The 121,896-nt window shown below is 48.7% G+C and overlaps 6 protein-coding genes and 1 long non-coding RNA gene across 9 annotated transcripts; 2 read left to right on the top strand and 5 right to left on the bottom strand.

Annotated features, from left to right (window-relative positions):
- Positions 1-6,114: 6,114 nt before the first annotated feature.
- On the bottom strand, positions 6,115-45,543 carry WDR18 (WD repeat domain 18). Its single transcript, XM_081177894.1, has 10 exons — positions 45,285-45,543; positions 41,363-41,473; positions 31,555-31,688; positions 29,069-29,210; positions 26,776-26,919; positions 25,378-25,442; positions 24,888-25,012; positions 17,005-17,171; positions 8,429-8,497; positions 6,115-7,403 (listed from the first exon to the last, which is right to left on the bottom strand). Exons 1-10 carry the CDS (start codon positions 45,510-45,512, stop codon positions 7,272-7,274), a joined length of 1,317 nt encoding a protein of 438 aa, XP_081034020.1. The 5' UTR covers positions 45,513-45,543; the 3' UTR covers positions 6,115-7,271.
- A 1,106-nt stretch (positions 45,544-46,649) lies between these two features.
- LOC308577762 lies at positions 46,650-47,788 on the top strand. Its single transcript, XR_014003661.1, has 2 exons — positions 46,650-47,175; positions 47,331-47,788. It is a non-coding gene; the product is annotated as an uncharacterized lncRNA (long non-coding RNA).
- A 1,085-nt stretch (positions 47,789-48,873) lies between these two features.
- KXD1 (KxDL motif containing 1) lies at positions 48,874-55,040 on the bottom strand. Its single transcript, XM_081178130.1, has 5 exons — positions 54,880-55,040; positions 53,667-53,780; positions 51,349-51,501; positions 50,772-50,818; positions 48,874-49,222 (listed from the first exon to the last, which is right to left on the bottom strand). Exons 2-5 carry the CDS (start codon positions 53,759-53,761, stop codon positions 48,996-48,998), a joined length of 522 nt encoding a protein of 173 aa, XP_081034256.1. The 5' UTR covers positions 53,762-53,780; positions 54,880-55,040; the 3' UTR covers positions 48,874-48,995.
- A 166-nt stretch (positions 55,041-55,206) lies between these two features.
- On the top strand, positions 55,207-75,657 carry FKBP8 (FKBP prolyl isomerase 8). 2 transcript variants are annotated; one of them, XM_081177909.1, is made up of 10 exons: positions 55,207-55,358; positions 58,455-58,529; positions 64,157-64,469; positions 65,306-65,475; positions 67,814-67,902; positions 69,399-69,616; positions 70,750-70,922; positions 71,358-71,435; positions 72,826-72,957; positions 74,450-75,657. In XM_081177909.1, the coding sequence occupies exons 3-10, from the start codon at positions 64,178-64,180 to the stop codon at positions 74,534-74,536; spliced, it is 1,239 nt and encodes a 412-aa protein (XP_081034035.1). In that variant the 5' UTR covers positions 55,207-55,358; positions 58,455-58,529; positions 64,157-64,177; the 3' UTR covers positions 74,537-75,657. The 2 variants fall into 2 exon arrangements, with proteins under 2 accessions (XP_081034035.1, XP_081034034.1); XM_081177908.1 differs by lacking the exon at positions 55,207-55,358 and adding an exon at positions 58,111-58,193.
- A 1,686-nt stretch (positions 75,658-77,343) lies between these two features.
- Positions 77,344-79,253, bottom strand: LOC308577691 (heat shock protein Hsp-16.1/Hsp-16.11-like). 2 transcript variants are annotated; one of them, XM_081178097.1, is made up of 2 exons: positions 78,422-79,253; positions 77,344-78,294 (listed from the first exon to the last, which is right to left on the bottom strand). In XM_081178097.1, the coding sequence occupies exon 2, from the start codon at positions 78,242-78,244 to the stop codon at positions 77,621-77,623; it is 624 nt and encodes a 207-aa protein (XP_081034223.1). In that variant the 5' UTR covers positions 78,245-78,294; positions 78,422-79,253; the 3' UTR covers positions 77,344-77,620. The 2 variants fall into 2 exon arrangements, with proteins under 2 accessions (XP_081034223.1, XP_081034222.1); XM_081178096.1 differs by having other exon boundaries at positions 78,325-79,249.
- A 1,249-nt stretch (positions 79,254-80,502) lies between these two features.
- Positions 80,503-81,643, bottom strand: LOC308577711 (heat shock protein beta-11-like). Its single transcript, XM_081178131.1, has one exon. The coding sequence runs from the start codon at positions 81,333-81,335 to the stop codon at positions 80,826-80,828; it is 510 nt and encodes a 169-aa protein (XP_081034257.1). The 5' UTR covers positions 81,336-81,643; the 3' UTR covers positions 80,503-80,825.
- Positions 81,644-85,883: 4,240 nt separating this feature from the next.
- On the bottom strand, positions 85,884-95,212 carry LOC308577701 (uncharacterized protein). Its single transcript, XM_081178119.1, has 6 exons — positions 94,993-95,212; positions 94,067-94,286; positions 92,889-93,034; positions 90,736-90,852; positions 90,015-90,249; positions 85,884-86,081 (listed from the first exon to the last, which is right to left on the bottom strand). The coding sequence occupies exons 2-6, from the start codon at positions 94,089-94,091 to the stop codon at positions 86,077-86,079; spliced, it is 528 nt and encodes a 175-aa protein (XP_081034245.1). The 5' UTR covers positions 94,092-94,286; positions 94,993-95,212; the 3' UTR covers positions 85,884-86,076.
- Positions 95,213-121,896: the final 26,684 nt, after the last annotated feature.

The raw sequence follows: 121,896 nt of genomic DNA, 5'->3' as shown, positions 1-121,896 counted from the left end.
GCCTCTGTTCTTTTCTCCTACCAATAGGGAACCTACGTAAGGACTCTATATGGGCTCTTGGATACCCCATAAGGGAAAAAGGGCAGATTTTTGTTTCCAAAAGTGCAGGTTGATCCAGACGGCCTACCCAAAAGGTATCTGCAGACCTTGCGCATTGGCAGCGAGTCAGCCTTGGGTGACAACTTTGAGATCCCTCCCAGCTCTTAGGATTCTATGAGCACATACAACCTTGGCTGTGGGATCCTCTCGCCCCGCCGCTCCCCGCTTCCAAAAGAATTGCCGAAAGGTCTTCTGCTTATGTAAACAAATCAATGCAAGGAGCAGAAATCGACTGCCGTTTGGAGAATTAACGTGCCCGGCGAGACGATGAGCTTCTTTCAATTTAGCCTTTTATCTGCAAAGGGCTCCCCAGACACCAAGGTGAGAATGGATGTGTCTTAGCTGGAAAGAGAGATGTGGGAGCCTGTGGCCCTCTCTGGATGTTCTCGGACTCCACTTCCAGCAGCCCTGGCCAGCCAGCAAGACCAATGGTTAGGGTTGGGAGATGGAATCTAGCAGCATCTTTAAGAGGACTTGTTCCTCATCCCTGATCAGAGGAGAAACTTTCCAGAGGTGGAGTCATGCCTCTGTTCAGAAAAGGCTTTCCTCCTGAAAGCAAAGAAGGCCTCTTCTCAGATCAGGGGATCTAGAATCATGGAATGGGCCACCCAAGGGTCATCCAGTCCAACCCCCTGCAATGCAGGGGTCTCAGCTAAAGCATCCATGACAGATGGCCATCCAACCTCTGCTTAAAAGCCTCCAGGAAAGGAGAGCCCATCATCTGCCAAGGGAGCCCATTCCACTGTTAGTTGGAATCTCCTTTCTTGTAACTTGAAGCCATGGGTTCGAGTCCTGCCCTCCACGGCAAGAGAAAACAAGCTTGCTCCATGTTCTCTGTGACAGCCCTTCATATATTTGAAGATGGCTATCGGTTTCCTCTTTTCCAGGCTAAACATCCCCGGCTCCTTCAAGCGCTCCTCATAAGGCTTGGCTTTGGTCGCCCTCCTGGGCCCACATCCCAGCTTGTCAACATCCTTCTTAAAGGACTGAACCTGCAGCCGTTGACAAGATCAGCACCATGCCGTAACCAACTGAGCTACTCAAGAAGGACGAAGAACCAGCCTCTCTTTGCAAGGCTGAGAAGGCAGCAGTTTTGGCGACCGAATCCAGTGGGAGGGGAAAGGAGGAACATAGTCTTTTTGGAAGAATAGCACAGAGGGAGAGTTTTCCTTAACACACACAAAAAAACCCATATATTAGCAACAAGGCCAAATAAGCAATTAAGCAAATTCCCAGGATGGATAGTTTATCTGCTCAACGGCCGACAGTTAATTAACTAGATCGATGGCCAAGGCAGGTGCACGAGATACAAGGAAGGCAGGCCTGTTCCCCAAACCCCCATTTGAAAGGCCGTGGGGGTTGTGGGGAGATGGTGTCCCAGGGGCCAGGTTTTATCTAGAATCAGAGGGGAGATGGAAGACCCAAGAGTGACCTGGCAGGAAAGCCCACCGTTGGCAAGGACCATTCCAACCCCACTGCTGGCAAGCCAATTTTTCATTTCTGGTGCCCCGACAGGCTAAAGTGAGATAGATGAGGCCCCTTATTCCCGAGGAGAGAAAAGGATGGAGATTGCCAGTTTGGGGTGTGGGCGGCAGCAATTCGCCAGCCACCCTGATCTAATAGTGCTGCTGACTCCTGCCCCCCAAACATGCAAGCAGAGGCTCTTGCTTGGGAGACAGCGTGGCACAGTGGTTAGTGGTTAGAGCATTTGGCTCGGGGGAGAGAGCAGGGTTCAAATCCTCCCACTTGTCCAGGAAGCTCCCTAGGCGTGGCCTTGGGCCAGTCACCACCTCTTGGCATAACCCACCTCACGTTTGTTGTGGGGATCAAATGAAGGAGGGAGAAGAATGTACACGACCTTGCACGCCCTGGAGAAAAGGGGGCATATGAACACAATAAATAAACTGTAGGAGATATTCAGATATTATTATTATTAAAAATAATAATATTTTATTTATATCCCACCCTCCCCAGCCAAAACCGGGCTCAGAGTGGCTAACAACAGTAAAAATAGCACAGTTTACATAAAATCACTGTCAATTACAGTGGTACCTCGGGATTGAACGGGATCCATTCCAGAGTCCCGTTCGCATCCTGAATAGAACGTAAGACGCGACTGTGCATCTGCGCATGCGCGGGTCGCGTACTTCCGTGCATGTGCGTGACGTCATTTTGACCGTCTGTGCATGCGTGGGCGGTGAAACTCGGAAGTAACTTCCGGGTTGCCGCGAAGCGCAACCCAAAAATACTTATCCTGAAGCATATTTATCCTGAGGTATGACTGTACATTCTAAAATCAGTTCAGATTCAAATTAATGGCAACCATTGGGCTAGAGTTTTGTGAGGATCACCAAAGGAGGGGGTCAGACTGTGCCTTGGCCAAAGGCCTGGTGGAACAGCTCTGTCTTGCAGGCCCTGCAGGAAGATGTCAAGTCCCGCAGGGCCCTGGTCTCTTGGGACAGAGTGTTCCACCAGATCTGGGCCACGGCTGAAAAAGCCCTGGCTCTGGTTGAGGCAGCCTAACCTCCCTGTGGCCCAGGACCTCCAAGATGTTTTTGTTTGAAGACCGTAAGGTCCTCCGTGGGACATACCAGGAGAGGCGGTCCTGTAGGTACCTACCATCAGCTGCAGATGCAGGGCTCAGGAGTCAGCATCTGAGACCCCCCAAGTGTCCCTAGTTTCCAGGTACAGACCTGGATTTACAGAAGCCGTCCCGGTTTCTGATTTGACCCCGGTAATGTCCCGCTTTCCCTTAGGACGTCCCTATTTTCATCGGAGAAATGTTGGAGGGTGTGGCATCACGGCCTCCGACCGTGGAGGCAAGAGCATCGCCGTCCTGGCTAGTAGCCAAGAATAGTCTTACCAGACACAAATTTGTCTATTAGGATGTCAGAAGTGGCTGGATCAGACCCCCAAGGGGCCCACCCTGCACCTTGTCTTCGCAGTGGCCAAGCAGGAAACCCACAAGCAGAGCCTCAGTGCAACAGCATTACCTCCTTTCCTGCAATTTCTAGCAACTGCTATTTGAAAGCATCACTGCCTCAGTAGCTTGAATAGTTCGCTTGTTTTTTAAGAAAAAAATTCAGTCCGGGGTGCTCTGGGGACAGCGGAATAAACCTATCTGGCTGACGGGCCCCGTTAAAAACTCTTTAATTTGCGAGGTCGGGAACGGATCAAAATATGCATTCCTCCTGAAAACATAAAACAACCCTCAGCTCCTTGTTGGAACGAGGGGAGCAGGCACTGATTAAGCTAAAAGCACTATTATCTAAGCCTACTGGCATGCGAGATGGGCAGTCGGTCCAGACACTCTGGGTTATTAAGCCACACTTTAAATCAAAATGGGTTCTCCCCACTGCTGGGTCTCCCGCTCCTGCTTCAAGGGGGAAAATGCTTTAAAAAGAGAAGAACTTAAGGAGAGCCAACAGCCCCATCCTGTTCCTCCAGTGGCAAAATACCAGGAAGAAGTTAGGAATCCAGATAGACTGCCTGTGACCTGGAGGTTCCACAAGGACAGAAGAAGAACCTGGTAGCTGAGTCAGGCTAGCAGCCCGTCTAGTCCAGCACCGTCTTCTCACACCGGCCTTCTCACAGGGGCACCAGAGATATTCCCCCAAGCAGGATTCAAGCCCTCTCCCCTTTTATGGTTTCCAGAAACTGGGATTCAGAAGCTCTGTGTGTGGATGAAATCAGACTCTTGCAAAAGATGCTCTTAATCTCAGGGTTGTGGGTTCGAGCCCCAAGTTGGGCAAAAGATTCCTGCATTGCAGGGGGTTGGACTAGATGACCCCCATGGCCCCTTCCGACATTACAGTTCTATAAAAAGGTAAAGGTACCCCTGACCATTAGGTCCAGTCGTGGCCGACTCTGGGGTTGCGGCGCTCATCTCGCTTTATTGGCCGAGGGAGCCGGCGTACAGCTTCCGGGTCATGTGGGCAGCATGACTAAGCCGCTTCCGGCGAACCAGAGCAGCGCACGGAAACGCCGTTTACCTTCCCGCTGGAGTGGTACCTATTTATCTACTTGAACTTTGACGTGCTTTTGAACTGCTAGGTTGGCAGGAGCAGGGACTGAGCAATGGCAGCTCACCCCGTCACGGGGATTCGAACCGCTGACCTTCTGATCAGCAAGTCCTAGGCTCTGTGGTTTAACCCACAGCGCCACCCGCGTCCCTACAGTTCTATAATTCTATACAATTCTATAATTCTATTTTAAACCCATCCACATTAGTGGCCACCCCTGCCCCTTGTAATGGCTGTTCCTCCTTCTGGGGTAGACTGCGTTGGGACATGGAGGCTGCATTAAAAACACCGTTATGGGTTATAGCAGGCAATATTATCATTATTGATTAAATTAGTATACCACCCTATACCCATAGACCTGAGGGTGGTTCACAACATAAAATAATGGTATAAAAAACAGAAAACACACACACACACACAAATAAGAGCAGAAAGGAACAAGCAATCTCCCCTTCCACAACACATTTAAATCAGCCAAAGGCCTGGCTAAAAAGGAACATTTTTGCCTGGCGCCTAAAGGTGCATAATGAAGGCTCCAGGCAAACCTCCCTGGGGAGAGCATTCCATAGACAGGGAGCCACTGCAGAGAAGGCCCTGCTTGTCTTGCCACCCTCTGGACCTCTCATGGAAGCAGCACATGGAAAAGGGCCTCAGAGGATGATAAAATGCTTCTCCCTCCTCCCACAGAATCGTTGGAAGTGATTTCAGTGTCATCTAGTCCAACCCCCTGCAATGCAAATCTTTTACCCCATGAACCCATGATTAAGAGCATCTTTTGCTCTTAATGTGCATCCCACATGTTAAAGTTACCTTAAGCAAGTAGCAATCCCACCTCCTGGCAGCGAGTTCCACAGAGTAACGGTTTGCGAATAGGTTTTTTGCCTTCACCCCCCACCATTTTCCATAGGGGTGCACTGGAGTTGCAAATTACTGGGCCACCACTGAATCAATTTCACCCATTCCGTAGAATTAGTTTTAACTAGGTTTTGTATTATGTGTGCCATTAATCGCCAACACTTTGAATTTCATTGCGCTGTTCTCTTAGTGTGCCATGCAAACTGCAGTTGCATTTTCCAGGGCAGGGGGCAATGGAGATGAGTTTATGGAACCAAGGGGGATGGCGGCCACCTGGAGAAAAGTCCAGGAACAGCTGGCTTAGAGGCTGAACAGCCGGGTATAAAAATGGCAGCCTCTGCCTGGCGCTGCTGCAGAAACAACGGGGTCTTCAGGGAGGAACGACAACCAGAAAGTGATCTCTGCATCCCAAGGCGCCGATCTGCTCGAGGAGGAAGCTGCTGGTCCCACCCTGTGCTCAGAGAAGCAAAGGCCCCTCCAGGAAGCCAGGATGAGAGCAATCAGCTCCAGGGGCCGAGAGACGAGATCGAATGGGACGTGCACAAGCAGCTCCCGTTGTGCAGTAGGGAAAGCAGCACCCGAGATCCGCAGATCAGCTTGCGAAGCCACATCTTCCTTGGAGGTTTCTAAGCAGAGGTTGGGTGGCCCTCTGTCATGGATGCCGTAGCTGAGATTCCTGCATTGCCGATGAGACTGCTGGGGACCCTTTCAAACTACAATTCTCAGATTCTGTGTACTGAGCGATGCGCCCCCTGCAAAGACCCAGAGGCAAGCAGGGAATCCTCCTTGCAGAGAAGTGCCAACGGCCACCAACCATGGCTGTTTGCCCTCTGCCGAAGGAGGAAGCAAATGCCTCCAAAGGCCAGTTGGGTCCTGCTGTTGGCCATGGGCAGGGTATCAGGGCAACAGATGAATTCAGGGGTAGGCTGCCCCTGAATTTGGAGGTTCCATTTAGCTGTGATGACTAAGGGCAAGAGGAGTCTTCAGCATTCGGCTTCTTTGAATGTCCTCGAGTTCTAGTGTTGGGGGGGGGGGCAAAACCCTTTGCCTAGTCAACTTTCTCCATGCGTAATTTTCTATGCTTCAATCCTGTTGCCTCTTAAATCGTTTTCTGTCTAAACACTCCACCAAAATGCAATTTCAGTAAACAGTCCTTTATTTTAAAAAAGTACAAAAAACAAGAAATAAAAGGAAAAGGATTTGTTCTGACATGGAATCAGAGGTATTTCTTTTAAAGGATGTAAAATTAAGAAGGACAAGGGTTGTAGGGGAAGAGAGAGGACAGGAAGGAGAAGCAGATTCACCAGAGTACAAAAAGCAGCTTGGGATACGGAGCTGCGTGTCCTGACCAACAAGAGGAGGGTTAAGGATACGATCTGGCGCACCGTGCATGATGGAGCTGCGTGAATTTGTGTGGTTCAGTTCAATGGCAGGAAGGTCTAATTTGCGCAGGCTCAATAGAATGTAAATAAATAAATCTCTCCCTGCATGTAAAAATAGCATGGGGGTGCATAACCCCTGAATGGCTAGCTTTCATAAAGCAGGGAGCGCTTGGGAGATTTGTGCACGTTTTTAATGAGGGGAGAGAACCGTTGAGAAGCACAACTCACCCGGAGAGGTTTACCCAGCCCAGAATCCAATGCCTCATTTCTGCAGCCTGTGGAACGATGAAACACAAGACTCTCTCCTCTCCCCCACTTCCAAGGGGGGCCTCTCTGTCGCTCTCAAAAACACAGTGTTAAAAGGAATTGAGGCCTCTTTGCTGACAACGGCTTTGGACCGTTCTCCTCCTGGACTGACAGTGGCCAGGAGATCTGCCTGCGAAATGCCAGAATGGCTGGTGAACCCCCAAAAGCCACCTGCATGCCCCCCCAAAGGAAGCAGGCGTACTACTGATCATCAATCCCTGGCGGCAAAGGCAGCGGTGGAGCAGCAACAGGTCGTATGGCGCAGCCCAGAATCCTTTGCAAAACGAGAGGATGCAGAAAGGGCCCGTTGGTTTGTTTGAGGAAGAGGAGCAGGAAGGGGGAACGGCCATGTCTTTCTGCAACGTCCTGTTCGAACCATCCTGACTTACACCATCTCTGCCCCCCCCCCCCCCATTTCTGGATGTGTGAAGTCTGGTCCTGCCAGTGGGCAAGGGTATGAACATCGTTCCTGCCCCTCTGACCAGGGAAGAAGCTTTGGCAATCCAGGCGCTGTGTGTGGCTGCCGCCAGGTTCTTGTCCCAAGGGGGGCAGCACTCTGCTGCCACCAGGCTGGGCTCGGAGGAGCAGGTCCCGTCCCCCCGCCCCGCTATTTTCCCTGCTTCATGATGAGGCGGCTGGAGAAGTCGAAGAGGCCTTTGTTGATCTTGCGCAAGGTGCCCACTTCTTCCTCCAGCTGAGTCACTTGGATCTTCAGCTGCTCCTGGTCGCCCATCAAGTTCTGCAAGGGAAAAAGGGGGTTGAAAACTAAATGGGGAGTGGAGAAGCGGAGGAAGGATCAGAGTAGTGGCTCAGGGCGCTGCCTTTGCCCGTCCTGGGACCCTGAACTCAGTGGCAAAGAAGGCGGATGGTGTGAGGGCCACAGTGACCTCCATCCCTGGTAAAAGGTGGAGAAAACCTGTCTCCCACCAGGCAGAATTTGAGGAATGGCTCTATTCAGAAGAGGCACTCCATCCTGGGATGGCATCCATCCGGAGGGCACTGCGACTCCTGCTGCCACGAGCTTCTGCCAACACAGCTTTTGCCCATGCAAACCCTTAAGATAGCTGCATCCAATATGGAAGTGGTGACTCTCTTCCCCTGCCAGAGGCTTGCCTGACCCTTTTCCCCCCTCCCGGTTTTTAAGATGGGAGAGATGAAGTCGCTTTGGAGAGTTGCTTTGGGGTCGACACAACCAGCTTGACAGTGGAACCGTCTCCCTCGGGAGGTTGTGGCCTCTCCTTCCTTGGAGGTTTAAAGGAGAGGTTGGGTGGCCATCTGTCAGGGACACTTTAGCTGGGGGTTGGGCTAGATGAACCTCAGGGGTCCCTTCCAACTCTTAAGATTCAATGGTTCCCCTCACTGCTTCCACCAGAGGCCCAATCTGATTTTTCACGGTTCTTTTTTCAAAAAGCACGTCTTGCCGCCTGGCATTAGGCTTTTATTTCTCAAGGTTTTTATTTTTCAATTTCAGCTTTTCAAGGGGAGCAAAGTGAAGGATTACCTGCCGCAGTGCACAGTGTAGGAATCACTGGCCTGCTGTTAAAAAAAATTGCCAAAACTTTACTGCAAAGCAAAATGCTAATGGTATTTTAGTGCGCCTTATACACCTTCCTTGTTTTTATTGTCTGTGTATGCGAATGGCACGATGGCTGACTTAACTAGCAATAAATCTGATTTGGTCAAGAAAAAATAAAGAATGCAATGTGTCAAGATCAAGCCTCTCAAAACTCAAAATTTGCCTGTTGCAGGGACAGAGAGCCTCACCTTTTCTCTTGTCGCACACATCTGCGAGTACAGACGCTCTTTTTTCTCCAGGTTGCTTTCTCCGGATCCCTGTGGGAGACAGAAGAACAGAGGGCTCAATATATGAGCCAAGGATATTTTTGAAAATGCCATTGTGTAGACATATTGTCAAAAGAACCAGTCTTACAGATGGTCTGAGCAGCTCAAACAGTAATTGCAACCCAATTGGAAACAGCTGACAAATCATACATAGGGCGCTGGGCACCCACCGCTCTGGAAAATGGGAGGAAATTGTGCGTAATTTGAGATTTTGACCAGAACACCCATGCACTTTTTGTATGATTTGGCATTCCTTTATTACATACACAGAGAGAAGGACCATCATTTTCGAGACCCTTGCTACAAGCCCGGCAAATCTGGCATGGAATTGCAGAGTTGGAAAGGACCCTGAGAATAACCTAGTCCCACCCCCTCAAGGCAGGAATTTGCAGCTGTCCCTTGCAGGGATTGAACCTGCAAGCCTGGCCTTGTCAGCACCATGCTCCAACCAACAGAGCTACCCAAGCTGTCCCCACTAGACTTGATAACCAGGTAATGCCTATATCCTATACAGTGGACGCTCGGGTTGCGAACGTGATCCGTGCGGGAGGCACGTTTGCAACCAGCAGCGTTTGCAACCCACAGTGCCGTGTCTGCGCACGCGCGGGCTGCGATCCACACTTCTGTGCATGTGGCAAAACCCAGAAGTAACCCGTTCCGGTACTTCTGAGTTCGGCGCGGTGCGCAACCCAAAAACACACAACCTGAAGCGTCTGTAACCCGAGGTATGACTGCACTCATAGACTTCTGTTATTTCAACCAATGTGCAACTGCACCCGTTCTATAGCTTTGTTTTCCATGTTTAATTTTTTATCTGTTGCTATGTTCTTTTTGCTATATCAAACACACACACACACACTGCAGCATGAAATAAAAAAATCCTTAACCCCCACCCAGAGGATACAAGAAACTGCTTTACACAAAACTAAGCATATAGCCCTCATGGTTCCTACACAGCTATTTTAAATACATACAAGTCAGACTGTTGGGGCCACCTAGCTCAATATTCCCAGCATGGGCTGGCAGCAGCCCTCCAGGGAGATGCTGGGGATTGAGCCTAGGACTGAGGTGTGTCCCAGGTTTCTGCTTCGGTGGAGCTGATGCCATAGGCAAGCTGTCGGCTTAAGAGCCACACCCTAGGAGCAAAAGCTATATTCAAGCATAATGGCGGGGAGGGAAGCCAAAGAATTTCAAGGGCTCCCTGATAAAGAGTTTCCGCAGCTAAGGAAGAAGCTAAAGGGATAATCTCTCACAAAGAGATCTGGAGAAGCTCTGCCAGCCTTGGAATTCTTTTAAATGAAGAGGATCACACCGCACCAACAGTGATAACAGGGGACAAAACGATTGCTCGAGAGGCTTTTTTTTTGAGAAGGCATCCATCAGAGAGAGAGAGGACTGATATGATCAGCTGGCCGGCCATGAGAGAGGAGTGACAAGGCAGGCCGCTGGAGGGAGCAAGGTTGGAACATGCCTTTCGACAGGAGAGAGCAGCAGTAAATCACACCGAGTGACTTGCAGTCAAGTCTTTATTAGCAAAACCAGGATCTGCACAGGAACGCCAGGCCCAATGAGCGCAGCAAATCATCTCTGGTAGGTCTTGCCCCCATGAAGCAGTTGCTGAGATTGAAAGTCCCTGCCTCCCTACAGCTGCCTAAGTCCCCTCCTCTCCAGGGTTTTCCCCAAGCAATCGGAGACTGGGCCTGCATGCAGCCAATCTCTCCTCTGCCCTTTTCATGCCTCTCCTGGTTCTGGGAGACCAGCAGGGAGATGAGCTTTTTGCAGGAGGAGGGGGAGACTTCTGTGACTCTTTACCAGCCAGACTTCCCCTCTGCCTCCTGGCCTCCCTCCTCTCCTGCTTCAGTTTCTGCCTGGACTTCCCTCTGCCACAGACTCTCCCTGCTCACTAAGCCCTGTGACCTCTCCCTGTTACCTCCTCCCCCCAGGCTACTCCCTCTGACCACTCCCTCTTGTCCCACCACCACTCCCTGGGCTCTGAGCCTTCCTTCCTTGGGGTTCCCCCAGTTGAGACCCCCTCATTCCTCTGCCTCCAAACAGTCCCAGACACCTTTGCGGTTCGAGGCAGCGTTGCCATTTGGCATGCCAAAGCTCAGCACTCTGTGCCCAGAGAGCCATTTTGGGTCTCTGCGCTGCTGCACGCTGAAAGAGAAGCGTCGGAATTGGGGGCAGGGACCCCTGGGTGCAGGGACCAAGGAGCGTCGCCCTCTGGCTCACAGGAGTCTCCCCAAGCAACAAAGCCAGAAGAAATTACTAGCTACGCGAGGCCTTTCACTACCCAGCCTGACGACACAGGGCTCCTTCCCTGACCACACCTCAACAACCTCAGTATTGTCCACACAGACTGGCAGCGGCTCGCCAAGGTTTCAGGCCCCACCTGGCCATGACATTAGTGGGGAGCTGGACCAGGGACAGGTGGTCTGTCAGAGAGCTGTGGTCCTTTCCTTCCAAATAATGCAAGATTCTGGTCCTCATGATTCCAAGCAAAGAGCTGATCTAACGAGGAAGGTGCCTTATACGGAGCTAAACCATCAAGCTGTCTAGCTCAGCCCTCTCTGGAGATGCGAACTCGGGACCTTCAGTGTGCAAGGCAGCTGCTCTGCCGCTCTGCCACCTTGCAGAAGTGCCTGAAAACCTGCCTCCTGTCAAAAGTGGGAAAGGAAAAACCTCCCCCCCCCACCTCGAGCCTCAGCAGCAGCTCATCGTGAACTCCAGACACGCAGCCCGAGACTCTCTGTTCTAATTTCGGAGCAGACACACAGCCGATAATGGGAGATAGAGGAGATCTTTATCCTGCGCGCAGGACGGAGGGGATCCGCAGAGCCCGGCTCTGGCACTCTCATTCCAGCCTCCCCCCTATCATCTCTAGATTATTACTGTCTGCAAAAGGAAGACATTATGTTATTGGGGTTTCTCTCCCTCTCTCAACGCACACAAAACACGCAGCGAGAGGACCTTCACAGCAATCTATTTTATTTTATAGCAAGGGAGCAGCGTCCTTTTTCAAAGGTTACAGAAACTCTTGCTTCTCTCTCTCTGCCCCTCTAGGTCCTTCTTCACCTTCAAGGACATCATAAAGGTCAGGCCAGTGGCCCATCTAGTCACAGAATCATAGAGTTGTAAGGGACCGTGAGGGTCATCCAGCCCAACCCCCTGCAATGCAGGAATCTCTGCTCAAGCGTCCATGACAGATGACCATCCAACCTCTGCTTAAAAACCTCCAAGGAAGGAGAGTCCACCATCTCCCGAGGGAGACCCTTCCACTGCTGAACAGCTCTTCCATGTGCCAGCCCTTTAGATATGTGAAGCTGGCTCTCATATCTCCTCTGTCTCCAGACTAAACATACCTACCTCCTTCAACCATTCCTCACAAAGTTTGCTTCAGCAGCCTGTTCTCACAGCGGCCGACCAGATGACCCTATGGGAAGCCTAGTGAAAGATCCTCCTGTGACCTGGGGGTAGGCAATTTCAGCCCCTGGAAATCTGAAGTCCCCCAGACCTCAAGATGATGTGGCTATCAGTCACTCCCCCCCCCCACTTGCCCCAGACACCTGCCCATGTTGTCTTGAGATTTTCATTAAAGCTTTCCATACTGCAACAAGATAGGCACTTCAAAAAATACAAATGGAATCCATAGAATGTGGAGTCCTTTCTTAAGTCCGCCTGCCCAGGCTGCCTTGGACGAGGTGGGTGGCAAACATGGGAGGGTCTTTTCAGCTGCTCCCCCTACTTGTGGAGGAAATGATCTCTCTCTCTCTCTCTCTCACCTAGAATCATAGAATCATAGAGTTGGAAGAGACCACAAGGGCCATCGAGTCCAACCCCCTGCCAAGCAGGAAACCCCATCAGAGCACTCCTGACATATGGTTGTCTGACACCACATGGTAATAGTGATTTCATTAATTATACCCCACCCATCTGGCTGGGTTGCCCCAACCACTCTGAGCGGCTCTCAACAAAATATTAAAAACACAACAAAACATCATCCGTTTAAAACTTCCCTGCCTTCGTGTCTTTCTGATGCCAAGCAGATACGTTTCTCATTTTCCCAGGTTTTCAACCTCTGATTTATTTATTTTCTGTCAACGCTGGGTTCTGCTTTTTATTGAACTGTGCTGCTTTTTTTATTGCTGTTTTACGGTCTGTGGTAAAACCGCCCTGGAAAATGTTTCCGTCAGAGGGTGGTATTTAAAAAAAAAGCAGCTATGTTTTAAAACAAACCGGGGACAAAAGCACAGCCTCAAAAACGAGCGAAAGAACCCTCAATTCAGGAGCGACAAGCGAGGTGGTTCTGCACAACTGGTGCCAATGGCTTTTCAGAATGCAACCACCGTCTCAAAAAATTCTGCATCAGAAGCAGTTAGCCCCACGAACAGAAGCAGTGATGCTTCTGGACTCCAGCAGCTTGTGTCCTGCTTTCTGGTTTCCCATAAGCACCTGGTCGGCCGCGTGAGAAAAGGATGCTGGAACTAAGGGCTCTCCTTTGCCCCTTCATGGGTTCTTACAGATGGCTCTGAAAAGAGAACTGACCAAAATTAATCCTACTAGGTCCAATGGCTCTGTTCTCCCTCCACTATGACACTCAGGTCCTCTTCCCAGAAGGAGGAGATGGTCTGCAGTGTCAGAAAGTCAGATACACAAGCCAGGCACTAAACGACTCCTTAAACCAAGGTTGCAGTTGCCAAAACAGAACCTCTAGATGCCATTTGGGGGCAAGACAGTTCTTAAGTCTTATTTTCCAAATGAGGGACTGACTCTGATTGATTCTCAGTTAAACATCTGGCTAGTTCAGGGGACAAACTTGGGTTCCGTGGTGGAGCTAGCCATTCCGGCACCTGGAGCGGTGCACATGTCGTGCACCCGGGGGAGGTGTGATCCTTCGGCGGGGAGCCCATCGCGGTGCAGTGGCGCAATCCACCCAGGGGGGATTTTGTCACCTGCCTCTGGGATCACACCCGGGGCAGACCACCCCCACCACACACCCCTTCCTACGCCCCTGGCTGGGTTAAGAGCTTTGAGAAAGCAAAGAAGAAAAGTCACTTGATCCAGGGACAGTCTACATATGTATCAGCCCATTCCGACCTCTTTTTCTTCCTAGTGACACAGACCATTCATAACATAGGCATTCACAACTCTCAGCAGGGCAGTGGGGGAAGCCAAGACAAGTGACAACAATTCACTATAACGTTGCTCACTGCTCTTGCTCAGGCTGCACTGAAAAAGCTTTTGGCTGCTGAAATTCATCCTGATTGTGCAGATAAAATACAACAGACAGAATTCTACAGGATGGCGTATTAGTGTGTGAAAACAGGCCAGGTCCAAGGATGCCCAGGCATGCACCTCCAGATGGTGATGTCAGGCGACATCCTGGCACCCAGGAATTTTCACTTGGTTGCAAGTGGCCGATAGCCAGGTGCAAAATGCACCTGGAGCCGGACTAATTTCAAACACTGCTGTAAGAAACAGGAAGCCGGACTAGATGAGCCCTGACTGGTCTGACCCTGCAGGACTCTTCTGATGTGTTCTCACAAGTTTTCAGTCTCCCACCCTCCCCCAAGCAGTCATGAGGGCTAGAATCTTGTTCTGCTGTCAGGATTCTGCCGGACTCCCCAAGATGAGGGGGAGCTGAAGTTTCCCAAACCAATCCAACCTGAACAACCCCCTTTCCTGGTTCGGAAACATCTTTCCTCTTGCTGTGTGAACAAGAGACATCGCACCTTGGAGGTTTGGGGCCGCTGTCAACGTTGCAGAGGAAAGGAGCAGGGCTGACAGTGGACGCTCCTGGGAATCTGTTACAAGAACGCTAGATGAGATACCTGGCGAGAGCCTTGGGGTGGGCGGCCGGACACTTTGCCCGCCGCAGCTCAAGGAAACTCAGAAGAAGAAAAGGACAAGCAGTGTGGTGCCAGGGGAGAGGAGCGGGCGCGAGGCCTCCCTTTGCAAGGAGCTAATCCATCAAAGAAGACGGCCCCATCAGTCTCGCGGGTGGAGAGGGAAAAATGACAGGCAGGAGAGATAACACATCAAAGCACCCTTTGTGTTTTGGGGGGAGAGGAGACAGGCAGGAGAGGAGAAAATGCCTCCGTAGTGAGCGATGGTTAACAGGCAAGGCGGATGAAACGCTGGCTTCCCTCGTTCTCCCTCTCCTTGGAGCGGCTGCGAGAGGGCATCGGACGCAACCCCTTGCTGGGAAAGCGAAATGCGTTCCTGGCAAAGGGGTGTTGGCAGGTTTGAGTGGGGAGGCTGAGATTTTATGACGTTGTGGGGGACATGAGAGCAAAGCCACCCCCCGCTTCCCTGCAGTCAGGCAGCCAGGTGTCCCCGGAAAGCTTGCCAGCGGGTAGAGGGACCGTCTCCCCGCCCCCTGTCCACCTCTAGTGTCCCTGAGGTCACCTGGTCTCCACTCAAAGCCACCTGCATGAACCCAAGAGAAGAGTCCCAGGCAGAAAGGAGAACCTCCTGGATCGGAGCAGAGGCCCAGCTCTTGTGAAACCCAAGTCTCAAAGAGGGAAGGAGGGATGCTGAGAGACCAGCTGTCTGACAGCAACAAGAGTGCCACACCAGAAGGTCTCTTTGATCAAGGCAGGGCAGAAGGAATCGGGCAGTCCTTGAGGCACTTCAGATCTAAGCTGCTGACACAAGGAAGGCCCGGTTGGAAGATTCAAGGCAGATAAAACAAAACCCTTCGTTAAACTGCGGAACTCCTTCCCACAGGAAGTGGTGATGGCCAGCAACCCAGATGGCTTAAAAGTGAATTGGACAAATGCATGGTGGAGGAATGGGCTATGAAGGGCTACGAGGCGGGGTGGTTATGCTCAGCCTCTACGGTCAGAGGCAGCAATGCTTCTGAATCTCAGGTGCTGGAAACGACGGGAAGGAAGAGGGCTCTTGCGGGTGGGCTTCCCTTTGGCGCAACTGTTTGGCCACTGTGGGGACAGGAGGCTGAGCTGGCCGGGATCTTGCTGGCCTCCCCAACACTGGAAGTTAATTTATGCCGAGATGCCAAGGTGCGGTGGAGACGTTCCAGCTTATTACTGCCTCAGTGCCCAACAAGAGGATTATAATACACTCCCTCTCTCTCTCCTGCCAACCTGTTCCTTTCCCTGAGGGATAATTGTACCAGAACATTCAGCCCTGCCTCTCTCAGATCTGCATCGCCTCTTCCAGCAGGGAACAGCCACCTGCTCCTGCTGCATCGGAAGGGGAAGGAGGCTTGGCACACAGGCATGCAGAGCTCAGAGGTGTGTTCCCTTCGCCCACCACGCCTGGGTCCCACTTCCCTCCCTTCTCTCTCCCCCTCTCCTGCTATAAAACATGTCTTTATTTGGTCTGCTGTGTAATCAGAGAAAGCAATTACAAACTGCAAGAGAAAGACAAACTCAGCCCTGTAGACCCCCATCGTTCAGTCCAGACACAGAGGTCCAGCTCTGAGGGTGGTTCCCTCCCTGCGAGGGAACCAGGCAGAGGGCCTTCTCAGTGGTGGCGCCCTCCCTGTGGAACGACCTCCCAGCAGCTGTCAAGGAGACAAATAACTATAGTGGTACCTCGGGTTAAGAACTTAATTCGTTCTGGAGGTCCGTTCTTAACCTGAAACTGTTCTTAACCTGAGGTACCACTTTAGCTAATGGGGCCTCTCACCCTGAAGCAAAGTTCTTAACCCGAGGTACTATTTCTGGGTTAGCGGAGTCTGTAACCTGAAGCGTCTGTAACCCAAGGTACCACTGTATACAACTTTTAGAAGACATCTGAAGGCAACCCTATATGTGGAAGTTTTTTATGTTTTTAATGTTTTTATATGTGTTGGAAGCCACTGAGAGTGGCTGGGGCAACCCAGCCAGATGGGCTGCATATTATTATTATTATCATTACTACTATTATTACTATTACTATTATTATTAAATGCAAGCAAGACAGAAGTCCTTTTAAGCCTCCTGTCTTGCTGGGGGTGGGGGACAAGGCCCTCTCCACGTGCCAGTTCTGGCATGGGCTTGCGAGATCTCCCAGGACTGTCTGAGATCCTGCAAGATCTCCCGCGAGCATCTCTAGCCAAGAATCATGGGCAATCGCCATCTCTGAAGATTGAGCTGTGAGAGTGGAAGAGCAATGAATCTTCTTTTTGTTTCATTTCCCCCCCTTCGTACATTCTTCTAGTTCAGACACGTCCCGCTCTCTATTTTCCACCTGGGCAGCCAAAAGGCCTTATTCTTAACTTTGACCCGTGCATCGCAGAGGATTGGGCTAGACGACCCTTTGGGTCCCTTCCAACTCCACGATTCTGCAACTGTGCCTTTCCAACTGAGGATCAAACCCTCCAGAAATAGCCTCAAATCTATTGGTCTTAGTGAGACCTTTATACCAGTGGACCTGGGGCGTTAAGCATTCTGCCATCCTTTTGCCCACCATCCTCAAGAGCGAAGGGGGATTTCTAGCTTGGTGGTCACTTGGTCCATGTTTGCTGGGGAAGCAGCCAAAGACCCCCCTACCTTCTGATGCATTCCCAGGCACAGCACCATCCCCTCGCTGGCAGGGCTCCCCGCGTTCTCCATGGTGTAGAGGTGGCGGCTGAACTTGGGCAGGGGGACGCGGGGCTTGCTCTCCGGGTTTAGCATGTTGGCTGGAGCCAGGGTGATGAAGGCGTTGGTGACGGGACCTGCAGGAGCAAATGGGAGGGAGAGATTTAGCGGCAAGGTATGCTTATGGCAGGGCTGAGAAGCACGTGGGATGCCGTTTGAGGGGCTGACTGCGGAATTATAGAAATTGGAGAGTTTGGAAGAGGCCTCTCGCGCACGGAGCTTGTGGACCCTCCCCTGAAAATGAAGCGAGAGGCTAGTCTTCATGGTTCTTGACAAGTCAAAAGCAGCCTTACGCTGAGTCAGGACACCAAGCCATCCATCTCAGGACTGTGACTGCCAGCAGCTCTTTGGGCTTTCGGATGGGGAGTCAGTCCCAGCCTTTCTGCACACAGAGCATGCACCCTTCTATTTAGGCGGCAAGTCCCACAGCTCAGTAAGGTTTCCAGGCCTCATAGGGATTTAAAGGGGTAATTCAAGAGAGGTGCAGGAAGACTGCCTTAGACAAAGCCAGACTTTGGGTTCATTTCGCCCAAGATTGTCTGCAACAGTGGTTCCCAAACCTTTTCCAGCTTGGTTCATCAACTCGCCCCGTGTGCTCACTACTCTGCACCACAAAAAGCATTATTCAGAGCAGCGGCTTGCACGGCGCACTAAGGGAGATGATGACACGATAAAATTCAAAACAGCGGCAATTAATTGCCCGTTCACTCAAAGCCCAATTAAAAATTGTTCAATTAATTCAGCAAAGCCGACAAACTTGATCCAGGGAGATGCCAGCTTTCCAGAGCCTGACTGTCATTTACAGGGGGGCCCTGCTGCCCCCTAGCAACCCCCACTTAGGTGTTCGCCCCACCCAGGGGGCAGTACTATTCTCTTTGGGAACCACTGGTCTACACTGGCTGGCAGAAGCTCTCGAGGGCTTCAGGCAGGGTGTCTTTTCTAAGCCCTGCCTGGGGGAATAATGGAAGGGACCCCTGGGAGTCCTCTAGTCCAACCCCTTGCAGTGCAAGCATCACAGCTGAAGCATCCATGACGGATGGCCATCCAACCTCTGCTTAAAAACCTCCGAGGAATCACATCTCCTCTCCACCATCTTTTGGTGGTTCTGCTCTACAGAATCCAAGGCATGTGTGTGTCTGCGTTCCTCCTCGCTGTCGGCTCCCCCGCCACCTCTCCAAGCTTCTCCTCCAATTAGCTAGGAAGGCATCTGGAGGCGACCGCAGGGAACTGTTTGGAGACCTCCCCGGGGGCGACCAGGCGCAGCCCCAAGCACCGCGGCCTCTCCGTCCTCTGCCGAGCGAGCCATCCATCACCCAGGCCCCGGTGCGCTCGCAAGTTGTCTCGCGGTAATGATCTATCGCACACATCCACTCAGCGGAGTTAATGAGCGCTTTAATTACCGCATTTACCCACACGGGCTGCCGTCAGGCTCCCGACGCCACAACCTCAGCTCACCCCTCTGCACTCACAAATTGTTGCATCCATCGCCCTGGCAAACTAAGTGGAGGAAGAAGACTTCGGAAGCAAGAGGACAGGGCCAGGAATGGCCTGCTGGGTGGGTCAGACAGGGTCCCCAGCTCATTGCTCACCAAGCCAGGCGTTACTCAGTATATATACACACAGTGCACCCATCAAGTCCTTCCTCCTTCCCAACCCATTTGACAGCAACACCCGTTGGAAACAGCAGCTGGAATAGCAAAATTTGAATCCCTTGCTTGCAGCTGCCAAAGGCTCAAGGTTGGTGTTTTGACTCTTCAGATCTATTTCCAGCAGTGTCCCTGTGAGCTTTCTCTGCATCCACCCCCCCCCCACCAAAGCTGGTTCTGCCTTTAGAGTTTGCATGCAAAACCAGTCAGACCTCCGCAGGGCCCGCAACTGGAGCTCTCAGGAGCTTTTGGTTAAGTGTGCCCCCCGCCACCCCCCCATCTGCAAGGCGCTGGGGCAGCACAGGGTGCCACACCCATCCATTTCCCAGTGGCAGGGAGGCAGGTCAAAGAGGATTCGTCCATAAATAACTTTTTAAGAGCTCAGATGAGCCTCTGGTTCTATTTATTGATTGCATTTCTGCCCTACCTTTCTCCAAGGAGCTGTGCGTGGTTCTCCTCCTCCCCATTTTTATCCTCGCAACAGCCCTGTGAGGTAGGTTGGCCTGAGAGAGGCTAGCTTCCGAGGCCACCCAAGCAAGCTTCATGGCTCAGTGGGGGGATTCGAACCCTGGCCTTTCTCCCAGGTCTTAGTCCTGATGCTCTAACCACACTGGCTCCCCCAACTGAGTGTCAGAAAGATAGTAAGTTCTGCCTCGGACTGGCCTGCGACCCACTGGTGCTGATGGAGGAGAAGGCATCAAATCACACATTTCTTGGAGAAAGCAGAGAGCAGCTTTCCTCCTGCTGTCATAACATTATAGCTTGTAGAAATCAAATGAAGCCAGAAGATCCAGTGCAGGTAAAAGAAAATCCTTCTTCATCAAGGGAAGTTATGGTACCACTCTTTTCTGCCTTGGTCAGACCACACCTGGAGTACTGTGTCTGATTCTCGGCACCACAATTTAAGAAGGATGTTGACAAGCTGGAATGTGGGCAGAGGAGGGAAACCAAGATGATGAAGGGACTGGAAACCAAGCCTTATGAAGAACAGTTGAAGGAGTTAGGTATGGTTCGTCTGGAGAAGAGGAGACTGAGAGAAGACAGGAGAACCATTTTCAAATATCTCAAGGGCTGTCACATGGACTTGTTTTCTCCTGCTCTGGAGGGCAGGACTCGAACCCATGGCTTCAAGTTACAAGAAAGGAGATTCCAACTAAACACCAGGAAGAACTTTCTGATAGTAAGAGCTGTTCGACAGTGGAACGGAATCCCTCAGGAGGTTGCGGTCTGGATGGCCGAAGGGTCTGATCTGAAACAAGGCATGTGCTGATGGGAAATCTCTCTCTGCGGGGAGAGGACGGGTTGTTGTGAAAATCATATTTCACCCAGTCCGCTTCTGGCCCTCCTGTTGAATCTCTGCATGAGTCACTGCCTTGGGCTTGCGCCCTAGGGAGTGGAATGGCACCTCGCACAGGAAACGGAGTGTGGGTTCATTCTCTGCCCATGTTCCCTGTGCAAATCACTACTGCACTCCCAAGGCAGCAAACCCAGGGCAACAACTCATGCAGAGGGGCAACAGGAGCCCCCTGATTCACTACTACTACTACTACTACTACTACTACTACTATGTTCGCGTGACCAAAGAATCCTGCAGCAACCCGTGCCATTATGTGGCGGGATTAACTGGGTCCTGCCAAGGTGAGGCGGGAGCAGAGACTCATGCAGAGAAGCGGCAGGCACGCTCACGGGAGACTTTCACTATTTCACTTGCTCATTTCTCGTGGCACAGCTCCCGGCTCAGCCATTATTGACCCAAGTGCCGCTCCTAAAGCTGGCGAATGCTTAAAACCAGCTGCAGCTCGTTACAAAACGAAGGATGGCCTCTCTCTCTCTCCTCCCGCCGCCCCGGAGCTCAGTGGAAGTGCCGGACACGGAATGTTATTAAATTACCCGAGTTTGAGCGGCGCTCCAAAGCCTCGTTATTAGGGCTGTCTCGCCGCTTGCACCGCACAGAGGATTTACTGGCTTCTGCGCCCTGAAAAGAGATCAGCTTTGAAGGGATGGAGCAGATGCGAAGAGAGGCAGGCGGCACTGGGAAGCAGAGCAGGCACCCTGGCTCAGGGTTTAGCGGGTGAGGAGGAGGGAAGCTCCGAGGACGATGTTGAAAGGGGAGGGTTTAGAAGAAAAGAGGAACGTGTCGGGAACTGAGCTGCCAGCGGCAGCGCCTTATCAAGTGTTCTGCGCAGCCGAGATAAAGGATGTTAATGCCTCCCCCGGGGCACCGATAACAGCAGAGAGAGTTGCAAGCGTCTGGACAGGATTCTTTTCAGAGAAGGGAGAAAAGTAATTAGACATCTGGAGGGGAGGAGGGAGGGATGAACAACGCCGTTATATAAAGGACAGGAAGAAAAGGGCTCTTTGCCCTGTTGCGAAGGGGAGAGCAGTTCAAAACTAGTTCTGGGACATTCCCTGTCCTACCTGGAGACTGGACCTGCGACCTCGTGCATGCAGAGCAGGGCTAGGGCCCTTCCTCTAAAAGTAAGATTCTAGTCCTCATGTTTCTGAATAATGGGCTGTTTGAAAAGCAACGGAGGAAGCTGCCTTATGCAGAGCCAGGCCGTTGGGCCTATTCAACCTCAGTATTCATAGAACTGTAGAGTTGGAAGGGACCCTGAGTGTCATCTAGTCCAACCCCCTGCAATGCAGGAATTTCAGGCCAAGGATCCATGACAGATGGCTATCCAAACTCTGCTTAAAAACCGCCCAGGAAGGAGATGCCACCACCTTCCAAGGGAGACTGTCAAACAGCTTTTACTGTCAGAAAGTTTTTCCTGATGTTTAGACAGAATCTCCTTTCTTGTAACTTGAAGCCTTTGGTTCAAGTCCTACCCTCCGGAGCAGGAGAAAACAAGCTTTTTCCCTCTTCCATGGGACAGCCCTTGAGATATTTGAAGATGGTTATCATATCGTCTCACAGCTCCTTCAAGCGCTCCTCCTAAGGCTTAGTTTCCAGACCCTTAATCAGTCTACAGTAAGTAGAGATGTCACCTTGCCAACAAAGGTCCGTATAGTTAAAGCCATGGTTTTCCCAGTAGTGATGTATGGAAGTGAGAGCTGGACCATAAAGAAGGCTGATCGCCGAAGAATTGATGCTTTTGAATTATGGTGCTGGAGAAGACTCTTGAGAGTCCCATGGACTGCAAGAAGATCAAACGCATCCATTCTTAAGGAAATCAGCCCTGAGTGCTCACTGGAAGGACAGATCGTGAAGCTGAGGCTCCAGTACTTTGGCCACCTCATGAGAAGAGAAGACTCCCTGGAGAAGACACTGATGCTGGGAAAGATGGAGGGCACAAGGAGAAGGGGGCGACAGAGGACAAGATGGTTGGATAGTGTTTTCGAGGTTACCAGCATGGGTTTGACCAAACTGCGGGAGGTAGTGGAGGACAGGGGTGCCTGGCGTGTTCTGGTCCATGGGGTCACGAAGAGTCGGACACGACTAAACGACTAAACAACAACAACAATCAGTCTACACACAGACTGGATAGCAGTGGCTCTCCAGGGGTTCAGGCAGGGGATGCTACCAGTCCTGTCTCTGAGCTCTAGTCCACTGCACTGCTGCTGTGCCCAGGGAGAGACCTGGGTGGCAGAGTAAGGAGATTTCAGGGGCATCGGGCATGTTCAGCCTGGAGAAGAGAAGGCCAAGGGATGGCATTAAGTGAGTGTTCCGGTTTTCGAGCTGTTCAACAGCAGAACGGTCTCCACGGAAGGTGTTTGGCTCTCCTTCCTCAGAGGTTCTTAAATAGGTTGGACGGTCCCCTGCCAGGGATTCTTTAGTTGTGAATCCTGTGGCGATGGGATGCTGGACTCCGCGTGCCACTGGGCTCATTCTGTGAGGCTCTTATGTTTCTTCCAGCTCTACAATTCTATGATTCCATAACTGGGACCCTGAGGGCACCCACTGGCACACAACATTTGCTTAGAGGGTCAAGGGGACAGGCAGCCACAGCATGGAGCAGCAGCCCTGGAGTCAGGACACACAGAGTGGCTGGGGAAACCCAGCCAGATGGGCAGGGTATAAATAACAAATTGTTGTTGTTGTTGTTGTTGTTGTTGTTGTTGTTGTTGTTGTTGTTGTTGTTGTTACTATTACCACCACCTGCCCACACTGGCTGACGCATGGGCATCAGCCGGTGCCTGGAATCCTAACCACCCACGCCAGTTTTCCAAATGTTGCTGCACCACAAAAGGTCTTGCAAAACCTGGCAGTTTTATCTCCCAATCCCCTTTCCTAATAAAACTTGTGTGAAAATAATTTGCCTCTCCTCTCCAGGAAGGAGTGGGTGGACAAGGGCTGCCTCCCCATTGGCCGACGCCGAACCAACACTCCCCATGCCAGCTGCATTGTTATATCCCGGCACTTTTTTCTACCCAGGATTAGGGGGAAGAGGGCGCAGGCACCAAGCGCGGCTCAGCACATTGAGAAATTTACGATCCTCAAGTCAGATCGTGAGGTTTTTAAGATTCAGCCATGCAGGCTTTATGGCTCCTTTTCTCTTTGCCAGCGCAAGGCTTTGAGCACCGCTTCAAAACAAAGCAGGGCACATGCCAAACACACGCACACAACCAGCTAGGGCTAAGAGGATTTTGCAAATTGTGCTGTGTTCTTGGGGGTGGGGAAGAGAAGAGTTTTGCCCCTAGACAAAGAGAAATAGCTAAAATGAAGATTACGTAAAGATGACTCGATATGAGGAAATGGAGGCTCGGATAACAACACGGACACCACTTCTCCTGTTCAGGGAGAAGAATTCCAGAAGAAAGGAACCCATAACGGTTTGCTGAGAATGCCTAAAAACTCTGCTCTGGAGTAGAAAGTTCAGCAGCCTGGTATAAACAAAATATTTTGGGTATCTGAGCTGGGAAAGGCACCTCCCAGGAAAGGGACTCTGATCCTGAAACTCCAGGAGAGATTCTGCTAGATGGACCACGGGTCTGATTTGGCATAAGGCAAAGTCGTCCATTCCGATTTCAGCTATTTGCTTGGAAGCATGAGGACTAGCAGGGTGGCTCACTTTTACTTCCAGCATCTCCAGGCAGGGCTGGGGAAAGAAACTTGAGTTTTTAGTGTGGCCACTGCAGCCCTCTGGAATCCCAGTTACTAGCTGAAATCAGAGCATCTTAACATTCAGCTAGATAGCAGAAGAGGATGCGGGTGGCGCTGTGGTCTAAACCACTGAGCCTCTTGGGCTTGCCGATCAGAAGGTTGGTGGTTCAAATCCCCATGACAGGGTGAGCTCCTGTTGCTCGGTCCCAGCTCCTGCCAATCTAACAGTTTGAAAGCATGTCAAAGTGCAAGTAGATAAATAGGTACTGCTCTGGCGGGAAGGTAAATGGCGTTTCCATGCGGTGCTCTGGTTTCGCCAGAAGCGGCTTAGTCATGCTGGCCTGGAAAAAACTGTCTGCGGACAAACGCCGGCTCCCTCGGCCAATAAAGCAAGATGAGCACCACAACCCCAGAGTCGTTTGCAACTGGACTTAACCGTCAGTGGTCCTCTACCTTTACCTTTTTTACTCTGGGTAAAACTTGAGCTGGATGCAAGCTATTGTGCTTTGCTTAACTGAGCTTGCAATTCCCTGCCTTTTCTGCATTTCATCTGATCTTACGTATTGCACTGGTAGCTTTTCGCCAAAGAAAGTTTGATAAACCTGCAAAACAAATATGCAGAACTGGCAAAACTAACAGGAAAATTAAGAGACTCTAACGGTGTGTGTTTTATGGAAGAATGGATGCCTTTTTTGGCTATTTAAAGAAATATTATAGCATGAACTTGTGAGCAGGATTTGAGCTATGAGCAACAGAAGGATTTGGACTATAATGTTGTGGTTGTGATTCGATAGGCAGAAGAGAAGGAGCAGCAGAAGGGGAGATGCAACAACTCCTTGGAAAATGGGGTGGGAAGTTGAGAAAAGACGAAACTGTGTTTGGATTGTATATGTTGAAGATGTTGAAACTTAATTTTTTTAAAAAATGACAACAAATGAATGAACGAAATGCTACTTGGGAGCAAGGTCTGTCCAGGGCCCCAGGTGGGAGTTCTGCTCAGGAGATGCAGAAGAGGGTTCAAACCTGGGACCTTCTGCATGCAAGGCAGGGGCTGCGCTGCAACCCTTTGCGGAGGTGCATATTGGCACACAGCACTTGCGTACCTTTGTAATTCACCGTGCGCAGACACTGCTTGCTCTGGATGTCCCACAGCCGGACGGTTTCGTCATGCGAGCCGGACAGGAGCAGGCTTCCGTCGGTGGAGACGGAGAGACACGTCACCTGGTTCCTGGAGGGAAGACAAAGGGCCTCCAGGTTGTGTCTTGAGCGTAACTGAAGTCATCCCCGTTGATAGAGAAAGGGGCTGAGCATGATGCAGGGTGCGCCCGCAACCCAAATGTCTGGCCCCTCCCCGCCAAAGCACCTTAGAATCTAAGGTCTGTGTTGGGATGGGCAGCCCTCAGACCTGTGTGTCTCGTGCACCTTCTCCTGAGTGCTGTGGCCTGGCTGGAATTCCGCCCATCTGATAAAATGAATGAATTGTGGATTTGGAAGGGACCCAGAGGGTAATCCAATCAAACCAAAAATCACCGCATGTAGGTAAAAAATTTTTTTCCCTTTGTTGCTGTACCCCACCTTTGCTGCAGCACTCACCGATGTCCTTTGAAGATCTTGGCAGACTCCCTTTCTGTCTGGAAGCCCCTCTCCCTTTGCACGGGCTGAAAGAAAGAGGAGGGGGAAGTTACAAACTATATTTTGAAGCACTGCCAGGAAAAGTGGGTAGGTGGGAACCAGGAAGCTGCCTTAGGTATTTGGGTGGGGCTGCTGGTTCACATAGCCAGGAACTCAGTTCTGGGCCCCTCAGGTGGACGCCATGGCCATTCAAAGAGAACAAGGGAGACGATGGTGGTCAGTTCCAGCTCCTCTTTTTGTCGAAAAATAGCACTGCATACAGCCCAGATTTGTCTGCTCCAGAGGTGGCAAATCTCCCCCCCCCCCCACACATTAGTCAAGTGTTTTTTAGTGATGTTCAGTGACTGACAGGTGGGCAGACCCACCCACCTGTCAATCACTGAACATCACTAAAAACACTATTGAGTGGACTCTTCGCACTCTTACTACGGCAAAAAGACTGGTACTGATGAACTGGAAAAATAACAATGCAACTCGCTTTAATGACTGAAGATATGTACAACTTTGCTACACATAAACAAGTTGTGTACAAACGTAGACTTGCCATGGACAAATTCAACAATATTTGGAATTCATTTTTATAAATACCTGTTAGATTAAGGTCTAATTAACTACAGTATCAAAATTTCCCTGCCTTTTTTGGGGGGGGGGTAATGTACACAATATTTTCCCCCGTTTTGTTTTCTACATTGGTACTATTTGTTTCTTCTCTTTTTTGTGTGTCTTATCTTACTCAGTGCGCTTGTAATTTTGTACTTGTTAAAAATAAATAATATAATACAAACAAAATCTCTTAGGCCCCGGGGTGTCTTAACCTGCCCGACCCCTGACTTCCCATGTAGGTCATTGGCACTTCAAGGTAGGGCTGGGAGAAACACCTGCCTGCCCCAGAGAGCTGCTGCCAGTCAGTGTTGACAGTATGAAGCAACACAGAACATACATGCTTTGTATGTTTGTATGTAAGGCAGGCGGGTTCCTTTGTTAAGTGCTACATTTAACTTTTAATTTGTATACCACTTTTCCATATTACAGTGCACAAGGCGGTCTATAGCAACAACAAAAAAACCACACACACACACAAAAAAAACCCCCACCTTATATTAATCTGATCCAATACAGAAAGTTGTAATAAAACATAACTTTAAAACGGGACGACTTATTTTGAATAAAGTAACATTCAGTAATGTATTAGAATATAATAAATAGTGCACAATAACATTAACACGCAAAACACCAGCAAATAATTATTAAACAGAAATTTGCTCTTAACAGTTACAATAAATAATTACTAAACTTCAATCAATAAAAATAACTGCAAAGTCACAATGCATAAAATGCCATGTGTGGAATCGGACCTACCCAGGCGCAGAGGTCGACTTGGAAGATGGAGCCGTCCATGCCACCACAGAACATGTGGTATTCTGTGAGGTCGAGGGTCACCGACAGGATGCCCACGTCGAAGACGACGGAGAGAAGGAGGTCGCCAGAGGAGATCTCCCAAAGCTGGAAGAGAGGAGAAGAGGAATACAGATAGCTCAACTGGTACAGCATGAGACCCCTTAATCTCAGTGTTGTGGGTTCGAGCCCCACGCTGGGCAGGAGGGTGGGCTAGATGACACTTGTGGCCCCTTCCAACTCTACAATTCTATGGATTTATTTAGGACCAATCAGCCAAGGGTGAATAAAGATGGGCCAGGAATCCCTGCAGCTCAAGACGGAACGGCAGTGGAACACGGCAGAGGGGCTTGGGAATGGATGGGCAAACTCTTGCAATTGAACATGAGATAAAACCAGGGGACGGGATAACATTTGTTGTCCCATCCTTCCTGACCCTATGACAGACTGTGAGAAGCCTCTATCTAGAAGAGGCATTCCCTCCTGAGAGAGGGGAATGCCTCTCCTCAGATCAGGGATGGAGAAGATCTGTGGCCCCTGCAAACGTTGCTGGGCTCCAACTCCCATCTTTCTGAGAAGGAGGGGCAGGTGTCAGACAGGAAGGGAAGCTGCAGGGGTCAAACCCCTCCTGCCCTCTCCTGCCCGTGCTCCCCAGTATGTTTAATTTTAAAGGAACCTGTTATTTATTTGTTGCAATTCTATCCCTCCTCTCTCTCCAAGGATCCCAAGGTGGCACCGTGCCTGGTTCTCCGGTTCCTCATATAATCCCCACAACAAACCAGCGAGGCTGAGAGGCTATGGCTGTCACAGGGCCACTGACGGCCGTCGCCGTGAACTTTTGGGCTGACTTGGCTGAATAATGTTCAGGCCACAAGAGATGTGTAGCAAAGAATGATGTCGCCGGTATATGAATTATTATAGCTGATGCAGGCAAAACACACAAGAGGGAGGTGTCAGCAGTCTTGGAGGAATATGTTCAAAGACATATACACACACACGCGCACACACAAATCTTTATAGAAAAACTCCCGGAAAACAGAAGAATGCCAAGAGCTCCATACTACATTTTCTTGCTGCTCCCGTTTGCATCTGTACAAAATGTAGCCGTGTGCATGTTTGTGTGTATGTATGAGGCTGTGTACAGCACCCCACAACCTGAGAACCACCTGCCCCACAGCCTGCCCTGAATCAATTTGGAGGTGGGAGTTTAACGCCCAATTAGAGAGTCAGTAGTGGTTAAGGGTGTTGGATTAGGACCTGGGAGATCAGGGTTCAAATCCCCAGTCATGGAGCTCCCTGGATGACCTTGTGAGTCAGTCACAGCCTCTTAACCTACCTCGTAGGGTTGTTGCAGGGGTTAACTGAGAAGGGGTGGTGGTGAACAATGGACTCCTTGGATGAAAAAGCGGGAGATAAATGCATTAAATAAGCTCTTCTGCTGACCTGCTGGAGAGGCCAGCCAGATGGAGATGTCAGTTGCCAAACTGGCATCCAGAGATCTCCATGGGGTTGCAATTGGACCCATGCAAGTCACAAAACTCACCTGGCTAATTTCTAACATTGGGGCTTTCCATTGGGCCATCTGGCTGGCCACTGTGGGGGAAAGACGCTGGACTAGAGGGGCTTGATCCAACTGCTGCAGGGCTTCCTTGCGACGTTTCTGCCCTGCTGTCAGGGCTGGAGTCAGATGCAGGTCAGCATGAAAGGCGCAGGGCTCCATGGTCAGTGAAGTTAACGTATTATTCAAGGAAACGGCATACAACTTAGCAACCCTTCCCAGGTGGTCTTGCCCCTATGGAGCCATTGCCAGGACTGAAGGTCCCTGCCTTGCACCTTAAGGCTCCTCCTTTCCCAGATGTTTCCTAAGCAGTCTCAAGCTGTGTCTGCACACCTCTGGCTTCTGTTTTGCCCTCCTCATTATACTGCGTGTTCGTGGAGAGAGCTTGTTGCAGAGAGGCAGACTCCTGGTTCTTCTGCAGCCTCTTGACTCCCCTCCTCTGCTTCAGCCGGGAGTCTGAACTGCTCCCTGTCACAGACTCCTCCTGCTCACTAAACCCTGTTACCTTTTCAGTATCCAACACCACCTCCCTAATCTTCCCCCTCCTCGGTGTCCCACCACCAATCCCTGAGCTTTCCTCCTCCAGGATTTCCCTTGGGGGTTTCCTGGCTGGCAGCTCCCACCACTCCTCCCCGTGCAGCCAGTCCCTGTTACCTGAGGAGCGGCACTCCACTCCCCTGGCCTGCTGGCCGCCCTTACCTTGGCCGTCTGATCTAGGGAGGCTGTGGCAGCACGGGCCATGGGGCCGCCCATGCCGCAGCAGAGGTCCGTGATGGGAAGGCTGTGTCTCGACCACACATGGCGGGGCTCTGGGCTCTGGGCGTTCTCGGCCTGCAGCACGCTGGGGAAAGGGGGGAAGGAAGAGGCCTCAGCACACAGCAAGCGGGGAAAGGAAAGCGGGGGTCCCAGGAAACGCGCATGGCGGGTGTGAGGGAACGTGGCTCAGTTCCGGATGCATTTGCCCAAATAAAAGCAATGGAGTGTCTGGAGTTGGCTTTCCTCAAGCTTTTCACGGGAGACAGTGTTGATTTTCTTATAGTCTGGACTCCCTGACGTTTGCATATCAAACGTATCTCTTTGTTGGAGATGTAATACGGACAATGCTTCTTTGAAGCATATGCTTCTGCTATGTCGCACACTTACTAAGTTTTGGGAGAAAGTGCTGGACTATATAAACAACGCCATACGGAAAAACTCAAGATTTTCAGAGGTGAATATGCTCTTGAACCCATTGTATGGAAACTAACAACAGGACAGCGAAAATGGATTCTACGTGCCCTAATGTTGGCCAAGAGATTGATACTGATGAATTGGAATAATGGAGGTATGATTCCCCCTAATCAATGGCTTGACAACATAAGAACAGCTTATAGACGCAGACTTTCTTTGCATAAATACAATGATATTTGGAAGTAGCTTGCACAGAATCTATTAGGTTTTTGACAATTAAGCGTGCATTAGGATAATAAGAATATACGCAGCTGTATATTAAGGTATGGTAATGTATATTTTTCCTTTTTCATTCACATCCACTTTTTCTTTCTTTCTTTTTGCTGGTGCCCCACCCACTTTCGCCTCCGGCCCCCAGAGTGCTGCCTGGAAGACAACGCGGCCCCTTCCCCAACATGATGATGTTTTGTAGCTCCTGAAACTGAAGAGGTTAAGGGCTGTGAGATTGGGGGGGGGCACTGTGTCCTCAGAGCACCCTCTGCCATTGGATGACATCCAACCCTCTGTTGGATGACAGTCGACAAACAGTGGAGAGCAAAGGAGGCTGGGAACAGCGGCTGCAGGATCCAACCATGGGAGCCTCCCCTCCGGCTGGCTGTCCTTGCGGCCTCGATAGCCAAAGCAATTAAGGAAGAGATGCCACCTGTCAAAAGCTCTGCTGGCCCAGGGGGTTAGGGACGTGCTACCATCTCCATGCCAACTGCTGCTTTGGTGTGGAGGGTGCCAGCAAACAACGCTGGCACAGTGTGCAAAGTTTTTTTTTTGGGGGGGGGGGGGAGGCGAGGCAGAGGCTTCCATCGTGCCATTATTTCTGTCAAAGGGGGCCCAAAGCAGCCTGGTTCATGGGAATTGGGTGCCTGCCTGCAATGGGAGGCAAACAGAAGGCGGCTTGGCATCCTGGCAGCTCCTGTGCTACAAAACCTAAATTGTTTCAGGAGGAGGAGGCTGCCCACAGGGTACCTGCACGAGTTGCTGTTCCACCCTTGCCTCCTTTTGATCAACTACTGGTCTGTGCAATGGGCTCGACCGCCATCATCCCACAACCCTGCCGCAGAAACTGCCTGCCGTGCCTCTGCAAGAACTGCACCTCTGGGGCTGCGTCAAAGCCAGCCATGGTGGGAAGCTTCGGAAAACGAGCCTCCGTTTTAAGAAGAGACTCAGCCAGAGACAGACATGAGTGAGGAAAAGGTTGCAGAATAGGAAACCTCTGCAAACGGAACAAGCAAGGTTGTCAAAGACTTTTGCCTCTTAGAATCACAGAGCGGGGAGGGAGCCCAAGGGTCAACTGTTCCAACCTCTAGGTTAGAAGGGATATAAAAGGAGAAGGAAAGCAACCTTGGAGAGCTGCTGCCAGTTTGTGTATGCAACACTGAGCTAGATGGATCACAGAATCGTAGAGTTAGAAAATGGCTATTGTATCAGACCCCCACAGCCTTAGGAGGAACAGTTGAAGGAACTGAGAATGCTGAGCCTGGAAAAGAGGGGACTGAGAGCAGACAGGAGAGCCATCTTCCAATATCTCAAGCAAAGGCTGTCCCGTGGAAGAGGGAACAAGCTTGTTTTCTCCTGCTCTGGAAGGTAGGACTCGAACCCATGGCTTCAGGTTACAAGAAAGGAAATTCTGACTCAACATCAGGAAGAACTTTATGACACTAAGAGCTGTTCGACAGTGGAACGGTCTCCCTCGGGAGGTTGTGGACTCTCCTTCCTTGGAGTTTTAAAGCAAAGGTTGGAGGGCCATCTGTCATGGATGTTTCAGCTGAGATTCCTGCATTGCAGGGGGTTGGACTAGATGACCCTTGGGGTTCCTTCCAACTCCACCATTCTATGGTCTCTCCCTTGCCTCCCTCCCAGGCTAAACATACCAAGCTCCTTCCTCATCAGGCTTTGCTTCCAGACTCAGGATCATCTCAGTCACCCTCCTCAGCACACCTTCCAGCTTGTCCATCTCTTACCTGTACAGGTTCCACACTATCACAAGGCTGTCCTTCGCTCCGGAGAGGAAGTGGCTGCCGTCGTCTGTGAAGGCCACGCAGGAAAGATCCTGGTAGTGTCGGTTCAGAATGGCAAGCAGGTTCCCACTAGACACCTGCGGGAGCGACCCCAACGTATTTGGGAGGTGGGGAAGAGAAGAGAAAACCAGGAGAGATTAGGAATCAAATGACACCCTGGACCTGATTTACCAAGGGAGACTGTAAATGAAATATCAGAGTTCAACACCTAATACCCACTTCTGACACCAGATAGATATTGTACCCCAATATTTCCCTAACAAAACCACCTGCAAGCTCAGGACTAGCAGAGTTTCCGAAAGCTGGGTTTCCAGCTGTTTTTTTGACTATAATTTCCATCATCCCTGGCCACTGGTCCTGCTAGCTCGGGATGATGGGAGTTGTAGTCCAAAAACAGCTGGAGACCAGAGTTTGGAAAATCCTCATCTACAGTGATTCAAAATGCCTCTCCAGGGTTGCAGGTGGGGGATATTCCAGCATCGAGGATTAAGCCTGGGAGCTTCTGAATGGGAAGAGCAGGTACTCTGGCGCTGAGCTATGCCCCTTCCTCTAAAAAGAAAGCAAGACTCTGGTCCGTGCGAAGGCTCATTTCATAGGAACGCAGGAAACGGGCTTTTTAGAGAATGAGATGCTGGTCCACCTAGCTGGTACTGTCAGCACTGGCTGGCAGCGGTTCTCCAGGGTTTCAGACTCAGCAGGGAAAGACCCTGGGACCTTCTGCATGCAAAGCAATCACACCTCAGCTGACTTAAAGCCCTTCCCCTAAACCCTAGAAATTAATAAATGGTAGGGTTTTTATTATTTGGGATGTGGAGGGAGAAATACAAGCTGCAGAGGAATTCCTGGACTAGCCTATGCAAAAGGACCTGGCCAAGCTAGGGCCACGTGGGAACAATAGAGGGCCATTGAGGATAACTGTCCTCCCTCCTTGCCCTGAGATGTGGACAGAGACTTGGGGTCTGGAAGGCTGCAGGGTAACTGGGTGTGAAGTGACAGGAAAAGAGAGGCGTTTTAAGCAAGGTGTGCTGGGAAGAAGAAAGGGAGAGAAGGATGGGATCCATCTTGGGCAGGCTGGCTGCAGGCTGGCTGGGAGAGATGCCTTGGAGTCCAGGGCTGCACAAGCCCCTCTTGAAATGACCATGCTGTAAGATCGGGGCTCCCTCCAGGCAGACTGAAGGTGTAAATAGGGGAATAAACCATATTTCTTAAAGCTATGGCAGTCTCTGCCATGTCTCAATTCTCCAAAGGACCACAGACCCTGGGTGGGTGCCTGGAACTCCTAGAGTCTTACAGCGGGTGGGGGTGGCACCTGACTTTTGAAACAATAGGATTCTGGCCCTCATTGTTCTGATTTCGATAGGAACCCACAAAGCTATACCAAATTACCGTATTTTTCGCTCCATAAGGCACACTGGACCATAAGGCGCACCTAGTTTTTAGAGGGGGAAATCAAGAAAAAAAATCTTGCTCTCCCGGCTTCAGCAAAAGGAACCCAAAGCCTGCGGAGCGCAGCAGGAACTTGTGCTGCGCTCCGAAGGCTTCAGGTGGCCATCCCTGAAGCCTGGTCGGTGTGCACTCTTGCTCTCCAGGCTTCAGTGAAAGCAACGCGAAGCCTCCGGAGCGGGGAGGGAGCGCTCCCTCTGCGCTTCGGAGGCTTCGCGTTGCTATCGCTGAAGCCAAGGAGCCTGCATTCGCTCCAGAGGACGCACACACATTTCCCCTTAATTTTTGGAGGGGGAAAAGTGCGTCCTATAGAGCGAAAAATACGGTACATCGTCAGACCTTCACGCTTAGGACGTCTACAATGAATCTCTGGGGTTTCAGGCTGGGGCTTGTGTGTATGATATTCCAAGCCCTACCTGGAGATGCTCAACAGCTAATCTAGGCACAAAGGCAGGAAGCAGCAAAATGTTAAACGATTCTAGACCTCATGACTAGACTGACATTCAAAGGACTGATTTAAACAGGAAACCTAGGAAGCTGCCTAGTGCTGAGTCAGGCTGCTGGCCCAGATCATAACAAAGGCGTTTCCAGATGAAAGACTGCAAGGGAAGAGAGACTTTGTGTCGGCCACCAGGCAATGGCTTTTCCACCTGCCTTGACCCACCCTCCAGCCCTGGGAGCCTTTCCCAGAACATGACTTTGAGAACAGTAGAAGCATCTGGGAAGAGAGGAGTTCCTATATTTAAACCAATTTTATACGTTGTGTGTCCTTGTTTTTCAATTTGATCCTTTTACATTGCTTTATAGGTTTTGTTTTGTTTTATGCATTGTGACTTGCTATTATTTACCGGTATATTGATTATAGTTGAGTAATTCTTTATTGCAAACTCCTTAAAGCCTAGATAGTTCAATTGGTTATGATAACACCAAGGTTGCAGTTTCGATCCCTGTATGGGACAGCTGCATATTTCTGCATTGCAGGGGGTTGGACTAATGACGAGTCCCTACGATGCTATGATTATTTGATATTTAATTTTACTGCTTACTATTATATACTAATGGAATACTGAATATTGCTTTATTTGACAGAAGTTGTTTATTATGACTTCTTTTTGTCTTGGATCAGATTCTTATTAGAATCTGTGCGATCTTTGCTGTCTATTTTGTTGTCCCTTCAGCTCATAAACCGCCCTGCGTACAGAAAAGCGGTATACAAAAAGTGAAATGAAACCGTCCATCTAGCTTAATATTGCGTACACTGACTGGCAGAGGCTCTGCAGGGCTTCAGGCAGGGAGTCTTCTGCAGCGCTACCTGGAGATGCCCCATGGGAACGAACCTGGGTCTTTCTGCATGCAAAGCAGGTGCCCAGCATGTTATTCCCAGGCACGCGTATTCAAGGCTGCAGCCCAGTTGTCTACCTCTATATCCTCCTGTCTGATGACACAGTGACAAGGCAGGAGGCGTCAAGACCAAGACAGAGACAGGAGCCTTGTAGCCTCGGGGCTGCTGCTTGGGTGAACCTGTAAGGAAGTCACAAGCCACAGCCGCCTGGCGTATTATTAGCCGCATCGCGGAATGATTTGCATTACAATAAGCGGACAGTTATCAGCCCTCTGGGAGTATCGCTTGAGCTGCTGATCTGGTTGGAGCGATGCCAATGCCACTCTCCTCTTCCAGAACCAGCACCCAAGGGATACCCGTCTGACCCCCCTCCACTGGCAGCTTCTCAAAAGCAGGGTTTGAGAAAGTCATTTATCTCCAGCTGCCTTTAATTAAGAGGCCAAACTTTTAAGCTCTGTATTGTTACTGGGTTCAAATCCTCGGTTTTTAATTCCTTGCAAGGCAGTTGAGTTAAACACAGATGTGATGCTGGCCTTTTGACTGCTGTTTCCACTTGCTTTGATTTTTAAAAATTTGAATCCTGGTCTGTGTCTTAAAGGAAGCTACCCTGTGGATGGTTTGAGTTTAAAGGCACACCAGAAATCTTTAAAAGAAATGTATTTTGATAACTGCCCCGCCCCAAATTGGTTGCTGGACATGGGGTAGGGTTTCTGGTGTGACTTGTCTGCCCCGAACTTTTCTGCACCCCTGTTTGAATTCAAAGCCAGATAGACAGCATAATAAGTATAAGGCTGGAAAATAAGGTTACAGAAAAACAGAAACACAGGATTTGATTCTTGGGAGTTCAAGGAAGGAGTTCTGTACAGAGCTTATGAGCACTTCATCTCAGGAACCAAGAGGAGGGCCTGAGAGATCTATTTTTTTATGTTTCTATACATGCTGGAAGCTGCCTAGAGTGGATGGGGTGTAAGTAATAAAATTATTATTTATTCCTCCCTCCAGCTGCCCAATTGCTCACCTGCACAGACACTGCTGCTCGCCCTAGGCTACCAGGGTGCAAATATTTCCACACTCAGCCTTGAAGCTCACTGAGTGTGACCTTGCGAGCCAGTTGCCGCTCCTCAGACTAACCCAGGATTGTGACAAGAAATGGCAGGAGGCAGAGTACCAGGTATGCTCCCTTGAGCTCCTCAGGAAGAAAGCCTCGTGCCATTGCCTATCCTCTCAATGGTCACCTGGGTGGAAGTCGTTCCACTAGACTACTACTTCAGAGGGAGAGAGATAGGAAGCACCAGGCACTTCCTGCCCCTGAATTGTGCTGGCTGATCGTTACAGGAACCAGTGCCTGAGTTTGGATTTTCCTCTTCCCTCACCATTCCTTTCCCCTTGTGTGCTGTGCCATTGTAGACTGTAAGCCTGCAAGCACCAGGGGCTGTACTGTATGAAAGCCACTCCGGGAGCATTTTGGGGTACAAACGCTCAAAGCAAAATAAATAAATGTTTTATATAGATAGATAGATAGATAGATAGATAGATGATAGATATAAAAATAAACAGCGGTCAGTCCTAGCCAGGCTGATTATCAGCATCTCCCGATATTGACGCACCAAGCAGACGAGTCAGTTGATGCGAGGCTGTTCTGGGAGGGGCTCACTGGCAGATGGTCTTAGCCAGGCTGGAGAAGCCAGGGGGCGTTTTGATATCTTGCCAGCCAGGTGGAAAGGCTCTGCTGACGGAGGCAGAGGTGGGAAGGAGGAGCTGATCCAGACTTGTTACAACTCGTGGAAGAGGAAGGGGCTGCCATGCTTCCCTGCTCTGATGCAGCCGGGCGGAAGGGCTGCTGACGGAGGCGGTTCTGAGGAACACGGCAGATTTCGGAGACGGTAGGCTGCAGATCATGGTTGCCGGGGTGCCGGCAGCAGGTGAAGGGTCACTGGCTGCCCCTGGGCCCTGCTTGCACAGAAGCATCCGGCTGGCCACGGAGGAAAAAGGGAATGCAGCAGCAGGTTGGGGGTGTGGGAGGAGGGAGGCAGGCAGACTCCTTGCATCCACACCCCCACCAGCAAAGTTTGTCTAAAGATAAAAGCAATGACCTCTTCCCACAGCACTGAGTATGGAATCCCCTCCCACAGAAAGCAGTGCTGACCACCAACTTGGGATGAGGGCAGGGCGATATATCAACATATTGCCCAAAACCATTTTGAAGTCCATATCATGATACCAATTTCATAGTTTTTGACCAGGCAATAAATCATGAATCATGATGTGTTAGGGCTGGGCAATATGTCGTCCAAAGCCATTTTGAAGTCCATAACATGATATTGGTTTCATCATTTTTAACCGGGCAATTTATGGTGAGTGAGTGAGTGAGTGAGTGTGTGTGTGTGTGTGTGTGTGTGTGTGTAATAGAGAGATACAAAAATCTCAATGCAGGGAAAAGTGATGCAGGCCTCTGCATAGCTACATCCTTATTTCAGACATCGTGATATTAAAGAGGTAAAGGGACCCCTGACCATTAGGTCCAGCCGCGGACGACTCTGGGGTTGCGGCACTCATCTTGCTTTATCGGCCGACGGAGCTGGCGTACAGCTTCCGGGTCATGTGGCCAGCATGACTAAGCCGCTTCTGGCAAACCAGAGCAGTGCACAGAAACGCCGTTTACCTTCCCGCCAGAGTGGTACCTATTTATCTACTTGCACTTTGATGTGCTTTCGAACTGCTCGGTGGGCAGGAGCAGGGACCAAGCAACGGGAGCTCACCCCATCGCGGGGATTCAAACCGCCAACCTTCTGATCGGCAAGTCTGGGGAGTCTGTGGTTTAACCCACAGCGCCACCCGCGTCCCTTATCGTGATATTATCCGGTTATAAATAGCGATGTTCAAAACCAGGTATCGCCCAGCCTATAACTTGAACTCGGCAAATTTAAGGAGGAGGGGAAGGCTATCAGCAGCTACTAACCATGATGGCTCTGCCTTTGCAGTTGGGAGTCAGCAATGCATCTGAATCCCAGTTGCTGGAAACTGCAAGAGGGCAAAGGGCTCTTGAACTTGCATCCAGCTTGCAGGTTTCCCCACTGAGGCTTCTGTTTGGCCACTGTGAGAACAGGATGTTGGTCTGGATGTGACACTGGCCTGATCCAGCAAGCAAGCTTTTCTTATGTATTTGAAGTCACCAAAAAAGGGAACTCAAATTTGATTCCATTACGGCTTTAAACTGTCCAAGACGGATCTAATTATTTTACAGCGCTGTCAATATTGCTGTCAAGCCACCCACCACTTTCCCTCCCCGCCGCCACCAGAAGACATATATGTGACATCTTCTGGGCTTGATGGCTGGGTGTCCTTTCACTTCCTTCACCCCGGGGTGAAGGGTTGCTGCAAGCAAGCATCTTGGGCTGATGCGGACAACTTCAAAAGGAGAAAGTTTTAAGGGGGAAAAGAGACGCCGTCAGCAGTTCCACAAGGCTCATCTTTTGCAATATTCATCCTGCTCCCACCACCTTGCTCAAACGTGCAGAAGAAATTGGGGCAGGGACAGGATACTGGGTTGTGAGGCAAGGAAGGAGAAGAATCTGCAGCTAAGTGGAGCATAAGGACCCGAAGGTTGCATTTTTGGGAGCAGCGCTGGCGGGCAGCCAGGAGAACTGGGTATGCTGCCAGATACCTGCTCAGGCTATATGTGCTCTACCTAGTGCGGCTACTTGCCGCTTCTTCTCCCTCTCTCGTAATGCCAGAACTCGGGGCCGTAGGATGAAGCTGAATGTTGGAAGCACAGCTCCCTCTGTTGGCTCTGCTGTGACAGGCCAGCTCCATCAGGCCCCCTCTCCATGTCCCCTCAGCCTCTTTATTATTACTATTAAGAGACTGGAGAAGCCAGTATTAAGTTGCATTTTCAGCTGAATTTGGGGAAACCACTCAAAGCATCCATTGTGTTGAGTTATTTAAATTGCTTTTGTTTAATGTGTTCAATGGAAACAGCTAAAAGTCTGTAAATTTTGATAATAAACCTGATTTGCAATGGGGGTTGAATAATTTCAATGGCAACTGTAGGAAGAAGAGCTTCCTGCATCAGATCTGCTACGACAGGCCAGCTCCACTGGGTCTCCTCTCCCCTCAACCGTCATCTGGGGGCAGCCTCAGTGGGAAAGATAGGAAGCAGGGCTCCCTGCATCAGCTTTGCTGGAAGCCCAGCTCCAACAGGCACCTCCTGCTCCTGAACTGTGCCAGCTGATCGTTACAGGGACAACTCTTTAGAAACTGGTGTCTGAGTTTCTATTTTCCTCTTCCCTCCCAGTCCCTTTTCCCTTGTGTATCGTGTTTTCTTTGAGATTTTAAGTGTGTAGGGAAGGACTGTTTCATTTTGACTGTATGCAAGCTGCTCTGGGAGACTAAAGCTGCTCTAAATAAATAAAACAATTAATTACACGGGGGGAGGTTCAGGCAAAAGGAAGGACTTCTTGGCACGGTGCATTTTTAAACTGTGGAATTCGCTCCTGTAAGAGGGTGTGATGGTCATCGATTCTACGACTGCTTTAGAAGAGGATTAGACAAACTCACAGAGGTGGCTATCATTGGCCACTTGCCACAACGGCTATATTTTACATTGTGATTTTATAATGCGAACGACCCTGAGACCTGCAGGTATAGGGAGGTATACTAATTTATTTATTCATCATCATCTAGGTCTGCTGTTAGAGGTAGTAAATGCCTCTGAACGCCAGTTTCTTGCAGGAGGGAAGAGATCCTGCTGCATTCAAGACCTGCTTGTGGGCTTCCCTTTGGGGCATCTTTTTGGCACTGGACCGGGGGGGGGGCGCCCCCTTGGACTGACCCAGCCCAAGGGCCCTCCTGATGGTCTCTTCTTGCATGACACCTGGCTGGAAATCTTTAAAATGGCAGCAGGAAAAGGAAGAAAGCTAACTAATTTGGGCCAGATTGAAGAACTCGCTTTCCCAGCCCTGCTCCTTGCCTAGGAAACAGGATTAGCATCATGGACAGGTGAGGAGACAAAGTCAGCTCCTGCCCCCTTGTGGCAAGGTCTCATTCTGCACATCAATAATGCTTCCAAATACAGCGGTACCTCGGGTTAAGTACTTACCGTATTTTTCGCTCTATAACACGCACCAGACCATAACACGCACGTAGTTTTTAGAGGAGGAAAACAAGAAAAAATATATTCTAAACGAAATAGTGGATATATGATTTTTGTGGTTCATGCTGTGGCCACAGACATGTGATCTGACAATGAGTTTGGAGTAGCCCAATGCAAAAATCCTGAGGATCCATGTGGATCCATGCTTTGTAACCATGGAAGAAGGAAGGAAGGGGAACCATGGATCCTCTGCTCACGACTGCAGCAGATCCCCCCCGCCAGCCGCAGGCATTCGCTCCATAACACGCACAGACATTTCCCCTTACTTTCTAGGAGGAAAAAAGTGAGTGTTATGGTGCAAAAAATACGGTAATTCGTTCCAGAGGTCCGTTCTTAACCTGAAACTGTTCTTAACCTGAAGCACCACTTTAGCTAATGGGGCCACCTGCTGCTGCCACGCCGCCGGAGCCTGATTTCTGTTCTCATCCTGAAGCAAAGTTCTTAACTTGAAGCACTATTTCTGGGTTAGCGGAGTCTGTAACCTTAAGCGTATGCAACCTGAAGCGTATGTAACCCGAGGTACCACTGTATCTTTTCTTTCAGGTATGGTGGCAAAACCTGAACAGCTTATAATATTAATTTTATTATTTGCACCCCAACCATTGGATTGGGATGCCCCAGCTACTCTAGGTGGCATCCAACATATACAAAAACGTAATAAAATACTACACGTTAAAAAGTTTCCCGATACAGGGCTGCCTTCAGATGCCTTCTAAAGGTTATCTAGTTACTCATCTCCTTGACATCTGATGGGAGGTCATTCCACAGGGTGGGTGCCGCTACCAAGAAGGCCCTCTGCCTGCACCTAGTTTGCTGTGTGGATTGAGGGGGAGGGAATACAGCAGCCCATCTCCCACTGCTGTGTTCTGCCTCTTTGCTAGTGGCTCTGTATCTGTAAAGTGATCTCCCTACTGGAGGTTTTCAAGCAGAGGTAGGATGGCCATCTGTCATGGATGCTTGAGCTGAGGTTCCTGCACTGTAGGGGGCTGGACTAGATGACCCCTGGGGTCCCTTCCAACTCTACCATTCTATGATTCTATACTGAAGTGGCTTCTACAAGGGCTGAAGCATTAAGGACCAAGCATGCAGAAGGTCCCGGGATCAATCCCTGACATCCCCAGGTAGGGTTGGGGAAAACTCATTACTTAAAACCCAAAATAAGCCAGGCATCAGGCACATTTTGCAGCTGGATATCGACCACTTGCGACCAAGTGAAGATGCATGGGTGTCAGGATGGCATCTGACATCTCCACCATCTGGAGATGTTTGCCTGGAGATCCTTTTCACACACTAACACCCTATCCTGTAGAATTCTATCCGCTAAATTTTGTATGCACAATCGGAATGAATTTCAGGAACCAACATGCTTTTTCTATGCAGCCTGAGCAAGAGTGGTGAACAGCGTTATAGTGAATTGTTGCTGCTTGCCTTTGCTCCCCACCCCGCCCCCCATCCTGCTCCTACGTTATCAATGGTCTGAGTCACCATTAAGAAAGTGAGTTCGGAATAGGCCAGTATATATGCGGACTGTCCCTGGATCAAGTGACTTTCCTTCTTTTAAGTTCTCAAAGCTCTTAACCTGGCTCAGGGTTGTCAACTGAACAAATGTTTAACTAAGGGGAGAGTGCTTTTGTGACCTGGTTCTGCCTGTGGGTTTTCCTGATGCAGGACCAGACGGGCCATTGGCCTGATTCCACAGGCTCTCCTTGGGTTCTTATGAGGTTCTCCAATCCTGCTGAAGGCCATCAGTTCCTCCCACCCCACCCCTGAGTGGCCAAGGGAGATCACCCACCCACTTTTGCCACCTTCCATACCTCCCAGAGGTAGATGCTTTCGGCGATGCCTGCCAAGATGTAGAGACCGTTGGGCGCTGCGGCCAAGCAAGACACCAAGCCTGGGCAGATTATCTTCTGCTGGAGCTGATCCTAGGGACAAACAGGGGCAGAGGAGGGAAAGAGTATTATTTATTTGTCACTTATTTCTGTACTGCCCCACACATCAATCTCTGGGCAGTGTACCACAATAAAAACACACACGCCCTAATACAGTGGTGCCCCGCAAGACGAATGCCTCGCAAGACGGAAAACTCGCTAGACGAAAGAGTTTTCCGTTTTGGAGGTGCTTCGCAAAACGAATCTCCTATGGGCTTGCTTCGCAAGACAAAAATGTCTTGCGAGTTCCTGCGGGTTTTTTCCCCTTTCCACCCCCCTTTTTCTAAGCCGCTAAGCCGCTTATCAGCTGATCCGATAAGCCGATAAAAGCCGCTAATAGCGCTAATCCGCTAATCCTTCAATGGGCTTGCTTCGCAAGACGAAAAAACCGCTAGACGAAGAGAATCACAGAACGGATTCTTTTCGTCTTGCGAGGCACCACTGTACCACAATAAAAACATGGGGAGATTCAGGACACATAAAAGAAAGTACTTCTTCAATGCAGCACATAGTTAAACTGTGGAACTTGCTCCCACAAGAGACCTCCAGCCACCAACTTGGTTGGTTTTGGGACAGCCACCAACTTGGTTGGTTTTAAGGGCCAAATAAACAAATTCATGGTGGAGAGGTCTATCAATGGCTATACACTGTGACGATATGCTCTGCCTCCACAGTCCGGGGCAGCAATGGTTCTGAATACCAGTTGCTGGAAACCACAGGAGGGGAGAGGGCTCTTGGGCTCAAGTCCTACTTCATAAGATCACAGGACCGTAGAGTTGGAAGGGACCCCAAGGCTCCTCTAGCCCAACCCCAGGCAATGCAGGAATATGCAGCCGCCCCATTGAACCTGCAACCTTGGCATTATCAGTACCATGCTCTAACCAACTGAGCTATGCAGTTGGATTTTCTTGTTATCCACAGGCAGAGAGGGTCTGCTTGTATACAGACAGAGGGTCTGCTTGTATCCACAGGCAGAGAGGGTCTGCTTGTATACAGTGAGAATGCTGGAGAAGATGGGTCATTGGCCTGATTCTCCAGGAGTTTTATGTCAGTGAGTAGATTAATCATTAAAAAATTTAAAAACCCATGTTGGAATGGAAAGCTGATCAGATGCTGAAAATGGATGCACCAAAAGTGTACAGTGGTACCTCGGGTTACAGATGCTTCAGGTTACAGACTCTGCTAACCCAGAAATAGTACCTCAGGTTAAGAACTTTGCTTCAGGGTGAGAACAGAAATCCTGTGGTGGCTGCGCAGCAGCAGCGGGAGGCGCTATTAGCTAAAGTGGTACCTCAGGGTAAGAACAATTTCAGGTTAAGAACAGACCTCTGGAACGAATTAAGTTCTTAACCCGAGGTACCACTGTATCCACTTGTGGATAGCTCAGTCAGTAGAGCACGAGGCTCTGAATCGCAGGGTCGTGGCTTTGAGCTCCATGCTGGGCAAGAGATTCCTGCATTGCAGTGGGTTCGACTAGGTGACCCTGGTGGTCCCTTCCAACTTTACAAATCTAGGATTCTATCCTACATAGTAGAGAGGGCCTGCAAAATGTGGTCCGCAAGCTTCATTTGGATGGTCTGCAGCACTTCTGTGAAGACTTGATCTGGTGGAAATCTCTTGTGTGACTGGGAGAGATACTTCTCCCTGCCTGCTCCCCAGTGTGGGGCTGCATACACGTTACAGTTTACTACAGAGCAGGTGCCACTCTTAAAACAACCTAGATCTGAGTTTGACTGCTGAAATAAGATGCCTTTGTGTGCAACCCCAGTCAGAAGTTTAAGCTACTGGGAGATGTGACTGAACACTTCTTTTTAAAAAAGTGAGTTGGGATTTCAGTTCTAATCCATTACAGTATTTGGGAAAATGCTTAAAAACTCTGGCAGAGCACAGCTGAGAGGGGAGGAGGCTTAAGATGATAAGAGGGCTGGGAAGAAAGTAAATGAACTGTGTTGTAGCAGAGAGGGATATCAAGCTATCCAGGACAGAAGGGCTAGAGAGGAACTGCAACCCAGACAGGCATAATAGGCTTGGCTTTTATCTTTCAGCTGGAGTGACATAATGCAAGTGGAAAGACGGTTGGAAATTCTGCAGCAGCTAGAGTGAAAGATTACCCGGTTCTGAGCGTCTAACGGTTTAAAGCCCTGGCACACAGCAGAAACCACAGCCAAGCTATGCTCTGTGTTACTTCTTCATGCAGATTGCAGTTAACTTGGGTGGCTTTAAAAGAAGACTGGGCAAACTGGCACCAGCCAGAATGGCCAATCTCTGCTTCCCTGGTCGGAGGCAGTAATGTTTCTGAATACCAGCTGCTGTAAACCACAGGAGGGGAGAGCTGCTGGTCTTGCACTGGGGTCCAGCTTTCAGGCTTCCCAAAGGGGCATCTGGTTGGCACTGTGAGACCAGGATGATGGACTAGCCGGACCCCCCTTTGGCCTGATCTGGCATGCTCTTCTCACATTCTCTCTTAGCTCCCCTCCATCTGCAATGCTGGGTTAACAGTACAGGGCTACCTTGCAGGGCTGTTGTAAGCCTTATAAGGCAATGCACGCAAAGCCCAAGATAAACAAACGGTATCATTATCAAAAGTTTTCTCTCCTGGTCTATTTATTATGAGGAGGGGGTGATGTTTTTGAAGGGTCTCCCACAGCTTTTCAGGCTGTTGTGGAGGAGAGCCTTGTCTCCCCATCCAGAATGTATTGGAGTACAACTCCCAGCATCCCTGAACATGGGCCATGCTGGATACTGGAGCAGGTGAGAGCTGGAGGTTCGAAAAGCAGCTGGCTATCGGCCACTTGTGATCAAGTGAAGATGATGGTGCTGGACACCTCCTCCATCTGGGGATCGTTGTATCTGGACTGTTTTCACACACTTATACCCCATCCTGTCAAATTCTGTTATATTTTATCTGCACAATAAGGATGAATTTCAGGAACCAAAATGTGTTGTCAGTGCCGCCTAAGCAGTAGCAGTGAACATTGTTGTAGTGAATGGTTGTCACTTGTCAGTTACCCCACTGCCCTGCTCAGAGTTGGGAAGAATATTCCTATGTTATGAATGGTCACTATTGTCACTATGGAATGGTCTATGTCACTATTAAGAAAAAGGGGTCGGAATAGGTCAATATACAGTGGTACCTCGGGTTACATACGCTTCAGGTTACAGACTCCGCTAACCCAGAAAGTGCTTCAGGTTAAAACTTTGCTTCAGGATGAGAACAGAAACCGTGCTCCAGTGGCGTGGCAGCAGCAGGAGGCCCCATTAGCTAAAGTGGTGCTTCAGGTTAAGAACAGTTTCAGGTTAAGTACGGACCTCCGGAACAAATTAAGTACTTAACCCGAGGTACCACTGTATATGTAGACTGTCCCTGGGTCAAGTGACTTTTCTTCTTCACGTTCTCAAAGCTCTTAACCTGGCTCAAGGTTGTCCTCTGAACTAGCCAGATGTTTAACTGAGAATCCATCACAGTCAGTCCATCCTTTGGAAAACAAGACTCAGCCTAGAGCAGGGTGCCCACACTTTTTCCAGAGAGGGCCAGATTTGATGAAGTAAACATGCGTGAAGGCAGACCAAAGTTGTTGAGCTTTTTTTTTACAATTTTGCCCCAAAATTGTTGAGGTTTCTTTAGGATTTTACACCCCCCCCCCCGAAACAGACTTTGGACATGCCTGGTCTAGAGGGAATCTGGGGGGGGGTCATGTCTAGAGTTGGGGTTTCCATGGGAACCCCACGGGGGGGTCACTCCCGGGGGCGGGGCTTCCTGAGGATGCGCGCGCACGCGCAACCCCTCCCCCCCCCGTGGTCCTACCTTCCTCTGGAGCTCCCAGGCGCCCACACAGGCCTTGCCCAGCTGCGCCCCGAGCAGGTGCTCCCCGCCCAGCAGCGCCATCCCTCGAGCCGCGCAGCTAAACCCGCGGTATCCGGCCACCGACGCCCCGGAGCCCACTTCCCACACCGAGCAGCCGCCTCCGGACGACGAGGCCGCCTCAGCCGCCGACACCAGCGCCACCTCCACGGGGCCGCCGGCAGCCGCCATCTTGGGCCGTCACGCCTCCTCTCCGCGCGCATGCGCGAGGGAATCTTCGCCTACTAAAGGCGCCTCCTCCGGCTCCAGGCCCCGCCCCTTGATCGCCGGAAGTGACGAACAAAACAATAGAGGCGGAGAACCATAGAGTTTTCCCTTAGGACTACAGCTCCCAGAAGCCCTCAGCCCCTAATGGTCAGGGATGGGAGCTGTACAGCGTTTCCCAACCTTGGGCCCCAAGCCCTTTTTTTTGGACTACAACTCCCCTCATTCCTAGCTACCAAGGGGTCATGGGAATTGTGGTCTGGGAGCAGGTAGAGACCCCTGGCCTAATGGATCTGGGTGGGTCTCTGGAACTCCCTGCCTCTTGAGATCCAGCAGGCGCCTTCACAAAATCATAAAATTTGAACAGACCTCCCACATTATTTTGGCTGAGTTGTTATTAATAAAAATGCTGTCATTATGATTATGGCAGTATAGTTGTATTTCATATTAAGTATGTGAATATGTGTACAATTGTTGTTTTTTAAGCATCGAGTGGCACTTCCCACAAGCTTGTTCTAGTTCTCAGAAGGATGCCATTAATTCCTAAAAGGGGGGTCGGGAAGATGTTGGCTGAACTCCCAGCTCAGCTCCAGCAGCCAGCATGGTCAGTGGTCAGATACGATGATTTCTGGAAGCCCAGTATCATCTGAAAGACCACAGTTCTCCCATCCTTGCTCTAAGAAGTAGGATTCCCTGTGAGAGATTGAGAGATGCCTCTATTTAGAGATGAGGGATGGTGAAAGGCGGTATCCCTCCAGATATCATCGAAGGAATGCCTGTTTTCTCAGGAAGGAATGCCTCTCTCCTCAGACCAGGAATGGGGAACTTGCAGCCCATTCCAAATATTGTTGGAAATCAAATTCCCACAAGTAACAGCCAGCACAGCCAGGGGGTCACAAATTCTTCATTCCTCTGCTAAAACCATATTATTGTGGTGATCTTGTAGCTGTCTGTCTCAAGAGGCAATGGAGTGTGCCTCTGGGGGCAAAGTCAAATCGCTGCGTGAGCAGCACCAAAATGACCTCCCTGGATGAAAATGCTTCTGTGCCCCATGAAAGCCAATCAATAAAAACGAATACAGCTCACAAACACCAGATCTATCAATTAATGCAACTCTTTTATTGGTTATTACCTCATTAATCTCTGTAAACTTGTAGCAGTACAAAAATATTATTCTTTGAATTACAATGCATTTCAGGAGTTTTATTATTATTTACGGTGGAGAAAGGAAGCAGCTTGCCCCAACCTTTACCCAACAAATCTAGCCATTACCCAAGTTCCGGCGAAGGGAACCATAATACAGACCGTTGTGTGGGATGGGTGCTTAAAAACTGAACACCAGAGACACAGACACTTGTCAGTAAAACGGCAACTGAAGGTGTCATGGAAGGGGGCGGGGACAGGGATCAGGGTTAATCCCAACAAAATTCTACTCAAGAGTAGACCCACTGAAACCAATGGATGTGACTACTGATTTCAGTGGGCCAGTGCTGAGTAGGTCGAATGTTGAGCACAACCCGGTACTGGGATGCAGCTGAACACTTAGGGTAGCTCAACAGCTTTTAACTTTTCTGCCCTCTTCTAATTTTTTGGGGGGGATTCCCCCAAACTCACTCAATTTGGGGGGCAGGCAGCAGTGGCGTAGCGTGGGGGGTGCAGGGGGGGCCGGCCGCACCGGGCGCAACATCTGGGGGTTAGGGTTAGGGGGCGCAAATCCACGGGTTAGGGGGCACAAATTACTTGCCTTGCCCCGGGTGCTGGCAACCCACGCTACGCCACTGGCAGGCAGGCAATTAGAGGAGGTGGGGAAGTTTTGCTGGACAGGTAAAAGCTGTTGTGCTGGCGTTAACTGTTTACACTGGATACCTCTAGGGAAAAGTACCTAACAGGATGATTATAACAGATGTTAAGAAGAGGGTGGAAGCAGTGGGCAACCTCTGCTTAAGATGGGCAGCACATAGTGGGCTAGGAGAGCTGAAACTAATGCCAATATATTTTGTACCTGGCAACCAACGCACCCCTTGGGCTTCGGATGGAACATGGGTAGATAAGTCTGAAAACCCCTGGACACAAATTTCCATACCCTCTAGCAGCTCTGGTGACTCATTTACCAGAAGAAATGTAATCAGAGTCAACTCTGGAAGTGTACACTCAATTCTGACCAAACTAAGAGTCCTGATGTATATTTTGCTCCAGGAGTCTACAGGAGTCAGAATCGAGTCTACACTTCTAGAGTTAATGCTTCTGGCCAATGAGCCACCATAGCAGTTATAAATCTGAAACCCAAGGGGTGCTTTGGTTGCCAGGCACAAAAAATATTCCAGCTCTTCTTTGCCACCAACAAGGCAAGCACATACACTCTCTTGTGTCAGATATAAGGTGCATCATTGGGTAATGGAAAAAGTAGCGCAGGAAGAGACATACTTTTAAAGGGGAGTTAAGAGGAAGCCGCAATGGAGGCTGCTGTGTGCTCCAACCCTCACTGAGTCAGCAAGAGAACCAGGAGAGGGGAGCAGATCTGCACTTCTTTGGAACAGGGCACAATGCAGCTAACACCACAGGGCCATGCATGAACAGAGTGCGGGCAGGAAAACACGGCTCAAGGAACGAGGAGCGCCCCGCCGAGTGGTGGAGGAACTGAGCTCCGCTATCAACACTCGTGCCCGGCAAAATGGAGTCGGGGATGAACCCCAAATCGTTTCTTCTCACTAGGAACGCTACCACCGCCACTGTTAAAAATGTCCTTGTGTGGATTCAGGGTATATAGCCAGTACAGAGGGCTGCGTTGAAGAAAGCTCCTCTTGGGGCAGACCCCTTGAAATTCATGGCCCCACGTTCATGTTGATTCATTTCAAGCAGTTCTCCGAACAAGTTTGGATAGAGCTGAGTGCTTCTTGCATGTTATTCTGTTTACAGGGTAGCAAATGAACCAGCCTGCAGACGTTGCAGGGACGCATAGCTGGCCACTTCCCCAAAAGCTGCACATTTGGGGCTGATAGCATCCCTGTTAGAGAATAATCCCTTGAGCGCATGTGAGTTCGTGTGTGTCTTAAGCATGGTTATACTGTTGGCGGGGAGGCTGGAGGTAGCCCTCAGTGAACACACCCAATCGTGCAATTGGGCAGACACCCCCCCCCCCGGTGCAGTGTGTTCCCCCCCTCCCACAAAAATGTGAACTAGCTGCTCACCGTTTTGCATATTTGGCATAAAAATCACAGATCAGCACCGCGGGGGAAGACGGCGGTTCATGCAAGAAAAGCCACTTTTGCCCAGGCTCGCCCCTCTCTCCCTGACGCAAAGAAACAGCTGGCCGAGACAACACAGAAAATACAGGTTGGTTGGTGTTTTGTTTTTTAAAAAATAAGGGGGTCGCCAGTTTGCAAGTCCAGAAGCAAGCAGGGGTAGAGACGGCGCACCAGTTCGCCGCACGCGAGAGCTTCACTGTAGAGACTAGTCCGTCTCGTTGTCATCGTCTGTGATGCTCTGCCCATTCACCGCCGGCGAGTCGTACGGCCCCTGGGAAAGGTCCTCAAAGTCGTGGCTGGTGGCAGGGGAGATGATGTCCGGGCTGGTGTCACAGGACTCCGTGCTCTGCTCCGAGGTAGCAATGGTGGTGGTGGTGCTTTTGGGGATCGGGTCGAAGTCGTCATCTTCCAGGATGGGAGATTCGTGGATATCTGGGGATCAGAACGGTAATGAGGCAGACCGACAGACAGGACAGGTAAGAAGGTGGCTAGAAAGCGCATGCCGCCTTCGCCAACGGAATGAAGTATTAGGCATGTGGAAGGCATAAAGGTGGTCTAGGCTATGGGACCACTGTGAAGACTATTACAGTTAATGCAGGTGAAAAGGGTTTTGAGTGCACAGGAAAATAATTGTCGCTGGGCTTGGGGTTTTGAAACATGTGCAAAGTGAACTTTTAGGAGAGGCTTACAAGAGTTTTAAAGACAATAAAACAGGCTGTGTCCAGTTCTGGGCACCACAATTTAACAAGGATATTGACAAGCTGGAAGATGTGCAGAGGAGGGCGACCAAGATGATCAAGGGTCTGGAAACCAAGCCTGATGAGGAATGGTTGAAGGAGGTAGGTACGTTTAGCCTGGAAGAGTGGAGACTGAGAAGAGATATGATAGCCATCTTCAAATATCTTAAGGGCGGTTGTCAGGGACCTGCCATCAGCTCAGAGGCGAGAGGTGAAAGGGCAGTTGTGTTATAGGGAACCTTTGAAAATCTTGCGAAGCAGTTCGTCCTCCGGCGAGGAGGATACCCCCACCTCCAGTGGAGAGGTGGTGCAGGGACCAGGGGATGCTAGGGAGAGCCTCAACACCGAGCCTGAGCAAACTGAAGAGAAGGGAAGTACCCCTTTGCCAGCACCCATGCTGTGCTGCACAGTAGGTTTCGGGGCAGGAAGGGGAGAAGGTTGGGGGTCACGCGACTGTTATGCTGGGGGGGGGGGTACAAAGACCAACCACTCCCAGATTCTGCTAGCGATTGAGCCAGATATGAACTTACGACGCTCTTCACTGTAAATAGTTTGCACTAAGAATAAAGCCTGGAAAAGTCAGGTCAGAGTCTTGCCTGTTTGCTCTCGAGCAACCACACCAGCATCTGACAGTGGTCACATGGAAGATGGAGGAAGCTTGTTTTCTCCTGCTCTGGAGGGTAGGACTCGAACCCATGGCTTCAAGTTACAACAAAGGAGATTCTGACTAAACATCAGGAAGAACTTTCTGATAGTAAGAGCTGTTCGACAGTGGAATGGTCTCCCTCGGCAGGTTGTGGACTCTCCTTCCTTGGAGGTTTGAGGCTGGGTGGCCATTTGTTGGGATGCTTTAGCTGAGATTCCTGCATTGGACTACACAACCCTAGGGGTCCCTTCCAACTCTAGAATTCTATGATTCTATACGCCTACCTTACACTTGTTTACACAGCATTGCATTTGATGTTTTACTGCTCATTCACACAGCCTGGAGAGCGAAATGCACAGTATTTCCTAGGAAATATTACTGGTTGGGGTTTTTTGTTTTTTTTTAAAGGAAATGGCTTTTAAAAAGTGCTGTGCTGCTTTTACAATATGTATTTTAAAAGGTCTGTTTCTATAGTGTTTATAGTTTATTTTCTATGCTTTTTTAACCTCCTGCATTTGTGTCACTGGTGTAAGCTGCCTTGTCTAACTCTGGAAAAAAGGTAGGATATAAATATAATGATGATAATAATAATACTCACTACTAAATGCCTCTGGATACTGTTTCGCGAGCTTCCCTTTAAGCGTCCTGAATGAGACACAAACATGGTAATCTGTCAGGTATTATTTAGCTAGGATTCCTCTATTGTTTGGGGTTGGACTGGATGATTGGGTACCTTCCAACTCCACAATTCTATGGTTCTTTGAACTAAAGCATACCATTAATGCCACAAAAGTAGAATAAAAAATGTGCAGCCGAAAATACAAGGGTGTGTGTCAGAATAATTTCCAGACCTTCCCCCTCTCTGTTTTAGCCTCCCAAAAGCCTGTGAGGGGGGCTCGGCTGATAAACGGGCTGCCCAGTGAGCCTTGTGGCCGAGGCAGGATCTGAACCCTGATCTCCCACATCTTACAGACTGACACCAAGGGTGGCTAACCTGTAAAATTGCAGATGTTACTGAGCCACACCTCCAATCACCCATTGGTGCTGTAGCCAATAGCAAGGAATGATGGGAGTTGTAGTTTGGTAAGATCTGGAAGGCCGCAGATTCTATACAACAGCATTACTTGCCCCGTGGACAAGATGGGAAGAATGCCCTGGTGGCCAGCCAGCCTCACCTGATTCTCCGGAAGATGCTGTCCAGATCTTTCTTCATCTCCACTAAGGTCCGGGTGTGGTGCAGGAACTGCTCGCTCATCTGTTGCGTGCGGACGCCAGACAGGTTATTGAAGTTGAGCAGCATCTCGTTGGTTTTCTCAAATCGGTCCAGCCTGGGCAACAAAGACAAGCTGTTGGCTTGGGTTGGCTCAAGAGGCAGGTTTAAGATTACCAGGATTAAGGAATGTTTTGGGAGCTGCAAGCAAGCATGAAGAATGTGCAGTGTTCTAGACTTACCAAGTTTTGGGAGAAAGTGCTGGATCGTATAACTGACTGCAGAAAAAGTTAAATCTTTCAGCAGAGAATATTCTTTTGAATTATGTACCTATTGTATGGAAATGGGATTCTACACACCCTAATGGTGCCCAAGAGACGGATGCTGATGAACTGGAAGAATAAAGATATGATAACCTTTAATCAATGGATTGACAATATGACAACACTTGGAATGAGTTTGTACAGAACGTAGCAGGCTATTAACATCTATACAGTGGTACCTCAGGTTAAGTACTTAATTCGTTCCGGAGGTCCGTTCTTAACCTGAAATTGTTCTTAACCTGAAGCACCACTTTAGCTAATGAGGCCTGCTGCTGCTGCCGCGCCGCCAGAGAACAATTTCTGTTCTCATCCTGAAGCAAAGTTCTTAACCCGAGGTACTATTTCTGGGTTAGTGGAGTCTGTAACCTGAAGTGTGTGTAACCTGAAGCGTATGTAACCCAAGGTACCACTGTATAGGTATTAGGATGACAACACTATATCAATTTATGTATGGGAGTACATTACTCTGCATTTTCTTTCTTTATTAAATGAATCTTTGTTTCCCCCCTCGCTTCCCCCTTCTTTCCTTTGTATCTTTATAATTGTAATTTATTTCTATTTTATTTTATTATATTTGCTAATTCTTTCAATAATAATATTAATGGAAAAACATAATAATAAAAAGCATGAAGAATGTAAGGGGAGCCAGGCCAAAAGGGGCCCCCTGAGCCCAGCCCAGTGGCCAACAGATGTCCCAAACGGGAAGCCTGCAATCAGGACCCGAGGGGAACAGCCACTCTCCCCACTGACAATTGCCAGTAAATGCATTCCAGGGGCATTTGCTGTCTCCGACGTTGGAGGGAGAGCACAGCCAGCGTGACTGGTAGTCACTGGTGGCCTTATTCTCCTTCAGTTTGTACCAGTCCTCTTAATAATAATAATAATAATAATAATAATAATAAATTTTATTTATACCTCGCCCTCCCCAGCCAAGACTGCGCTCAGGGCGGCTAACACCAGGTATAAAAACAATTGATTAAAATACAACTTAAAAACAAGATTAAAATACAACATTAAAATGCAGCGTCATTTCAGTAGAAGCTCAAATCAAAAACTTGTTTGGGGATGAAAATGTCAAATCTTCACTAAAGCCAACTATCCAGACGTCCTAAGTGGGCCAGAAAAAAGCCAGGGAAGTCCCCAAGTAGGAGTTCCATCACAGAAGAAGAAAGAAAAAAGGAAAGAAGGGAAGGGGATCGAGTTGATTCCAATCCAAAGGCCAGGTGGAACAACTCTGTCTTACAGGTCCTGCGGAAAGAAATCAGATCCCGCAGGGCCCTGGTCTCATGAGACAGAGCGTTCCACCAGGCCGGAGCCAGTGCTGAAAAGGCCCTGGCTCTGGTTGAGGCTAATCTGACTTCCTTAGGGCCCAGGACCTTTAGGGTGTTGCTATTTATGGACCTTAAGGTCCTCCGTGGGGCCTTCCAGTGGCCACCACTGCCTCCTGCGGGAGTGACTTCCAAAGTTCAGTGCTCCTCTCCAGTGAATGCTGAGAACCATGGAAGAGTAGGGAAAGAAGATGGAGACATGGAGCAGGAATTTTGAAGGAGAGCACCCTGCCCACCATGCTTTTAGCTTGGAAAGGGAGAAAGAAGGTGAATGAAGTGAAAGAAATGGGAATGTTTAGCCTGGAAAAGAGGAGACTGAGAGGAGATACAGCAGCCACCTTCCAATATCTGAAGGGTTGTCACATGGAAGATGGAGCAAGATTTTATTCTACTGCTCAAGAGGGTGAGGAATAAACTCCCTTGTTGGTGGTGAACACTCCTTCCTTGGAGGTTTTCAAACAGAGGTTCCTGTCCAGGTTTCTTTAGCTGTGATCCCTGCATTGCAGGGGGTTAGATTAGAAGACCCTTGGGGGCCCCTTCCAACTCTACAATCCCATAATTCTATGAAGAGAAAGAAACAGTACCAAGGTGGGAAAGTCCAGTGCTGCAAAATAAAAACGGAGGCCACTCACATGTTCTTTTGAGCCAGGATGATGGCGTTCACATCCTCCGAGTTGACCATGCCAAGGACCCGGCTGCAGAAGACGCCTGAGGCCGTGGGCTCCATCTTAATGTGGGGCTTGTACCTGAGGAGAAGAAGGAAGAGGCCAGGGTGGAAAGAAGGAAGAGGGAGAACATTGAGGAAGTGATTCAGGGAAGCCACGAGGATCTAGCAGGCAAGGTGCAGACCAGAAGAGCATCTGCACGAGAGGTAAGGTAAAGGGTGCTCATCTCGCTTTACTGGCCGAGGGAGCCGGCGTACAGCTTCCGGGTCATGTGGCCAGCATGACTAAGCCGCTTCTGGCGAACCAGAGCAGCGCACAGAAACGCCATTTACCTTCCCGCCGGAGCAGTACCTATTTATTTACTTGCACTTTGATGTGCTTTCGAACTGCTAGGTTGGCAGGAGCAGGGACTGAGCAACGGGAGCTCACCCCGTCGCAGGGATTCGAACCGCCCACCTTCTGATCGGCAAGCCCTAGGCTCTGTGGTTTAACCTACAGTGCCACCCACGCGAGAGGAGACAGGCACTAATCTACAAGGAATGGGGATGTTATCTCAAGTAAGTGAGCCAAGCCGCGAGCAGCAGCAAAAGAGACCAAGCAGCCCTGGCCTTCCTGGGTGGCAAGATCAAAAAGGAAGTGTAAACTGTCTTTTTTCTTGTTGAAAAGTAAGCAAGCCCCTTCCCCAGAAATCAAAGTCCCTTGTTATCTGAGAAGCACTTTTGCCACGCCAGGCAAAGCCCCTTCCCCATAACAGGGACCAAGTAAGCTTGCCCACTGACCTCCTCCTCCTCCAAAGCCCCTGCAACGTGACCCTCCCCAATAACAGACAAGCCCCGCCCACTCCAACCAGAAGCCCCACCCACAACAAACCCCTCCCATGCAAAACCACGCCCACCCATGAAAGAATTCCCCGCCCACAAGCTCCCAACAGCAACGCCCCGCTGACCAAAGACCCCGCCCACAAACTCCTCCCCAATAAGCCCCACCCATTGAAACCAGAAGGCCCCGCCCGCAACTAACCTCCAACAGTAGAGAAGGCCCCGCCCACCAAGGCAAAGGCTCCACCCACCTAATACAGAAGGCCCCGCCCCCAGCTTAGTCCTCCCCCCGCACAAGAACAGCTCCTGCCCCCGGGAAGGGAAGGCGCCCCCCCTCCCAGGAGGCCCCGCCCCCGGCCTACCTGAGGGGCCTCGCCAGTTCCGGGCTCCCCTGCCCGTGGCTTGGGCGAGGGAGCCTTGAGGGCCCGTCGAGGCGCCGGAGGTGAGGGCGGCGGCCCCTCGCTCCGCGCCGCCGCTGCCCCCGCCGAGGGCCACCTCCTGCCCCGGACAGGCGCGCGCACGGAGCCCAGCTTGCTCGCCCGCTCGCTCACTTCCGGGTTGGGGCGTGGCCCCACGCACGGCGCGACCTCGGCGTCCCCTTGCGCGGCGTGCGTGCGTGCGTGCGTGCGTATGGAACCCGGCCCGTTTCCTTGGCAACGCGGGGCCTGCTTCCGCGCCTAGCCCAGCGCGGCTCGTCCTCCGTCTCGATTGGGGAACTCCGCTGGCCCCGCCCCCTTGCCCCGCCCCAGGCCACGCCCCCAAGCGTCTGGCTAGGAGCGCGGAGGAGACGCCGAGCGGGTGCCCCTGAGCATGTGCAGAGTGCATCGCCACAAACAGCAAAGTAGGCTCTAGATTTACCATATACAATGAAGTAAATGTAATAAATTATAATTTAAGGGAGGGGCAGAACCCCAGGGTTCTGAGCATGTGCAGAGTTTATCTCTGATTAATAAAATATAAATAAAAAATTGACATTTACATCCCGCCCATCTGGCTGGGTTGCACCAGCCACTCTGGGCAACTTCCAACACATGTATTAACAACATGGAAAACGAATTAGGTAAAGTTTGACACCCTTCTCCGAGTTTCTGAGCACGTGCAGAGTGCATTTCTCCCTACACAGCAAGATGGGTGTATGCTGGCCCCCAGGGTTTCGGGGTATGTGCAGAGGGCATCCCTGGACAACCGGTTAGTTACAGTCTGCTCCCAGTTGGGTTTCTGGGCATGTGCAGAGGTTTCATTTCTCCTTAAACAAGATGGTCGGTCGCACCTTCCCCCCTGGGTTTTCTGGCCACATGTAGAGGGTGTTACTCCAGAGACAGCAAGGTAGGCATATGTTGGCTCACCAGGGTTTCTGGGCATGTGCAGAGCGTAGATCTTGATAGACTACAAGGTAGGCACAGGTTGGCTTAGCCTACCTGGCAGTGGCACATGGCCTGAGGCTGAAATGTGCTTTTGGGGTGCAGTTTTCATTCTGCTGCCTGTTTCACGCCGCCTTGTGGCTGCATCATAGATTTGTAGAACAGCAGCTTTATTCTCAATTTATTTCCTAATAATCCCTAGCATGGAATGTGCCTCTTTCATGTCTGCCACATACTGGGTTTAACATCTTCATTTGAGTGACCTACTATGAACCCAGTGTTACATTCCTGGTCAGTTATTGCCAGTTAAGACCCAAGGAGCGTATATGTAAAATTTAATTTTTTTTGGCTCCAACATGCATCCCTTTACATTTGCATTGCAATTTAGTTTCATCTGCAAACTTGGCCACATCAGAGCTCATTCTGTGACTGCGAAACTTGGCAAAAGCTGATTTATTGCACACTTAATGCAATTAAATGCCAGCTATTGCAATTTCCCCTCTCCTTGGCTCTTTTATTTTTGAGAAATCAAAGGTGGAGGGGTGCGTGGGACAAATACTTGGCTGAATGGTTAATGCATAACCCGACTCTGCTTTTAAGGACACTGGAAGTTAATCCTCTTGCCCATCCAGCATTTTCCCACAAGGTGTGGGAAGTTGAGAGAGTTGCCTCCTGAGGTTTACTCTGCAGGCAGGTAGACTGCAGCTGGATGTGGAGCTTCTGTTGAGTGTGGAGGGGATCTAAAACAAGAATTTCCTCGGTTATAAGCTGGTTTGAGCCAGTTAAATGTTTTCAGGCAGCTCCTGTACCTGGGACAAGTACCTGCCTGCTGTTTATCCCACATCCGGTAGTCAGAGATAGACTTCCTCTGTATAGGGAGGTTCCTTCTCTCTCTCTCATGGCTAATAGGTGCCAATGAAATGGATGTGGAACCTGTGGCCATCCTCATTGTAGCTGGATTCTGGACCGCCATCAGTGGTGATGGCAAAGACATGGCATTGCGGGGACTAGACTAGATGATGCTTAGGGTGCCCTCTGACGACAATTCCATGAATCTGGAGGACATCAGTTTCCTCACCCCCTGATAAACACCTCAATACTCCTATTAGATTATTAAACATTCCTATGAGTTGCTAGGGACGTGGGTAGCACTGTGGTCTAAACTACAGAGCCTAGGGCTTGCTGATCGGAAGGTCGCCAGTTCGAATCCCCGTGACGGAGTGAGCTCCCCTCGCTCAGTCCCTTCTCCTGCCAACCTAGCAGTTCAAAAGCATGTCAAAGTCAAGTACAGTCATACGCTTCGGGTTGTGCACCACGTCAAATCCAGGTTTCGGCACATGCGCAGAAGCACTAAATCGCACTTTGCGCATGTGCAGAAGCGCCGAATCGTGACCTGCGTGTGTGCACACGCAGCTCTGCGGGTTGTGAACGCTATGGGTTGCGAACGTGCTTCCAACACGGAAGGGCCCCCTGGAGTCATCCAGTCCAACCCCCTGCAATGCAGGGATCTTTTTGCCCAACGTGGGGCTCGAACCCACAACCCTGGGATTAAGAGCCTCCTGCTCTACCAACTGAGCTATCCCAGGTTCCAAGAGGAATCCAAGCACAAAAGCTTCCAGCAAGCAGCATTCAGAAGCATTGCTATCATGAGGACTAGAAACCTGAGTAAACATACACAGAATTACTCAGACAGTTGAATGTGCTTGCTGGACTGCTATAAGTGGCTATAGCAGTGTAATTTGAAATGAAAGCCAATGCCTTTATTTTGCTATTAATCTGTACCCACAGTCCTTAAATTTATTTATTTATTTATTTATGCTCTTTGCATCCTATTCCGCATTTTATTATCACACTTCAATAGTCTGCCGTCTCTTCAGAAGCAGCCCAAGGGGGCATGCAGACTTCTCTCCCTGTTTCCCCCCAACAACGACCCTGCAAGGTTGGGTTCTGGACACTCTTTTGCTAGGGAGCAAGCCCTGTACAAAATCATGGAAAAGGACCAAACCGAGAAACAAGGACACACAACTTCTAAAATTATTTTAAAAAATAATTTCGTTTTTTAAAAAATGAAATAATGCAGTAATACAATGAAATTTAAAAGTAATTTTACAGTCAGGCTGTTTACAAATTTTAGGACGCAAAATAAATCAGATCTGCGTGGGAAATATTTTCCCTCCCTTTCCCTTTAAGAGGGAGGGGGCAGGCTTTGACTGGCAGCCCCATTAGCCAGTAGCGTTGACTTCCTGTTGTCAGCTGAGCCAGTGGTGGGGGAATTGAGGTGGGGGTTGGTGGGAGAGGAATCATTCCTGGACCAGGTGAGTGCCTTGCAAGCAATACATTTGGGGGGGGGGGAGAAGAGGGGAGGGCAGGAATGTGGGGGGGAGTTCTTAACAGTGGGGAAGGCAGAGATTGCACCCATGCAATGGGGAGAGGGGGTGGTTGTGGTGGTCCAGAGAAGCAATTGCCTGGACTTTGCAACCCGGGGGGGGGGGTTGTTGTGTGTTTGCAATCCTTTCTGCATTAGCTGCCTCCCCCTCTCTCTCCTCCCCCCCATAAAATTTTATCTTGTTTTGCAGGTCGTGCATGTGGCGCCTTTCGAACCTGGGACTCGAGGGCTCGAACTCCACGCAGCTCTTGGGAAGCCCATAGCGGTAAGCCCAGGATCCTGGATTTGCCATTTGCTCCTCTGCCTGGCTGCCAAGTTTTAGGCAGGGTGGGGGAGGGATTGGAGGAAGCGCCTGGGGATTAAGGCCTAAACCTTGGAGCCCGGCCCGTGTGGGGTGGGTGGCGTTTCAGAGGCTAGGCCACATCACGTAACCCTGCTTTGAAATCCAACACAAATCTTCTCTCCATTTCCCCGTGTTGCTGTGATAAGCTTCCTAGTCCTCAAGATCTCCTGTGTTGGGTGTGGGTGTGTGCCCTCGACTCACTTTTGTGGCCTAGAAATACACATTATTATTATTTTCATTATTATTATTTTCATTTACCCTGGCCTCGCCAGCCCTTGCCTCCTTTCTGCGTGTGGGTTGAGGTGAGGCACGGAAATATGTCCTGGGTTGCAGCGTCTTTTCCTGCCTGCCAGCCTGCTTGGATGTGTTGGGGTAGAAGCTGGTTTTTTGATCCGGCTGCTGGGTCTGAGCTTTGCTGTCCTTTCGTGCCTGCCTGTATCAGAATGCTTTAATTTTAATTATAATCCTGAGATGGCATGCTAAAATGGAATTGTGGTTATTATTATTATTATTATTAGATAGATAATTTATTACGGTCAAAGACCAGCTCGCATAACACAATAAAAACAGCGTCCATAAAGAGAAAATATACAATCGGAGCAGATTGCAGCAATAGCTCATGAGTTAAAATTGAGATATATACATATACCCATACAACTGAGATTTGGGCTACCATAAAAATTGACCCTTAGGCACCCCAAAGGGCGACTTCAGCATTTCCCTAGTAAGCTATTTTAGTCTAGAAGATGATCTGTGCCTACAAATCTGGGTGCAGAATCTGGCTACCAGGCAGGTCGTCGTCTTCTTCTTCTTCTTCTTCTTCTTCTTCTTCTTCTTCTTCTTCTTCTTCTATTTGCCCGAATGGTCAGATCAGAGCACAAATAATTACAGCAACCCTGCGAAGTGTTGCAGCAGGTGGGGCCCAGGGAAGGGTGCCAGGGGTTTGGCTCAGAAAGAAACAGAGGGCGTCTTGGATAAGGATATCTACTTAGGGAGTTCAGCAGAGGCGAGATCCGAACCCGCCCTGGCTTCCTGCTTCCTTGCATGCACACAGAATCATAGAGTTGGAAGGGATCGCTAGGGCCATCTAGTCCAACTCCCTGCAATGCAGAGATCTTTTGCCCAAGATGGGTCTCGAACCCACGACCCTAAGATTAAGGGCCTTGTGCATAATATTACTCTGATATTGTTCCGTACCATCTCTTGAGCATCCCTTCTGCAAAAGGCAAAATTGCAGGCAGACTTGCTTGAAGGTGGGAGGCTTTATCTTCTTAAAAACCTTTTAGCAAAGGAATGCAGAAAGCTGCCTTGAAACTGTGTCCCTCGAACTCAGCATTGCCTGCACTGACTGGCAGTGGCTCTCCAGGGCTTCTGGCAGGGCACATTCCCAGATCTTCCTGGGCATCCCATTAGGGATTGAACCAGCAGCCTTTTGCATGTGACGCAGGCGTTTCGCAACCGAGCCCTTCCCTCGGGGAGTTCCACAGGTTAATGACATGTTGCGCAGACGCTGGCTTCCTGTTGTTTGTGCTGCGAATCTGCTGACCGTGAGTTGCTTGTTCCCTTCCCTGTCCTGGTGGAGCCTGAGAAAGGGGTCAGGTCTGTCTGCTGGGGAGAGGATGGGTGCTTGTGAGTGTAGAAGGCATGTGAATTTCTGAAGGTGCAGGGAGACTTAGCCTCCAAAATAGGCTCCTCTAGGAACAGAACCGACAAATAAACAAATTTATTACTGTATCATCATTACTTAGATTTAGAAGACATCTAGATTTTATGTTTATGTTGGAAGGCACCCAGAGTGCCTGGGGCAACCTAGTCAAATTGGCGGGGTACAAATAACGAAATTATTCCTGTTATTGTCATTATTAGGAAGGCATGTGAATTTCTGAAGGTTTGGGGAGTTTTGTCCATGAAAAGCTTCCTCCAGCAACAGTCTATGAATAAGCAAATTTACTTATTGTTCTTTATTGTTGTTGTTATGGGAAAGTGGGATTGATTGATTGATTTGTTATTTATTTATTTGTTTATTTATTTCTCTGAGGAGCTCAGGGTATTGTATGTGGCCCTCCTGCTCCTCATTTCATCAACACAACAGCCCTACAAAGTAGGTTGGCTTGAGAGACAGTGACTGCACCCCCCCAGGTCACCCAAGGTTCATAGCTGAGTTGGGGGATTTGAACCCAGGCCCCAGTCCGGCACTCTATCCGCTACGCTTCTCAGTGTTAGTATTAATAGTATTGCTTTTCTGCAGGAAACAATTTCCAAATTCACACATACACATAGAGAGAGAGAGGAAATAATAATAGAAAAGTGAATATAGCGCTATATTATATAATATATGTCTCCAGCTAAGGGAGCTATTCAAGCCTATTGGTCTAGGTTAGTCATACCCAGCAACTTCAATGGGTTTATGCCGATTGCTATGACTAACATTGAATACAGCTCATCATCATTGTTTTAAAAAAGGACATTTCCAATGTAGGTCATATTCTGAGCAGATCCATTATTGAGATCCATGGGTCCGTTAATTTCCAAGGGGTCTACTCCTGAAAAACTCAGCTGGGAATGACCCATTATGTTTATTCTTAAGGTAATGTTTTCTGACCCTGCAGAGAGGCAAGTGCCGTATTGGCTGTGATTGATCCCTGCATTGCTGGGGGTTGGGATACGTGACCCTTGGGGTCCCTTCCAGCCCTGCAGTTCTGTGATGAAACCGCAGTAAAAATTTGGCAGCTGTCTGCCTGAAAACCCTCAGCTTGGTCCCCAAACTGGTTTAGGGGACCTTCGCCCTGGTGGGTTTCTCTCTTGTGGCCTAGCCTACCTCGCAGGGATCGGCGCAAGAATGAAAATTCTGATGATTCTGATGATGTGTTATGGGTATGAGGATGGGGAGTGCAGGGATTATTGGTTTTTCTTGTTTTTGTAACATAAACGGCCTCGGTCCAGTATACCTGAAGGAGCGTCTCCACCCCCATCGTTCTGCCCAGACACTGAGGTCCAGCTCCGAGGGCCTTTTGGCGGTTCCCTCACTGCGAGAAGCCAAGTTACAGGGAACCAGGCAGAGGGCCTTCTCGGTAGTGGCACCCGCCCTGTGGAACGCCCTCCCATCAGATGTCAAAGAGAACAACAACTACCAAACTTTAGAAGACATCCGAAGGCAGCCCTCTTTAGGGAAGCTTTTAATGTTTAATAGATTATTGTATTTAAATATTCTGTTGAAAGCTGCCCAGAGTGGCTAGGGAAACCCAGCCAGATGGGCAGCGTATAAATAATAATAATAATAAATAATAATAATAATAATAATAATAATAATAATAATAATAATAATAATTTGTTTATTTATTTATTTTGTGATTTTATGTTGTGAGCCTAACCCTAACCTCACGGGTATAAGACGGCATGCAGATTTAGTAAGTAAGTAAGTAAATAAATAAATACAAATAAAGTAAATAAATAAAAACAAATATTACATTTGCATATTGCCTTTCAATCTGTAGCTCTCAGGGCGGTTCACTACATAGAAAAAAATAGGGGGACTCTGGATTGCTCAGTCGGCAGAGCACGAGACTCTTAATCTCAGGGTTGTGGGTTTAAGCCCCACATTGGGGGAAATCTACCTGCATCGCCTGGGGTTGGACTAGATGACCCTTGGGTTCCCTTCCAAATCTGCAGATTTTATGATTCTATTATTCTTCCTTCCTTCCTTCCTTCCTTCCTCCCTCCCTCCCTGCCCACCCATCTCTTGAACTTTCTGGCAGAATGGGGTAGGATTAAAATCTCAATGGTGTTTTTTTTTTAAAAAAAGTTATCAGCATCTGCAATCTCTCTGGGTCACAGGGCGGCTAAGACCCTGGAGATATCTTGACCTGTCCGTAGGGTCATTTCCTCACCCCCAAACCTCGGGGGCTGGCGATTTCTCCAATACGCATGCTTGGGGTTCTGATAAGGACAAAGGGGAGATTCGCACCCGTCTCCTCCTGACAGCTGGGAGGTGGTCTGGGGTGACAGAATAAGGCTTTTGGCACACACCTTTTCTCCTTTAAAAATAAATAAATGTCAAAATAGGAGCTGAATTGTAAGCTAGGAAGTCCCCAGTTATCATGGCTGCCTTCTGATGTGGGCTAGAACCTGCTAGAGAGTGCAGGGTTCGAATTGTTGCTGAGACAAGAAGTGTGAGCTTGGGGGCCGGTTTCTTCTTTCCACCAGACCTACCTTGCAAGGTGGTTGTTGTTGTTGGGGCTTAAAATTAAGAATTGGGATAGCCAAGTATGCCACACTGAGCTCCTTGCACAGAGGAGGAGGGTGGCTGAGATGGAAACAGAACCTTATTAGGAATGGGGTGTTTGGCCTGGAAAAAAGCAGACTGAGAGGGGATAAGATAATAGAAAGGTCCCCCAAAGGTAATCTAATCCAACCCCCCTGCAACGCAGGGAATGGTCATCTTCCAATATCTCAAGGGCTGTCAAATGGAAGAGTGAACAAGCTTGTTTTCTCCTGTTTCGGGAGGGCAGGACTCGAACCCGTGGCTTCAAGCTGCAAGAAAGGAGATTCCAACTAAATATCAGAAAGAACTTTCTGGGGGTAAGAGCTGTTCGACACGAAGATGTGGTGGACTCTCCTTCCTTGGAGGTTTTCAAGCAGAGGTTGGACGGCCATCTGTCCTGGATGCTTTAGCTCAGATTCCTGTATTGCAGGGGGTTGGACTGGATGACCCTCAGGGATCCCCCTCCCAGCGCTTCAGTTTCTGTGATTCTATGATCCCTGGAGGGATACAGGGAGAAAGGTGGGCTGAGACCTGCAGGTATAGGGTGGTGTACAAATTAAGTAAGTTAGTTTAAGTAAGTAAGTAAGTTTATTTAGTAAGTAAGTAAGTAAATAAATAAGTTAATGCCATACCTGAAAAAATAAGACCCAAGCGCCCCAGCCTTTCTTCATATTGGTGTAACTCCATTCCCTTCCCTTGATTCCCTCTCTCCTTTTTATTTTATTTTTTAGAAATAATTTTTATAAAATTTCTGTTTTGCGTTTTAGAATATTCACTTAACCATCCTTAAAATATCAGTGACTTCCCTTCCTCTCTTTCCATGGTTCATTTTGCACAACATAAATTTTATATAAATTACAGCCTGCACCAAAAAAAATCACGTACCCACTGTTGCGTGGGGCCACAATAGTGCAAAAACATGGTTACAAAGCACGGATCCACATGGATCCTCAGGATTTTTGCATTGGATCACCCCAAATTCACCATCAGATCACATGTCTGTGGCCACAGCATGAACCACAAAAATCATACATCCACTGTTCCATTAAGAATATTTTTTTTCTTGTTTTCCTCCTCTAAAAACTAGGTGCGTCTTATGGAGCGAAAAATACGGTAAAGCATTCAGTATTCCGTTATGACATCCATCAGAATTTACTTACACTGTTGAGTTTATCTTAATGCTGCCCATGTTTTCAAATAAACACAATTTCCCTCCATATATTCAATAAACATTCCCCAATCTTCTTTAAATGTACGTTCTTCTTCCCTCCCCTTTTTCGTTTTCCAGCTGCCCTGATCCGCCGCCGCCATGGCTTCCGGGGGAGAAGGTCTGGACGACATTTCTCCGGACTGGGCGGGGGCCAGCCTGGTGGACCTGACCTCTCCTGAGCTGGCGAAATCCAACACCTCCACGCTGGACAGCGGGGAGGATTTCGAAGTCCTGGATAACGACGAGGAGGAAGAGGAAGGGCGAGACGAGGACCTTAGCGGCCTCCCTCCGCTGGAGGACGTGCCCAGAAACGACGGCCGAGAGACGGCCGCCTCGCAGCCCCCTGCTCCGGAAGACGCGGAGGAGGCCCCCGAGTGGGTGGATGTGTTAGGTGAGGGCACCTTGCCTTTGGACGGCGCCTTCAGCAAAAGCTGTGGCAGGCAGAAGTTCCGCCGGTGCAGCTGGGATTGACTTCCCCTCAGGCTTCCCACCTCTATTTCTCCCTTCTGGAGAGATTCTGTGATTCTCCCACTTCTCCTTTCACTTCTACTTTTTCCTCGTTGTCCCCTTCCCCCCATGTCAAAATTCATTACAAAGGATGCAGGTGTCAGGATGGTTCACAAGATAAAACACAAAATACATAAGAAAAATAAAAATAGGAACAATTCAAAAATCTCCCTCTCTGAAAACTGAATAAAATATTTTATAAAAAAAACAAAAAAACAAAAATCTCCCTCTCTGCCTTTATATATGTATATAGCTATGACACAATATATGACAGATGTGTGATAAAGGGTCTTCTTAGTTACTTTTTCTCTGCTCTTTTTCCTCTCTTTTGTAAGGATCGTGAGTATTTTATTTTATATTTTATTTTTCTTTATTACGCTTCTCTCTTAATATATTGATTTTTATTATAAATGAGTTTGGATTTTAGGGCTTCATATGTTAAAAATCTTCCATAAAGTTGTTGGAAAAAATCAGGAAGAGCAAAACTTGCTTCTCTGATTAAAAAATTACAGATTTCTGGTATCTATCTGTTTCACATTCAGTTATACATCTGCAAAAAATATACACAGAAGGTCCCATCTATTGCCATTTTCCCTCATTCATAAACCCAACGCCTTTTTGCTGACCCAATGAGGAACACTGAATATCATCCCAATTAATTAAAGTGGATACGAACTTCTTTCTGCTCTCCTTCATGTGTCTCTCGGTTCCTCCCCGCAGGGAGCGGTTTGCTGAAAAAGAAAGTCATCGTCGCAGGTCAGGGACCGGAGACCCGGCCGGTTAAGAGCCAGAATGTCACTGTCCGCCTTAAGACCATGCTGCAGGACGGCACGGTGGTTGAGGAGAACCCCAGCCTCACCTTCACGCTGGGGGACTGCGATGTCATCCAGGTGCGTAAAACTCTCTTTTGGGTTGTGAATGAGGAGATTTCACCCCTCCCATATCCAAGAATCTGCTGATGTTCTCTGCTGATTCTCCAGAGAGGAGGGGGCGGTTTTCTGCTCTCTACTTATTCCGCTCCAGCCTCACATCAAAGAGAGAGAGAGACTGAGTGTTAGAGAGAGATCGTGTGTATAGATAAGGTTGCTGCTAAGAGCAGCTGCAGACACTCAGTGCAGTTCAGCATTTTCATTTAGACCTCATTTAGCTCTGTACATAGTTGTGTATTATAGTTGTAGATAGAATAAAGAAGATATTCTACAGAGCTGCTCTCCGAGTCGTTTATGCTCTGCTATACTCTGCTGTGCGACGACTGTCTTCTTGTGGAAGTGAATCCGGTGCTCACAACTCTAAGCTGTGAGTCCACAGCACTTTGACCTGTTCCTGTGCAGAAGGTGGTCTCTGGAAGTGCTACCCAGCTCGCCTAGCCCAGTCGGGGCTGAAGTGATGAGTCCAGTTGGTGGCACTGGCTCAAGGGCGATGCTGACAGTGAATACCAGTTGTGAGGGAACTGTACCTGGCTGGTCTCAGCTTGATCCAGTTTGGGTCCAGAGCAGGAGAAAACAAGCTTGCTCCCTCTTCCATGGGACAGCCCTTGAGATGTTGGAAGATGGCTCTCAGATCTCTTCCAGGCTGAACATACCCAGCTCCCTCAACCGTTCCTCATCAGGCTTGGTCTCCAGACCCGTGGTCATCTCATTCTGCCTCCTCTGCACATATTCAGGCATCTCAATGTCCTCCTTAAATTGTGGCTCCCAGAACTGGACGCGGTGTTCCAGGTGGGGTCTGACCAAGGCAGAACAGACCCGGATTGTGCCTTCCCTTGACGTTGACCTTGGACTTCTGTGGATGCAGCCTAGAATAGCGTTAGACTTTTTTTGGTGCTGCATCACATGGTTGACTCACGTTACGCTAGGGGTTTACTTAGGGCCCTCGTATTTACGGGACCGCCTCTCCTGGTCTGCCCCGCAGAGGACCTTAAAGTCCATGAATAATCATAGTTTAGAGGTCCCAGGCCCTAAGGAAGTCAGACTATCCTCCACCAGGACCAGGGCCTTCTCAGTGATGGCTCCAACCTGGTAGAGCGCTCTGTCCCAGGAGACCAGGGCCCTGCAGGATTTACCGTAACTTCTTCTGCAGGGCCTGTAAGACAGAGCTATTCCGCCTGCCTTTCAATTTGAACTTAGCCTGATCTTTCATTTTCCTTCCTTCCCTCCCCCTCCCCTTTTTACAAAGATTCCCCGCTCTGGGACCCCACAGCTAATTCTCCCCTGGTCTCCTCGCTGGCCCAAGTAGGACTAATTTAGCCAGCTTGCCCTGGTTATCATCTAATGTTTAGTGGATGGATTTCCCCCTAAATTAATTTTTTAATTCTGAATTTATTGTTATTCACGTTTTATACTGTATTTTATGCTGTTTTTTGTTGCATCAATTAAGTGTTTAAAAATTGTTGTTAGCCGCCCTGAGCCCGGTTTTTTGAACTGGTAAGGGTGGGGTATAAATAAAAAATTACTATTATTATTTATTATTGATCTATTTCACATGTACAACTTACTGACAAGCCAGGTGTGCCCCATCCTGTGTTGGTGCAGCTATAAGATGTTCTCACAACTCTTATTATGACAGCTGAATGGAGCCCCTACCTCCGGGTGATAGATCCCGGGGAGCCGCAGGCAGAGAGGGCTATCGCCCTCCGATCCTGTCCTCAGGCTGCCTTATAATAATAATAATAATTTATTATTTGTACCCCGCCCATCTGGCTGGGTTTCCCCAGCCACTCTGGGCGGCTTCCACAAAGACCAAAAATACAGTAATGTGTCATACATTAAAAACTTCCCTGAACAGGGCTGCCTTAAGATGTCATCTGAATGTCAGGTAGTTGTTTATCTCTTTGACATCTGATGGGAGGGTGTTCCACAGGGCGGGCGCCACCACCAAGAAGGCCCTCTGTCTGGTTCCCTGTAACTTGGCCTCTCACAGTGAGGGAACCGCCAGAAGGCCCTTGGAGCTGGACCTCAGTGTCCGGGCTGAACAATGGGGGTGGAGACGCTCCTTATACTGGACCAAGGCCGTTTAGGGCCGTTTAAAGATCAGCACCAACACTTTGAATTGTTCTATCCTCTTGGCCACAGTGAGAACCAGATATTGGACTAGATGAGCCCCCTTTCCCTGCTAGCTGAAACGGCTGTGTTCTCCCTCAGAGTACCAGCTGCCAGGAATCCTACTTCTGGCCTGGGAGGGCTCTCCTTCCATCCCAACAGTTGCTGGAGTCATTTTTTCCCTCTGCAGGCCCTGGACCTCTGCATACAGCTAATGGAGATGGGAGAGACGGCCCTCATCATCTCAGACGCAAAGTACTGCTTCGGCCGGCAAGGGAGGTAGGTGAGGAGGAGGAGGGGCGGGGGATCCCTTCCCCCAGGGGGCTGACGGGAGATTCAGTCCCCAAGGAAAGAGGACCCACTGAAACCTAAATAAATCCTTTTGCTTGTCCAGAATCTCCCACTCCTCCCCTTCCTAGGATGACCTTGTAGGATAATAATAATAATAATAATAATAATAATAATAATTATTATTATTATTATTATTATTATTATTATTATTATTATTTATTATTTATACCCCGCCCATCTGGCTGGGTTTCCCCAACCACCCTGGGCAGTTTCCAACAAAACACTAAAATACAATAACCTATTAAATATTAAAAGCATCCCTAAACAGGGCTGCCTTCAGATGTCTTCTAAAAGTTTGGTAGTTATTTTTCTCTTTGATATCTGGTACAAGGGCGTTCTACAGGGCGGGCGCCACTACCAAGAAGGCCCTCTGCCTGGTTCCCTGTAACTTGGCTTCTCACAGCGAAGGAACCTCCAGAAGGCCCTCGGCGCTGGACCTCAGTGTCTGGGCAGAACGATGGGGGTAGAGACGCTCCTTCAGATATACTGGACCGAGGCCGTTTAGGGCTTTAAAGGTCAACACCAACACTTTGAATTGTGCTCGGAAACGTACTGGGAGCCAATGTAGGTCTTTCAAGACCAGTGTTATGTGGTCTCGGCGGCCACTCCCAGTCACCAGTCTAGCTGCCGCATTCTGGATTAGTTGTAGTTTCTGGGTCACCTTCAAAGGTAGCCCCACGTAGAGCGCATTGCAGTAGTCCAAGCGGGAGATAACTAGAGCATGCACCACTCTGGCCAGAAAGTCTGCGGGCAGGGAGGGTCTCAGCCTGCGTACTAGATGGAGCTGGTAAACAGCTGCCCTGGACACACAGTGTCCTGTGTAAACCAGAGAAGAAGAATATTTTTTTTATTTGTAGTCCTCCCATCTGACTGGGTTGCCCCAGCCACTCCGGGTTGCTTCTAGCATATACAGAAACATAATAAAACACCAAACATTGAAAACTTCCCGATACCAGGCTGCCTTCAGATGTCTTCTAAAAGTCAGATAGCTGTTTATCTCCTTGACATCTGCAGTTAGGGCGGGCACCACCACCGAGAAGGCCCTCTGCCCAATTCCCTGTAACCTCACTTCTCACAGTTAGGGAACCACCAGGTGGCCCTCGTAGCTGGACCTCAGTGTCTGGGCTGGACGATGGGGGTGGAGACGCTCCTTCAGGATATTTGGGGTGCCTCACCTGCAGTCTTGCTGTCCTCTGTCAGAGTCAGGGTCCTGGGCTGGGTGGACTTTGGCTCTGATCCCGTAGGGCAGCGGTTCTCAACCTGTGGGTCCCTAGATGTTGTTGGACTACAACTCCCATCATCCCTAGGTGTGATGGGAGTTGTAGTTCAACAACATCTGGGGACTCACAGGTTGAGAAAGGCTGCCGTAGGGCAATGCCCATGCTTTTTATGAATGGGGTGTTTTTTCCGGCCTTTCCAACCAGGAGTCCGGACATCCCCCCTGACTCATCTCTGGAACTTGAAGTGGAGCTTCTATCGGCCCAGGATGCCCCCGACCTGGAACTCCTAAGTGGGAAGGAGAAGATTGAGCTGGCGAACCGGAAGAGGGAGCGTGGCAACTTCCACTACCAGCGAGCAGACTACGTTCTGGCTATCAACTCCTACGACATTGCGCTGAAGATTATCGGCTCCAGTTCAAAAGGTGCCTGGTCCCCCATGGCGGGAGGGGGTGGGGTGGGGTGGGGCTGACAGGCACTCTTGCTAAATATAGGAGGGCTAGCATCTTTGAGCCCCAGTTTTCAAAAGAGTTTATTAACTTCTTGAGCTGCCTTGTACCCTGAAAGTTCAGTATCAAAAGCAACAACAACTTGATTAAAGATATCTCCCTATACACATAAAAACGCAAGGCTGTCGTCACGCAGCACTCATGGCAGGATTTGTAGTGATTCATCACAGTCCTGGACTTGCGTGGAGGCAGGGTGCACGCGGGGAGCATCATTCAGCCCAGACACAGAGATCCAGCTCCGAGGGCCTGTGGAGCACCCTCCCGTCAGATGTCATGGCAGTCGCACATGCGCAGAAGCGCTAAATCACGCTTTGCGCATGCGCACAAGTGCTGAATCGCAACCCACGCGTACGCAGAAGCGCCGCTGTGGGTTGCGGACGTGCATCCCACACAGATCACGTTTGCAACCCAAGCGTCTACTGTACACAAATTTTAGAAGACCTCTGAAGGCGGCCCTGTATCAGGAAGTTTTTAATGTTTGATGTTTGATTGTGTTTTAATTTGTTGGAAGACGCCTGAGTGACTGGAGAAACCCAGTCAGATGGGCTGCATAATAATAATAATAATAATAATAATAATAATAATAATAATAATAATAATAATAATAATTATTATTATTATTATTATTATTATTATTATTATTATTATTATTATTATTATTATTATTAATAAGGAATGGAGACATATCGAGATGGTGCAAAGTGAGCAGGGGCAGCAGACCCTACACTGCATATTCCATCTTCTTCTCTCTACAGTTGGGGCGGCGGAGGGGGAGATTTAGGTTGCGGGGGGCGGGGTCTGCATTCCCTTGCAAGACAGAAGCAGGGGAGTGTTGCTTAATGGCAGAATGTACTCCCCTGAGAGGTTGGGGGGCCACCTGCCAGGGGGTTGAGCTGGGTGACCCTCAAGGTCCCTTCCAGCTCTACAGATTCTTTGGAGGTCCACAGGTCTCCCATTCCTAGGCTTCGTTTTGCCATTTCGAACCCGCACCCCTGCCCAAGCCGCAACCCCGCCACCTTTCTAGTAACCCCCCCTTTGCCCCCCTGCAGTGGACTTTACCCAGGAGGAGGAGGAGGCGTTAGTGGACGTCAAGATGAAGTGCCTGAACAATTTAGCCGCCTCTCAGCTCAAATTGGACCACTACGATGCGGCCCTGCGATCCTGCAACCAAGTCCTGGAACAGCAGCCGGACAACATCAAAGCCCTTTTTCGGAAGGGGAAGGTAGGGGGTGGGGAAGGGGAAGGGTAGAGGGGCCCCCTCCTTGTTTCACCCTCGCAACAGCCCTAGGTGTGGCCGAGAGGCAGGGAGCGGTCCAGGGGCCCCCGGTGGACATGCATAGATAGGGTTGGATTTGAACCCAGGTCTCCGGAATGCTGGCAGTGTGGTGCAGTGGTTAGAGTGCTTGGCTGAGACCTGGAAAGCCTGGGTTTCAAATCCCTCACTTGGCGATGGAAGCATTGCAGCGCATGGGACCTTTTTGGACTACAACTCCCATCTTTCATAGCTAGCAGGACCAGTGGTCAGGAATGATGGGAATTGTAGTCCAAAAACATCTGGCTTTTCTTATGTCCTTGAAAATGGCGGATTAGGAAACACACGTTTGGAAACCTGCAAAACGATCCACTGTAAACACGGGTTTCGTCTACGTTCTCCTAGGTCCTGGCACAGCAAGGCGAATACAGGGAAGCCATCCCCATCTTGAAAGCCGCCTTGAAGCTGGAGCCATCGAATAAGGTAAGGCCCAGAGCATCGTAGGTCTGGAAGGGGCCAGAGGGTCATCTAGCCCAACCCCCTGCAATGCGGAAATTGGTCAGAATCTGACCCTCTGCAGGATCTTGAACCGGGTGGTGGTCAACGGCTGGTAGCCAGAGGCGTATGTCGCTGCTGCCCCCAGATGTGGCTTTCTTCTGGCTTAGATGGCTGATAGACTCCTGGTACCCTTTGAGGGCATCCAGTCCAACCCGGCGCCTGACGCTGGTTGCCCAGATCCCTGCCCAGCAAGGGAGAGAGTCCACCGGCACGTTAGGTCATTGCGAACACTCTGTTGTCCTGCATTAAATTAAGCCGAGAGCCAGGTATGTTGGGGTTGAGGGCCGCAGGTTCCCCCAGGAAGCGTGGCAAAGCCCAACCGGGGTGTAGGCTCAGGTGAGGGAACTCTGAGGTTGCTCCAGCAAAGGGCAGGTGGCAGCTGAGTCCTTGTATATAATAGGTGCAATGCAACAGGTGTAACCCAAGTTTTAGGACTCACCTGTCCTGCAAGAGTCCCGCAGTCTCCAGCAGAATCCAGCATTTGCGATGCTCTATTACATTTTATCATGTTTTTATAATTTCTTGCATGGTTTCCAGAGGTTTTTGGACTACAGTGCCCATCATCCCTGAGCACACTGGTCCTGGTAGCTATGTATGATGGGACTTGTAGTCCAAAAAAAATCAAAACAAAACTGGAGACCCAAATATATCCATGGCTAGTAAAACTTTCCTCTTCAACCAGGCCTTGGGCTGATTAACATCCTATACCCTTTTAAATGTTTGTGGGAGGGGAGTTAATGGGTTCTCTCCCCCCCCCCCCCGTTCTTACTTTTATTATGCATTTTGTGTTTTTATCTGGCATTTTTATGCTGTGAATTGCCCTGACATCTATGGATGAAGGGTGGTATAGAAATTTAATAAATAAAAATCAATGCTTCTCTTCAACACAAAAAAAGGTGCTAGAATTGCATACCTTTGTGTACCCTCAGAAAAAAACCAACATTGTTAATACAGTAATAGTAAATATTTTCTGTTTTGGGCGGGTCACATTACTTTTTAAAATTAGTTTTCAATGTCTTATTGATATTCTTCAAATTATTTTTGTGTGTGTGTGTCTATGTATTTTAATCTTTTTTTTCCAAAAACACATAATTGAACCGCTCAACTTTTTTTTTAAAAAAATCAAGTGTGGTATAGTTTTTCTATAAGCCAAACATTGGCCAAGGCATCTGAATGGAGCCTCCACATTCCGCAGCAGTCTACCCCTTGAAACGGCAAACAAACCCAGAGAGGTTTATCTAGGGACCCTTTTGGTCTGATCCAGGAGGGCTTCCTCTAAAATACGTCTTCCTTCTTTCCCTGCGCCCCCCGCCAGACCATCCACACGGAGCTCTCAAAGCTGGCGAAGAAGCATGCTGACCAGAAGTGCGTGGAGACGGAGATGTACCGCAAGATGCTGGGCAACCCCAGCGGACCCACCGCCAAGTGCAAAGACAAGTCATCGCGGGTAGGTCACACGACCGCTGAGCTGGATGGGTTCCCGTGGGTCATCTAGTCCAACCCCCTGCAAGTGCAGGAATCTGTGTGCACGTGCAGGCCGGCATCCGTCTGTCTCGGGAGACAACGGAGCGGTGAACTTTTGGGGTGAGGTCAAGCCGCTGGACGGTTGAGGTCCAGCTCCGAGGGCCTTCTGGCGGTTCCCTCGCTGCGAGAAGCCAAGTTACAGGGAACCAGGCAGAGGGCCTTCTCGGTAGTGGCACCCACTCTGTGGAACGCCCTCCCACCAGATGTCAAAGAGAACAACAACTACCAGACTTTTAGAAGGCATCTGAAGGCAGCCCTGAAGAAGTGTGCATGCACACGAAAGCTTATACCAAGAACTAACTTAGTTGGTCTTTAAGGTGCTACAGGAAGGAATTTTTTTATTTTGACTATGGCAGACCAACACGGCTACCTATCTGTAACTGTTTAATAGGTTATTGTATGTTAATATTCCGTGGGAAGCCGCCCAGAGTGGCTGGGGAAACCCAGTCAGATGGGCAGGGTATAAATAATAAATTATTATTATTATTATTATTATTATTATTATTATTATTATTATGCTGCGGCCGCAGAGACCCAGGTGGGAGAGACGTGTTTTCTCGCAGGCAGGGCAGAGGAAGGCACCCAGCTGTGCAGCTGTAGATGCAGCAAGGAGCTCCTTCTCTCTTCGCTCCTCCCAGCGGTCATTCCTCCTCTGGTCAGGGAGAAAACTCTGTTGGCAAGAGCTGTTCAACAGCAGAACAGTCTCCCTCTGGAACTTGCGAACTCTCCTTCCTTGGAGGCTTTTACACAGAGCTGGGGTGGCCGTCTGCCAGAGATGCTTTACCTGAGTGACACTCCAGCAATGCAAGGGGTTGGATCTGGTCTTCATTTTAGAATTGCTAACACCTTACCTTAGTGGTGTTGTGGGTTTTTTTTTACCATTTTAACATAATTATTTGACATTTCTCATTTTTAACATTGCTTTTAACTTCATGTTTAATAGTATGCTTTTCTACTAGTCGTTGATTGAAATATTTATATAAGAAGTAGAATATAATAATAGTAGTAATAATAGCAGTAATAACAATTAGTATTAATACAATAATAGTACAGTGGACGTGCGGGTTGTGAACATGATCTGTGCAGGAGGCACGTTTGCAACCTGCAGCGTTCGCAACCCGCAGCGCCACGTCTGCGCATGTGCAGATTGCGATTCGGCGCTTCTGCGCCTGTGCAAAGTGCGATTTAGTGCTTCTGCGCATGCGCAAGCTCTGAAACCTGGAAGTAACCTGTTCCGGTACTTCCGGGCTTGGCACGGTGCGCAACCCAAAAACGCGCAACCCAAAGCGTCTGTAACCCGAGGTATGACTGTATAATAATAGTAATAATAATAGGAGTAATAACGATCAGTATTAATACGATAATTGTAATGCAATAACAATAATTGTAATGACAATACAATCTCTCTTTCCCAGTCAATTCCGTGGAAGTGGCTCTTTGGCGCAACAGCCGTGGCGCTGGGGGGCGTGGCCTTGTCGGTTGTCATCGCAGCCAGGAACTAGCGCCATCTGCTGGCAGGGACGGCGAGGAGCCCAAGCGGAAAACCAGCCCCTCTTTCCTCCATCCCTTCTCCCCACCACGGCACCCCCATCCCACCCCCACTCCGGGTCTCCTCGACAGACGCATACACGGCTCTGGACTGTAGGGTGGCAGCTGGGGTGGGGGGCGGGGCTTAGCCCCTCCCCAGAGGCTCCACCCACCCTCCTCTTAGTTGCGAGATGCAACAGACCCCTTTGCAGTGGGGCTGGTGGGGGAACCGGAGAGAGCCCTGGGGGGCAGGGTGGTGGTGGTGGGGAGGTTCGGCGTCATCTCTCTGACTGCAGAGACTGGAATTCGCAGGATCTCAAAGGGACCCGGACTTGTGGGTATCTTTTTGCGGTGGGGGGACGGGACGGGACTTGGATTTCACTGGAAGTTCTGATCGATCCTTTTTTGAGGGCCCCTTTCGGCAGTTCCTGGTTTCTGTCGGGAGGCGCATGGCGGGCAGAGCTTGCACAGCCAAGTGTGTGTGGGGGTCTTTTAGGGTCCTGTGCTGAAGTGGGGGAGCCGGTGGGTTTCTGCGGAGGAGGGGGGGGTACGGAAACGGACCTCCACAGCGAGATGGGGTCAGGTGGGTTGTCTCTTCGCTTTGGTCCGGCCGTGTGGAACCATGGGGACTGTTTAGGGCTGTGCAGGGAACCGTGGGAGCAATAGCTGTACTGATTCCGACCCACAAAGTGAGCGCCATGGAAACTCAGCACACTTTTGGGGGGCATGCAACAGGTTGAGGGGGGAGAAGAATGTGGAGATGAGGACGGGTGGGTGTTTCCCCCCCCCAAATCTCCCCCTCTGGAGGCTGACCGAAGGGGCAGAGGCCCCCTTTTGAATCCCTGCTTCTGAATTTCCCCCATGACTCTTTCGCCCCCATCCCAGATCCTTTCTGGCACCAGCCTTATGGCGGCATGGGTCCCCACCCCAGCACCCACTGGTCTGGCCTTCCCCAGGACATGTCCCGCCCCCGGCCCAGGCAAGACACTCTCGTTTATTAATTATTATCATTATTTTGACCGCTGTCAGGTTTTAAACTGTGAATACCACCACTGCCCCACAAATTCTCTAATAAAGAAAATCTGTCAGCAGCGGACCACAAGATTCTGATGCAATTTTTTTAATTTTATTTTTTTGAGGGGAGGGCATTATGTAAAAGATTTGGGTTAGCGAAGAATAGATATGGAGCCTGATGGAGGAGGGCAGCTGTGTATTAAAACTGGGGGAGCACAACCTGCTGGGAAAGTGGCCCCCGAGGACTGTCTGTGTGGACCCCAGAAACCTTCCCCGGTAATGTAGTTTCAACTACATTTTGTTTCTGGATGTGTTGCCTCTGTAACAAAGGCTGCTGCACCAACAGGCAAGCATTGACATATTTTCCATTGGTTCAGTTTAAGGGTGCTGCCGTGGCTTGAAATTCTGAGTTCTAGCTGTTCAGATAGACTTCTCCTGCTCTTTGCAGTAAATCAGCTCAGAAGCTCTTTTAAAAAAAACATTTTTAAAGCAACAAGCGCACATCATTGTTCAGATCTGTTGCTGACAATTCCTGAGTGCAGGCAATGTATTCGTGCAACCATCTAAAAAAAGAAAGTATTTTTGGGGGAAATGTGGGGGCTCCCAGAGGTCTGCTTACTCCAGCTTTCACCCTCCCACTAGGGCTGCCCAGATGCCTCTGTAGCGGCCCCAAGCCTTCCTTCTTGTTTGCCTCCAACAATCTGGCATTTGTAGATAGATTGCTGCTAAAGATGGAGGTTCTCCTTCATGATAGCTAATGGCTATCTCTAGGCCTGTTTTGCGTCCTGGTTCCCACTGTGATGATGAATATATACAGTATACATATATATATTATTTGTCCCCAGCCACTCTGGGCAGCTTCCAGCGATTAAAAATACATTAAAACATCAGTCATTAAAAACTTCCCTAATCAGGGCTGCCTTCAGATGTCTTCTGAACATCAGATAGTTGTTTTTTGTTAAATGATTATTCACAATTCTGTAATCAAACAACTGCAAATATTCTTTACACCAAATTGCAAATATTCTTTACACACACAAAACTACCTATGATTCTAAGAAATTGATTCTCTGAAACATTTTAACATTTAACATTAAGGTATCTGAAGCATCTAATGTTTGGTCTCCTACTGCAAGGCCAAGGTGATTTTACAGACAGGATCTATTCTGTAAAACTACAAGTAGAAGGCGCAGGGCTTGACTTTCTCTTTGGAAAGTAAAACTAGGGTGTTTAATGATGATCCAGTAAACCCACAAATAAGATTGTTCCCTTCTGTCCTAAAAAATTGGCTGGAGGCTCAACCATGCGTGGTTACAAATCACCGACAAGGCCGTAAATCTGTCTCATCCAACCACAAAACGATGTTTGTTAGCTAAATGTGCTTGGCTGTGGTTGGCTGCTACTGCAGGACCACTGAACCGCTACAGGGGGCACTCCAAAATTTGCCTGGCCGTCTGCCCTTACTAAGCCTCCCAGCAAACCGATAACTTCGGTTTCCATCTTGAAATCCTGCCAAATTGAATCCTGCCTTCAGGGTACTGGCGGAGGAGGAGGGGGAGCATGCCATTGGAAGAGTTGTGCCTCCTACGTTAGTCATGCTCAAAGCAGACCCACCGAATAGAACACAAGAACTCTTCGTCTCAGGGTCTTGGGTTTGAGCCCCACATGGGGCAAAATATTCATTCATTGCAGGGGGTTGGACTAGATGACCCTCCTGGTCCCTTCCAACTCTACAGTTCTATGAAAGCAAGCAAAAACACAACCAATGTGCAAAAATAAAACACCATTTTTATTGTGGATAAGGAACAGAAGCATAAATCAGTTTGGCGATTAACGTGGAAAAATAAGACACACAATTTTTAATTGCACTCAAGGAAAAGAAGCGTACATCGCTTTTGAAGGCGATGAATAAATTGGAAATATTAGTCAAGGCAGTCAAAAGGTCAGCTGGAATCCCGGCAGACGCTCTTTTGAATGGGGAGCCGAACTAAGATGGCGCACTAATTCCCGCAGCAGCCGCTGCGCGCCCAAAATGTCCACACTTTTCAAGCTTCCTGCGGCTTCTCTGGGTCCTTCTCTGCGCTGGTTCCCGGAACCTGCTGGTTGGCCGCCTTCACGTCGATGGGGATGGCTTTTGCCTCAGCCAGACGAGGAGCCTCGATGCACAGCCGCCCGTCGGATGCCAGGGAGCACGTCACGGCCTGGAGGTCCACGTCGGCGGGGAGGAGAGTCTCGCGGTGCACCTCGTGGTGTTCCCTCACGCAGCCGCCCTCCTCGCTTGTCTTCTCACGCAGCCGCTTGGCGGTCACCGTCAGCTTCCTGCCGTCCAGCTGCACAGCCACGTCCTCCGGCGCGAAGCCAGCCACGTCCACCGAGAGGCAAAACTTTCCGCCCGCCTCGCCGTCCCGAGCCACGCTTTCCTCCGGCGACGCTTCCCGCAGGAACTTCTGCAGCGGCGAGGCCTGGAAGAAGGCCCTGCTCATCGCCTCCATTTCCACAAACTGCCTCTCCATGTCGGCTGCGACCCGGTCGACGAGGCTTTGCCCGGCTGCCGGCCAGAGGGCTTCGCCAGCCGATTGCGGCCCACTGAGACAGACGGGGCCAAAGCCATGCAGCGGCCAGCAGCGCACGGGCAGCATGCGCAGCAGGTAGCGGGAATAGCTTGCCATGGTGGTGCCGCAGTCAAACAGCCGGGGGAGAGATGATCTAGCAAGCAGAACTCCTTCGGCTGATGATCTAGCAAGCAGACCTGCTTTCGCTGAGGCTCCTTTCCGTCTGGCCGAAGAACCGGGGAAGAGATGATCTTGCAAGCTGAGCTCCTTCGGCTGATGATCTAGCAAGCAGACCTGCTTTGGCTGAGGTTCCTTTCCGTCTGGCCAAAGAGCCGGGGAAGAGATGATCTAGCAAGCAGAGCTCCTTCGGCTGTGGTTCCTTTCCGTCTGTCTGACTCCAAGTGCACTCGGGCTTTTTATCTGCCAGCCAGCTCCTTGGCACGAGCCCAGAGACTGACGCAACGTGTTGTAAGAGGCCTTTCCAGGCGGACCTGGAATCGAGGAGGCCCTTCCAGAGACGTCGAGACGCAGCCGAGGGGAAGGCCTTGGCAGAAGTCCAGAAATGACGCCACAGTTTGCAAGAGGATTTGCTAGCCGGTGTTGTGCCGAGAAGCCCCAGGGAAGGCACAGAACAGGCAAAATTAGCAGCAAAATTCAGAGAATCCTAACGAGTGTTTTTATGGAAGAATGGATGCCTTTTTCAAACCGTTTAAAGAAATATCACCATACGACGCACAATGAGCAACAGGAATTGGATTGTAATATTGTCGTTGTGATTTGATAGAGTAGAGGGTCTGCAGGAGGGGAGAAGCAACAACTCAGCGGAAAACAGGGTGTGAAGTCGAGAAAAAGGAGAGAAATTGTGTTTTGACCGTATATGTTTAAAAATGTTGAAAGTTAATAAAATATAATTGAAAGAGAGAAAGGTGCAGGGCTCAGCTAGGCTCCCCCACCCTGCAAAAAAGTGCCCTGGGGTGTTGGAAGGGTGCCAGAAGCATCCCCCCCCCCAAAGCTGCTGCAAGGAAAACAGGAAATCAACAGATCCTTCTGGAAGACTCTAGACTCTAGTAGAGAAATCCCTCCCCCCTTTTTTTGGTCACAGTAATCTGAGAAGAAAAGGCTGCCTGTTCATGTGAGGGGGGGGGGGGTGCCAGGCTGGGCTGTGGGGCCGACAAGGACACTGCTGGCAAGACCTGCTTTCCAAACCTGAGCTCTGCCTTTGTCATAGAGTTGTGGCGTGGGAAGGGGCCCTGCGGGTCATCTAGTCCAACCCCCCCTGCAATGCAGGAATATGCAGGGGGGTCAGACACAGCCCCCTCCCAGGGGCCAGCCACGTTTTCTTCCTACCAGCCCTGCGAGGGAGGCCAGGCTGAGAAACAGCACCGAGTTAAGTTCTCTCACCTAGATTCCCACATCCATCCCTCCCTCCCGAAGAAACGATGCAGTCCTGCTTCTGCTAGGCAAAGGGAAGTTCTGGGAGAGCTAAGAAAGGGAATTTATATTTTAAAAAAGCTCATCCACTTCCTCACTTCCTGCCTCAACCCCCTTCTGCTTCAAGTCTCACAGTTTGGGTGAAAGGTCTTGAGAGAGGGACGGCACCATCAGTTTCTTGCGACTCCTTGCATCAGCTGCCAGTCCAGACCCAAGGTAGAAAGAGGAAGAAGCAAGGGTATTTTTTTCTGCCACTCAAAATTCCCCAAGTGTTGGCGCTCCTAAAACATTTCAAGCCCCTGAAAACCGGGGAATCGAATTTAACACACACACTTCAAACTGCTAAGGGGCAGGGTTGATGTGGGTATATCTTGAATTTCTACCTCTCACAAGTCAGACCCTGGGACACTGACCAGTCCAGACAGACCCAAATCTACAGCTGAACCACCTCAGAATAATAACAGTAATAATAACTATTGTTGTTGTTGTTGTTGTTGTTGTTGTTGTTGTTGTTGTTGTTGTTGTTGTTATTATTATTATTAATTAGACTGGGTTGCTCCAGCCATTCTGGGTGGCTTTCAACACTTATAAAAACATAATCAAACATTATAAACTTCCCTGAACAGGGCTGCCTTCAGATGTCTTCTAAAAGTCAAATAGTTGTTTATCTCCTTGACATCTGATGGGAGGAAGGGCGCCACCACCGAGAAGACCCTCTGCATAAATGCACAATACCAAATTCTGCAGTTGTAAGAAATTTTCACTCCCTGCCTCTTGACGTTGGGCAGGTGCCGTCACAATATTATTTTCGGCGACTGCTAAAAACATTTTTGTTTAGGGCAAAGCCTGTCTAGACAAATAGAATATGGACCTGGGCCTTACGATGGTCAATTGTAATCGTATTTCAGATGATTTTAAATAAGCACCCCATAATGCATAAATAGTATTGTGTATAAATATTTATTATTATTATTGAATAGGACATCTCTATTTTCATCCGAGAAATGTTGGAGGGCATGAGATCCGAACATAAAACACAGCATCGAAACATGAGTTATGAACAAGGACAAAAAACCGAAAAAATCCTCCACCCTGACCTGCAGGCTTCTGCTTTTGTTCATAGAGACGCCTGTTTTCCAGCGTTATATCTGCAAATTGACTGACCACCACAAAGGGAAACGTTATACTGAAAAGCATTCATAGGCAGAAAAGTCCTGCTCCAGAGTCCCAAGTCCACCCAGAGTGTCTGCTGCACCTCGATTTCCTCTTAGCCTTTGGTCCGGCGGCCTTCCATGGAGGAGGCGGCTTCCTGGCCGCTGCCCGGCGCTCGGCCGACCTCGATGGGCACCGTCCTGGCGGGCGGCCCGGCGGCCTCGATGCGCAGCTGGCCCTCTCGGGAGATGGAGCAGCTGAGCTGCTGGCGGTCCACGCTGCCCGGGACGTCCCACTCGCGGCGGAAGAGCTCGTAGCGGAAAGGTCCTCCGGGGGTCTGCGTGGCCTTCCTGCCGGTCAGCACCAGCTTCTGGCCCACCAGCTTGACCACCAGCTCCCGGGGGTCAAAGCCGGCCATGTCTTGGGTCACCGCAAAGGGGGCCTCTTCCGGCCCCCGGGACGCTTCCTCGTGGCCCCGGAGTGGCCAGTTGCTGCGGCTGCCCAGCAGCTCCCACAGCGAATCCATCTCCCGTTCCAGGTCCTCAAAGAGCGAGCGGGTGGGGGGCCACAGAGCCCGGCTGAGCAGGGGGCTCCGGGGGGCCGCCAGGTGCAGTCGGCACAGCATCTTCGTCTCAGGGATGCTTCAAGGGTCTTCTTGCTTGTGGGCTGTGCTTCTCCAGAAGCGGCTCTCTTCTGCTCTCTCTCCCGGAGCCTGAGACCTTTTATTGGGGTCCCAGGCGTCCGGCGCTCTCCTCGCCCCCAAAAAGGACTTGGTGCAAAGGGAGGGGGCTGTTAGTCAGACCCCCAAAAGGGCTCAGTGAGGCAAGGGACCCGCTGCTGTCATCCCTCCGCTCTCAGTGCTGAGGAGGGTTTATAATTAGGGACCAGCTTCCATGCGCAGCCAGGCCAAAATAGAAACCGACACCCATCTGAGTCACTGGGAAGACAGCTGTGAGTTAAACCCTGAAGGACACGTCAGTCAAGATCCGAGGCTTGGAAACCCCCCAGCATTCAGATGCTTTGTGGATGTGTGCACGCTTAATCCGTACCCTCCGACATTTCTCCAATGAAAATACGGATGTCCCATTCCATCACAATAATAATTTTATTATTTATACCCCACCCATCTGACTGGCTCGATGAAAGTCTGTCAGTTTTGATGATAAACCTGATTTGCAATGGGGTTGAATAATTTCGATTGCATCTGTATAAAACCTTAATAAAACATGAAACATTTTTTTTAAAAAATCCCTATTCAGGGCTGCCTTCAGATGTCTTCTAAAGGTTGCATATAGTCACTTATCTCCTCGGCTTGGGGGTTGCATAACTCCAGACCATAGCTATCAATGTTTCCCTTTTTTAAAGGGAAATTCCCTTATTCCGAATAGGATTCCTCAAAAGAAATGGGAAAAGTTGACAGCTATGCTCCAGACCCTCCGACATTTCTCCAGTGAAAATAAGGATGTCCTAAGGAAAAGCAGTACATTCCTGGATCAAATCAGAAACTGCCCTGCTCTATTCCTCTCCCTTGCATTGCTGAATTACCACATAGAATCAGAATGGTTGAGTTGGAAGGGGCTCCGAGGGTCATCTAGCCCAACCCCAAATGAGGGGCTCGAACCCACAACCCTGACATTTAAGGCTCCCATGCTTTACTGACTGAGCCGTCTTAGACATGTTATGCCACGCTAGAGCCTCAGACCAGGACCAGGGTGAGCCAAGTTCAAGTCCTGCGGTCAGTCGCTGCCTCCCAGCCTGGTCTACCTCACAGGCTTGCTGTGAGGATCACCACAAATGGCGAGTGCTGCCGGGGTTAGCAAAACTAACGGATTTAATAAGGTATAAGTCAAACATTTTAATTCAGAAACAATGGAAATGTTTAAATGATTATTTATACAAGCAGGGCTCAAATACGAAAGTTTGGTTGTGTCTAGACTAACCTTGTGAAGAGTTCAGAGAACATAAAGATTTGATGGATTATGAAAGAATCTAAGGAAGGGAAATGATTGAAGAACAGATGTAAATGCGAGTAAGACAACTAAGAGACGTGTGGCGAATGCGCTGGAAGTTTTTTATAATATTTTAACTATATTGCAGTATTTGAAGCAAGAATTTGGTAATATTCCAGTTTATGAAAAGTATTTTTTTTCTTTTTTCTTTTTACTTTATATCTTTTCTTTTTCTTTTTCTTTCTGTTTATTTTTATTAGTTTTCATTTTGGAAAACATGTATATAAGTGTGTTTACAGTGTTATGTATTGTTCTTTGTTTTTCTTTAATTTCTATTTTTTGAAAAATCTAATAATTTTTTTAAAAAATTAAAAATGGCGGGTGCTGCCAAATTGCAACGATGAACCGAGACGTGACGATGGACCTGTGACCTGGAAGCAGAGCTATGGGAACACACTGCTCACATAGTTTATCCCGTTAGGAGGTTTCTATTTATATGCATCCGTAGTAAACATCGCAAGGATGCCAAGCCCCCAGGCCTCTAGAAATAGACACTGACCCCTCATGAGTCACCCAGATTCCTCCTTTCCACCCACCAACTAGCAAGAAATATTTCCTGCAGCAGCTGTCAGGTCCATTCCTTCCCCATCATATGAAAACATCACTTTAAAAATCCCAAACAGGCCAGAACATTGCAGAAGCTGAGAAAAGTCCGGGTGCAGGATGAAGACAAAGGGAGACCCATTCCTTATTTATTTACATTATTATTCTCCTTCCACAGGTTCAGAACAGGGCAGCCCAAAATGACCAAGGGGTTGGAGAGGCTCCCTTACAAGGAAAAGTTGCAGAATTAGCAGGTTTTTTTTAGTTTAGAGAGAAGGAGAGGAAGAGGCCACACAATCAGAGTTTATAAAAATTATGCCTAGGTTGGAGAACGTGGAGGGTGAGAAGTCTCTCTCATAACACTAGAATGTTGGGAGAATAAGGGCAGAAAAAAGAAAGTACATTTCTGGTTAAACTTTGGAACTCCCTGCCACAGGAGGCAGTGACCTAGGCATAGCTGTCAACCGTCCCTTATTTGGCGGGAAAGTCCCTTATCCCAGCGCCGTGTCCCTCTGCTGTCCCTTATTGATGATGTCCCTTAAATTTCCCGGGTTTCAAAGGAAGCAGCTCCTCTCCCCCCCCCCCCCGCCGGCCAGGGAGGAGGGAGGCTCCAACTGTGTTGCTTGGCTGCGTTGCTCACCCAATAAGGAGTTTTAAGAACGACTGGGGGGTGGAGCTTGCATGCCTTGTGCCAATCAAATCAGCCGCATTGCCTGGGGACTCGCCTTTGCTCAGCGCTTCCCAGCGGAGAGGTGACGGTGGTTTTCCTTGCTGCATCCCCTTTGCCGGGTTGCTGCGCTGTGGGAACCACCGCTTGAGGCTTCGTTTGGCTGCTGGCTGGGCTTTCTGCCTTTGGCTTGGAGGGGCTTAGAAGTTGAACATACCTGCGCTCCGAAACTCCCTTATTTTGGCTGCTGATCCCTTATTTTTGAGGCTGCTGGTCCCTTATTTTCAAATCTGTAAGTTGACAGCTATGGATCTAGGTCACCAACCTAGATGACTTTAAAAGGAGATGTCAAGTAACTATATAACATATAGAAGACATCTGAAAGCAGCCCAGTATAGGGAAGTGGAGTTTTTTTAAACGCATAATGTTTTATTGTTTTTATATGTGTTGGAAGCTCCTGCAGCCAATCAGAAGCCGCGCCTTGGTTTTTGAACGGTTTTGGGAGTCAAATGGACTCCTGGAACAGATTAAGTTCGAGAACCAAGGTACTACTGTACTTGGGTTCCAAAGAAAGTAAGTTAAAACAGCTGGTAAAATCTGCTAGACGGAGCCAGACGGGAGGAGGACAGGTGAGTCCAAAATAAAATCCTGGCTCTGCCCAGGCCTGGAAAGCATGGAGGACAGGTAAGCGTGGACAAGCCCCTGAGAAGGTCCTGAGTTGAATGCCCAACGGCATGTCCAGGCAGGGATGGGAGAGCCCCTCCCTGAAAGGCTGGAGTGCTGCTGCCAGCCAGTGTAGACAGTATTGAACTCTGTAGAAGGCATCTTCCTCTGTTCCACAAAGTGGTGTTGGGGGATGAGTGTTCAGACCCCTGGGCTCTCACTTGTGGGGTGCCTCAGGGTTCTGTCCTCTCCCCCATGCTTTTCAACATCTACATGCAGCCGCTGGGAGAGATCATCAGGGGGTTTGGGCTGGGTGTTCATCAATATGCGGATGATACCCAGCTCTACCTCTCTTTTAAATCAGAACCAGTGAAGGCGGTGAAGGTCCTGTGTGAGTGTCTGGAGGCGGTTGGAGGATGGATGGCGGTTAATGGATTGAAGTTGAATCCTGACAAGACAGAAGTACTGTTTTGGGGGGACAGGGGGCGGGCAGGTATGGGGGCTCCCTGGTCCTGAATGGGGCAACTGTGCCCCTGAAGGACCAGGTGCGCAGCCTGGGGGTCATTTTGGACTCACAGCTGTCCATGGAGGCGCAGGTCAATTCTGTATCCAGGGCAGCTGTTTACCAGCTCCATCGGGTATGCAGGATGAGACCCTCCCTGCCCACAGACTGTCTCGCCAGAGTGGTGCGTGCTTTGGTTATCTCCCGCTTGGACTACTGCAATGCACTCTACGTGGGGCTACCTTTGAAGGTGACTCAGAAACTACAACTAATCCAGAATGTGGCAGCTAGACTGGTGACTGGGAGCGGCCGCCGAGACCATATAACACCGGTCTTGAAAGACCTACATTGGCTCCCAGTACGTTTCCGAGCTCAATTCAAAGTGCTGGTGTTGACCTTTAAAGCCCTAAACGGCTTCGGCCCAGTATACCTGAAGGAGCGTCTCCACCCCCATCATTCAGCCCAGACACTGAGGTCCAGCTCTGAGGGCCTTCTGGCGGTTCCCTCGCTGTGAGAAGCAAAGCTACAGGGAACCAGGCAGAGGGCCTTCTTGGTAGTGGCGCCCGCCCCGTGGAACGCCCTCCCAACAGATGTCAAAGAGATAAACAACTACCTGACATTTAGAAGACATCTGAAGGCAGCCCTGTTCGGGGAAGTTTTTAACGTGTGACATTTTGATGTATTTTTAATCCTTGTTGGAAGCCGCCCAGAGTGGCTGGGGAAACCCAGCTAGATGAGCGGGGTACAAATAACAAATTATTATTATTATTATTATTCCTACAGAAAGCCAGAGTCGGTCAGACAGGAGCCGTCAAACACTTCAGTGTGAAAAAGTAAGGCTTTATTGCAAATTCCAAAAAGAGAGAAGACGTTTCCGTATCAAAAAGAGGGCATCCGGTTGCTGGAAGGCGGCAGACCGTCGGAAAGTTTCACCTCGCTATGTTGCAGTGCCAATCTCAGCCAGGAGAAGAGACAGTTGCTGTTATTCTAGGGAAGGGGAACATAAGTAAATTCTCAATTCTGGGGTGTGTGTGTGTGTGTGTGTGTGTGTGTGTGTGTGTGTGTGTGTGTGTAATGAGTTGTCAATCCAGGGGGAAAACTAATCAGCAGTAAGCACAGCACACACCAAAGAAAACAACTTGCAGTATTCCAAATTTTTAAAAGGCGTTTCGGTTGCTCAGCGATAGGGCATGCAGAATTAAATTTATATGCCTCCTTTCCTCCAACCACAGAGGCGTTTTACAACATAAAACGCCAAAAAAATACATAATGTAGTAACAAACGGAACTATACCAACACCTCCCCTCCAAGATTAAAAAGGCCATAGATTGTTAAATGAGCCAAAAGTTCAATTCCTGGCATCTCCAGAAGGGATGGGAATATCCCCTGCCAGAACCACCCCCCCAAAAAAGAGAGCCTGCCAGTCAGAGTTGACAACACTTACCGTATTTTTCCGTTTATAAGACGAGGGTTTTATTATTATAAATTACTGTTAAAAATTGGGGGTCATCTTATACACAGATAGTGCAGAGTGGGGACGTGTGATTGGTGGCAGTCGTGAGCAGGAGATTGTAATTGGCGATTGGGCGGGTGATTGGCGGCTGCAGCAAGGCCTACTGGTGATTGGCGCCTGCTGCTGGCGAGTGGGCAGGCGATGGGTGGTTTTGTTGAGGCGTGTGATTGTCAGCAGTGGTCAGGTAGGTGAGCGATTGGCGGCAACCCTCCCCCCAAAAAGCTCAACAACTCTGGCCAATCTCCCCCCATTTCCTAAATTTGGAGTCCCAAAAAATAGGGGTCGTCTTATACACGGGGGCATGTTATACACGCAAAAATACGGTAGCTAGATAGATCAATGGACCAACTCTGTATAAAGGCAGCTTCCAAGGTTTCCTATTGAAATCAGCCAGAACCATGAGGACTGGCACCTTCTACATTTTTTATATTTTTATGAGTGATTTGCAGTTTCATTGTTAAGACGAGAGGGATGTAACAAACCTGATTCAGTTTCTTTTTATGCTTTTTGACTCTTCTTTCCTCTTTAAAAATCCTTTTTTAAATTCTCATTTTCTCTTCTTTTTTTCTCACCCCCCCCTATTTCCCCCCGGTAGCCAATCAGATGTCCCAAACGGGGAAGACCCCCACAAGCAGGATGCTGAGAGCAGTAGCCCCTCCCACGCTTGTTCTCCATCTTAAGGTAGACTGGCTTTGTCCATGGAGGTTCCAGGGAGAGGTCATAAGGAACTAAGAAGAGCTTGGCTGCAGGATCCGACTCAAAGGGGGCCCATCTCGTCCAGCTTCCTGTCTTTACAGATTTTTTTTTGAGGGGGAGACAGGGAGGGGACTGTGATGACAGTGATACCACACACAAACTTCTGATGCCAACTTTCTAGATCAGGGTTTCCCAAACGTGAGTCTCCAGCTGTTTTTGGACTACAGTTCCCATCATCCCTACCACTGGTCCTGCTAGAAAGGGATGATGGGAGTTGTAGTCCAAAACAGCTTTTTTCCTTTCCTTTTTTTAAGGGCAAAGTTGAAAAGTCAACCTTTGGAATATTTCAAATACCTGTTTTTATAACTTTAAAAAAACCCTAATTATTTTGTTTCTGCAAACAGCTCAGAAGGTTTTCTTGCAATGTAGTGGGGTATAAATTTGGTCAAATGAACAGCACCCCTGCTGCGCACCCCCCACCCATGACATTCCTCCAGAATCCGACCTCTCTCCCCCCACACCCAAGAAAATGTGCAAGATCCCCTCCAGGTCAGCAAGTTGTAGTATTGCTGTTCGGCCACTAGAGGGAGCACCTGGACCACCACGATTTCCTTTTGCGGATTCTTTGCTTCCCAGGGACTCAGCCTGTCGAGTTCATTGAGCCCCTAGCATAACCCATTTTTATTATTAAATATCCTTACTAATAAGAATAGTAGCAGCTGCAAGACCTAGTAAGCATTATTAATTATTATTAGTTGCTATATAAATGCAGGCCTTTTGCCCTAAGGTTCCAGGACAGGCTACAACAATGAAAAAGTATTTTAAAAACAACCTGCAAATCATGGAAATTCCTAGGCAGAATGTTGGATCAGGACCTCTGCAGGAGCCCCTTAGAAAGGAAATTCCAACTAAACATCAGGGATAACTTCCTGACTACGTGAATGGATTCTCCATGGCCTTACTTGTATTTACGGGACCGCCTCTCCTGGTCTGCCTCGCAGAGGACCTTAAGGTCAATGAATAAACATAGTTTAGAGGTCCCGGGACCTAAGGAAGTCAGACTATCATCCACCAGGGATGGGGCCTTCTCAGTGGTGGCTCCGACCTGGTGGAATGCTCTGTCCCAGGAGACCAGGGCCCTGCAGGATTTAACCTCCTTCCATCAGGCCTGTAAGACAGAGCTATTCTGCCTGGCATTTAATTTGAATTCAGCCTGATCTTTTATTCCCCTTCCTTCCCTCCCCTTCCCCTTTTTACAAAGATTACCCGCTCTGAGACCCCATAGCTAATTCTCCCCTGGCCTCCTCACTGGCCCAAGTAGGACCAATTTAGCCAGCTAGCCCTGGTTATCATCTAATGTTTATTGGATGGATTTCCCCCCTAAATTATTTTTTGAATTCTGAATGTATTGTTATTCACATTTTATACTGTATTTTATGCTGTTTTCTTGATGCATCAATAAAGTGTTTTAAATTTGTTGTTAGCCACCATGAGCCTGGTTTTCTGAACCGGGAAGGGCGGGGTATAAATTAAAAATTATTGCTTACCTTGCTGCGTTGGAACGACAAATGCATTTATTTCACTCCATTGATTCAATGGACTGAAATCCCGACTGAACTTGCCGCCTCTAAGCGGATTGCTGATAGACGCAGAGAAGTCTAACGGAAGTTGGACCTCATTTATACAAAGCGCAGCAGGTGAAAAAACAGTTATGCAACTGTGTTAGAAATAACTATTTGGAAAATATCTAATATTATCCAAACAAATGTAGAGTTATGGAATTGGATTTGCCAGCTGTTCTAGTGATGCCCTATGCCCTCAAATATATAAGAGCTTTCTGATGGTAAGAGCTGTCCGCTCAAAGACAGCCACAACATGTGGCTAATAAGTATGGCAAATGTATTATTAGTAGTTAGAATATAATCCAAGATTTAAAAATCATAAACATCTATAATGTATGTATAAGTCCATAAACAAGAAATAATTCTGCCTGCGTTGCGGTGTTCCCTGACAGCAATTTATTACGTTGACTATTTCTTGTTTATGGACTTATACATTATAGATGACGTTTATGAATTGTAAATTTTGGATTATATTCTAACTACTACTAACAATACAGGTGAAACTTGAAAAATTAGAATATCGTGGAAAAGTTCATTTATTTCAGTAATTCAACTTAAAAGGTGAAACTAATATATGAGATAGACTCATGACATGCAAAGCGAGATACGTCAAGCCTTTGTTATAATTGTGATATTATGGCGTACAGCTGATGAAAACCCCAAATTAACCATCTCAGAAAATTAGCATATTGTGAAAAGGTGCAGTAGCTATTCAATCCGTAACACCTGCAGTGGGTTCCTGAGCCTTTAAATGGTCCCTCAGTCTGGTTCAGAAGGAAGCACAATCATGGGGAAGTTGAATTACTGAAATAAACGAACTTTTCCACGATATTCTAATTTTTAGAGTTTCACTTGTACATTTACCATACTTAGAAGCCACGCGTTGCGGCTGCATTTGAGCAGATTATTCTGTATTGCAACACAGGGGTAAGAGCTGTCCGACAGTGGAATCTCCCCTTCCTTGGAGGTTTCTAAACAGAGGTTGGGTGGCCTTCTGTTAGCCGCCATTCCTGCACTGCAGTGGGTTGGACTAGATGACCCTCGAGGGTCCCTTCCCTCTCTGCAATCCTATGATTCTGTGACGCTTACCGCCGCTCACATTCACCCATTGGTCCTGGGAGTTGTCACTGGAGGTCATCTCAGCACTGGGGTCGCGGGACGGCAGGAGCAGTGTGCTTTCCGGTGGAGCAGGGCTGGTGGGATTCGCACCCGGGTTGTCCCCGCCACCGTCAGGCACCTCCTCGTCTGGCTGCTCACTCCCGTCCCCGGAGCAGCGGGGGTCCAGGGCCTCCTCCCCAGCCCCATTTTCCTTCTTTGGGTCCTCCTACAAACACATTGAAAGAGAGAGAGAGAGAGAAGGTGGACTGTGAAGGAAGCTGCGCTCTGCAAGCAGGATTCGAACTCCGAGCAACAGAAGGAATTAGAGATCATTGTATGATGGCTAAGATATGAGAGAGAGAAGACAGGGTGCAGCAAGGGGGAGAAATTAAAAAACACAGTGGGAAATGGAGTGGGAAGCCAGGAAAACAAACAAAAAAATCTGTTATGTATTGGAATTAAGCCTTAAGCAAATTTAGCAGGACATCTTAAGGCAGTGAGTTCCACATATTAACACTGTGCTGTGTGACAGCCTCTTTGGCTCATCCAGAAAAGCAGAATGCGGCCCCCACCCATCTTTAAGTCTAAGCCAGTAAGAAGAAACATGTCCTCTTTCGGCATTGGCAAGACGTCAAGAGCACCTCTGAGGACGTGAAGAGGGCCCTTTGTTTCCCCCTCACTGCCTCCTCCGGGGCAAATCATCTTTCGTAACCTGCTGAGCTGGGTCTTCCTTCAGCATCAAGAATCCATCTTTCTCCTCCACCTCCAAATTGACATCGGTGTCGTTCTGAGATTTGTATTCTTCGCTGTCCGTCTCAGAGACGGTAAACTGGGAAGGAGACACAGAGAAGGGGCTGATCAATGGCTGTTCAGTCAATCAATCCATCACTCTTCGCACCAAACTCTGGGAACTGTAGGCCCATTTTAAGTCCCATTTAAAAACCAATAATTTTATAGATTTGTTTCTCCGTTTGACACTTTTATATGGTTTTGTATGCATGGTGGGAGTTTAGGCATTGGGGCCATCTTTTTTTTATTGTTCCTTGTTTAGTTTTTAATTTTTTTAACAATTTAGTGTGGTTTTTTTGTAATTGTTAAGAGTGAATTTCCATTTAATTATTGTTTGCTGATATTTAACTTCACTGTGTACCATTACACGATAATGGAGTCTTGCTTTCTTTGAATTAAGTTGTTTATTTTAAAGTTATGTTTTTATTACGACTTTTGTTTCGGATCAGATTATTATGGCGTGTGCGATCTTTGTTGTTTCTTCAGCTTGTAAACTACTGGTGTATAGTAATACAGAAAGACAGCATGCAAATTAAAATTTTGAATTGTGGCTCTGTGAGGGGAATGGGAGCCTCCCTAACAACTCTCAACACCCTTAAACTACAACTCCCACAATTCTTTGAGGGGGAACCTCAGCTGTTTTAAATGGTATCACAGAACTCAAAGAACTCGTAAAATCATGGGGTTGGAATCATCTAGTCCAACTCCATTATGCAGGAATATGCAGCTGTCCCTTACGGGTATCAAACCGGAAACTTAAGCGTTAACAGAACCACACTCTAACAAACCGCGTCAATCAGGATTCGTATGGTGTAAGCATGGCCTTAAGTAATGATTGGATGCTTTTTAACATCTACATGCAGCCGCTGGGAGAGATCACCAGGCGATTTGGACTGGGTGTCCATCAATATGCAGATGATACCCAGCTCTACCTCTCTTTCAAATCAGAACCGGTGAAGGTCCTGTGTGAGTGTCTGGAGGCAGTTGGAGGATGGATGGCGGCTAACAGATTGAGGTTGAATCCTGACAAGACAGAAGTACTGTTTTGGGGGGACAGGGGGTGGGCAGGGATGGGGGATTCCCTGGTCCTGAATGGGGTCACTGTGCCCCTGAAGGACCAGGTGTGCAGCCTGGGAGTCACAACTGTCCATGGAGGCGCAGGTCAATTCTGTGTCCAGGGCAGCTGTCAACCAGCTCCATCTGGTACGCAGGATGAGACGCTACCTGCTTGCAGACTGTCTCACCAGAGTGGTGGATGCTCTGGTTATCTCCCGCTTGAACTACTGCAATGCGCTCTATGTGGGGCTCCCTTTGAAGGTGACCTGGAAACTACAACTAATCCAGAATGTGGCAGCTAGACTGGGGACTGGGAGCGGCCGCCGAGACCACATAACACCGGTCTTGAAAGACCTACATTGGCTCCCAGGACATTTCTGAGCACAATTCAAAGTGTTGGTGCTGACCTTTAAAGCCCTAAATGGCCAGCATACCTGAAGGAGCATCTCCACCCCCATCATTCTGCCCGGACACTGAGGTCCAGCTCTGAGGGCCTTCTGGTGGTTCCCTCCCCGCGAGAAGCCAAGCTACAGTGAACCAGGCAGAGGGCCTTCTTGATGGTGGCACCCACCCTGTGGAACACCCTCCCACCAGATGTCAAAGAGAACAACAACTACCTGACATTTAGAAGACATCTGAAGACAGCCCTGCTCAGGGAAGCTTTTAATGTTTAACAGACCACTGTATTTTAATACTTTGTTGGAAGCTGCCCAGAGTGGTTGGGGAAACCCAGCCAAATGGGAGAGGTACAAATAATAAATTATTATTGCAAAGAAATGCATTGCAGGGGGTTGGACTAGATTACCCCTGGGGCCCCCTTCCAAACTCTACAATTCTCTGATTATATGTCTTAAAGGAAAAATAAAAGGAGGAGCAACTTATGGGATTTATCTGTGGTAAGGGGAGATCCGGATGAAATCCAAAATAAGTCAAGGGCCGACGTTTCGATGGCTGTGTCAAGCGGTTGTGGGGAAAACAACTTGCTTGCGTTAACAATGTGCTCCCGAGTCTCAGAGTCACCTCATAAGTCGGGTCCTCAGGATCATCTTCATCCGGTAATTCTTTCTGGAGTAGCTCAGCCCAGCAGAGTTCCTCCTCTAGAGTAACATCGTCCTTTTTCCTTTTGTTCCCTTTGCCCGATGGGTGGACGGGGGCGTCCAATGTCTCTGCAGGAGGAGCAGCAAGATGAAAAATAGACAAAAACAAAACAACCTGCAGAGGTCTTGCCAAGGTTGCCGGTTCGGTCCCCAGGTGGGGCAGCTGCCTCTTCCCTCATTGCAGGGGGTCTGACCACCAGGTAATCGACAGGGTCCCTTCCAACTCTATGATTTTGAACAGTAAGAGGAGATCCAGAAAAGCAGGCGTGAGCCAGGGTGGTGCCCTGGTTTGAGTGCTGGCCCTGGGGGACCAGGGTTCAAATCCTCCCACTCGGCTATGAAGCTCACTGGGACTGGGTGACCTCTCAGCGTAACCTACCTCTCAGGTTTGTTGTGGGGGTTAAATGAGGAGGTGGGGGGGGAAGCTGCTTGAAGGAAAGGTGGGAGAGAAATGCAACAAAATGGGGGGGGGAGTGTAAAAAAATGCACATGAACTAAATAAATAAATTATTAATAATAATAATAAATTATACCCCGCCCTTCCCGGTTCAAAAACCGGGCTCAGGGCAGCTAACAACAATTTTACATAACAGCATCAGCATAAAATACAGTATAAAAACATGAATAACAATAAAATTCAAAAACCAGTTAGATAATCCCCTGGGCTGGCTGGCTGAATTGGTCCTACTTGGGCCAGCGAGGAGCCCAGGGGAGAATTAGCTGTGGGATCCCAGAGCAGGTAATCTTCATAAAAAGGGGAGGGGGAGGGAAGAGAAGGGAAATAAAAGATCAGGCTGAATTCAAATTAAATGCCAGGCAGAATAGCTCTGTCTTACAGGCCCTGCAGAAGAAGTTACGGTAAATCGTGCAGGGCCCTGGTCTCCTGGGACAGAGCGTTCCACCAGGTCGGAGCCATCACTGAAAAGGCCCTGGTCCTGGTGGAGGATAGTCTGACTTCCTTAGGGCCCGGGACCTCTAAACTATGGTTGTTCATGGACCTTAAGGTCCTCTGCCAGGCAGACCAGGAGAGGTGGTTCCGTAAATATGTGCCCTACGTAGCGACGCCTGCCCCTTTCCTTTGCCCCTGCCCCCGGGTCTCACCTTTGGGGACCAAACCCCGTTCCATGACGGTCAGATATCCGAAAGCACGCTGGAACCTCAGAGGGGCAAAGGCAAGGATGACATGCGCTACGGTTCCCAGCCGCTTCTTGGCGTGGCGCACGGGTCGGTCTGGAGACTGTGCCAGGGATGCTTTGCCCGTGGGGGTCCGCACAGGGATGGTGAGGCGAGCCCAGGGGAAGAACTTGCGAAGGAACTGGAACTGAGCAGCCAAGAGCAAAGGAAAGCGATTTAGAGACGTACACCAGTCGCAGGCTTTCGTAGCCGACACAGACATGTAGAATGGGATATACAGGGAAAATAAAACATAAATCTGAACCTCAGCAGCGGATCCCAAGAGGTGAAAGGAATAAACACTGGGAGATTTGGCTGTTGAGGTTTCACCAGTGCTGTGTATTATTATTATTATTTCCATTTCTATACCACTTTACATTTAAAAGAACAAATCTCAAAGCGGTTTACAACACATTAAAACATCACATAAGACAACTCAGAATAAAAACAAATTCAAGCTTAAAGGAATATATTTCAGATCTCTCAAGCCACCTTGATTAAATAATAATAATAATAATAATAATAATAATAATAATAATAATAATAATTTATTATTTGTACCCCACCCATCTGGCTGGGTTTCCCCACCCACTCTGGGCGGTTGATGATGATCTGGGCGGCTTCCAACAAAGATGAAAAATACATTAATTATGAGCATCTCAATAGTTTTTCATCTTCTAGCCTAGCATCCTGCCTCCAACAGGGGACAGCCATGTAAACCAGGAAGCCCACAAGCAGCCCTTCCCTGCTGCTGGATTCCTCGCCACCCCCAGGGACCAGACCTGGGGAGACCGGCAAGCACCCCGGCACCCTAAAAAGGCCCAATCCACAAACCAACCCCAACTGTGACTTACCAGATACGCCAGCAGACGACAAGGGCTTCTTACAAACCAGACTGTCCGTGACACAGAAGTCTATAGGAAGAGAGCCCAATTTGCCAAGTTAGTAGGAGGGAAGGGAAGCACATACTGTCCCACGAGATTTTAATCAGAGTGCAAGAAACCCGATGCCCTTTCAAAATGTGTTGGGGAGGATTATTGGGTTGTTTCTGTTTTATGTATTTTGTGTTTTTATATTGTGTTTTTATCCTGTGAAGCGCCCTGAGACCTGCAGGTATAGGGTGGTATGCAAATTTTAATAATAATAATCATCATTATCATCAGCTCCTGCACCAGTCCTTGTTGCACCAGTGAATACACAACTATTAAAAGAAGAAGAAGAAAGCTTCTTTTGCACCTCACAGGTGTGTTGTTGAAGTCTCTAAGGCTAAGCCCTGAGCCCTTGCTTCCAGGAAACTTTGCTTCCAGGGAAAGAGGATGGGGGAAAGAGGGTGTTGGAAATGCCCTCGGTGCCAACCCACCAAAATTTCCCCATAGAGACAGGCAGGTTAGCATGCACAGATATCGGCCACAGGACTTCAGTCCCTCCAAAATAAAACCCTTTGAAGTAACATGCTGTATAACTCCTGGTTGCTGTACCCAAGTAGTGCTCTGCCAACAAAAAAACTTTAAAAAACTATTTTTTATTTTATTTTTAACCAACAACCAAAACACAATGAAACCTCCCAGGCGGCTGGTACATTGGGTATACATAATCAATAACAACATATTCAAATCAACCATATGTACAATTCTATATACATTAACACTCCTCCCCCCACAAGGTTTATTTGACTTTTAACATTTTAATTGCCCCAAATTGTTCAAACCTACCCAAATAATTCAATATTTTCTCAAACCAATCCTTCTCACTGACCTTAAACCCTTTCATTTTGTGTATCTTCACAGTTAAATTATAATATTTTTCAGTTTCTTCCTCCATTGGTTCACCCCTAGCTCTTCTGCATTTTTCCAATTACTCGCTATAACCCGTCTGGCTGCAATTACCATCCATTTTACCCATTTACATTCCTCTTCTGTTTCTAACTCGGTGCTACTCAGGCTGATAAGAGCCATTAATTTAGAGCTACAAAAAACTAGATCAAAACACAAAGGTTCACGGTTCGTGTGTCAGGCCGGGTCCTGGGTTCAAATCCACTCTGCCACAAAGCTCACTGGGTGGCCTTGGGTCAATCATGGCCTCTCGCTCTCTCTTTCTCTCTCTGCCTCGCCTACTTCTCAGGGTTGTTGGGCGGGGATATACGCTTCCTCACTATATCCTCACATGGAGCTTTTCTCAGGTGCACAGGTGAGAACAGTAACAGATTACCTCCCAGGTTTGCTGCAAGAATATAATAAGCAGGCTTCCTCAACCTCGGCCCTCCAGATGTTTTGAGACTACAATTCCCAGCATCCCTGAACACCAGTCCTGCTAGTTAGGGATCATGGGAGTTGTAGGCCAAAAGCACCTGGAGGGCTGAGGTCGAGGAAGCCAATGCAACACACACGATTCAAGCAATTTACAGGAACCACAGAAAAACAGAGGCATAAAGTCGGAAGGGACCCTGAGGGTCAGCGAGTGCCATATTTTGCCCAACTCGGGGCTCAAACGCAGAGCCCTGAGATTAAGAGTATCGTGCTCCACTGACTGAGCCATCTTGGTTCTCAGGAGAAAGAGGCGAATGGCTTGCAGAAGGATAAAACCATTCTCCCAAGAAGGTCTTTGAAAGGAAAGTCAAAAAAGCCTTCCCCGCCCCCAAATCAATGCAGTATGAAATAAACGCAAGTATAAATTAAAATAAGTGCTAAATAAATGGAGAAACTTTTCCCCACCCCCTGCTGGTCCAAGCCTTCTTCCTGGAAGCCAAAAACCGATGAATTCAGAAAGTCTTAAGAGCTGAACAATTCCCCTTCCTTACAGGAACACTCAGTTTGATGCAGGTAGACCTACCTGCGCCGGACGCCTTGGTTCCTTCTGCTCCATTGCATGGAAAGCAATGGGGACAAGCTCTGATTCAATTAAGCAGTACACCCCACCCCACCCTTTAAATAGACCCTGACTCAGCTCCCCCCCCCCCACAGATGCTGCCTTGGGCCCCGATCCTCAAATCACTTAGCCAGGGATTGACCTGAGACACGTTTGACAGCATATCCAACTAAAGGGAGAGCTCAGCCGGTAGAGGAGGAGACTCTTAATCTCAGGGTTCTGGGTTCAAGCCCCACATGGGCAAAAGATTCCTGCATTGCAGGGGGTTGGGCTAGATGACCGTTGGGGTCCCTTCCAACTCTATGATTTGGCTTAATTCAGACCCTGTGATTTCCTCTAGATTAGAGGCTGCATCCAACTCCAGCTGCCTTTACATCGAGTCGGATCATACGCCCATTTGGCTTAGGAATGCCTACACTGTCTGGCAACATCTCACTTTTAGAATTCCTGCTCCGTGATTGCAGTCATGGGATTGTTGTCTATCACATGACAGTACAGTGGTACCTCGGGTTAAGAACTTAATTCGTTCTGGAGGTCCGTTCTTAACCTGAAACTGTTCTTAACCTGAAGCACCACTTTAGCTAATGGGGCCTCCTGCTGCCGCTGCACCGCCAGAGCACGATTTCTGTTCTCATCCTGAAGCAAAGTTCTTAACCCGAGGTACTATTTCTGGGTTAGTGGAGTCTGGAACCTGAAGCGTATGTAACCTGAAGCGTCTGTAACCCAAGGTACCACTGTATATGTTATGACTCCACAGAGTGGGAAGTGACGGAGACAGGATGTTTGATGCTAGAGAGAGAGGGAGCCTTGTTGCAGTGCTCTGTGTGTATGTAAATAAAGTAGATTAGCCAAAATGCTGAGTTGCTGAGGTCTGTCACGCAAGGTGTGCAAACTCTGTGGATCCCTAAGTGTACCGGTGTCTGTTGGCATCGGTCGCTGTGATGTTCGGACTGAAGAAAGCTTTTGAAGCTCCCAAATGAACGATCAGGAGGGAGCATAGCTGTCAACTTTTCCCTTTTCTTGCAAGGAATCCTATTCAGAATAAGGGAATTTCCCTTTAAAAAAGGGAAACGTTGACAGCTATGGGAGGGAGAGAACATGCCAGTCGGGCATGTGTCTCTCCTAGGGTCCTACTTGAGTGTAGGCTGAGATCCTGACACTCTCCAGGTCTTTTCAGGCTGGTGATTGTTCCTATTCCTAGCTGGAGACAGCAGCGAAGTGTGGGGTTGCCACACAACACAGGGAATAAGCCCCATTGACTCAGCAGAGCTTACTTCTTCGTAGGCATTGCACGAGTCTGCATGGGCACTCTGAGAGTGGGCCTACCTGATAAGGTAAGGCGGAAATGCGAGCATGAGAAAGCTGGAACGCAGCCTTGAGCTTATTGGAGGAACGGCTAGGTAGAAATCCAATCAGCCAATCTTTCAAAGGTTAAACTAAGAGCTAAAGAGAGCCCCGCAGGATCAGGCCAACCAGCTCTTGCGAAGCTAGCAAGCAGGAACATGGTAATTTGCCTTACCAGAGCTGGAAGGGACCTTCAACATTTCTCGCTAGGGTGGTCCATGCTCTGGTTATCTCCCGCTTGGACTACTGCCATGCGCTCTCCGTGGGGCTACCTTGGAAGCTGACTCGGAAACGACAACTAATCCAGAACGTGGCAGCTAGACTGGTGACTGGGAGCGGCCGCCAGGACCACATAACACAGGTTCTGTTGAATTTGTATCAAAATGGGAGGCCTTCAGAACATATCTTAAACAAAATTATACCATGTTAAAATCTGTAGCAGCTTTTGAGTGATCCCAGCAGTTTTTTATTAATTGATTATATAAATAGAAACATTTATAAACTGTGAAAATATTAACATAAAAATAGTATTTTGATATGGCAGTAAATTTATGTAAAAAGAATTAAGGAATAAATGGGAAGTCGGGTATAAAAGATAATGAGATTTTTTTACTTTTATTGTAACATGAAATTGTAATCACAAATTTTTGTCATAATTTTTATCTTAATAACAGATTGTGTAAATTTTATTTTCTTTCCTTTCCCCTCCGCTCTTAAGTTGTACCCCCTTTTCAGTATTGTTCCCTCTTTTTTTGTATGTAATAAGCATGGAAATAAGCATGGGAAAAACAAACAAACAAACAAATAATAACACAGGTTCTAAAGGATCTACATTGGCTCCCAGTGTGTTTCCAAGCACAATTCAAAGTGTTGGTGCTGAGCTTTAAAGCCCTAAACGGCCTCATCCCTGTATGCCTGAAGGAGCATCTCCACCCCCATCGTTCTGCCCGGACCCTGAGGTCCAGCTCCGAGGGCCTTCTGGCGGCTCCCTTCCTGTGAGAAGTGAAGTTACAGGGCACTGGGCAGAGGGCCTTCTCGGTAGTGGCACCCACCCTGTGGAACGCCTTCCCATAAGATGTCAAGGAGAAAAAGAACTACCGGTATATGACTTTTAGAAGACATCTGAAGACAGCCCTGTGTAGGGAAGTTTTTAATGTTAGGTGTTTAATTGTGTTTTTATACATGTTGGAAGCTGCTATTATTATTGTACCAGGGCTTCTCATGGGCTTTTCCTGGTTCATCCTGGATCTTTGGCCTTAGGCTGTTTCTGGGACCTCCGCTGAACTCCTTGGTAGATCCCAAAGGCAACAAAGGCAGAGAGCAACCTTGTGCAGTATGTGTGGAAAGCCACCTCTGACCCAGACCTCCCCTTTGTCTGCTGGGCTTCTGGCTAGACAGGCAGAGATGCCTCAAGACAGCTAATGACAGGTTGCCACCATGCCGTTGATGGATGGGCTCCTTCTTTTGAGAAGGCCAGGGTGCTGGAGTCGTAGGGCAGGGCGTGCTTTGCAGGGAACAGCACTTTGGAGATTAGGGTCGGGGAAGAAGCTCTGCAACTCCGCAGATGTCTCCAGACTCCAAAACCCAGAGGCCAGCAGGTATATTTCCCCATCCCTGATCTAAGAAAACATCATTCTCTGCTGAATACAGGAGGTGGAAGGAGATCTCTGTTTATAAGAAGCATTCTCTGCTAAGCAAAAGATGAACTGGTTAAATCAGCATACCCTCCAACATTTCTCTGATGAAAATAGGGATGTCCTATTTAATAATAATGGGACGCGGGTGGCGCTGTGGGTTAAACCACAGAGCCTAGGACTTGCTGATCAGAAGGTTGGCGGTTCGAATCCCCACGACGGGGTGAGCTCCCATTGCTCGGTCCCTGCTCCTGCCAACCTAGCAGTTTGAAAGCATGTCAAAGTGCACGTAGATAAATAGGTACCACTCCAGCGGGAAGGTAAACGGCGTTTCCGTGCTCTGCTCTGGTTCGCCAGAAGTGGCTTAGTCCTGCTGGCCACATGACCCGGAAGCTGTACGCTGGCTCCCTTGGCCAATAAAGCGAGATGAGCGCCGCAACCCAAGAGTCGGCCACAGCTGGACCTAATGGTCAGGGGTCCCTTTACCTTTACAGTGGTACCTCTAGTTATGTACTTAATTCGTTCCGGAGGTCCTAACCCTTACCCTAACCCTGAAACTGTTCTTAACCTGAAGCACCACTTTAGCTAATGGGACCTCCTGCTGCCGCTGCGCCACTGGAGCACGATTTCTGTTCTCATCCTGAAGCAAAGTTCTTAACCCGAGGTACTATTTCTGGGTTAGCGGAGTCTGGAACCTGAAGCGACTGTAACCTGAAGCATATGTAACCCAAGGTACCACTGTATTTAATAATAATAATAATAATAATAATAATAATAATAATAATAATAATAAGTAATATACCACCCCACCAGCCAGGTTACCCCAGCCTCTCTGGGTGACTTTCAACATGCATAAAAACATAATATAACATTAAACATTTTAAAAACCCCTCCCTATACAGGGCTGCCTTAAGATGTCTTCTAAAGGTTGTAATTTACTTATCTCCTTGGAGGTCACATAACTCCCTACTCTGATGAAAATAGGGACATCCTAAGGAAAAGAGGGACATTCCAGGATCAAATCAGAAACCAGGACAGATTCTGTAAATCTGGGACCGTCCCTGGAAATTAGGGGCACTGGGAGGGTCTTAATCAATCACGACACAATGGGCCAAAGATCTAGGTCATAATATTGATATGTCTTCACGAGAAAAACTGTGGAGCATAGAAATGAAATTTACTGCCTGTAACGCATTAAAGGAAAACTATATGAAAATGATATACAGGTGGTATTTAACGCCAAATTGGCAAAGTTATACAAGATGGTATCAAACAAATGCAATGTAAAAACGTAAAATGAAATGTAAAAATATTGAGGGAACTTTTTTCATATGTGTGAAAAAGCCAAAGGTTTCCATGAAATGATTCACAATGAAATGAAAAAAAAAAAAGGTTTAAACTGGTAATTCGCCCCCAAAACTGAGACTTTTATTTTAGGGATAATAGGGTCATAGGTAAAGGTACCCCTGCCCTTACGGGCCAGTCGTGTCCAACTCTGGGGTTGTGCGCCCATCTCGCTTAAGAGGCCGGGAGCCAGCGCTGTCCGCAGACACTTCCGGGTCACGTGGCCAGCGTGACAAAGCTGCATCTGGCGAGCCAGCGCAGCACACGGAAACGCCGTTTACCTTCCAGCCAGTAAGCGGTCCCTATTTATCTACTTGCACCCGGGGGTGCTTTCGAACTGCTAGGTTGGCAGGCGCTGGGACCGAACGATGGGAGCGCACCCCGCTGCGGGGATTCGAACTGCCGACCATGCGATCGGCAAGTCCTAGGCACTGAGGTTTTACCCACAGCGCCACCCGTGTCCCCGCGTAGGGTCATATCCTCCCCCCCAAAAAAGATGATTAGCTTATTTATGTATGCAACAACAGCAGCCAGAATCTTGTATGTGCAGAACTGGGATGAAGAGAAAACACCAACAAAAGAAGAATGGATTTTAAAGCTTATGGAGCTGGCGAAACTAGCAGCAAAAATAAGAAACCAACCAAACCATTCATGGACAAATTGAAGCCCTTTTTGGAATATCTGAAAAAATATCACAAAGAGATGAAATCATGACTTTTTTTTTAAAAAAAAGACTTTTAATCTCAGGGTTGTGGGTTCGAGCCCCACCATGGGCAAAAGATTCCTGCATTGCAGGGGGTTGTGCTAGATGACCTTTGGAGTCCCTGCCAACTCTATGCTTCTATGATCTATGATCTCTCCGGAGGCCTCAGGGCTTAGCAGAAAGAATGCCGTGAGCCAGGATAGAGCCCGAGGCCCCAGGCAGGGGCAGGCTGGCTCCAGGCCCGTTTGCAGCCGGTTGGGCAACCCCCCTGGAGAGATCCGTCAAGGTGTTTGCTTTCGAAAAGCTGCCCGAGAAATAACAACAGAGCAAAACAGTTTCCCCAAGCCGGGGGCTGTTTTGTGCAGTGATACCAGGTTGCTTAAGCAAACTTCCTAACCCCGGGGAGAAACTTCTCTGCACATGGCAAGCGTCCACATTTCCAGACCAAGTGTGACGGGTGATTTCGCCCCAAAGGGAGAGGCGCTGACAGGCTGTTTAAGCCTGCTCTGACCCACTCTCCCCCCTCTTCGTTATTTGGCTCCCACCCCTAGTTGTCTTTTTTCCTGGGGCTGAGCAGGATCCTTTTTGGTAGACTCTAATTGACCATGGTCTTCTTTTTTACCTGCTCCATACTGCATGCCCTCCAACATTTCTTCGATGAAAATAGGAAAGATGGAGGGCACAAGGAGAAGGGGACGATGGAAGATGAGATGGTGGGACAGTGTTCTCAAAGCTACCAGCATGAGTTTGACCAAATTGCAGGAGGCAGTGGAAGACAGGAGGGCCTGGCGTGCTCTGGTCCAGGGGTCACGAAGAGGCGGACACGACTAAACGACTAAACAACAACAACAAAAGGAAAAGCGGGACATTCTGGGATCAAATCAGAAACCGGGACGGCTTCTGTAAATCCAGGACTGTCCCTGGAAATTAGGGGAACTGGGAGGGTCTGCATGATGTTTGTTGGAGTGTTGTTCCTTCGGTTTGGCTAATTGGCATGTGGTCCTGGCAGGGACGCAGGTGGCACTGTGGGTTAAACCACAGAGCCTAGGACTTGCCGATCAGAAGGTCGGCGGTTCAAATCCCCACGACGGGTTGAGCTCCCGTTGCTCAGTCCCTGCTCCTGCCAAACTAGCTGTTCGAAAGCACGTCAAAGAGCAAGTAGATAAATAGGTACCACTCTGGCGGGAAGGTAAACGGCGTTTCCATGCGCTGCTCTGGTTCGCCAAAAGCGGCTTAGTCATGCTGGCCACATGACCCAGAAGCTGTACGCCGGCTCCCTCGGCCAATAAAGCGAGATGAGCGCCGCAACCCCAGAATCGGCCACGACTGGACCTAATGGTCAGGCAGATTTCAGAGATTTCAGATTTCCAGAAGATTTCAGGGACAATGGAACGCTCACCTGAGGAAGCTTCGGGTTGTGGGCATCCCGTAGGGACTGCTGTGGGGAATGATGTGCAGGTGCTGGGGTGTCCTTTGGCCTGACGGACACATCAGGGTGAACATTGGCTAATGGGGCCACAGATGGAGGATCTCAAGAAATCTTGCTGTGGGTACACAGAGTGCAGCTGTTACCTTGCCCAGGTGATCAGGGCAGAAATTACCCCCATGTAGTAATGAACACCTGCCCACATTTAAATTGATTTGGTTACATTGGTTGAATCTGGCTAGTTAATTGTTTTTGCAGATCCTCAAATGGTTCAAGTTAATAAATAAAGCTTATTCATCCACGTTGGGTTTTCTGGACTCTTCTTCCTGGTGTGTTGGCAATGGAGGGATGCCTTTGAATTGTGGTGCCCATTTCATCCTCACAAAAACCCTGTGAGATAGGTTAGGCTAAGGATCACAGGATAATAGAGTTGGAAGGGACCCCGAGGGTCATCCAGTCCAACCCCCTGCAATGCAGGGATCACCCAATCTCCGCTTAAAAAACCCCAAGGAAGGAGAGGCCACAACCTCCTGAGGGAGACTGTCAAACGGCTCTTACTGTCACAAAGTTTTTCCTGATATTTAATCAGAATCCCTTTCCTTGTAACTTGAAGCCATGGGTTCGAGTCCTACCCTTTGAAGCAGGAGAAAACAAGCTTCCTCCATCTTCCCTGTGACAGCCCTTGAGATATTTGAAGATGGCTCTCAAATCTCAGCCTCCTCTTTTCCAGCTCCTTCAACCATTCCTCATCAGGTCTCTCGTTTCCAGACCCTTCATCATCCTGGTCTCCCTCCTCTGCCCACCTTCCAGCTTGTCAACATCTTTCTTAAATTGTGGTGCCCAGAGCTGGACGCAGTACTCCAGGTGTGGTCTGACCAAGGCAGAAGAGAGCAGTACTTTTACTTCCCTTGACCAGGACACTATGTTGCTGTTGATGCTACCTAGAGTAGCATTAAACTTTTTTGCTGCTGCATCACACTATTGACTCATGTTAAGCCAAGACCTGTTTAGAGATTGAGGAATGGCTCTATTTGAAAGAGGCATTCCCTATGGCAGATGCACAGACGTCTCTGTTTAGAAGAAGAAGAAGAAGAAGAAGAAGAAGAAGAAGAAGAAGAAGAAGAAGAAGAGTAGTAGTAGTAGTAGTAGTAGTAGTAGTTTGGATTTGATATCCCGCTTCATCACTACCCTAAGGAGTCTCAAAGCGGCTAACATTCTCCTTTCCCTTCCTCCCCCACAACAAACACTGTGAGGTGAGTGGGGCTGAGAGACTTCAGAGAAGTGTGACTGGTCCAAGGTCACCCAGCAGCTGCAGGTGGAGGAGCGGAGACACGAACCCGGTTTCCCAGATTACGAGACTGCCGCTCTTAACCACTACACCACACTGGCTCTCCCACCTGGGGCATTCCCACCTGGGGAAAAGAGACGGCCTTTCAGAACATGTGGCAAATTTGGTGAGTCCCAGGCAGTGCAAACTTCAGGGACCTGAAGACCTCAGCTGGAGCTGGTATCTATCAACCTTTGGGGGTGCACAGCTGCCCCTCGTCCCCATATGATTGCAACGTTGGCCTACGCAGAAGACTGAGCGGTTGCACCTGATCTAAGGGAGAAGCTGCAGAAGGCGCGGGGAGAAGATAAATCCATCAAGTGACCACAAAGTGGTCTGTTTGGTCTGGCAGAGGGTGCGTCGCATCCAGCAATGCTGTCTTGCCGGATCTCCCAGCAGCTTACAAGGTCTGGATGGAGACACTTGACCTCCCATAAAGGGGGCCGCATGCATTCAATACGTCAGAGATTTCGTTGTCTGCTTATAAGCTCCTGCTGCTTATAAGCTCCTGCTGCTGCTGTGCGATTTCTGTTCTCATCCTGAAGCAAAGTTCTTAACCCGAGGTACTATTTCTGGGTTAGCGGAGTCTGTAATCTGAAGCGTATGTAACCTGAAGCGTATGTAACCCGAAGTACCACTGTATAGCATTGAAAATGACATGTACAGTTGGAGGTATGCAAAAAAAAAAATGTATTCCCTTGGAATGCACAGTATATTGGGGAACAATATTTTTTTTCCATTTTCTGTTGCATGAGGTTTTTCAACTGTTCTTATAGTTGGAAATTGAAAGATAACTATAGCGTGTACATGAAAATCGATTTCAGATTTGAAATCAGCATTGAAAGAACATATAAGAACAGTTGAAAAAACTCATACAACAGAAACTGAAATTTTTGTTGTTCCCCAGTGAATTTCTTTGATGGAAATAGGGCCATTATTATTATTATTATTATTACTCCCCACCCATCTGACAGGGTTGCCCCAGCCACTCTAGGTGGCTTCCAACATATATAAAAACATGAAACATTAGAAAACTTCCCTATATAGGTAAAGGGAAGCTTTTAATGTTAGGGAAGCTTTTAATGTTTGATGCATTACTGTATTTTAATATTGTGTTGGAAGCCACCCAGAGTGGCTGGGGAAACCCAGCCAGATGGGCGAGGTAATAATAATAATAATAATAATAATAATAATAATAATAATAATAATAATAATAATAAATATAATATTAAAGGTAAAGGACCCCTGGATGGAACTTATCTCCTTGGCTTGAGGGTCACATAACTCCCTCCCTCCCACATTTCTCTGATGAAAACAGGGACATCCTAAAGGAAAGCGGGGCATTCCAGGATCAAATCAGATACCGGAATGTCTGCTGTAAATTCAGGACTGTCCCTGCGAAATAGGGACACCTGGAGGGTCTGCAACAGGTTCCAAGGCTCTGGAAACAAGCAGTTTTGTGTCCTTGTAGCCGAGAAGCCCCACTTCTGGACATTGTTATCCGCAGGGCTTTTTTCTAACAATCTTTCCCCTTCTCCTCCATTAATTTGCCCAAACTTCTCTCAAGGTCAGTGGCCGTTGCCATCTGCAGTGGCAGGGAGTTCCATAGCTCAGCTATGCGCTCCTGAATTACAGCCATGCAAACAATGGCCCTTTTGTTCTTATTTTCACTTTCTCCTCCAACAGAGACCTTTTCATCTGCCTGGTGAGTCATTTGTTCTGCAAATGATATTTTTTAAAACACCTCAAGGCACCCCCCCCCCCGCTGAAACACACCTTTATTGCTCCCCCCCCCCTTTCAGTGGGGCTATTCCAAAACCTGGCACGGCTTGGAGAGTTTGCTTGCCAACGGTAATCCTCCCAGTTTAAGGAAGGGGAGCCTCATTGTTCTGCCACTTCATGTTGCCCAACATATCCGTCTCACGCCCTTCAATCTCTCCAACCTCCCATCACCTTCCTTGAACAACATGCACCCATCCTGCAGCTCGCCAGAGATTAGTGACCTGACTCCCAAAGAGGCTGATTCGAAATGAGAGAGCAGCCAGCTTTGATAAGGCAGATTCCTATTTTTCCAGATATGTTTTTATTATTGTTTTTTTAAATACTTTTATTTTGCTTTAAGCAAATACAGGTAAATATAGACAACCGAAATTACAAAATAAAATTCCTTAATAATAATGAAAAAAGCTAAAAAAACTACAGAAAATATCAAAGCACGTGGCATAGAACATAAGCCATTATGGGAAAGGAAAAAGGAAAGGAGGAGGAGGAGGAAAAAGAAGGAAAAAAAGGGGGGGGGGGAGAGAAAGAAAAGGAAAAAAGGGGAAAGAAAAAAGAAAAAAGAGGAAGATGAGTCAAAACACAAAAGGCTTATCTATTGTCAAGGTCACAACAGATCATTATTCTAATCAATTCTCTCTATCTGCATTCCATAGAATCCCTCATCTTGGTATCAGGGAACATCCCTGATATGTTCCCTGTTTTTATTATTGTTATTTCATTAAACTCCCCCCCCCCCCCTTTACCTTTCCTTTCATAGTTTTGTGTGTGTGCGCTGACACTCCAAGGCTCCCTATTTTCTGGAGACAGTCCCAGATTTTCAGAAACCATCCCAGTTTCCGATTTGATCCCAGAATGTCTCACTTTTCCTTAGGACATCCCTATTTCCATCGGAGAAATGTTGGAGTGTGTGTATCTATATGTCTATGTCTGTCCTTGGAGGTTTCTAAGCAGAGGTTGTGTGGCCATCTGTCCTGGATGGTTTGGGTGAGATCCCTGCATTGCAGGGGGTTGGGCTGGATGACCCCTGGAGAGCCCTTCCAACTCTACAATTCTCTCTCTCTCTCTCTCTCTCTCTCTCTCTCTCTCTCTCTCTCTCTCTCTCTGCAGGTCACTTGCTGTGCTTTATGAATAATAATAATAATAATAATAATAATAATAATAATAATAATAATAATTTATTTATACCCTGCCCATCTGGCTGGGCTTCCCCAGCCACTCTGGGTGGCTTCCAACAGAATATTAAAATACAATAATATATTAAACATTAAAAGCTTCCTTAAACAGGGCTGCCTTCAGATGTCTTCTAAAAGTCTGGTAGTTGTTGTTCTCTTTGACATCTGGTGGGAGGGCGTTCCACAGGGCAGTGCCACCACCCAGAAGGCCCTCTGCCTGGTTCCCTGTAACTTGGCTTCTCACAGCGAGGGAACTGCCAGGACCTCAGTGTCCGGGCAGAACGATGGGGGTGGAGACGCTCCTTCAGATATACTGGACTGAGGCCATTTAGGGCTTTAAAGGTCAGCGCCAACACTTTGAATTGTGCTCATGTACAAATAATGAAGAATGCAGTGTACCAATTCCATCTTTTGACGTGGGCTCCAGTCAATATTTAGACTGCCACGCTGGGACATGCCTCTGTCTTCATAGCAGCGCTTATTTTTAGCCCTCTGTAAACAGTCGCAAGTGTCTGCTCAGGGACCATAGCTCAGCTGAGGAAATGGCACAACCGTCATCCCCAACGCTTTCAAAGAAGGATGGGGAAAACTCCCCTTTTAACAGAAAATTGGGTACTCTCCAGGAGTGCCTTTGCAGAAGCTTTGATCCAAAGCCGGAGAATTGTTGTCCGTTTACTGCACTGGGCTGCTGTGAAAGAAGGGAAGAACAGAATAGAAGAATAGAGTTACAGACTTGGAAGGGGCCCCAAGCGCTCAGACCCAGGACCCCGAGATTACGAGTCTTGTGCTCTACCGACTGAGCTATCCACTCAGAGCTGTTTGTTAAAAAGGAAAGCTGGCAGCTCTTCCAGGTCTGGATTCAGCAGAAATTTAAACCGTGGAACTCTCTGCCACAACGACTCACGGCCACCGACTCGGATGGCTTTCAAAGAGGCCTGGGCGAATTCATGCCACAATGGCTTGATTCCAAATTGGCACCTGACAACATCTGAAAAGAGGTGAAAACCTGTTCCTCCAGCTCAGGAACCATCATGCTAAACAGAGGTGTCTGAATGGCAAGCAGATAACTGCCTGAAATAAGTCTTGTCGATCTTCCCCACCCAGGAATTAAAAACAAAAACAATTTAAATTAAAAAATCCATTTTAATTTAAAAAAACACAATTGATTTTTATCCACCCTGAATTTTGAAATATAAGCAGTGGATTCTTGAAATATTTAATCAGGCATTACTCTACTGTATGACGATTCTACGATTCACTGGATGTTTTCAAACAGGGGTCAGCTGCAGTTCCTGCGTTGCTGGGGGTTGGACTAGATGACCCTTGGGGTCCCCTCCAACTCTAGGATTCTATGAACTGCTTCTCGGTTGGGCAGGAATGTGCCTGTTGGCTTGTGGCAAAGGTCAGCTGGGTGTGTTGGCCGAGATGTTTGCCAAGCCAGGAGCCCCCAGAGCCGCCACAGGGGATGTGGGCGACATAGCCACTTCTGCCTTAGGAGGAGGTGGAGTTGTGGGCACCCATGACCCCTCCACATGCGCAGGGGTGTGGTCAGCCCTGCGCGATTGGGGGGGGATTCCCAGCTGTGTCACTGCCCAGGCAACTGTAATAAACAAAAATCTGCCCTTATTCCCTTATAGGGAACACAAGAGCCCTCATAGAGTCCTTTGTAGGTTCTCCATCAGTCAGAGAAAAGAACAGAGGCCAACCAGAGAATATCGAGAAGCAAAGCAGCTCGTAAGCCTGGTCTTTATTGAACTATTGCAAGAGGGTGTTCCCCTCACACGCAGGAAAGGAGGAGGACCCAGAATCAAGGTGCGCCCGCCCTTATATAGACATTTTAAATTGCCCGCCCTGGAGTCCAAGACCACCCCCAGAAACATCATACCTACATCACAGAAAGGGCGGTCTACAACAGAAATCTGAGTGCAGGTTACCTGTTTTTGTTTTTTTAAATGATATTTATTAAGGTTTCAAAGAAAAGAATTACATGAATTAAAGAAAAGAAGAAAAAGAAAGACAAGAGTAAAAATAAAAGAAAAAATAGAAAATACAAAAAAGATAAAAAACACTTTAAAAAATACATCAGTCTTTCCATACCTTACATTCATTTCCTTGTTTCCCTGACCTCCTCACACCTCCCTTTTTTGTATTCCAATTCAGTTAGTTAATTCAGCAATTTCTTTCCCTCTTTGTTTTTATCTTAGTCCTTTAACATAATATATTATAACTTTGGATTCTCACCTGTTAACAATCCATTTTTACATACACCTTTATAACATTGCTGCTTAAACCACTTAACTTCATTCTGACATCATTCTAACATTCATTAATTTTGCAATATTTCTGGAAATAGTCTTTAAATTTCTTCCAGTCCTTTTCCACCTCAGGTTACCTGTTAATGGTCACTTGATTGGATACCCTGGGGAGCCTGGCCAGTCTTTTGTAATGATAAATACCTAGTTCCTGAGCCAGGTCACAGGCTCACCCTATTCATACACAAACAGGATTTGTGAAGGAAAAGACAACGGGGAGACTTTTCCATTTCCTTTGACCTTGCAGAGAAAACATTTGGTCAGTTTGGGTGTCAAAATGGTTTCAGGGCTGTTTTCCTGTGCTGCTTCAGACATGTGGTTTATATATTTATTTATATATTTATGTACGTGTTTGCTTGGTACATTTATGAACATTTATTATAGATGTTGTTGTTGTTGAGTCGTGTCCGACTCTTTGTGACCCCCTGGACCAGAGCACGCCAGGCACTCCTGTCTTCCACTGCCTCCCGCAGTTTGGTCAGAATATATATTATTATATATATAAGACTTTAATTTTTTTTATTCCAATCTACTGGTGGTTAACCCTTCCCAGACTCCGCGCAGAGATGGGCGGGAGTCAGATATAGTCGGTTGGGTCCAATGCCTAAACCAATACCGCTCACAATCTGTAACCTATGAAGTTGTGGCCTTTTTTTAGCTCCTTAACCTAAAATACTGTTGTCAAATGTGTGTGTGTTTCTTCCCAGCCTGGTTTGTTGAGCTCCTTCTGGCACAGGAAACCAGTGTGGTGTAGTGGTTAAGAGCGGTGGACTCGTAATCTGGTGAACCGGGTTCGCATCCCTGCTCTTCCACATGCAGCTGCTGGGTGACCTTGGGCCAGTCACACTTCTCTGGCATCTCTCAGCCCCACTCACCTCACAGTGTTTGTCGTGGGGGAGGAAGGGAAAGGAGATTGTTAGCCACTTTGAGACTCCTTCGGGTAGTGATAAAGCAGGATATCAAATCCAAACTCTTCTTCATCTTCTTTACTCTGACCCTGAGGGTCACCCGGTCTAACCCCCTGCAAGGCAGGAGGAATCTTTCATCCGGTGTGGGGCTCGAACCCACAACCTTGATATTAGTTTCCTCATGCTCTACCAACGGATGTTCTCCTCCTGCACAAAATGAACCTTCCTGGGCACTCTTTATTGCTTCTGACCTCACGGTCGGTCAGGTTTAACGGGGGGGGGGGATTCCTCTGGCGTCAGAGTAAACCCGGGGCTGGCGTTCGTCAAGCGTTCTGACAGGCCTTCTCAGGGCACAGAAAGATTATGGGTGTTTCTCTTGTCAGAACAAAGGCAGTGTTGTCCCTCGTTGGCACTGCGGGAAATATTTAGGTTATGCATTCTGGTCATTTCCCACACCCCAGTTCCCCTACCCCACCCCGCCGGCTCCGTAGTTTCACCTTGGAAGCCTGACCCCCACCCTGAACACCAGCCATTTATGTGTGACTTCAAAGAATCGGGCAGTTAAAGGCTCCCTGAGCAGCCGCCGAGGAGGTCAGGGTGGCAAACAAAGTTCTTCTGCATTTAGCCCCTACAACGCCCCTGCGAGGGAGAGCAGGCTGAGAGAGGCAGGGACTTGCCCCCAAAGTCACCCCCATCAAGCTTCCTGGCTTGGTGGGGATTCGAACCCAAGTCTCCCAGGTCCTCATCCGGCACTCTAACCACTGTGCCACCCCGTCTCTGTGTGTTTGTTGCAAGATAACACATTTATATGCCGTTTTGACTAAAGCCCTTTCCCTCCAATAGAAGGCATTTCTTTTTAGGTCTGTTATTTTGACTCACATTTTATCGTACACTTTTATTGCACGCACATTTTTTCATGCACATGATTTGCACGTATTATTTTTATAAAAGTGTCTATTAGGAGAAGTCAACGACTGCGACGGCTTTTCAGAACGTCAAAGGGTATGAAGAACACTTTGGCGAAATGGGAAGGGCAGAACTTAAGTTTGTGGGGCGGGAAACAGAAGTTGAATTTGTGCACCCCCGGGGGTGGAGATTCATGATGTACAGGAAGATTCCGATGTGAAGGAAATAAGCAGCTATCCTGTCTTTAAAAGACATCTGAAGGCAGCCCTGTTTAGGGAAGCTTTTAATATTTAATGCTATATTGTTTTTAACACTTGATTGGGAGCCGCCCAGAGTGGCTGGGGAAACTCAGCCAGATGGGCGGGGTATAAATTATTATTATTATTATTATTATTATTATTATTATTATTATTATCATCATCATCATCATTATTATCATCATTATTATTATTATTACAACAGAAAACCCTCTGAATCTCTCTTATTACTTTATATTTTTACTTAAGATTTTTATTACATTTTCATAACTTCAGCCAATTAATATAACATTTCAGATTTGTTATACATTTCTCTAGGAATTTGACTTCCCACTTTTCCTTCCACACTGTTAATAGGCCCATCATTTTCACATTCTGCATAACACCACACATTTTAGCTAATATATCTCCCCCATTTCATATATTATCGTTTTCTTCCCACTTCTCAAACTTCAAATCCTGCCCCCATGCAGCGGCGTAGCGTGAGTTGTCAGCACCCGGGGCAATGCAAGTAATTTGTGCCCCCTAACCCGGGGCAAGGCACGTAATTTGCGCCCCCCCTAACCCCTAACCTGCGAGTTGCCGCTGGCGCTGCCGCCCAAACGACGCCGCTTGCCCGGAGGAGGAGGGGGGCAGAGAGGCGAGGAAAATGCAACGGCCCAGCAGCTGCAGCAGCAGCGGCGGAGGCGGGGCTGTGAGGAGGGGCTGCCTGGCGCGTCCTCCGCGGCGAGCGCGGAGAGCCGCTGCCTGCCGGGCGCCTTCAGCCCGGACGCGCGCACAGCTCGTCGGTTCCGCGAGACATGTGGCTCTGCTACAGCCTGCGCCCGAGGCTCTTCGGCGACTCCGGAGGCAGCGAGCGCGCCCCCCCAGATGTTGCGCCCGGTGCGGCCTGCCCCCCTGGCACCCCCCACGCTACGCCACTGTGCCCATGATTTCATTTGGTTCAGCCCTTCTGTGAGTGCAGTCTTCCCCGTCTGTGTGTGTGGGGGGGGGACGGACGGACGACAACACAGCCTGACTTTACAAGCCTGTAGTAAGGGTGAAAATGGTGCCATGTTTCTGAGACTTCACCCTCCACCCCCACCCTCTCTATGGGGGCTTTTCACCTTCCCAGCGGGTGTCCCAACCACTGCTTTCCCCTTTTCCACCAGTTACACACCCTTCAACATTTCCCTGATCAAAATAGGGACCTCCTATTCCATTATAACAACAACAACAATTTAATTATTTATACCCCGTCCATCTGTCTGGGTTGCCCCAGTCACTCTGGGCGGCTTCCAAAATAAAGAAAAACAGAATAAAACTATACAGTCAGATGTCTTCTAAAGGTTGCATAGTTACTTATCTCCTTGGCTTGGGGGCTCCATACCCTCCAACATTTCTCTGATGAAAATAGGGGCATCCTAAGGGAAACCATGGGAAAGGCTGGACTGGATGAATCCCAAGCCGGAATTAAGATCGCTGGGAGAAATATCAACAACCTCAGATATGCTAATGACACAAACCTTGATGGCAAAAAGTGAGGATGAATTAAAGAACCTTTTAATGAGGGTGAAAGAGGAGAGTGCAAAGTATGGTCTGAAGCTCAACATCAAAAAAACGAAGATCCTGGCCACTGGTCCCATCACCTCCTGGCAAATAGAAGGGGAAGAAATGGAGGCAGTGAGAGATTTTACTTTCTTGGGCTCCATGATCACTGCAGATGGTGACAGCAGTTACGAAATTAAAAGACGCCTGCTTCTTGGGAGAAAAGCAATGACAAACCTAGGCAGCATCTTAAAAAGCAGAGACATCACCTTGCCAACAAAGGTCCATGTAGTTCAAGCTACGGTTTTCCCTGTAGTGATGTATGGAAGTGAGAGCTGGACCATCAAGAAGGCTGATGGCCGAAGAATGGATGCTTTTGAATTCTGGTGCTGGAGGAGACTCTTGAGAGTCCCATGGACTGCAAGAAGATCAAACCTCTCCATTCTGAAGGAAATCAGCCCTGAGTGCTCACTGGAAGGACAGATCCTGAAGCTGAGGCTCCAAGACTTTGGCCACCTCATGAGAAGAGAAGACTCCCTGGAAAAGACCCTGATGTTGGGAAGGATGGAGGGCAGAAGGAGAAGGGGACGACAGAGGACGAGATGGTGGGACAGTGTTCTCGAAGCTACCAGCATGAGTCTGACCAAACTGCAGGAGGCAGTGGAAGACAGGAGTGCCTGGCGTGCTCTGGTCCAGAGTCGGACACGACTCAACAACTAAACAACAACAAAGGAAAAGCAGAACATTGTGGGATCAAATCAGAAACTGGGACGGCTTCTGTAAATCCAGGAATGTCCCTGGAAAATAAGGATACTAGAAGGGTCTGCAATTACAGTGGTACCTCTGGTCACGTACTTAATTCATTCCGGAGGTCCGTTCTTAACCTGAAACTATTCTTAACCTGAAGCACCACTTTAACTAATGGGGCCTCCTGCTGCTGCCGCGCCACGCCACCGGAGCACGATTTCTGTTCTCATCCTGAAGCAAAGTTCTTAACCCGAGGTACTATTTCTGGGTTAGCGGAGTCTGTAACCTGAAGCGTATGTAACCTGAGGTACCACTGTATATTTTACCACTGTATATTTTTCACTTGCCGTTTTCCAGCTGTGACCACCTTCCCTTGTCCTCCTCCCGCAGCTGACCCCATTTCCAGCTTTGGGGTGTCCCCCCTATGGAGGGGTTGTGGGGGGGGGGAATGGACTTGGGTGGCGAGGAAAGGGTTAAGCACACATGCAGGCCCCAGACACCCTTCTGCCTGGTTCCAGCTGGAGCCAAGCTTCCGTGTGCGTTAGCATTCAGAAGAATTCAGCTGTTTCCTTTTTTGCACCAAAGGTGAGTTATGGGGATCGGGTGACTGTACCACCAACAGAGCCCAGCTCTCCTCCTTGCCAATTTCATCGCCAATCCCACCCCCCAGCTCCCCACGGTGTGATTGATGGGGTGGCTTGGCAGACAATGGGTGGCTATTTTTGTTGTTGCATCGACACAGCGGTCTGGGAGTCCTTGCTTCCCTGCTGGAGGTGGTGTGAAGAAGCGTATAGACGTCAGAAGAGACCGGCTGCTGGATCAGGTCCAAGTAGGCCCCCCACCTAGCCCAGCAACCTGTCCTTGCAGGGGCCAACCAGAGACCCCCCTGAGAAGCCCCCAAGCAGGACCTGAGGGCAACAACGACACTTGCGATTCGCAGCCACTGGGATTCAGAGGCATATCTGCCCCTCTTGTTGGAGGCTGAACACCAACAGCCCTCTCCTACCAGAATTTGGTTTTCAAAGCCATCTATGTTGGTGGCCAACACTGATTCCTGTGGCAGTGAGTTCCATGGTCCACTGATGCACTACTTTCTCTTCTTTGTCCTGAATCTTCCTGCATCCAACTTGGATGAAGGTCTGCGCGTTCCAGTGTTATGAGAGAACTCATTAAATTTCACAAGCCCTATATCTCCAGCCACTGTCGGCTTTGTCGCTATTCCTGAATTTCCAGTTCCTGTTAACGACCCTAGAAGAATTTGGTTGCTTCCCATGAATTTGGAAAGCCAGCGTTGACTCTCCAAGTTATGTTACAAACTCAGCCATAAATAAATCCCATGCTCCTCAACAACAGCTTAGAGTTGGGATCAGGGGTTTAGAAAGTCAGCGGGCTTGTGCTCAGCCCAGACTGGATCTCCAAAGGCCAGTCTTCCAGTTTTAAACCCTTCCCTTCTTCTTGGCCTGCAATGTTCAGTATTCAGAGATAGGCTGCTCCTATATATGGAGGATTCATTTAGTTGTTTGCCTGCTGGGGGCTGGGTAGGGACATGAAAGCAGGTGTTGTACATCTTGGCTTCTGGTAGTACTTCTCCTGATGGAGAGAGAGAGAGGGAGATAAGAAGGAAGGAAGGAAAGAAGGAAGAAAAAGGAAGGGAAGGGAAGAAATGGAAAGATCCTTTAGGTATTTATTCCTTGTTATATTGGCCACTGTTGGAGACTGTTATGATTCTTAGAACAGGGAAACCACAGGAGGAAACCACAAGGACTTTGTTCCCCCTTCATTTTTGGAGGCGGTAAATTCCTCGGAATGCCAATTTGCTGGGGATCATAAAGGTAAAGGTAAAGGTACCCCTACCCGTATGGGCCAGTCGTGTCCGACTCTAGGGTTGTGCGCCCATCTCGCTCAAGAGGCCGGGGGCCAGTGCTGTCTGGAGACACTGTCCGGGTCACATGGCCAGCGTGACGAAGCTGCTCTGGCGAGCCAGCACCAGCGCAGCACACGGAAACGCCGTTTACCTTCCCGCCAGTAAGCGGTCCCTATTTATCTACTTGCACCCGGGGGTGCTTTCGAACTGCTAGGTGGGCAGGCGCTGGGACCGAAGGACGGGAGCTCACCCTGTCGCGGGGATTCGAACCGCCGACCATGCGATCGGCAAGCCCTAGGCGCTGAGGTTTTACCCACAGCGCCACCCGCGTCCCTTTGCCTTATGATTTGCTGGGAATCATAAGTGGGGACATTTGCTTCTGTTGTGCTCAGCTCCTGCCTGGAGGCTCCCCAATGAGTTTGTTTGTTTTGTTTAACAACCAAGCGAGTTATTGGTTTCTTTTTGTTCTTTTTTTTTGTTATGCATTTTGTGTGTGTGTGTGTTTTTTAAAAAAATCTTGCCAGGGTGTTTTGTTTTTATTTTGCATCGAAACCGTGACGTCCTGAGCGCAGTTCTAACTGGAAAGATTCCTGGATCAGGCGGCCGTGAATTAAGATAACACACAATGGCGCCATAAGGTGCAACCAGCTGCGCATAAGGGGCGATGCAGATGATGGGGAAACCCCGCCTGGCCCCTGCCAGCTCTCTCTGGGCGAGTGGCAAGCATTTCTGAAATGCTTTTTCTCTTCGTTTTTGCCCACCCTCCAAACAGATCCAAGCAGGTGTGGGGGACTCCCTGGTCACTGTGACCCTAAAGGACCAGGTGCGCAGCCTGGGGGTCATTTTGGACTCACTGCTGTCCATGGGGGTGCAGGTCAGTTCTGCAACAAGGGCAGCTGTTTATCAGCTCCATCTGAGACCCTCCCTGCCTGCTCCCTGTCTCGCCAGAGTGGTGCATGCTCTGGTTATCTCTCGCTTGGACTACTGCAATGCGCTCTCCGTGGGGCTACCTTGGAAGGTGACTCGGAAACTACAACTGACCCAGAATGAGACAGTCAGACTGGTGACTGGGAGGAGCTGCCAGGACCATATAACTCCAGTCCTAAAGGATCTTCACTGGATCCCAGTCCGTTTCCAAGCACAATTTGAAGTGTTGGTGCTGACCTTTTAAGCCCAGTATTCCTGAAGGAGCGTCTCCACCCCCATCGTTCTGCTCGGACACTGAGGTCCAGCTCCGAGGGTCTTCTGGCAGTTCCCTCATTGCGAGAAGTGAGGCTACAGGGAACCAGGCAGAGGGCTTTCTCAGTGATGGCACCCTCCCTGTGGAATGTCCTTCCATTGGATGTCAAGGAGATAAAGAACTACACAACTTTTAGAAGACACCTGAAGGCAGCCCTGTACTGTATAATAATAATAATAATAATAATAATAATAATAATAATAATAAATAATTTTATTTATATCCCGCCCTCCCCAGCCGAAGCCAGGCTCAGAGCGGCTAACAACAGTAAAATGATAAAACATTCTAAAATCATTTCATTATAAAATTAATTCAAATCAGATTAATGGCAACCATTGGGCTAGAGTTCTGTGAGGATTGCCAAAGGAGGGAGTCAGGCTGTTTAAAGTTTAAGGTTTTATTATGTTTTTATATGAGTTGGAAGCCACCCAGAGTGGCTGGGACAACCCAATCAGAGGGGTGGGATACAAATAAATTATTATTATTATTATTACTACTACTACTATTATTAATAAGCTGGTTTTCAAGCTCCATCTGTCCAGGGTCTCTGTGGAATCTTATCCAGGAACGGGTTTGGTTCTCAGTGAAGAAGATTGATAATGGTGAAGGAAATACCTGAAAGGACACCTTCTTCCCCCCAGACCCTCTCAGGTGCAGAGATCAGCAAAGGGGACCCTCCTAGTATTTCCTCCATCCTCAGAGACTTGGGTTGGGGGATAAGCTGCCCCAGGAGGAGACCTTCTCTGTAGTGGGCCCTAAACTGCAGCACTTCCTCCCCCCAGAGGTCCGCCTGGCACCTTCACTTAGACAGCTTCTGGAGAATGCTGAAGACCTCTTTCCCCTGACATTTGGCACTGGAGGTATGTGTTTTTAGCACCCATCTTATTTTTATAAGTTGCTTTTAATGCTATGTTTTAATGTTGTAACAGAATCCTTCAGGTATTGCAGTCCTGAGCCATTTAAGGCTTTATACAGGGGCCAGCAAACTTTTTGAGCAGGGGGCTGGTCCACTGTCCTGAAGACCTTGTGGGGGGCCGGACTATATGGGGGGGGGAAATGAACGAATTTCTATGCCCCATGAATAACCCAGAGATGCATTTTAGATAAAAGGACACATTCTACTCATGTAAAAACACGCTGATTCCCGGACTGTCCGTGGGCCAGATTTAGAAGGTGATTGGGCCGCATCTGGCCCCCGGGCCTTAGGTTGCCTACCCATGGCTTTATAGGTTGAAACCAGCACTCTGAACTGGGCCCAGAAATTGATTTGCAGCCATTGCAGTCGGGCCAGGATCAGCGCAATATGCTCAAACCGTCTTGCCCTGGTGAGCAACTGGCCGCTAAATTTTGCACCAGCTGAAGTTTTTGAACCTTCTCAGAGGCAGCTGCATGTGTGATCTAATACATTCCTCCTCCTCCTCCTCCTCCTCTTTTTTGCAAACTGTGTTCCCTAATGCAACAGAGTAGGGTTGCCGTATTTCAAAAAGTGAAAGTCCGGACACAAAAGTTGTTGGGTTTTACCAAGAAACTGATGTGATTCTCACCCAAACGCTGTTTCCAACGGCCAACAGATTTCCGACGATGGCTGTGCTTTGGTTCTCATATTATTTGGAAAAGGCATCACACAAACCTCTCCCTCAAAACTTGTTTGCTATAATGATGAATATTCACTACAATAATAATAATAATAATAATAATAATAATAATAATAATAATTTATTATTTATACCCCGCCCATCTGGCTGGGCCTCCCCAGCCACTCTGGGCGGCTTCCATAAAAACCAAAAATACAGTAAAATATCACACGTTAAAAACTTCCCTGAACAGGGCTGCCTTAAGATGTCTTCTGAATGTTAGGTAGTTGTTTATCGCTTTGACATCTGCTGGAAGGGCGTTCCACAGGGCGGGCGCCACCACCGAGAAGGCCCTCTGCCTGGTTCCCTGTAGCTTTGCTTCTCGCAATGAGGGAACCGCCAGAAGGCCCTCGGCGCTGGACCTCAGCGTCCGGGCAGAACGATGGGGGTGGAGACGCTCCTTCAGATATACTGGACCGAGGCCGTTTAGGGCTTTAAAGGTCAACACCAGCACTTTGAATTGTGCTCGGAAACGTACTGGGAGCCAATGCAGGTCTTTCAAGACCGGTGTTATGTGGTCTCGGTGGCCACTCCCAGTCACCAGTCTGGCTGCCGCATTCTGGATTAGTTGTAGTTTCCGAGTCACCTTCAAAGGTAGCCCCACGTAGAGTGCATTGCAGTAGTCCAAGCGGGAGATAACTAGAGCATGCACCACTCGGGCGAGACAGTCCGCTGATCTCTTATACTTGAATCCCTGTGGGTAAGACCCATTGAAGAAGTAGAGGGTTTTATCCAATGGTAGCCATACTCACAGTAGACCCACTGCCTTGGGTCTCTTTAATTTCACCAGAAGCGGCTTAGTCCTGCTGGCCACATGACCCGGACGCTGTCTGCGGACAAACGCCAGCTCCCTCGGCCTACAGAGTGAGATGAGAGCCGCAACCCCAGAGTCATCCGCAACTGGACCTAACGGTCAGGGGTACCTTTACCTTTTTACCCTGAGAAGATCTTAATTGGCGACAAACCCTGAGTTTGTTTACACCTACAGGATGGACAAAAGAACCCCAAACACCGAACATTTCAAGAAAAAATATTCTTACAATCCGTCACACCTGGCGAATAATGATTTGTTTTGGTTTTGACATATGCCATAAATAAGAAGGATGTGTCTCTTTCGAATCCTGCCCACTTTCTCTGTTTGCCAACAAAAAACCTGCAACTTTGGAGAGGAGTTTCTCCTGATTCCGGCCTCTTGTCCTCTCATAAGTAGGAGAAAACCAACCACCACCAGTGCAAACCCTTCCCTGCGTACGTACATAATCCCTGATCGACAGGAAATTCTCACGGAACTGGAAATCTGAGTGGAAGCAGGCATCCAAGGAGAGGGAAATCCGCACGAAATGGCATCGGATGAAAACTTCACCTTGCCCCAGAAGTCCTCCAAAACTGAGAATCTTCTTGCGAAACAACTTTCACAAACAAGGCTGGATACAGCTATGCAGTACCGAGGGGCTGGCTTTAATTGAAAAACGTGTAGCGCACGGTCCCAAAACCCAGCTTTTGTCCCCCCCCCCCCCGCAACAGGTGTGGGGCATCCGCTGTTGACCAAGTGCATTAATTAGGCTGGAAACCCCAGGTCTCTCTCCCTGTGATTTTTTCGTTCCTCCCCACTCCCCTCATTAACCGCAAAAATAATATTTGCTGAGGCTGGCCATTTAACGAGACCTGTCCCGTTGGGTCCGATGTCTTGAGATACGGTTGAGCTGTCTTACAATGTTATGAAATCGCTCCTTTTTTCAGGTAAGGGTTGGGTTCTGCCATTGATTGATGCCTTTGCTGAGGGTGTGGCAGCCTCTTAAGCTCATAGATCTGCCGTCCCTGGCATTAGATGCGTCCACAGTACTGGGAAGGCTTGCAAGGGCAGACGTGGGGGACAGCTGATCTCAGAGGCCTTGGAAGATGGACTGGAGGCGCCACTCAGTCCAGCATTTTCTCAGGGATATATTTATCATCTTGATGGTTTCCTACCACCTGTGGGCAGCACCAGGTAGGGTCTTTCTCCATGCCTCCTACCCTTCCCCAAATGGCTAATTCTTTGGTTGCAACCATTGAGGCAACCCACACAACACTGCAGAAGAGGTGCAGAAATGCTAAGGGGACACAGAAGTCTTGGAGGACTCCGTTGGTTAGAGCGTGGTGCTGATAACGCCAAGGTTGCAGGTTCGATCCCCGTAAGGGACAGCTGCATATTCCTGCATTGCAAGGGGGTTGGACTAGATGGCCCCTAGGGTCCCTTTCAACTCTACAACTCTATGATTCTGTGACTTCTTTCTGAAGGCACCCAAGACAGGGAGCTTAGCAGTTTGTTGACTGGGCTGTATCCCATGTGGCGCAAACCTGTTTCAGGGGAATGTGTTGGAGAGTTTGCAGTGGGGTCTGGTCATGGGGAAAGAAAGGCAACAGTGGGAGATGTTGAGAAGTGAAAAAAACATCTGTTTGATTCCTGGTTCTTAAACCTGCCCTTGATATGTTTCCCTGGAGAAAATCCTGCAGGAAGGAAAACATCTGATCCTCTTGGATCAACAAACACCCAGATTTTGCAGAATTCCCTTCTGCAGAATTCTGCCTGCAGAATTCTGAAAGCAGGAGAATGGGGAATGAATTGGACAACATTTTCTCTCTGGAGAAAATAATAAAGGTGGGAAGGGAAGAAGTTAGCTCCTCTTGGGTCAATGAACATCCAGATTTTGCAGCTTTCCCTTCTGCAGAATTCTGCGGAATTCAGCCTGCGGAATTGCATCTTTGAAAGCCGGAGACTGGGGAGTG

Source organism: Podarcis bocagei (assembly GCF_964188305.1).
Source record: "Podarcis bocagei genome assembly, chromosome: 18".
Taxonomy (NCBI): Eukaryota; Metazoa; Chordata; class Lepidosauria; order Squamata; family Lacertidae; genus Podarcis; species Podarcis bocagei.
The sequence above is the reverse complement of the archived record's forward strand: the minus strand, read 5'-3'. Positions and strand labels throughout refer to the sequence as shown.

Coding starts and splice junctions, on each gene's coding strand:
- LOC308577711 (XM_081178131.1), bottom strand. CDS start 81,335: ATGCTGTGCCGACTGCACCTGGCGGCCCCCCGGAGCCCCCTGCTCAGC.
- LOC308577701 (XM_081178119.1), bottom strand. CDS start 94,091: ATGGAACGGGGTTTGGTCCCCAAAG. Junction 93,035..94,066: donor ACGGGGTTTGGTCCCCAAAG/GTGAGACCCGGG, acceptor CTCCTCCTGCAG/AGACATTGGACGCCCCCGTC. Junction 90,853..92,888: donor CTGAGGACCCGACTTATGAG/GTGACTCTGAGA, acceptor TCTCCTTCCCAG/TTTACCGTCTCTGAGACGGA.
- WDR18 (XM_081177894.1), bottom strand. CDS start 45,512: ATGGCGGCTGCCGGCGGCCCCGTGGAGGTGGCGCTGGTGTCGGCGGCT. Junction 25,443..26,775: donor AAGTCGACCTCTGCGCCTGG/GTAGGTCCGATT, acceptor TCTTTCTTTCAG/CCCGTGCAAAGGGAGAGGGG. Junction 7,404..8,428: donor TGTGTGCGACAAGAGAAAAG/GTGAGGCTCTCT, acceptor TTTCCCTTGCAG/AACTTGATGGGCGACCAGGA.
- FKBP8 (XM_081177909.1), top strand. CDS start 64,178: ATGGCTTCCGGGGGAGAAGGTCTGGACGACATTTCTCCGGACTGGGCG. Junction 65,476..67,813: donor GGGACTGCGATGTCATCCAG/GTGCGTAAAACT, acceptor TTCCCTCTGCAG/GCCCTGGACCTCTGCATACA. Junction 71,436..72,825: donor AGCTGGAGCCATCGAATAAG/GTAAGGCCCAGA, acceptor GCCCCCCGCCAG/ACCATCCACACGGAGCTCTC.
- LOC308577691 (XM_081178097.1), bottom strand. CDS start 78,244: ATGGCAAGCTATTCCCGCTACCTGCTGCGCATGCTGCCCGTGCGCTGC.
- KXD1 (XM_081178130.1), bottom strand. CDS start 53,761: ATGGAGCCCACGGCCTCAGGCGTCTTCTGCAGCCGGGTCCTTGGCATG. Junction 51,502..53,666: donor ATCCTGGCTCAAAAGAACAT/GTGAGTGGCCTC, acceptor TTTGTTGCCCAG/GCTGGACCGATTTGAGAAAA. Junction 49,223..50,771: donor GTATCCAGAGGCATTTAGTA/GTGAGTATTATT, acceptor TCTGATCCCCAG/ATATCCACGAATCTCCCATC.